Here is a 115,663-nt window from a genome sequence, read left to right as displayed (position 1 = left end):
TTGACACCACTTCTGTGGAATTTCCCAAATCAAGGAATTCCCTTCTAATGTAGTAAGGGGGAACCGATGTCCAATATCACATGAATATAACAGAAACTTCGTTGACCCAAACGAAATGTCTATAACCTCTAACCCAAATTCCCAGATACAAGGAAGTAGGTAGAAATCTAGGGGTTTACGAGACCCCCCCCCCAAGTAGAATGAGCCAGACAGGTTTCCACTATCTGCACTCTGTGGTGGGAGGAAGCCTTGAATTCCCCTCTGGCCACTTTAGCCTGTTTTATGGTTGGCAGAGATGGCCAGAAATGGTTATCATTTTTGTTTGTTTTTTACAAGGCAATGGGGTTAAGCTACTTGCCCAAGGCCACACTAGGTAATTATTAAGTGTCCCAAATGGGATTTGAAGTCAGGTCCTCCTGACTCCAGGGTCGGTGTTGTTCTATTCACTGTGTCACTCAGCTGCCCCGTATGATTGCCATTATTTTTTAGGTTTTGTTTTGTTTTTTGTTTTTGCAAGGCAATGGGGTTAAGTGGCTTGCCCAAGGCCACACGGCAAGGTAATTATTAAGTGTCTAAGGTCGGATTTGAACCCAGGTACTCCTGACTCCAGGGCCGGTGCTTTATCCACTGTGCCACCTAGCCGCCCCCTGATTGTCATTTTTTAAGAAAAAAATGTTCAAGAAAGAAAGGGCTTGCCAGGCACTCCAGGCTCCAGCTGGATGGTGTTGTTCTGAACGTCATTTTGTGGAGGAGGAAACTGAGGCTGCCTGCCTCCGGGTCAGCCCAGCTGAGTGTAGAAGGTGGGATTCGAACTCCAGGCTCCCGGAGTGCCTGCAGGGTCAGTCCTCTGTGCAAAGTACAGAGAGGAGAGAGTAAAATATTTAGGAGGACAGAGCCATTCTCCAAGAAGGGGACTTCCGTCAGGGGGCGGGGTCTCGCCGATCACGTGCCCGGGCACAGCTTTCCTAGACAAAGCTGCCTCCCATCCCTATCCCGCCCCGCACGGGCTGGCCGAAGGCACCCGGACCACGTGACGGGGCACTGGGCCCGCCCCTCTCCGCCCGCAGCACGTGACAGGGCACTGGGCCCTCCCCTTCCCAGCCTCTGACTTTGCTTCGCGCAGGCCCCGCTCCACCTCGTCGCGTCACCTGACCGAACTGTCCGGCGCGAGTGCGCCTGCCTGGAGCCGTTGCTAAGGAAGCTACGTGTGGGAAGGTGAGGGGAGGGAAATCCCGGGCTGCTGGGCTGGGAGAAGGTCGGAGGTGGCTCTGGCCGGGCCGGGCCTGACCGGACCCGGACCGGGGACGAAGCGGAGAGCTGCGGGGCACGAGGTGGGTAGGTCTTCTTCACTTTTGTCCCGAAGCGTCGTGGGGCGTGCAGGTGACAAGACAGCAGCCTTCTGCCTGCTCCGCCCGCGCCCTCTGGAGGCAGCGACCGGAAGCGGAGCCCCCTCCCCCCCCACCCCCGCCCGGAGGATCCCGATTCCAAGAGCACTGCAGGCCAGGCTTCTTGGAGGCACTGAGCTCGAGGGGTCTCTTCGGCCTGGGGGCTCCGATACTCCCCCCCAAGCCGAGGGACCCCGGAGTGGTACTTACCAAGGCTGATCGAGCTTCCCGGAGGAGGTGGCAGAAGCGCTTCTCTTGGAGGGAGGGGGATGTGTGCCCAGCTGGCGGGCTAATGGAGGAGGGGGCTTGGAACCCTGGCAAAGGCTGCCGAAGCTCCAAGCGAGAAGGTGACTGGCCAGGGCCACGGGGAAGGCCGGGGAGCTAAGGGCTTCCCAAACCGAAGCCACACGTTTACAATTTGAGTTGGCCAGGAGCACTGGTGCCAAGGGGATTGGGCAAGAAAAGAGGAATGGGTAGCTATGTGACTGGCTAGAAGAGGCTTCAAGCTTCCTGCTGGGAAGAGGGACTGGAAGGAAGTGCCAGACAGAGGAGGGGCTCCTGGAAGGGGGGAGGCAGATTGAAAGGCCCCTCCACTCAGACTGCAGGAAGTGAAAGAAAGCTGACTTGGGAAGTCACTGAGCTCCCTCCCTTCTTCCACAAGCTGGACCATGGATCAGTACAGCATCCTGGGTCGAATAGGTGAAGGGGCCCATGGCATCGTCTTCAAAGCCAAGCATGTGGAGGTAAGTGGGAAACAGCCTGATGCAGGAAACAATTCCCTAGAGGCTCCTCAAGCCCTGACCTTCCTCTCTTTCCCCACACCTTTTTTCCCCTTCCAACTCCCTTCTCTCTGTCTTTTGACACTCTCCACATTTTCCCTCTCACATCTGCTCCCTCCTTTCCCCTCATCTTTCTCTTCTCATATTCCTTTTTCTTCCCTCTTTCCTTTCTGGTCCCTTCTTCTTTTTCTCTTTCTCTGTTTCTCCCTTCAGCTTCTCACTGTTCTTATTTCCATCCCTTCCCATTGTTCCATTGCCTGTCTCCTTCATCCCTCTTCCCTTTCTTCCCCTGCCTCTCTGCTACTTTGTCTTCTTTCCCTGTGTTTACCTTGATTTCTCGATTTTCCCTTTTACCCTGTGTCTCCCTTTTGATCATGGGTTTTCCTCTCCTTTTCTCTCTGTTCGTGATTTCCTGGTACAGCCCCAAGGAGCTGATTCACTGCCATCTCCAGCTGCCATTGGTGGCCCAGTCTGTACCCTATAACTGCTGCAGGTCCCCTGGATGCCCTCTGGGCCTCTTTAGGTTCTGTCTTTCAAAACCTTTCACACAAGCTGGCTGTTCTTTCTCCCAGGCTGTGTAAAAACTAGTCTTTCTGTTTTGTCTCTGAACTCCAGTTCAACCTCCTCCATGGACATAACATTCTTCAACCTTTGGAAAAGCTCTGACTCTCCCTTCTTCCTCCTGGGGCCTTTCCTGAGCCCCCAGAGGAACAATACCTCTTTTCTCCACCCTTGAAGTAACTTCATACTTTCTTTATTTCTCTCTGTAGTATATAAGGACAAACAGGCCATCAATAAATTTGGTTTTGTCCAAATTTTACTAGGGTTCAGCTTGGCAGCTTGGCACCGGGTATATGTGTAGATTTACTAAAATACTTATTGATTGACCCAAGGTCTGGATTCTTGGTTTAGTGGCTTCAGTCCTGGAGTCAGCATGACGCATCTTCTCAGTACAAATCCAGCCTCAGCCACTTCCTAGCTGTGTGACCCTAGGCAAGTCACTTCACTCTGTTTGCCTCATTTTCCTCATCTACAGAATGAACTGCAGAAGGCGATGGCAAAGTACTCCAGGATCTTTGCCAAGAAAACCCCAAACAAGGTCATGAAGAGTTAAACCTAACTGAACTACAACAAACTGGTTTCTCAGCCTTTTCATCTCTCTCTATTGATCTTTATACTTCCCTCTGGTTCTGCCTGTCTGCTGCTTACAAGATCTTCTCTTTGACTGCCTAGCTCAGTCTCCCTCTGTGTCTGGGTGTGTCTTTCTTTCCTAGACTGGGGAGATAGTGGCTCTAAAGAAGGTTGCCTTGCGTCGGCTGGAGGATGGAATCCCCAACCAGGCCCTGCGGGAGATCAAGGCTCTCCAGGAGATTGAGGACAACCAGTATGTAAGTCATTCCCTCCACTTCCCTGTCTGGCCCTCATTGACTCCTCTGTAAAATGAGGGTAAGGCTTAGAGTTCTTCCAATGCTAAGTTGGAGCCCTTATGTTCAGTGAGCTCAAAAGAGAAGGTTCTTAGAGAATCTCAAAGTGCCCTCAAACCTCAGATTCCCCAGTTCCAAGGATGATCTCAAAGTGATATTAACTCTTGGGGTTCCCTATTCTATAACATAAAGAGCAGGTTTGGAGAGGGCAAGAGAAGTTGGATTGGATAGCTTCTTAAGTATCTTTAAGTCTGGGTCCTCACTTGGAACTGTGAACAGGAGAAGAGGGAGCTAGTTGGAAAGTGATACTCTCAAAGCATATTTTTGCTTGTTTTCTCCATTCCTAAAATGAGCTGAAGAAGTAGGTAATGAGGACTTGGTTTGCCTGCACCCTGGACATCTGAAGAAGGCTTCTCCATTTGCCTCCTCTCATTTGCTGCTTGGTTTCTGACCTCTTCTCTCCACAATTGTCCAATTCAATGGCCTTTCCCCAATGGCCTCCTTTCCCCATATCTCTCTGGAGCCTCACTTCTCTTCTCTCCTCTTCCTCCTGATTTTCCTCCTCGGCTACTTTGCTGCATTGTCATCACTGTCATCAGAGCTAGTATTTCTAGAGTACCTACTAGGTGCCAGACACCGGACTAATAAGCACTTCTCATTGTATGGTTGAGGAGGCTGAGGCAGGCGGCAGTGAAGGGACTACACGTGTCTGAAGTAGGATTTGAACTGGAGCCTTTTGACTCCAGGCCCAGGACTCTATCCGCTGAGTCAGCTGCCTAGTGCCCCACTAACCCTGGATGATCCCCAGAGTTCTGTTCTGGGCCTTCTCTTCTCTTTCTTTACTCTCTCACTTGATGAGTTCAGCAGCTCACCTGGACTCAATGACCATCTCTTGGCAAATGATTCTCAGGGGTCCACAGCTCTCGTTCCCCCATTGCCCACTGCCTTTTGGATATCTCAGACTCCAGACTGAGCTCATCATCGCTCTGAGCCTCCTCCATCATTCTGAGCTCTGCTCCATTATGAGGCCTTGTCTTGCCCACCTTGGGACTCCTTGAGAACAGGTGCTTAGTAAATGCTTACTATCTGACCTTTGCTTTGCTTCAGTTCCTTCCATTCTATAATTGAGTCACTGCACACATACTGGTGCGGAGGAAGTGGAAAAAGTTGCTAGGCTAAGTAAGCATTTCACAATTATTTTTTCAGTTGATCCTCATAACCACCCTCAGAGATCGATGCCATGATGATCCCCATTTTACAGCTGAGGAAACTGAGGCAGACAGCAGTGAAGTGATTTATCCTGGGTCACACAGCCAGTAAATGCTTAAGGCTGTTTGAGACCTAACCCTACATCCTCAACACCATTTAGCTACAAAGTGGCTTGATGTGACAATCTGTAAGCAAGCTTGCCTTAGTGTCCCTTATCCTTTGAAAGGGCATAGGTCAGCGGCAGCTAGGTGGCACAGAAGACAGAGCACTGGCCCTGGAGTCAGAAGTACCTGAGTTCAAATCTGGCCTCAGACACTTAATAATTACCTAGCTGTGTGACCTTGGGTAAGCCACTTAACCCCATTGCCTTAAAAAAATAAATCAATCAAAGAAAGAAAGGGTATATGTTGGGTAGGTCCATCTTGGTGCATCCCAAGAAGTATCTGGCACTTCATACCTCATTTTGTCTCATCCTGTGCAATGAGTTTGTGAACACAGTGACCTTCAAGCACCCTTGAATGGAGACCCAGGCTGGATATTTTTTTTTTTAGGTTTTTACAAGGCAAATGGGGTTAAGTGGCTGAGGCCAAATTTGAACTCAGGTACTTCTGACTCCAGGGCCAGCGCTCTAACCACTGCACCTCCTAGCCGCCCCCAGGCTGTATATTTTCAAAGCACCCTCAAAAGTCTCACATTTTGCCCCATCCTAAGAAAATGAGTTTGAGTTAAGGTTTGAATTGGATGCTCTAGGTCTCAGTTTCCCCTACATCATGAAAGAACTCCGGTGGTTTAGGATGCAGTGCCCTTATCAGGTGTCCCTGGCACCCACAGGTGGTGAAATTGAAGGCTGTGTTCCCGCATGGAGCAGGCTTCGTCCTGGCTTTTGAGTTCATGCTCTCTGACCTGTCTGAGGTCATCCGTCATGGGAAGCAGCTTCTGGTCCCAGCTCAGGTTAAAGCATACATGCAAATGCTGCTCAAGGGTGTAGCCTTCTGCCACGCCAACAACATTGTACATCGGGTATGGAGACCCATAGGGCCAGTGCCCGAGCCTTTTGGGGGTGGAGCTGGGATGGGAGTGGGCAACGCAGGTGGGCAAGGTGGGGGGCTCAGGCCTTCACAAGGGGACTAGACATTGGGCCTTAGCCTTCTTCCTTCCTTCTCTCCCTCCCTCTCTCCTTCTTTCTTCTCTCTTTCCTTCCCCCAGGATCTGAAGCCAGCCAACCTGCTTATCAGCTCCTCAGGCCAGCTGAAGATTGCAGATTTTGGTCTAGCCCGAGTCTTCTCCCATGAGGGTGACCGACTCTATAGCCACCAAGTGGCCACTAGGTACTCCTATGCCTGGCAGGAGAGGTGTGGATATGTGCGTATTTAGGGCAGGTGGGAGAAATGGCATCAGGCTTTGTGATAGGAGGTATTTGTTGACCTTTTCGCCTGCTAATAGTCTTTCCTTACTTCTCTGCAGATGGTATCGAGCTCCAGAGCTTCTGTATGGTGCCAGGCAGTATGATGAGGGTGTGGACCTATGGTAAGGCCCTGCAGGATAGGAGAAGAGTTGAGAGGACCTTGCCTGGAAAGCTCTTTGAGTGGGGGCATAGGAGTGGCTGCTTGTGGTCAGGAGGTTTTTCCTGGAGGAGTGAAATGCCCACATCTGCCCAAACTGTGGCCACTTGTTTTCACAGGGCTGTGGGCTGCATCCTTGGGGAGCTCCTGAATGGTTCTCCTCTCTTCCCTGGTGAGAATGACATCGAACAGCTCTGCTGTGTTCTCCAGGTCCTTGGGACACCCAGCCCCCAGGTGTGGCCGGTGCGTAGCAGGAAAGAGGGAGATTTCTCACTTTGTTGTTTAGACATGGGCAGCCATCTGGAGCCCAATAATTCCTTTCTCCCTATCATCCTCCCGTAGGAGATAACTGAACTCCCAGATTACAACAAGATCTCATTTAAAGAGCAGCTGCCCCTGCCCCTGGATGAGGTACTGCCCGATGCCTCTCCCCAAGCCCTGAAGCTCCTTAGCAGCTTTCTTACCTATCCCCCTCGCCATCGGATTCAGGCTGATCAGGTATCCCCCACCCCTTTGGGGCACACTGGGCTGGGGCTAAGAGGAAATGGACCCAACTTCCCCCTTCTCAGGGAGCTTACAATGCAATGTCAGACATTTATGACATGCCAGCCCCCCCTCCCCACTCCATCTACATTCAGAGATTTACTCTACACGCATAGATGGACCCACAGGCTAGTCCTAGGGATACAGATAAAAAAATTCATCAAGGAGCTGACCTCAAGGAGATAACAGCACATACATAGGTCAGTTGTTGTTCAGTTGTTGGGGCTTTTCCTGGCAAAGATCCAGGAGTAGTTTGTCATTTCCTTCTCCTGCTTATTTGACAGATGAGGAAACTGAGGCAGGTGGGGGTAAAGTGACTTGCCCAGGGTCACACAGCTAATAAGGATCTGAGACTGGCTTTGAACTCCCCAAAATGAGTCTTCCTGACCCCCAGACTGGTGTTCTATCCACTGCAGCACCACCTAGCTGTTCACGTAGGTCATTAAGTCCAAAGTCAGGAGGAGGAGACTAGTAGCAGCTCTGAGGAAGCTGGATGGAAGAAATTGAAGAGGCCTGGGCTGGAGGGGTCGAGCTCTCCTGATGAAGGAGGTTGAGTTCAGGAAGCAGCTGGAATGTCAGCAGCATTGGTCTATGTGTCATGTGAATTAGGTATGCAACAGGAGCTGAGTGCCCTGTTGCTGAGGGCTTTGGAAGCCAAACTGAGAAGTGGGTTTGCAGCACCCTCAAGGCTCTGTTTGAGTGATGGGGGGTGGGGGGGCAAGCCTTGTGCCTTTGGCAGCTGTATAGAGAGCCTTGAAGAAGGTTCAGCTAATTAGTGGATCTTTGACCAGAGCTTGAGAGAAAAGAATCATGGAGGAGTGGAAAGTGTAGCTCCTGAGTGAATCTCCTTCTCTAAGGACACTTGGGAGAAGATAACCAGCCAGCAGAGGCAGGAAAGTTGTGGAATTTGGGTGTCACGTGCATACAAATGGTCACTGAGCTCCTACTACGGGTAAGGCCCTAACCTATAGGAAGAACCTATGAGAGAGCTTTGGAGGAACAGCCATGGTGGAATAACTTTTCACCAGTACAGGAAGTAGAAGATGATGGAGAGGTGGAGAGGTCAGTGAAGACTGAGCCATTGGCCCCCTGGGACTGAGGAATGAATGTGGAGAGATACAAAAGGAGAGATTCCTGAGGGGCTCAGGAAGGAGAAATTCCTTGTGAGTGTGGAATGTCTAAGAAGGGAGGAGACAGAACTGCAAGTTCTCTGTCCCCTGAGAGGCAGGCTGGAGGCTGTGCTGGAGGTGAGGTAGGGGGTTAATTTCAAGGTCAAACAATGAGCCCAAAGGGTTTTGAGGTTAGAGGTCAGTCCTTGAGACTGGCAAGAGGCTTCTGAGGGGGGTCTTTGTGAACAGGACAGGGGCAAAGGCCTGGAGAAAATAAGAACCTGAGAAATGCAGAAGCCAAACTGATTGGGGGTAGGGGGAGATAATGAATGGGACTGTTAACAAATGACCTCCCCCTCCAGCCCAGCCCAAAAGAGCCTCAATTGAGGCCCTGGAGTACTATCCAGGCCTCCTCCTTCCAGTGTGGCAGAGAACTGACTATTGTGGGGAATAACTTCTTCCCCCTGCCCCCACCAGCCCTTGATGTCCTCTTAGAAAGATGCTTTGGCTGGTGGATGAATTGGTGGCCACCTGAATGCAAGGCAAGGCAAAGACCTGGCTCAACCCAACCCCCTGGGAATTAAGGCTTCCCCTTCCCCAGTCCTAGGGAACAGGAGCTGAGGCCCCAGGAAGACTGTAAGGCAAAGATGGAAAAAGGAGGTGGAAAGGTGATTTGAGATCCAAAGACGAAGAGGGTACTGGCTTTAGGCTGAGGGACTAGCATTCTAGCACAGAGGCTCTGAATTGACAAGTTATCCCCAGGAGAGAAAGGAATTGATTGGATGCAGTGTGAAGGTCTCTTGACTGCAGTCAGAAGTCCTGGGTTCAAATTTGGCCTTTTATTAGGCCTCCCTGGGTGCCCTTGGGCAAGTCTCTCAGCCTCTCCGAGCTTCAGTTTCCTCTGAGACCACTGGCAGCTCTAGAGCGCCAATCCTTGGCTTGCCTTTGGGTGCTAAAAGAAGGGAACTGGGCCTAGACTAACAAAGGCTTGGGGGCTCAGGGGCCTTTGGCAGAAGGGCTAAGAATGGTTCTTGAGCTCTCAGCCCAGTTTTTGTCAGACTCCATCCTGATGAATGTTCTGGGCGGGGGGGGGGGGGGTGTTTCCTGAGCAGATAGAAATTGCTTACTGTCCCTTCACTCCAGCTAGTGAAGGGGCCCCTGCTTGAATGAAGAGGACTGGTCTGTGGACATATTTGAGGAACCCAGTCCCCTTGTCACTTGTTAGCTGAGCCCAGTGCTTGATAACAATCTGCCTACTTGCCACAGTGCTCAAAGGGGAACCACTTCTCCCCCCAACCCTGGGGCTTTGTGTGAAAGGAGTTGGCCAAGCCTCTCTGTGAAGGTGGAGAACAGTGGTGCCCACTGGGGCTTCAGAAGGGATATAGGGGTGAGGGAGGATAGGGCTGAGTCACTCCTTCTTACTCCCCTGACATCCCCACAGGCCCTGCTCCATGAGTTCTTCTTCAGAGTCCCGCTGCCTGCCCACCCCTCAGAACTGCCCATTCCACAGCGTGGGGGGGGGCCTGGCCCCAAGGCCCGACCAGGCCCTCCTCGTGTCCACCACTTCAGGGTAGAGCAGCCCCTGGCTGAGTCATTGCCAGATCCGGAGCTGATTCGGCCCTACCTCCTGGAGGGATGAGCTTCCCACTGCCCTGGCCTCCACCCAGCTCTGCCTGGCCCCAAGAGATTACCTTATCTGGGCACTCCCAGCTGCTCCCCCTGGCCTTCCTGCGGCCAGGGTGGGAGGGAACTCAAGCGTATGGCTTTCCTCCCTCTGAAGCTTCAGAACAGACTTGTAACCTTGACTGTGCCTCAGTTTCCCTAATAACAATAAACACTACATTGCTCTCCAAAGACAGAGTCAGTGGGAATATTCAAAGTGACTGGAAAATGGGAAAGGGGCCTCAGTTTCCCCAGCTGTGAGTTGGGCTTGATGATTCCCACCTGTCCTGCTCTCTTCCCTCAGAACAGAGGGTCCAAAGTATTACTTTTTTGGAAGGGAAGATGAATGAATTTCCCTGTCACACAAAGGATAAAAGCAGGGGGTGAGGGGTGTAGACAGGGCCAGGGAGGCCCCAGTATCCGCTCTCTTTCCCCCAACCTCCTGTGGGGCTGCTAGTTGCCTCAACCCCAACAGCCGAGGTCCGGCCCTCCATCTGATAAGACTTATCAGCAGGCCCCAGCCTTGGCCCAGCAGGGAGCTGGTGTAAGTGGGGGGTAGGGATGGGGGAGGAGGAGTTGGGAGGGTGTCCCTCATCCTCCCTGTCAAATTAATTTGAGCATCTACCCTAGGTCCTCTTCCCAGGACCTACCCAAGATAATTGCCTCCTGCTCCTAGAAAACAAGATACCAAGGGAGAGTGGGGGTGGCAGGGAGAAATGGAGAACTAGTGGGAGGGTTACATATGAGATCCAACATTAGAGAGAAACAGAGCAGGCAACCCTGAGGGGTCAGACCCAGGGTCTGGAAGGACAGCATTCTAAAGGAACTGAGAAAGCCCCACACAAGGGAGGGAAAGTGCAAGGTGGCCCAGAGGTGAGGGACCAGGAGAGAAAATGATGGAAAAACCAGAGTGGGGTGGCTGGTGCCATGTATGGCTGTTGGCCAGTGTGGAAAGTTTATGCTGGGTGGGTGAGGAAGGTGCCCCCAGTCATCTCAGCCATGCATGGGCACGGGTGCCAGCAGGGGGCGGTCCCAAGGCTGGGCCCCATCTCCCCCCCCACCCCTTGGCCCCGCCCGTAGCCACAGCAAGAGGGGGTGTGAGGGAGGGAGACAGTGTTGTCTTGGTCGCAGCCTGGACCCCGAGGATATCCAAGAGAGACTGCCCCCCTCCCTCGGCCTAAACACCTGCTCAGGTCAGTGCTCCCAAGCTCTCTAAACCCCCATATTGGAAGGGCTTGAGTCTTGTTTCTAATACTCCCAAACCAACACCACTATAACCTGAGTTAGCGTCCCCCCCAAGCTATCTTTGAGGGGCTTGAACCCTGACCTGGGGTACATCTCCAATTCTGTTCTCAATTCTATCTCAGTCCTTCCAACCTTTCTCATCTTTCATCATCTCTTCCAGCTCCATGCTTCATCCCCATTATATTACATCTTTCACGGGCCCAATCCGCTGACCCTTAAAGGTTCCCAATCCCATCTCCAAGGGTCCTGAGTTTCATCTCTGATCTAGCCCTGGCTGAGGGTCCTTGGCTCTAATTTCCTCTCAAAAACCAACCTCACATCTAATACCCCCAAACCGAACTCGACTCCTAAAAAAAAACATTCTCTAAGAGTAGACCGTACCTGGCTGGCCTTGGCCAGCCCTGGCTGGGCTGGGCTGGGCCAAGCTGGACTAGACGCTGGCTGCCTGGTTGGGCTAGGAGCTGATGGCTTGGAGTCCCCAGGCCTGTTGGGAACATACTAGTCCAGGCTGCTGATAAGAGGCTTTCATATCCCCCAGCTCTGAGATAAGGGTTATCTCGGCCTTGGGGTGATAACTGGGGGAGGGCAGGCTAGAGGGGATAGCAGGAGTTCCCACTGGACCTGGAGGCAAATGGGGGGGGGGGGGAATAAGAGCCAAAAGAGGGGAGGGGGGAGAGCCAGCCTGATTAGAGCCAGGGTGCTAGGAATTGAATAGCTGTCTCTACGTCCCAGGGCCAAAATAATCCCCTTGCTCTTCAGCCTGCAATTTCCCAAGTATATGTAGGTATCTATATAATCTGGGCCTATTATATCGATAAAGATAATCTCCATATGTGTGTATATGTATTGGCTAAAACTCTGAGTCCAGGAGTGCCCATGTAGTTGGGGGAGGGGGCCCAACCCATGATCCAGGAGAAGAGTTGAGGACCAAGTGGAGGAAGCTCTCTGGGGCCTGACAGTCCTGCCCCTCTCCAGGGAGGCACTGCTGTCACTGCTTCTGCTGCCATCACCTGGGAGCCCTTATGGATTTCCCGCCTGGTCTGGGGGAGCCAGAGGCCCTGACCCCTTTCGCTGAGCCTACCTTGCTGCCCTCGTCAGCCTCTGTCAGTGCTACTGAAGAGCCTGGGCTGTACTTTCCAGGACCTGAGGGGTCCGATACCACCAATGCTGCTGCCACACTATCCTACTACCATCGGGGAACAGCTGCTGATGCTTATAGACATTCACCAGGTATCCTGGGAGCAGGGTGGGCTAGGGAGGAGGGCTGAGGTGGTCCCATGGTACCAGCTGATGAATTACATTATGTACATAGCAGAAATTCTCTTTCCTGTTAGTGGTTGGTCTCCATCTTGTAGTGATGAAATTGCCCACCATTCCTCTTCTCCTCTCCTCAAGTAGATAGACTGGAGTTGGGCAAGCCTTCATTTAGTGAGACAGCTTGGAGGCAGGGAGGTAAGGGAGCAGCTAGCAACCCGGTTGGCTTGCTTCTTAGTTCTATAAAATCAATATAGACAAGTAGAGGCATGGAGGGTTTTGAATGCCAGCTTCAGGATGCCTACTTAGCCTGTGGAGCAGTGAATGATATAGTTGGCCCAGGAAGATTTATTAAGCAGCTAACAGCAAGGATTGGAGAGAGGAAAGATTTGAGGCTATGGTGGTAGTGGTCTCAAGTGCAAAGTGTTATTAGGGCCCAGATAAAGGTAGTGACTGTGCTGTGGATATAGAGCAGGAGAATCCGCAAGCCCCTGCAACTGCTTGGCTGTTGAGGGGTGAGGATAGGCCTGAAGCTGTGACCTTTTCCTGGATTGGAAGAAATGATGGTGCCTTGAAAGGAATAAGGAAGCTTAGAGGGGAGGGAGAAAACCATGACTTCTATTTTGGACATGTTACTAGAGTTCAGGAGAGATAGTCTGGTGGGGTGGCCAGATCTGCCTTGAGGGTAACTGTACCCAGGTAGCCAATGAGATCCCCCAGGGGAAAGTCAGGAGAGAAAAGGGTTTTGTGGGGAGAGGACTGGGAGAAGAAACAGCCCGCGGGGAGGGGAGGAGAACTAGGAGGCAGCCAAAAGAAGGGCTGAAAGATCTAAGACGTCTTTTGGCCTGAACAAGTATGAAAGATTCTTGTTGGTATTAGAGTAGCCATTCTCACACTTTAGGATTCCTTTTCAGAAGAATTGAGCTTTGATAGAGATTGTAGTTATTAGTATTTACTTTAGACAAAGTGACAACATCATAGTATTTTTTTTTAGTTTTTTGCAAGGCAAATAGGGTAAGTGGCTTGCCCAAGGCCACACAGCTAGGTAATTATTATGTGTCTGAGTTCGGGTTTGAAGTCAGGTACTCCTGACTCCAAGGCCAGTGCTCTATCCACTGCACCACCTAGCCACCCAACATCATAGTATTCTTAGGAATCGTTTGGCCTTCATGAACTCCCTCAAATGGGTCTTCAGGACCGAAAGTTGAGAGTGGCTGGATGAACAGTGGGGAAGTAGGAAAGAAATGGAGGCATTGGGCAGAGACACCTCTTTTGTGGAGATTTTTTTAATTACTCCCCCCCATTAATAAGCCTTTATTTTCTCTGTCCCATTCCCCCCACCCCCATGGAAAGAGAAAAAGAAAAACCAAATGCCTGGAACAATTCTGACATCAGCCATATCAACAAGTGTGTGTCCATATGCATCCTGTAGCTTGAGGTCTAACCTGTTTGCATACCGAGAGGCTATTGAGGCAGATTGGAGGCTTGAATTTGGTAGAGGAAAAGGGCAGCTTCTGTCTTGAGATTGGAGCAAAGGGCATTGGGGGGAGGGTGTTAGAGAGTTCAGTAAAGTAGGAGCCAAAAGTAAGACTACTGGGGTGAGGATGGAATCTGAGGGGATTGTGATTAAGTTCAGAATGCTGGCCAAAGTTGGAGTGTCAGTCAACAAGCATTTGTCAAGGTTCCAATGAAATTATCTTTTATTCCTTTCCCCCAAGGGCTTTCTAGATGCCCAGCAGTGGGTCCCTGCTCTGGCTGGCAGCCATGTAATTACAGATTTAGGGAAGTGAGACAGAGTGACTGGGGAGGCAGGCTGACTGTGTGACCCCAGAAGAGTCACCTGACCTTTCAGGAACCTAGGGTAACTAGACCACATTGGGGGCCTAGGCACTGACCATCATGCCCTTCCCGCATCCTGCTCCTTACAGTGTGCCAAGTTTATCCTATTCTCAACTGGATGGATGGAGGGCTTGGTGGAGCCTCCTATGCAGCTGCCAGTTGGGCCTATGGGAAGGCAGGGCTGTACCCAGCTTCAGCCCTGGCCCCTACTGTTCGAGAGGCTTCCCCTCAGCCAGCTCCTGAGGACCCTGATGTGAAAGGGAGCCCCAGGGGCTTCCTTGAGACTTTGAAGACAGAGCGCCTGAGTCCAGACCTGCTCACCCTGGGTGTCCCAGCAGCTGTGGGGCCTTCCCACTATGTGGCAGCGAGTCCCCCTGACTTCACTACTGCTACCTTCTTCTCACCTGCTGGAAGCCCCCTCTCAATGGCAGGTGGAAGCAGTGCCTACTCTCCAAAGCTACGTGGGCCACTCCCCCTATCTCCTTGTGGTGAGGATTTGAGTTCAGGATGGAGGGGGAGGGAAGACAAGGAGGGCGGGGTCGGGGTCGAGCTGGGCTTCAACTCACTTTCTGACCAATTTCTCGCCTTTCCTCCTACCCAGAGGCCAGAGAGTGTGTAAACTGTGGAGCCACTGCTACCCCGTTGTGGCGTCGAGATGGCACGGGGCATTACCTATGTAATGCCTGTGGTCTGTACCACAAGATGAATGGGCAGAACCGGCCCCTCATCCGTCCCAAGAAACGCCTGGTGAGGAGGGGGTCTCCTCGGGGCCAGGGAGGGGAGCAGCGGGCAGCTGGGGCCCCGGCGCCATCCAGACCCTCATCCGGCTCCTTGGGCTCTTTCTAGATCGTCAGCAAGCGGGCGGGCACTCAGTGCACCAACTGCCAGACAACTACAACCACCCTGTGGAGGCGCAATGCCAGCGGGGAGCCTGTGTGTAATGCTTGTGGTCTCTACTACAAGCTGCACAATGTAAGTCTCCCCTTCCCCCACTCTAGAGCTAAGCCCCTCCTGGTTTGGGTCTCCCATCCCCATCTGTAACCCAGGCCAAGGCGCCCTGGGGGCCCCTTGGGGGTTGGAGCCAGGATGATCCCCAAGCCCTCTTTTGCAGCTGCTTGCATTGGATGCCTGATGGGTGAGAGTGATAGTGGAGCCGTAGCCTGCGGGTCTTTGGGGGGAGGGGCCCGGACAATCAGATCTCTAGCTTCTTTTCGGGGTGCCGGAGCCTTTGGGTTTCTCACCCCACCCCAGGTGAACCGGCCGCTGACCATGCGCAAGGATGGCATCCAGACCCGGAACCGCAAAGTGTCGGGCAAAGCCAAGAAGAAAGCCCGGGTGGGCCAGGCCCTGCTGGCCGCGGGTCAGGGGCCGGCCGCTTCGGGGGCGTCTGGCGGCCCAGGGGACCTGGCTGCTGAACAGCTCTACCCGAGCCTCGGGCCCGTGGTGCTCTCGGGTCACATGGCTTCAGTGGGTCACCTAGTCCCCTTTCCGGGACCTGCGCCCCCCCTACTCGGGGGCCCCGGAGCCCCTTTCACAGGAGCCGGGGGGGTGGTCTCAGCCCTGGGCTCGTGAAGAGAGCTGTGCGCTCACCTAGGCCCCGGCCCTCCCTGATTAGCCCCGCTTGCTCCCCTCTCCCTCGGCTTGAGGACAATAAACCCGGAACTGCTCCACCACTACCGGGAGGCTGGCTTTTTCTGCGTGCGTGCCTGTATGCGTGCGTCGAAGGGGGGGCACTCCGGGAGGGGGACGCGCCGCGGGCGTGTCACGTGCTGCCACCGCCGCGCGTGAGTGGGCGAAAGGCACGTGAATCCACCTTTCCGCGCGGCAGCTACCCCGGTGGAGGCGACCGCTGCAGGGACTGAGCTGCCTAGGTGGCCGCGCGCGGGGGTCCTTCGGCCCGAGCCCCCTCCTCCGCTCCGAGCACGGGCAGGCGGGGAGGGGCCCAGAAGAAGGAAGAAGGCCTGAGGAGTCGGGCCGGGCGGCTGCGGAGAGCCCGGGGAGGGGGGCGGGGCTGAGGCGGAGGTCCGAGAGCCCCGTGGGGCGGGGGGGGGGGGGAGGGGAATGGCTGGCCCGAGCCGGCCGGGGACGGGGGTCCTGCTGAGGGGTATGAAGGAGTGGGAGGGGAGAGAGGAGGGGCCGGGGCCCCTGGGTGACCAGGTGGTGCTGGGGGAGGGGAGGAGGAGGGGGAGGGGGCGCGGGCGAGCTTCCGGAAACTCCAACCGCCTCCTCCTCCGCCTCCCTTCGGGCCAGATCGCCGGGTGGTCACATCATCTAGTCACCATGGCATCCAAAGCAGAGCAGCCGGGCCCGAGTCATGGAAAAGAGAGCCCCAGCCGGCCAGCCTCAGACACCGGGATGATGGTCAGTTTTGTGACGGGGAGTCTCTTCCAGAAGGAAGCCGTTTCCAGGGAGCAGGGTCCTGGAGGAGACGGAAGAGCTGTCTCCCCACAGATAACAAGAGCTCGAGGAACCCTTTTGTCTCCTACTCTCCCGCGAGCTTACTCTTTGTGGTGTCTAGGGGCAAAAGCGGGGAGGCCGAAAGGGATCACCAGCTCTTGGGGCCAACCCAGGTCTAGCTGAAGCCCGCCGAAGAGGCCGGGCAAAGAAACTGAACCAAAAGTCTGATCGAGATCTGATGACCAACTTGCAGGACCTAGTAAGTATGTGCCCCTTCCCGCCATTATCTTGACCCACAGCCCTTGAGCCTCAGTTTGTTCTCCTTTCTTATTCCCCACAAAAGAATAGTAGTCTAGATGGGGATCTCTTTTGGATTCCTTCAAAGGGAGGTTTTCAAATACTGGTTGGAGAAACAGTATCTCCTTGGGGGCCAACTTCCTCTTTCATCTTTTCTGTTCCTTTGCCATTCTCTTCTAGGATCTTGAGGCTGAATCAGCAGTATCCTTAGGGACTGGCCTGGTGCTCGATGAAAGAATGGGTGGTTTCTACTGTCCCTGGGATGAAAGGTGAACCAGTGAAAGGGGAAAGAGAAAAGGATGCTTAACTAGAAGAAAGGCAAACTCAATTTTTTTCACCTTCCTTTTTTCCTTAGTTTCCCTGAAAGACCAGAACGCCTTCAGGCTGTGCAAGAACAACTGACCAGGGACTGCCTGCTGGAGCGCTGTGTCCATATTAAGGTGAGGACAGTCCCACTTCTTGTACTGCTTCTATCTCCATCCTATCCAGGTGTTTCTCCCTTTCCAAATTATCAGCAAACATTAAGCGCTTAGGATGTGGCCTGGATCCAGTTTCTCTCCAGACTGAGTTCCCCCAAACCAGAGTAGGCTTTCCCAAAAGGATTCCTCCCCTGTAATTGCTTCTTGCTTCTGGATCCTCCCACAGGCCCAGCCAGCAACTCCCCAGGAGCTACAGCTTGTCCATAGGTAAGCAGAAAGGACTGGATACTGAGCCCAGTCCTTCCTTTCCTTTGGGATTTTTCCATCAAACTTCCCAAGACGCTAGAGAAACCTTATCTGTCTTTCTGTGGAATAACAGCCAAGAATATGTGGAACTGATGGCATCCACACCACAAATGACTGAAATGGAGTGCCGGGCCCTCTCAGACACCTATGATTCTGTCTACCTGCATCCGGTGAGCCAACAACCTTGCTCCAGTCTGCCTCTGGGACATTAGCAGGGATAGGAGAAACTGACTGGCAGCCTGCATGCTTGCTTGCTTGCTTGCTTGCTTGCTTGCTTGCTTGCTTTCTCTCCTTTTCCTCTGCCTCTGTATTTTTTTTTCTTGTCTTCTTTTTGTTTGCTACTATTGTCTAATTTTGTTTGTCTTTCCTTTTCTTTCTCTGCCTTTCTTTTTTGTTATTTCTTTCTTTTCTCTGTTTCTCTCTACCCCTTCTTCCCATCTGTCACCCCTACCATCCCAGCCCATTTAGCTACCCCTCCCCAGTCTTCATTCTCTTTCTGATTCTTTCTCTTTTTTTCTGTGTTCACATTGGTCTTCCCCAATACTGGAACAGAACTCATTCCCTTGTGCCCTCCTGGCTACTGGGGCGCTGCTTCGGCTGGTGGATACCTTGATGGGAGGCAAGATCCGAAATGGGCTAGCTCTTGTCAGGTGGGTGCTAGGGAGGGAAGGTGGAAGGTGATACAAACTTGATCTCCCCATGGTCCTCTGTTCCTCCTCTGAGGAAATCTGTCTCTGAATTCTCTCAGAATCTCATGTTCTACTTTTAGAAAGTGGATATTGGTCCAGGAAATTTCTTTTTTTGTTGTTTTTTTCTTTTGTTTTTGCAAAGGAATGGGGTTAAGTGACTTTCCCAAGGTCACCCAGCTCGGTAATTATGAAGTGTCTGTGTCTGGATTTAAACTCAGGTCCTCTTAACTCCAGGGCCACTGCTCTATCCACTGCACTGCTTAGCTACCCCTTTGTCCAGAGAATTTCTAAGACCTGTTCCTGCACTGGTATCAATGACCTTCCCTGTGCCATTACATTTGAACTGTGATGTTGATATAAGATGTAGAAGTTCATCATAGCCTTTTCTTTTTTTAAACCAATTTGTTCTGCCCTCTGCCTTAAAAGAGTGCCTAGATCCTCTCTGAGTCTGTGCTTGGTCCTCTGATCCTAGACCTCCTGGCCATCATGCCCAACGGGAGAAAATGAATGGCTACTGCATGTTCAACAACATTGCTATTGCTGCTCGCTATGCCCAAGAAAAGTACCATGTCCCAAGGTGAGGCTAGGGCTGAGATGGGCTTTCTAGGGAAGCTGCTCCCCAAGACTACCCACTGCTTCTCTGGGCAGAAAGTGAACTCTCAGTGGGACCCTTCACCTTTTCCAGGATACTCATTGTGGATTGGGATGTCCACCATGGTCAAGGCACACAGTTCATCTTCGAGCAGGACCCCAGGTATTTCCTGAGTGGACCCTCCCCTTAGTATTGTTAGGGGGCGTGGGATTCCTTCCCCAAGCTCTCCATTCTTCAGTTTGCTTTTTTCTTCTCCAGTGTTCTCTACTTCTCGGTTCACCGCTATGAGCAGGGCCGATTCTGGCCCCACCTAAAAGCTTCTGACTGGAGCTCCACGGGCAGTGGCAAGGGTCAGGGATACACTGTCAATGTGCCTTGGAACCAGGTCAGGCCCCAAGCCCTTAGGGAAGGTTCTGGTCTAATAGACCTCATATGGGTCCTCTCATTGTCTGTTTTTCTGTTTTGCTGTGTCTCCCTCCTCAGGTGGGGATGAGGGATGGGGATTACATCAGTTCCTTCTTACATGTGCTGCTGCCCATTGCTTTAGAGGTAATGAAAGCTGGGTGGGGCTTCTTAAACAAAAGTGTATTGGGAAAAGGACTAGTGAGGGTTGAGAAGGAGATGGAATCTGGGATCAGGACTGAGTGGATGAGAGCTAGAGGGACATGGAAGACTTGTTTGCAAGGAAGAGAAAAGATCAGAGTGACGGTAGAATAGTAGCAGCTGCTCAGTACACTGGGTAGTAGAAATGCAAGGAAAAGACTTTAAGGCTTCCCTTTGGGGATGCTTTAGAGGAAGGTCCAGAATGGAATGCATGTTTGCTGGGACCTTGAAATCCAATATGAAGAAAGCCTACAGGCTAACATTCTCTTCTCCCATCATCTAGTTTCAGCCTCAACTGGTGCTGGTGTCCGCTGGCTTTGATGCCATGCTGGGGGACCCCAAGGTAGGTCCCTTGGCAAGGAAGAAATGGCAAGAGGGACAGATTGGATGCTTTGTGGAGGAGGAAAAGGCAAAATGGGGGGGTGGGATACCTAGGTCCCTGCCTCGAGCTCTTCCCTCTCTTTCCCCAGGGAGAGATGGCTGCCACTCCAGGTGGTTTTGCCCACCTCACTCACTTGCTCATGAGTCTGGCCAAGGGGAAGCTGATTCTCTCTCTGGAGGTGAGGGATCATCTCAGTGACTTTCTGTCTCTGGGTTTGTGTGTCTCTTCCTCCTCTCTATCTCTCTGTGTTTACACTATAACTGCCTTCATACCTTGTTCATTGGATCTGTGAAGAGAACCAGGTTTTAATGAGGTTGAAGAGCCCCTGTGCTTTTCCTATTCCTTCCCCCGCTGATTACCTTACTTCTTCCTTGTTCTCAAACATGAGTTTCTCTCTGAGAGTGTTAGATTCCTTCCATACTTCTCTTTCTTTTCCTCTCTGAGTTGGGTCTCTGTATTCCTCCAGGGTGGCTACAACTTGCACTCACTTGCTCTGGGAGTCAGTGCTACTCTCCAGACTCTGCTGGGAGACCCATGTCCCATGTTGGCAACACCTTGCGCCCCCTGCCCCAGGTAAGAGGCCCTCAAGAAAGTGGGGCATTGTGGGAGGAAGCTGTTACTCAGAATCTCTGCAGCCCTGGACAAATTACTCCCCCTCTTTGGAGATTATAATAAGTGGCCTAGAGGGTCTGCCTTTTTTTTTGCAAGGCAATAGGGCTGTGACTGAATTTGCCCTCAGGTCCTCCTGACTCCAGGGTCTGTTCTCTCCACTGTACCACCAAGCTGCTCCTGGAGGATCCCTTTTGTCTCACTCTCTGTCCTGCTTCCATATCATGGGAGCAATAGCTTAGGTGTCATTTTCTGATTTCTTATTGCTCTTGTTGTTCTCATTCTCCCAACTGGCAGTGCCCTGACTTCCTTGTCCCATACTCTGGCTGCTCAGAGACCTTCCTGGAAGGTCATACAGGGGTTTCGTAAGTGAGACAACTGAAAATGTCAAGGGGTCTTGGGAGGGTTGGATATTGGAAAGGAGTAGACCCCACTTCCTTTGCCCATGCTTCTCCAAAAGTGTCCATGATCTCAGTTCTCAGAGGTGGAGGAATGAGAGTGGGAGGAAAGGACAAGGAATTCCACTGGTGTCTAAGGCAGTGGGACAGGCAGAGGCAGTGACTCTTCCTCATGGGCCATTTAGTGTAATGGAAAGCCTCAGGATCGAGTTTAAATGGCCCTTCCCAGGGCCTATTAAAATGAACAAGTAGGATCACATGATCTTGAGCTTTAAATCTGTGATCCTTTGATTCTCTATCCCCTTGCCCCCCCCCCATAACAGAATCTGTCCCTGAGGACAAGGAGGAAAAGCATAGGGAGATGAATCTAGGTCCCCTACCCACTCTTGAGGCCCTGAGGAAACCCTTGGAGCCGACCCTGTCCCTGCCTCCAAATCGAACGGGCTTGGTATATGATGAAAGGATGATGAAGCATTTCAATATGTGGGACAGGTAATGGGGTTGGGTCAGTGGCTGAGGGGGAACCATTTGCTAGGGGTCACATGACCTTCCTTCTCTTTGGTGACCCTTCTTGGTTCTTTCCCAGTTACCACCCAGAGCGGCCTGAACGTATTGCTCAAATAACTCAGCGCCTTGCAGACCTTGGGTTGACCCCTCGATGCCTCTCCTTGCCTGCCCGTTCTGCTACAGACCAAGAATTGCTGAGTTGCCACAGGTAGAGTCTGTCCCTTGTTCCCTCTGTTCTCTCCTCTTCTCCCTCTTTTTTTCCCCTTGTTCCTCTTTTTGTATTCTCTCTTCTCTGTTCTTTCCTCTCCTTCCAAATCTCCTCTTCCCCCTCCCTTTTTTCTCTCTCCCCCGTCCAGTAAGAAGTACGTTGACCGTGTTCGAGCCACAAGTGGACTAAAGCCTCGGGAGCTGCACCGGGAGGGTGAAAGCTACAACTCCATCTACATTTCACCCTTCTCCTTCAGCTGTGCCCAGCTAGCTGCTGGAGCTGCTTGCCGTTTGGTGGAAGCCATCTTGGCCAGAGAGGCATGTAGTGAAAGGCCTCCAGGCAGGGGGGGACAGGAGATGGACTTGATGTGGCCTGGTGGGGTGCATGACTTAGAAAATAGAGGGTGAGCAATGAGGCAATCCTTGATCTTTTGGTCTCAGCACAGGTGCAGAATGGGCTGGCCATTGTCCGTCCACCAGGCCACCATGCAGAAAGAGACACTGCCTGTGGTTTCTGCTTCTTCAATTCTGTGGCTGTAGCTGCTCGACATGCTCAGGAGGTGGCAGGCCGAGCCCTTCGGTAAGTATAACTGAGGCAGGAAGATGAGTAGGGGGATCTAGGAGGAAGCTGTTCACCTTCACCCTCAAAGTCAGAGTTGCTTTTGCTGTCTGTGACCTTGACTTCCTTGGGATTTCTGTCTGGAGAGATATGGTTCCCTTGAATTGCTTGGTAACCCTCCCAAGTATTACCAGCCTGACTGCCCATGGGATCAGACCACACAAAAGCTTGCTGAGCTCTTAGTCTAAGGGGAGTTCCTCTTACAGAATCCTGATCGTGGACTGGGACATTCATCATGGCAATGGAACACAACAAATGTTTGAGGAGGACCCAAGGTAAGACCCTAGGGGATTGGGCCCAGGGTCAAGGTTTGCCTCTGCCTCCACCTCCTAACAAGTTTTTCCCTGGGTAGTGTGCTGTATATATCTTTGCACCGCCATGATCAAGGCGCCTTCTTTCCCATGACTGAGGATGGTGCTAGCAGCTGTGTGGGCCGGGGCCGTGGAGAGGGCTTCAATGTCAATGTGGCATGGAATGGGCCCCGCCTTGGAGATCCTGACTACCTCACTGCCATGCTTCGTATTGTGATGCCCATTGCCTACGAGGTGAGATTGGCAGCAGCAGGTGATAGAGGTGGTGTTCCTTCTCTTGGTAGTTTTGTTTCCCTGAGAGACTGGGCAAAGTTTCTCTTGCTGCAATTGTGTTCTAGTTCAACCCTGAGCTGGTACTGGTGTCTGCTGGCTTTGATGCTGCTCGAGGAGACCCACTAGGAGGCTGCCTAATCTCCCCAGAAGGCTATGCACACATGACTCATCTGCTAATGGGGCTGGCTGGTGGCCGCATTGCCCTAGTCCTTGAGGTATGATTCCTGTAGGACTCTTCCATTTCCCTTTCCTGTGGTCTTTTCCTTCATCTATTTTACCCTCCATGCCCATCTATCTCTCTTCCCCTAACTAGGGTGGCTACAACTTAACATCCATCTCAGAATCCATGGCTGCTTGTACCCGGACCCTTCTAGGGGACCCAGTTCCAGTGCTCCCCTGGCTTCGCCCTCCATTGCCTGGGGCCTTCCTCTCAATGGCTGAGGTTGCCCAAATCCACCGGAAATATTGGCAAAGCCTCCGGCTTAATGGTGAGGAGAACTTTGGAGGGAGTCATGGAGGATCTGACAGGATGGGGGGGTGATTGGGTTCTTCCCATTCCATTCACTCCAGCAGTAGAGATGGAGGTGGAAGAAAGGAACACTCCACTGGAGCTGGTTGAGAATAGTCCCCTGGAACAGAAGATTCCTAAAGAAAAATGCTCAGAGGCATTGGCCACAAGCTTAAAGCTAGAAGAACGGCCTCCATTCCCCGTGCTTGAGGAGACCCTGGGCCTGGAGTCTCTGCAGCTTAGTTCCCAAGAAGAGTCCCCTGAAGATCCTGGTCTCATCGGAGAGGCAGCTGGGGGTGGGGGCTCGGCCCCACTGCTGGTGGTAGCTGATCAATTTGATGCTGAAGGGGTGAGCCTCTGTTTTCACCCCCAGGCCCCCTCCCTTCTTAGCCTTGGGCTCATCACTATCCAATCACCTTTCAGGCCACATTCTATGCTGTAACCCCCCTGTCTTGGTGTCCCCACCTGGTGACCGTGTGCTCGGTGCCCAAGGAAGGCCTGGATGTGACTCAGCCATGCCAGGACTGTGGCACCCATGTGGAGAATTGGCTCTGCCTGTCTTGTTATCAGGTGAGACAGAGAAGATGGGTTGGAGTGCAGAGCTGAGGTAATAATACGTGGGAGGGCACACATTTAAAGAAATGAAGGACAACTCAAATGGACTGGACATTGAAGTCATTCTCACTTCTCCCTGGGCTTGCCCTCATTGCTGTGGGCAACAAGGGAGCACTACAGAAGGTTGTGCCTGGGCTTAGAAAGTCCTGAGTTCAAATCCTGTCTGAGACACTAGCTCTCTAACTCTAGGCAAGTCACTTAACCTCTGTCTACTTTTAACTTCCTTACCTGTAAATTGGGGATTGTGCTAGTGCCTCCTTCCCTAGTTGATCATGAAGACCAAATGAAATATTTAGTAAAGTCCTTGGCATGAAGTAAGTCTCCCTTCTGTCCTTTCCTCCCTCCCTTTTAGGTTCATTGTGGCCGTTACATTCAGGCTCACATGCTCCAGCACCATGAGTCCTCAGACCACTCACTGGTTCTAAGCTATACTGATTTCTCGGCCTGGTGTTATATATGCCAGGCCTATGTGAACCATGAGGTGAGTCCCCTTGAAGCAGCTGGTGGGTGTCATGGGCTGGGCTGGGCATCGAGAGCAGGGCTCCCTAAAACTCTTCTGTCTATCTTTAGATTCTGTTGGATGCCAAGAAGACTGCATACCAGTCCAAATTTGGGGAAGAGATGCCAATGGTGCCATGATGGCCTATTGCCCCAGGGCCCTTCCTTGATGCTGCCATTCTTTTATGGATTATTGTTTTAATTTCTTCATCTCTTTTGCCAAGTCACTGGCTTCCTCAGGAAGCCAATCAGGAGTGCCACCACGTGTTTAGCAATAAACAGTGTGAATGCAAGACAAGCTGTCATTGGTGCTCTGGGGAGCTGGTGTGGAAGAGACTTTACAGTAATCAGTTGGAGTGAATTGGGGAGGTGAACACCAAGAGGGCCTGGGACCCAGAATGCCTCAGAGCTTGGCAAGGGCTAGGGGGACCAGGGATGAGACAGACTGCTTTGCTTGCAGGGGCAGGGAGGAGTCATTTTATTAAGCTTGGGTGCTGACATGGGGATAAACATGCATGACGGAGAGGGAGGAAACAAGGGGCCTCACATGGTTGGAAACCCTGTCACTCTGGCCAGTAGTGTGTGGTAGCAAGTGGTACTCCCTGCCGGACCTGGGCTTTGCCTCTTTGCCCCTTGGCTCCTGAGGCTTCCGGACGGTTCAAGCGGAGTAGTGCAGTCCCCTGTGACATGGAAGCAGGAGCTGGTCCCAGGTCCCGGCGCAGACGACGTTGCGGGGGCCACGGTTCCCCCCAGACCAGGGTGGGAGTGATGCGGGTCTCTGGCATCTTGGCTAACAGACGAATCAGGGCTCTGTGGATGGAAAGATCCAGAAGTCTCCAGGGTCATCAGTTCTGCCTCTCCCCATGCCCACCCTCCTGCCCTCCAGTGGTACCTGTGTAATGCTGCCTCATCCTTGGTCTGGGCCTTGGGACCAAATACCACTGCCTCCTCCATATTGACCTCAGGTTCAAGTTGGGAACTGCCCCATAGGCTCAAGAGGAGCTGGGCCACAACAGCAGCTTCCACCTTGGTTTCCCGTTGCCACTCTTGCCACCCAGCCTCTGCCTCTAAAAGTCGTTCTAGGGCCTGGGCCAGCAGGGCTGCTTTAGGAGAACCTGGTGGCCAGTCCAACTGCAGGGCCCTTGCCATTTGTCCAATATTCCAAGAGAAAGGCAAGGTCCAGGGCTGTGAGACCAGAAAGAAAGATGTTTAGGGTCCCCATACATGAATCCAGAACTGACATCAAAAAGAGTTGGAAGCTACTTGAAAGACCCAACTCCAACCTTTCCCATGATCTACCATCTGCCTGAACATTGGTTACTGCCACTCTGTTGGAAGACAACCATGGTGAATATAACTACCACCTACCCACATAGACACTTGGGGATAGCTTTGGTAGGAAGTTTTTCCTGACAGCAAGCAAAGAAATACCTCTGTACCTTCCATCCATGGCCCCGGCCCTTGTTCCTGCTTTCAGGCCATGCTGAACAAATCCAATCCCTCTTCTCCATGACTGCCCTTTTGATAAATGAAGCCAACTAAGCACATTACCTTCCCTCCTTCAGTTTTCCCTTTTCCAGGCTTCACATAGTCCAACTGATCCATAATCCTTTGGTTTGAAATCAGGACCCCCAAATAGCCTGTCAGTGGCCTGCTGGATTCTGTCTACTTGGTGAATGCCTTTCTCAAAATGTAGCACCAACTCCCCATCTCTAAATCTAAAAATGAATGAATTTTCTTATCATTGGAAACATGGAAGTGTCTAGCAGTCATTTGTGGAATGTCTGATTTGAACATGACTGTGATGTGGTCCTTTTTGCTCCTTCCCCTCCCCCCCAAGACAAAGACCACAGTGCCTGACTTGAGACTTCACCAAAGGGTGGGAACGGTAATAGCTCCAAAGCTCTTTGCCAGATCTCTGGTATTTGAAAATTTCTGTATGTATGGTCTATATCCTCTTTCAATCCGGAAAAGACCTTCAAGGCTATATAGTCCAACTCTCTTAATTCCTCTCATTTTGCATGTGAATAAATGGGCCCATGGAGAGGAAGTGACTTGTCTAAAGTCATATAGAAATAGATCGAAATCCAAATCCTTTTGAGTCCAAAGCTGGATCTCTTTCCCATGGTTCACCTACTTCAGCATAATACAATCTTGAATCATTTCTGTGAGAACTAGTGAAAGCTTTTTATATAGAAATCTGCCTAATCAAGATGTATAAAAACTCACAAAGTTGTCTTAGTGACTCAGTGGGGGTTTTTTTCTAAGAGTCATTTGTCTGTATGGCCCTGAACTCCAGAGCTTTCCTCAAAACGTCACTTGTGTTTTGACAGAAAGTGCCTTTTGTCTATCAGAGACAAGACAAAAATGATACTCGGGATTGTAGAGGGAAGATTTGGAAACATGGGGTGTTAAACTATAGCACAAAAATATTAACAAAATAGATTAAAAACAAAAATGCTGGGCGGCGAGGTGGCAGTGGAAAGAGCACCGGCTCTGGAGTCAGGAGGGACTGAGTTCAAATGCAGCCTCAGACACAATTACCTAGCTGTGTGGCCTTTGGGCAAGCCACTTAAACCCCATTGCCTTGCAAAAACCTAAAAAATAAAAATAAAAATAAAAATAAACTGCTGCTTAGTCCCTGAAATCTCAAAGCTCATCACAGAAGCACACAGGCTCTAACACAGCCACAAGGACAAGGAAGCTTACTTTCTCCCATAACCCTTTCTCCCCTCTCCCAATGCACACCAACTTGATGAAGCTCAAAGATACAGCAGGAAGGGGAGAGGATGGAAACTGCTGTGACAGGGACTAGGGGATTTAGAGACAAGCTTTGCTCTACCCCCACCCCCCAAATGCAGGCTCAGTGTCACTCACAGGTACATCATATGACTAACTCACAGACATATTCTGACCATAACCCTGCACATGAGCCACGACTATAATCAAGTTGGTCAACAAAACACGATGACATCAGGTGCAGTCACACAACTACAATATGACAAAGGTCAAACGTCTAAAGAATCATTGCCCCAAAACAACACAATCTCATCCCCACACACCATACACAAATCCAGTGTCACACAAAATCCCAACATATTCAGCTTATTCTTTCCTCCAGAACCTCGGACAGCTCCACACTCTGGTACGGTTCCTCCCTCTGCTGGATCCAGTAGACTAGAGATGATGGCAGTTGCAGTAACCCTAATCAGAGGATCTCCCTGGATCCTTCCCACCGCAATCCCTTGCCACCATACCCCACCAGTTTCCTTTCCTCACTTGAGCAGACCCGGTCTGGAGAGGACCTGGTAAAATTTGGAGGGCACGAATACCTGAGCAATGACTGCGCCATAGGTCGCTGTTGGGAGGAGCAGGACTCCAGCCCAAACCAAGGTGAGCAGCAGTGGCGACAGAGTTGCCATCCTCCTCCTCCTCCTCCTCCTCCTCCTCCTCCTCCTCCTCCTCCTCCTCCTCCTCCTCCTCCTCCTCCTCCTCCTCCTCCTCCTCCTCCTCCTCCTCCTCCTCCTCCTCCTCCTCCTCCTCCTCCAGCCTGCCGTTAACTCCTCCCTCCTTCCCTCCTTCCTCTCTGATCAGCGCAAGCGTGTTTCTTCCTTCCCGCAGTCCTGCACCAGCTGCTAATGCACACTCCTCTCCCTCTTTCCTCTCTCAAGGAAAGATCGATCCTAGGATAATGGAAGGGCAGACCTGGAAGAGACTTTAGCAACCATCCAGTCCAATTCCCTGGAGAAAACTGACCCACAAAGACTCCCTGAGTTTTTGAACTGAGCTCTGGCTTTCAGTGGTACCCACCTATTTCTCCTATCCTCCAACACCCAATACTTCCTATTCTTCCTTCAGGCTATGGAACTGAATCTCTCTACCCCACCCATCTTCAGCCTCCTCCAGTTGATCCCAGAAATATTGGGGTGAAAACAGAATTTTGACGTCAAACAACTTACCAAGGAACTCCCCAGGGAGGGAGGAACATCCCAACTCTCCAGGGAGGAGGAACCATATTTCTTGGCCATGAGAAATCAAAGGAAAGAATGGAAAAATGATCTCTAAAGCAGGATTTCTTACCTGGGGGTCTTTAAATTGATTTTTAAAATTTTTTTTGGCAATTTTGATCTTTTAAGAAAGATATTTTATTTTTTCAAACAACAAATATCCCACTTCTCTCCCTCCCATCACAACCTCACCTTCAATTTAGAACAAAAGAAAAACCCCCTCTTCAAACACATATAGTAAAACAAAACAAATTTCCATGTTGTGGGGGAAAAAAACATCTCATTCTGTGTGCCTGAAACTTTCAGCTCTCTTTCAGGACATGAGGGACATATTTCATCATTAGTCCTTTAGAACTGTGGTTGTTCATTGCAGTGACCAGAATTCCCAATTGTTTCAAAGTTATCTTTACTATATTGTCATAGTAATAAATTTTTCTCCTGGCTCTAATCAATTCACTTTCTCAGTTCATACTAAGTTTCCCGAGATTTCTCTGTTAGTTTTTACATTGTTTCCATGCTATACATTGATCTCAGTTGAATGTGATGAGAGAGAAATCAGATCCTTAAGGAAGAAAGTGTAACAGAAAGCAAAATTACATAATAATGGTTTTTTTTTTCTAAATTGAAGGTAATAGTCTTTGGTCTTTGTTCAAACTCCACAGTTCTTTCTCTGGATACAGATGGCATTCTCCATTGCAGACAGCCCAAAATTGTCTCTGATTGTTGCATTGATGGAATGAGCGAGTCCATCCAGGTTGATCATCGCCTCCATGTTGCTGTTAGGGTGTACAGTGTTCTTCTGGTTCTGCTCATCGCTCAGCATCAGTTCATGCAAATCCCTCCAGGCTTCCCTGAATTACCATCCCTCCTGGTTTCTAATAGAACAATAGTGTTCCATGGCATACATAGACTACAGTTTGCTAAGCCATTCCCCAATTGAAGGACATTCACTTAATTTCCAATTCTTTGCCACCACAAACAGGGCTGCTATGAATATTTTTGTACAAGTGATGTTTTTACCCTTTTTCATCATCTCTTCAGGGTATAGACCCAGTAGTGGTATTGCTGGATCAAAGGGTATACAGCCCCAGATTTCTCTGAAACCACATCCTTCATCATTTCTTAGAACACAATAGGTTTCCAGAAGCATATACCATTTTGGGCAGCTAGGTAAGTGCTACAGTGCCAGACCTGGAGTCATCTTCCTGAGTTCAAATATGGTTTCAGATATTTACTAGCTGGGCAAGTCGTTTAACCCTGTTTGCCTCAGTTTTTCCAACTGTAAAATGGCAAACCAGTCATGAATCTTTGCCAAGAAAACTCCAAATGGGATTACAAAGAGTTGGACATGACAGAACAACTATATACTATAACTTGCTCAGTCATAGCCCAATTAAATATCTCCTCAGATACCAATTCTTTGGCACAAATAATTTTTTACTCATGGGCTAATTTTCTCTCTCTCTCTCTCTCTCTTTTTATCTTTTTGGAGTACAGGTCTATTAGCAGTATCACCAAATCAAAAGAATCTCTGGGTTCTCTCCCAAAGTAACCAGAACACAACACTAACATCAAATTCAAAATCAAAAAGTAAACTCGAAAAATGAGCAAGCAAAAAAAGAATGACTATAAAGAAATACTATGGTGACAGGAAAGCTAAAGACACACACACACACACACACACACACACACACACACTAATTAAAAACATCTAAAATCAAAATCTCAAAGAGGGGGTATCTAGGTGGTGCAGTAGTTAGAGCACCACCCCAGGGGTCAGGAGGACCTGAGTTCAAATCCTAACTCAGACACTTGATACTTACTAGCTCTGTGACCTTGGACAAGTCAATTAGCCACATTGCCTCACCCCCCAAAAAAAGCAAAAAAAAAGGCCCAAACTTAACAAGAACTCCTGAAAGTGTTAAAGAACAAATTAATTTTTAAAAAAGCAAAAAAATTATTTTAAAAACCAAATGAGAGTCGTAGAAGAAAAAATAAGAAATGAGAGCAATGCAATAAAGTCACAATAAGAGAATTGTTGTTGTTCATCCTTTATTCTTGAGGAGGACCAATGACATTAGGAGGGTGACGTCTTGACTTGCAAGCCAATTGGATTTAAGTGAGGCAGAGTTGTACAAAATCATCAATTCATTCCTCTAAATATCTAAGAAATGCAGCTTTTATTAGACACTGTCTATAAAAAACGTTTCCCACTTTTCTGCTTTCCTTCCAATCTTGGTTGCATTTGTTTTGTTTGTGCAAAAGATTTTTAATGTAATCAAAATTATCCATTTTGCATTTTATAATGTTCTTGATCTCTTCTTTGGTCATAAATGCTTCCCTTTCCATAGAACTGACAGATAAACTATCCCTTGCTCTTCTAATTTGCTTATGGTATTACTCTTTATGTCTAAATAATGTACTCATTTTGATTTTATCTTGGTATAAGGGTGTGAGACATTAGTCTATGGCTAGTTTCTGACATACTGTTTACCTGTTTTTCCAGCAGTTTTTCTCAAATAGTAAGTTCTTATTCCAGAAGCTGAAGCCTTTGGGTTTATCAAAAAGTAGTCATTTCTTGATGTTTCATTTGTTCCTAATCTATTTCACTTACCCACCACAATACCAAATAATTTTGATGATTGCTGCTATTATAATATGGTTCAAGAGCTGGTCACCTTCTTTTGAATTTTTTTGTCAATAATTCCTTTGACATTCATGACTATTTATTCTTCCAGTTGAATTTGGTATAATTTTTTCTTTTTTTGGATTCTTTTTTTCAAGGCAATGGGTTTAAGTGACTTGCCCAAGGCCACATGGCTAGGTAATTATTAAGTGTCTGAGGTTGTGTTACAACTTTTTCTAACTATATAATAATTTTTTGGTAGTTTGATTGGTATGACACTGAATAAGTAGATTAATTTGGGTAAAATTGTCATCTCTATAATAGTAGCTTGGCCTACCTGTGAGCAATTGATATTTTTCCATTTGTTTAGATCTAGCTCTACTTGTGTGAAAAGTATTTTGTAATTGTGTTTATATTATACAGTTCCTGGCTTTGTCATGGCAGTTAGATTACCAAGTATTTTATATTGTTTATAACTATTTTAAATGGAATTTCTCTTTCTATCTCTTTTTTTTCTGGGCTTTGTTGGTTATATAAAGAAACACTGTTGATTTATATGGGCTTATCTTAAATCCTGCAAACTAAAGGAGAGATTATCAAAATCAAAAATTAAAAAAAATTCAACTGTGAAATAAAAGTTGAAGCTGGTTTAAAAAAATTCAACAAAATAAGTAAGTCAATAAAAAGCAAACTAAATTACCAGTATCAAAAATGGAAAAGTTGAATTCACAACTAATGAAATAAAAGCAATTAAGAGGAGCTGTTGCACCCAACTATATGTTGAAAATATTAATGAAATGGATGAATATTTACAAAAGTATAAATTTACTAGATATCTGGAATGGAATTAGAATAAATAATAATACCTTATAAAAAGAAATTGAATATTACATAAATGAACCCATGAAGAAAAAAAAAAACAGGACTAGATGGATTTACAAATTCTACCAAACATTTAAAGAACAATTCATTCTAACACTACATAAGTTGAAAAAAATAAAAATAATTCAAGTAGTCTTACCAAATTCCTATGACACAAATAAGCCAGGAGAGTCAAAGCACAGAGAAAGAAAACTATAGATCTATATAGGATTTCCCTAATGAATGCTAATGCATAAATTTTAAATAAGATACAAGCAAGGCTATCACAAAGATTATCACCAAAATATATAAGATATACATACATATGATATATGTGTGTCTGTGTATATGTACAAAGATCACATACTATGACCAGGTTAGAGATACAAAGAGTGCAGAGATGGTTCAAAATTAGGAAATTAGTATAATCGAGCATATTAAATGACAAAAAACGACATGATTGTGTGTGTGTGTGTGTAGGTGCAGTGGTTAGAACTCTGGGTTTGAAATCAGGAAGACTCATATTCCTGAGTTCAAATCTGACCTCAAACACTTACTATGTGACCCATGGCAGGTCATTTAATCCTGTTTGTCTCAACTGTAAAATGAGTTGGAGAAGGAAACCACTCCAGTATCTTTGCCAAAAAAAAAACTCAAATGGGCTCATAGAGTTCACATGACTGAAAACAAGTGAATAACAATATATAAATAGATGTAGCGGAAGCTTTTGATAGACTTCACTACTATTTCTGTTTAAAATTGTAGAAAGGAATAGGAATAAATGGAACTTTCATTAAAATAAGTGGTATTTAAAAACCAAGAGCAAGTACTATCTATAATGGAGACAAGCTAGAAGCCTTTCCAATAAAAGGCCTGAAGCAAGGATGTCCATTATCACTGTTTTTGATATTGTACATTATCTATGTCAATATATAGAGATGAAAATAAGGAAATTAAAGCACAAAGAAAAAATAAAAGTGTCACTTTTTGCAAATGCAATGATGGTTTACTAGAGAACCTTACAGAGTCAAATAAAAATCTAATCAAAACAGCTATTAACTTCAGCAAAGTTGGAACAGATAAATCCACACAAGATATATGTACTTGTATATGTTATCAACAAAACTCAGCAGGCAGAAAAAGATAGAGAAATTCTATTAAAAATAACCACAGACAGCATAAAATATATGGGAGTCTACCGACCAAGAAACAGACACAGGAACTACAGGAACACAATTATTCAAAGCAGTCCTCACAAATACAGATTTAATAAATGAAGAAATATTCATTGCTCATGAGTAAACCAGGTCAATATAATAAAAATGACAATTCTATGTAAGTTAATTTAGTTATTCAGTGCTATACCAATTAAACGAAGAGGAATTACTTTACAGAGCTAGAAAAAAAAATCTAAAAATTCATTTTTAAAGCTCAGTGGCATGAAGGCAACCAATGAAAAAAAAGGGTAAGAAAGGTGGATTAGTGGTACCAGATCTCAACATTTAGTACAAATTTGTTATCATCAAAACCACTTGGTATTGGGTAAGAGAGATTGATTAGTGGAATAGATTACTTACACAATGTTTAGAACACAATAATTTTGTTTTTTTTTTATAAATTCAAACTCCAACTGTTGGAGCAAGAACTCATTATTCAACCAGAACTGTTAAGTAGTCTGTCAGAAACTAAGTAGGTTCTTATACCATATATCAAGGAAAGGTCATAATGGCTATATGATTTTGATATAAAGGGTGACATCATAATCAAATTAGTGTAATAAGGAAGAAATTAACAGTAAATTCTATGAAGATCTTTCTAGGTAGCTATGAAAAACAGAGTTCACATCCAAGCAAGAGACAAAGAGGTTCAAAGGAGATAAAATGGATAATTTTGATTATATAAAATTAAAGTCTTTCTACAAATAATTCCAAAAGCAGCTAAAATGAGGGGGGAGGAGGAAATTGAGGAGAAATTGTTGGTACAAAGATTGTTCTTTGATAAAGATTTCATTTATTTACTATATGGGAAACTGAGTCAAATTTACAGGAATATGAGTCATTTCCTAATTACTAACATCTCATACGGAATAAGGTTGAAATGGTACATCATTTAGCCATGGGTGATACCAAAGCAAATTAGGAGAGCAAGGAATAGTTAATCTGTCAGATGTTTGGAGAAAGAATTACTGAGTAAACAAGAGACAAAGAATTACAAGATATAAAACGGATAATTTTGATTATACTAAATAAAAAAGGTTTTACATGAACAAAATGATAGCATCCAACATTAGATGGAAAACAGAAAGCTGAGAAACAATTTTTACTGTGTTTCAGATAAAGACCTCATTTCTCAGATAGAAAATAGTCAAATTTATAAGGTTAAAAGTCATTTCCCAATTGATAAAATGGTAAAAGTATATGAACAGGCAGTTTTCAGATCAAGAAATTAAAACCATCTATGGTCATGTGAAAATATGCTCTAAGTCACTTGATTAGAGAAATACAAATTAAAATGGCCCTGTGGTATCTCCTTACCTTACATATTAGCCAATATGACAAAAAAATGGAAAACGATCAATGTTGGAGAGGATGTGGGAAAACTGGAACATTAATACATTGCTGGTGGAGCTGTGAACCCATCCAACTTTCCTGGAGAGCAGTTTGGCATTTCTCCCAAAGGGCAACAAAAATGTGCATAGCCTTTGATCCAGCAATGCCACTACTGGGTCTGTATCCTAAAGAGATGATGGAAAAGGGGAAAAAACTGATATGTACATATTTGTAGCAGCATTTTGCATGGCAGAAGTTGGGATCTGAGAGTGCCCAACAATGGTTGAATAGACTATGGCACATGACTGTGACTGTAATAACTGAAGGGGGCGCTGTCAGATTTGTATGAGGGAAGTGAGCACAACAGTAACAGCAATATTGTAAAGCTACTGTGATAGACTTAAGAACTTTGGAATCAGTGACCAATGACAATCACAACGGATCGGTGATGACAAATGCGATCGACCTCTAGATCGAAAGCTGAAGGACTGTGAAGGGTGACTGAGGTAAATTTTTTTCCGACGTGACCAATTGTTTTGGTTTCACTATATATGTTTGCACCGGAGGGTGTTTTATTATTATTATTTTTTGCAAGGCAATGGGCTTAAGTGGCTTGCCCAAGGCCACACAGCTAGGCCATTATTAAGTGTCTGAGGCCGGCTTTGAACTCCGGTCCTCCTCACTCCAGGGCCAGTGTGCCACCTAGCTGCCCCTAATTTTTTCGATGGGTGTAGGAGGGGGAGGGGGAGAAAAACTAAACTGAAAATAAAATAGAAGTTAAAAAAAAGGTCAGGCAAAGCAAGTCGGGAGGATCGAAAGGGGGCTGGCTGCGTCAATGTGGAACAGTTTCTGAAGTCAGAACAAAAGCAGGGACGAAGAGAAAGTCATTCTTTGTGGGGAGGAGCGTCGCCCAGTTTCCTGTGACGTGACGCAAGGCCTGCCCGTGGGGCATGGGGCCTGCGCCCGGCCGCGGAGTCTTGGGCTTCCGGCCGCTGGGGCGGAGCAGGTCTCTCTAGCTTTCCGGTTCTGCAGCTTTCTAGGCCCTGAAACCCGGCGGACTCGCAGAGGGGGCGAGGCTGGACGTCGGACCCGGGCAGGAAGGATGTGTGCGCGCAGGCCCAGGCCTTTCAGACACAGCTTCGAGGGGCACAGGACAGGAATAGGTCCCAGGCCGAGGCTCGCGCGCACTGTCTCGGAACGGGTTCCTCCACTCACCCGGGGGCGAGGGCACTCCGTGCCGCTCCGCCCAACCCATTCGGGGCTCCCTCCCAGACTCCTCCTCCCCCAGCCCTGGACTCCGTGACGTCACTGCTCCGCCTCCGCGAGGAGAGTCTTGCCCAGAAGAGGAAGAGGCGGAATGGGCCTTTCCCACTTCCGCTGTCCCGTTCGCGTCTCGGGAGAGAAGACGCCAGTAGTTTCCTGGCCCCGGGGTGCGGAGCTCGCGGGGGGGGGGGGGGGGTAGGAGGGACTACAAGTCCCAGAGGGCGGTGCGTGTGTACGTGCGTAGATGGCTCGGTGGCGAGTTGAGGCCTGCGCTTAGTGGCTTCCCAGCTGGGCTTGGCAGGGTGGGTGGGGGCGGAAGGCAGGGCCCAGGGGGTGATCCTGGGCCACCAGATTCCCTGGCCCCAGAGCTGCAGGTTGACTGGCACCGGCTCCAGGAGAGCAAGAAGCTCCCATTTCTCCCCGGGCTGCATCGTGCCGTCTCTCTAGGTATCCAGCCCTAGGGCTGGAGGATCCCTGGGAGGAGCGAGGACTTTGCCGACAGCATGTGGGGTGTGGGGCGCCCCCACAGCTACCTGCTAGGGATGAACTACCCCCAGGAACTTGAGTCAGAAACTAGGGTAAGGCTGCATTGAGCTGCCTTTGTGCCTGCCTCCCTGTACCCCGGTTGCGCCCTAGTTACTATATGGAAAGCCCTTTCACCACTAATTTGCCTGAATATAATCGTCATGGCCTCCTTCTGTGGCAATTTGTTTCTAGGCCCCGCCAGGGTCCCTGGGTCAGGCTAACTGTATTGTGGCCTAGTGACCTGGTATCATTCCTACTAACAGAGACCTCTCAAGTCTTGTTTTCCCCCATCCATCCCGAACAAACAGGTGACCTATGCCCAGGAAGTCATTTCTACTTTAACTGGCCACCAGCACACCTAGTTCTGTGGGATGAGGCCTCTGAGGATGAACAGGGGAATAGGAGCTTGGTGTCAGTCAAGGCATTTCAACCCATCTCCAGGCAATGCCACTTCTCTCTTAGTTGATACCCTTGTCTACCAGTTGCTTTTGTCTTCCCTTGTAATTCTTGGTCCCATATTAGAGCTTTTGATGCTTCTGCCTTGACCTTTCTGGTGAGTTTTGCAGTCCTTGCCTATTCTCCAACTGACTCTTTCCTCACTCACTCGCTTACATGCCATAGAGTACACCCACACTGAGCTCTTTTTGACTGTATCTCATCACCCCCCCCCAGTCTCATACTTGAAAAACCTTCTGAAGGTCTCCCACGTCTTGCCCGAAGTCCAGGCCTTCAAGTATTGAAGATGATCCAAGCTCATTGCTGTCTCCTCATTCTGAAGCCTTGTTGAAATGAGATGGCATGGGATGACAGGGTATGATGACTTTGGCCCTTTCTAATCATCTCTTCCCCCCCATCCTCTCAGGTCCTACAGGGTCAATCCTTGACTATGCCTTTGCTTCCAGCTTTGACTCCCCTTCCCCAAAGTCCTATGGGTCAAACCCAGTCCAGCAAGAAAGACGAGTAGGAGAAAGGGAAACAGCCACAGGCTCCCTGAAGAGGCTCTGGACCTCTTGACTATCTTCCCTCCATTCCAAACATACCCCATTGCCAGTTGATCTCTTCCTTCTAGAAGCTGATTTTCCCATGTCCCCCTTTTGTCCTTCTGGCTAAATTCTCTCTATTTTCTATTGTGCAACCTTTCCCTCCAGGCTCCATCCAGTTTTGCTCTCTCCAGGCAATATTCTAAGCCTGCCCTTTCCTTAGTAGCCTCAGAACCCATAATCTCTGGTGGGCAGGTCCCGGGCATTAAAAGAAGACTGAAATGCATCAAATTCAGCCTCTCACCCTCTGTCACTTAAGAGTCTTGTCAAAAGCTGAGGAGGGCAGGGACACCTGAGCACATCTTCTAGCAGATTGTAGTCTAAACTATCACAATACAGCTCAAGGGACAGCCCAGAGAGCTGCTAGCTGAGGAGGAACAACAGGAAACTGGCTTGAGTCAGTGGGGCTGGACTTGATCCTCTGAACCATAGGGAGCTGAGAAGAATTGGGTGAGAACTGGGCAAGGTTGATTGCAATGGGGGCAAGGTCATGGAGTAACAAGTGGCAGTGGTCCATGCAACTCTAAGCATGGCCAGAAAAGGGGGATCTGAAAAGAGGGCAACAGCAGGATGGGATTGAGGGGTCCTAGGACCTGGGGGAGAATCTCCAGTCTGCTCCTGATTTCCACATCTGTGGTCTGCCAGCACCATTCACCCCTGCTGTTTGAGTCCCCAACATGCACAGCCCCACCTCTCCCCCTCCCTCCATCCCCTAGATAACAGAAGGAGCTCTCTCTGTGGGTTCCTGCTCTAATTTTGCAGCCTTTGTGATCTTCCTCCACCATTCTTGCTGGTTTGCCCCTTTGCCACCTAAGACCTGGACATTATCCAGCTCCCTCCAATGGCCATCATTCCCAATTCCCTTTATTCTTTCTTGGACAGCCTGAAGTTGCCCTTCAGTATTGCCACCTGCCACTCATCTGCTTTTCTGGGCCAGAGACCTGTGTCCTCAGAGAAGCCTGGGGACCTGCCTTGTGCATCTAGAGCATGAGCAAGTGGGCTAGGACCAAAACCTGGGTAAGGGGGAAGGCCCTCAGAATTCCATAGCCCCAGTGCCTCCTGCCTCTTGATTGCTGGGAGGGCTCAGAGTTAGGGAAATAGCTCACACACACAGCTCGGGCACATGTGCCTTACCTAGTTTTATCTGACAATAACAAACCATTTATAAAAGGGGGAACTTTCTAGTAGGATGTGGAGGTGGAAGACATGGTCTCAGGGTCCTGCCCTCCAAGGACCCCTCCCCCCAAATCCCCAGAGCCCTTTGGGGGAGGGGGGTCACAATGGCTAGGACTCCACTTTGTGCCCAGGGCAGGTACTGAGGACCCAACAAAGGGGGAAGAAAGAGAAGGGGTGGTGGGAGAGAAGGGCCCTCAGCTGATGAGGCGATAGAAGATCCAGCAGCTGAAAGTGAGCCAGTGACTGGCCCAGCCGAGCTCAGACCACTTGCGGACGGTGTGGGACATGCCGTAGCCCTGGGAAGGGGATGAGCATGGCAGTGGTAAAGAGGCTGGGGCCACCCCTGCCCCAAGGGGCCTGAGGACAGGACAGGGGTGACTATGATGGACAGTAGCAATGGCCACCCAGAAGGACTGCCAAATGGCCAAGCAACTCCCCATCCCTCATGCCTTTTCCAGTCCCTCCACTGGTGTGTGGGTGACTTATCCAACCCTACCTGCTCCTCAGTGGCATCATCAGTGTCTACATCAAAGAGAGAACCCAGATAGGCCAAGTGAAAGACAGCTAAGGCCCTGAAGAACAGATTGAGGGCCTGCACGCCCAGACCCTAGAAAAGACATGAGGAATGCAGTGGTGATGTTTGGAGCATCCCCCCCGCAAAGGGAAGGGAGGAGAGGGCAGAAGGCAAGAGGTCAAGGAGGGAAAGAAGGGAGGGCACTTTGGTCTAGATTACAGTTTGGGAGAAGGGGAAGGGAAAGTCATCTCACCGTGCGGTGTTGGTGTGGACAATTTGGAGGACAGCGCTTAGAGAGGACACAAGCATTGAAGATGGTAGCCAGCCGCTTCCGGAGCACTGAGGACCAGGAAAGGAGAATTGGCAGTTCTTTGGAAGTAGGGGCTCTCAAGGGAGTTAGGGAATGAAGATGGGAGGATTTCATGATCTGGGAAAGGGGATAAGGGAAGTAGGAAAGGGGCAGGAAGAAGCAAGGTATAAAAGGTGAGGTGAGCAGAAGAGAGGAGGGAGGCATCTCACCATGTTCCACGTAGGTGATGAAAGCGAGGGTGAGCAGCACGGCTCCCAAGTGGAAACTGAAGCCCTGGGGGGTGGAGAGAAGGCGAGTCCATGGGGCAGAGGTGGGGCAAGAAGGGACAGCCCCAAACCTCCACCTCGCCCATTCCTTACATGCAGGAGGGCACTGGCAGCGTAGGTCACAAGGAGGGCTGAGAGCTTGCCAAGGCGAAGGGAATTCTTGAAAACATCTGGAGAAGGCCAGGGAATGAGCTTCACCTTTTGTTTTGTTGGGAGAAGGGGGAATGGCAGGTACCAGGCCTCCTTACCCTCCCCTTCCCCACCCCCACCCCCCAAGCCTGGGATATTTCATGGTCTCTCATGTCATCTAGGAAGGAAGGGGATAGAGAAATCCCCAGCTTCCTCCCTCCCCAGGGCCAGTGGGACAGGGATGGGTCTCACAGGAATTGAGCCAGTGGGACATGGGTAGGTTCCAGCTGGTGACGACTTCAACCATGGACCTGGGAAGCTCCACATTCAGGGGCCTTGACACAGTAAGGTCCCTGTGGGAAGGTGAGTGGTTGGGAGGAGGAAGGGCTAGTCCAGCTGCTACCCTCAGCACATGGATCAGAGCCATAAAAGACTTCCCCCTACCAGCGCAAGTGGTCCTTCTCTTCTGTGAAACCTGCACCAGCCAGTGTAGTTGTGCCTTCTGACAGGAAACCCACAAAGTAATTACTGAAGTGGAAGGAGATGGCGCTCTCATAGGCACGCAGCCACCTGGGGTTGGGAGAGAAGAGCTTGGTGTCCCACACTGGGCCATCTCTACACTCTAAGTCCCCTGCCTCCCCAATACCAACAGAGACTCACCTGGCCACAGCACCCCTGAGGAATGAAGTACAAATAAGGGAAAAGAGAGAAGAGACAAGTGTCAGCAGGAAGACAGAGGACAGAGGAGGGGGGTGGAGAGCCAGAGTGGGTAAGCTAGACACCACTTACCTCACTTGCCGTTTCTTGCTGCAGGTTGGAAAGATATGACAGATGTGGAGGCATGAGGAGGGGAGAGGAGAAAAAGTCAGGGGTGCTTGGAGTGGGAAGCAGCCTAGAATGGAGGTTAGGAGCCAGAAGAGAGGGCTGATGCTGGGAGCTCAACACAGGCTCCATCACCTGACCCAGCTCACCTGCGCAGCAGCCGGTCCCCGTAGAGTGGAATGAAGTAAGGAAAGAGATAGGGGCCTACGCAGGTTGAAACCACCAGGCAGAGTAGGGCCCGGGCCAAGCTTCCTGCTACCTTCCCCAGCCATGTAAAGCTCTGTAGGACATGGGGAAGATAGACATCAGGGGGCTGTCCTGGCCTGCCTGCCCTGTCACCAAACTTGCTCCCATTTCCTTCCTGCCCAGTACCAGTGGTCGGCCCTCGACAGCATGGAGATAACTGCGGAAGTGAAGCCAGGGCCCAAAGACGATGGTGCCCACGAAGTAGAGATAGCCCATGAATTCCACAGGTGAGGGCACCGCACCCAGCTCACCACGATCCAGGTCAAAGCCCAGGGACACGGCTTTCATGGCGACAATCATCTGGGCCCCTGCAGGTGAGCGAGCAGGCGGACGACGGCAGGTGCATGCACCTGAGGGGCCCCAGGGGGATGACCAGCCAACCAACCAGGGGTCAAGGAAGGTACTGAGAGGTAGGAGGAGTAAGTTGGGAGAGGAAAGGGGTCAGGATTTGGGGAAGTCATTCTAGAAAAGTCTGCCCTGGGGGGGTACTTACCCCTCATTTTGTGCCAGGTCACAGTATCCACCATGTGCATTTCCCTGAGGGGGGCACATGGATTGGTTTGCCTCCCCAAGCCTTAAGACCCATCTCCCTTTGCCCATTCCAGCAGTGTTACAGCTTCTCTGGTTTCCCCTTTCCCCAGCTCAGGGCCCCTACCCCATGAGCAGGTAGATGAGGATGGTGACAGACAGGAAGACCCCACGGTGAGATGAGTGCCGACACAGGAAGAGGACCAGGTAGCAGAGGAGGCTGAGCAGCACCACCCACACCATGTGCCGTTGGAAGAAGTGGTACAGGCTGAAGAAGCCACCGGCCACAGTGCTGGCATGTTTCACAGCTGGGGGTAACCCTGTAGAGTGACAGGGAGAAACCCTCTTGGCTGAGGGAGGAGCCAGCCTTCAGGAAGGCACCTCCCCCAAGTGTGCACTGTAAGGAGTCCAATTCCGTCCAAAAAGCTTCCTTGCAGTAGCCAGCCTCCAGGGGGTTCCCACTCCCTTTTCGAAAACCAGCTAGTACAACACCTCCCCCCCTCAACCCTGATGAGCCAGCCTCCAGGAAGTCTTTCCACAACCTTGAGAGCCAGCCTTTCTTCTAGAAAGCCTGGTGTCATTCTCCCCCCCCCCCCACTCAAGTTCCAGGAAGCCCCCTACCCCTCTGCTCTCCTCTCCTCCCAGAGGGGTCAAGGCCCAAGGCCAGGCCACTCACCAAGTCTCCAAAGGAGGCGGCAGGTGAGGCAGACAGCCAGCAGAAGCCACAGTTGGTCCAGGCCCTGCTGGGCAGTGGGGACCACGCAGCCCTGCACCAACTGCTGGAAGAAGTCCTGCCGGCTGAAGGTAGCCATGACAACGGAGACAAAGACGAAGGCGAAGATGGACGGTGACCAAGACCAAGATGATGAACTCAGGGACAGGGCTAAGGAGCTGGTTAAGGATGGGAGATTGGGGTGAATGGGGTCATGGGGCTAGGGCCACCCCTCCTCCTTGCACCTTTGGTTGGTCATATGACTGGCTCCTATGGGAACTTAGGGTGCCAGCCTGATTGCTGGTCCCTGCGAATGCAGTTCTGCGGGTGTATAATGAGCTGGCATGCTGCTGGAATGTTTGAGGAGCTGCTCTATGCTGTAGGAGGGGCATTGTGTGGCTGCCATGCTAGAGTGTGTGTGTGTGGGGGGGGGTTCATGAGATGCCATAACCGGTGTTTCACCTTGTGTATGTGATGGGCTGGCCTAGTGGCTGGTGAATGTGAGTGAGTGAATGAGGGTGTGGGGGGGTTGTGTGTGTGTGTGTGTGCGCACGCCCGCGCCGAAGGGGGGGCGAGGAAGCAACGTTAAAGGGCTGCGTGTGTCCCTCTCTCTGCCAGCGTTCCCCCTCCCCCATTTGGTCTGAGTGGAGGGGGGTGAAGCGAGATGATGGAAGAGATGGGAAAAGACGGAGGATGCTGCCCAGGGCGCTCCTCTCCTTTCCCCTTTTCGCCTTCCTTCTCCCATCCGTGGCTTAGAGGATGGCGGAGCGATCTTCCTTCACCTGCCCCTTACCTGGCCGTCTCGTCTTCCGCTGGCCACCGGGGCGGCTTCCCTTCCAGCCACCTTCTCCACCGGCCTCAATCACGCAGGCTTGACGGCGGCTCCTTTAACACAGCGGGGAGGCCGGCTCTGAGCCAGATAGTTCGGAGCCAATGAAAACGGAGAGATCGTTTGCACAACCAATGGGAGGGCGACGAAGTCGGGGGAGCAGAAGGAGCCGAGGCAGTCGAGGGAGCGGAGGAGGTGGGTGGGACTATGAAAGAGACGACCAATGAGCTGAAGCCGAACGTTCGGTAGACCAATGGAAGCCCGTCGAGGTCGGGAAAAAGTATATTACCGGACCTGGTGGGGCTGGAGGTGAGTGGAGGGGAAGGCTGTTGCCAATAGAGAAGCGCAGAATATTCCCGTGACCAATAGCAGTGTGGCGCGGGCGGAGAGGAGGAGAAGGAGGAAAAGGAGGAAGAGGAAGAGAGAAAAGGAGGAGGGAGCAAAAAAGGGAGCAGAGAATGAAAGAGAAGGGAAAAAGAGCGGGGGGGGGGGGAGAGAAGGGGAACCAATCTGCCATTAGATTGTAAACCTCCATGAGGGCAGGGACTGACTGGTGTCTGGTGTCTGGTGCATGGGAATTGCTTAATAAGTGATTAACTGATGAAGAGGAGTAGAAGGAGATCTAAAGGAGAAAGAGAAAAAGGGACCCAAGAGGAGGAGGAAGAAGGATGGGAGAAGGGCAGAGGACCAGGGAGAGAGGAGGAGAAAAGGACTAAAAAGGAGGAGGAAGAAGGGAACGGAGGAGGTTCCCGAGCTGCTTTATTGATCTGGAGGAAGCTTCCCCTCCCCCCGCCCCCGACTCATTTTGGATAGGCTAGGCAGCCGGTTAAGGTGGCTTTCTTGGTGGTGAGGGATGGAAGAAGATGCAGCGTCTCTGCCTCAGCCCTGGGCTATTGTGTGGGGCCTCAGAAGAAACAGTTAAACAGGTGGCAGTAAATCTACCTTGCTGTTGGAGGCTTTTTGGGATTCTAGATTGTCAGCCACAAGCATTTTGCCAAGTCTCCTCTGCAAGCGTAGCTGTGGAGATCAAAGAACCAAGACATCCAGCCCCTAGCCTGTCCTCCGAGAGCTTGTCGGCTAGAGGGCAGACATGTTTCCAGGACATTTGAAATCAGAATTTGAGGAAGGAGGGAGACAGCAGCTAACAATTAAGGAGAATCAGGAAAGTTGGCCCTTGCGTCCTGGGTGGCCCCCGAGCAGAACTCAAAAGAAAACGTAGGAGAAATTCTAGGAGGCGGAGGGAGGCCGTGTCTTCTAGGGCTGAGGAACCCTGCCCGTGCACAGTGTCAGAGGAGGGAAATAAAGGGTCTTCCGTCAAGAGGTCCTTGAGAATCCTGGAAGGGGCTGCCCTCTAAGTGGGCCAGCCCCCCCCCCCCCCAGGCCCCCTAAGCGATTCTGAGCAGTGCCCTCTTCTAAAACCCTTCCCGGCCAGCTCAGATGTCCCTGCCTTTCCTGGGTCTCAGCTTCCTCCTCTAAATGGGGGATAGCACCTTTCTGTTTGCCCTTTGGCGCTCTAAAACTAGGCCGCACTAAGCAGGCGGGAGGAAGGGGTCCCCAGCTGCCTGCAACCCGAGAGAAGAGAGTAGGCAAGGGCTTGGGGCGGAGCCCCTGAAGCCCGGGGTGGGAACCGACGTTCCCGAAGGCCAGAAGGTGGCGCCGGTGAGCTTGGGGGGGATGGAGGAGGACCGCATGTGTGTGCGTGCGTGGGTTTAGCGTGTTGCTGAGTGTGCGTGTCTCTGCGCGTCTCTCCGTGTCTCTGTGTCTAGGAGCCGCGCGGTGGCCGCTCATTGGGCCGCTTCGGGGAGGGGGAGGAGCCGAAGACGTTCCGCGGCTTTCTAATTGGCTACGGTAACACCGCCTTATCGGCTCAGGGCGGTCCTTCGGTCAGGAGCCCTGGGTGGCTGGGAGTTCGCTGTCTCGCGCTCAATACCCAGGGATCGCCTTAGCCTGGGAGGGCGGGACTTTGGAGCTCCTGTAGTGGTGATTGGTCGACTGCTCGTCGGGGGGAGGCCCTAACCTGCGCGGAGAGGGTAGAGGGATGGAGGGGCGGAGGGGAGGAGGGGAGGGAGTGGGGTAGGCCTGCTCCACCTTTGGCGCTTCCCCGACCAGGGTCCTCCTCAACTGGTCGGAGTAGGATCCCTGCGAATTCTGGTGAGTCCTGGGCCTCAGGCGGACGCACGGGAAGGGGAGGTGAGCCCCGCACTCTCGGTTCTGTATCCCCGTTTCCTGAGAGCATACTCTGTGCTACCCTTGACTTCATTCCCCCCCCCCCCCATGTCTCCAACCACTTCCTCCAGGAAGCCAGCCTCTTGGGGTGATCTGACTGAGACTTGTGCTCTCAGACAAGCAGAGCCCCTATTCGTGTGAGCCTCCATCTCAGGTACCTGGCCCCTTCGTTTTCCTGCCATGCTTTTCTGACTTCTCCGGGGCCCCTAGGCTGACTCCCTCAGCCCCCTCCCCGCTTTTCCTCCCTGTCCCCCAAATCCTCGAAGGCCAGCTTGAGGGCAGGGGTGCTCCCCCGAGGTGTTTGTGTGCTCAGAGCCCGGCTCGTTCGCTCCGTGATTCCTTAACTCCATCTCGCCACATTTCCCACCAGCACCACCCGCAGCCTTCGCCCCGCCGATTCCCTTTGTCTATTTCTCATCCTAGGATCCTAGCCAAAGAGATTTCCTTACATCTCCCTCAAGATGAACTCTCCTCATGGGGCACATCCTTATTGGCCTCGAAACCTCCAGCTCAGTGATTATGTGCCTAACAATCGTCCGGTGTGGCAGATTCTCACCGTCTTCTTTTCTGTCTCGGGTTTGCCACTGGTGGCTACCTGGCTGCTGTCCGGCCAGGGAAGGAGAGGCAGTGGAACCCCACCCTCGCCTTTGGGTCTCTGGCGTCGCCTGGCAATCTGCTGGTTTGCTCTGTGTGCTTTTATACACATGGTGATTGAAGGCTGGTTCAGCCTCTACAATCAGGACATTGCTAAGGATCAGGCCTTCTTGTCACAGCTGTGTGAGTCTTTGGGTTCTTATCTGGCTTGACTTGAGTGTTACTGTGTTTTCTGGGATTCTTGGGACCTGCCGGTCTTCTCTGCAATGAATGCGAATCCTCTCTGTGCATGTTCATACCCAGTAAATGGTCACTGAATTCAGTTTCTTCCCCAGGCCTTTGATCAGGCCCTTAGTAGTAAACTAGTTCTGTCTGGGAAACCCTCCCAAGACTGGACTGCACCTTGATGGATTGGGCTGTCTTTTGCAGGGAAGGAATATTCCAAGGGTGACAGCCGCTACATTCTGTAAGTAACCCTGGCTCCTGATTTTGGTCCTCCCCTTTCTGGGCTCCCCTAGAACTTCTTGGAACAAATGGATGGTAATCTTGGGAAGAGTGGGAATTCCCCTAATGCCTTGTACCTCACCTCTGGGACAGAGCAAACAACTTCGTTGTGTGCATGGAGACAGTGACAGCCTGGGCATGGGGTCCACTCAGCTTGTGGGCTGTGGGTGCCTTTCTGAGACAGAGGCCTGAACGATTCCTTCTCCAGCTTGTTATTTCCCTGGGTGAGTGGGTCTTTATTTTCTTCTTAAAATAATAGTATTTTATAATTTCCAATTGTCTATAAACATAGTTTTTAATATTCATCTTTGTAAGATTTTGACTTCCAAATTTTTCTTTCTTGCTTCCTTCCCCAAAAAAGCAAGCAATGTGATATAGGTCATACATGTAGAATCATGTTAAATATATTTCCATATCAGTCATGTTGTAAAAGAAGAATAAGAATAAAAAGATGAGGGGGTGGGAAGCCTTTCTGGAGGAGGTGGGGGTAAGGGGGCCTTTGAAGGTTGGATTGCAATGGTAGACCCCAGGAAGATCCTAGCTCTGCTTCCTGTATGCTGACTAGCGTTTGGGGCTTTGCTCTCAGGCCAGCTGTATGGCGATGTCCTTTATTTCCTCACTGAATATCGAGATGGCTTTCAGCATGGGGAGCTTGGGCACCCACTCTACTTTTGGTTCTACTTCATCTTCCTAAATGCCCTGTGGATTGTCGTGCCTTCCGTTCTCCTCCTGGATGCCTGGCATAAACTGGTGTGTGCCCAGTCACTTGCAGATGGTACTGCTGGCCCCTCGACCCCCAAAAAGGCAGCATGAGTGGCTCCAGTGAAGATTTCGGCTGGAGGGGGGGATGGTGTGGAAGAGGGAAAGTTGTCCTGAAAGCAGTTTCTTATCTTAAACCATCCTTTCCTCCTGGTACTGTTTTGCAGCAGTATATTATCCAAGTAGTTCCTTCCTCTCCTGCCCCAAATTGGTGTGGGGTGGTTCAGGACCCAGGGATCTACCCTTGAAATTTTTAATAAAGACTACTGAAGGAGGCCCCAAATGGCCAGTGAGTGAGAGGGGTGATGTTGGGGGGGAAGGGGTGCTGGAGGGGGTGAGGCAATTTGCTGGCTGGTAGAAGAGACAATGCTCGGTAGAGCTGGCACCTGGCAAAGAAGGCTGCCTGGCAGGGGCCCCGGGACTCGTTCCATGTGATTTCACAGGGAGTTGGACGGAATGAGACGGCGGGCTGGTGGGCACCATCTCTCCTCCCCCCCCACCTGTGGGAGAGGGAGGGAACTGATCATCGCACCAGTAAGGCTGTCATGTGACCTGACGTGCGCATGCGCTTAAGCGTTGCGCCGCTGAACACCCCCATAAACAAACACGCGCGCGCGCGCACACAAACTACACACACATAAGACTTTGTTGCCTCAAGGAGGGGACGCATTGGCACACCGGAGCAGCAGGAGGAGGCGGAGGTGTGTTTGCCCGTCTTCCGGGGTGCGGGAGCTGGGGGCAATACTACCTGGAATCTCGCTGGGGAAAAAGGACCAGGGAGTGCGCAAGCGCGCGACAATCAGCTTGGCGAGCAAACCTCCGCGCGAGCCCCTGGTGGGCGTGTGCGCCTGCGCACTCAGATGGTAACTGTCACCCTGGGAGGCGGTGGCGCTTCGAGGCTGCCGGGCCCCAGCTCAGAGTAAACTAGACGGGATGGCGGCCTCCCCAGGGAACGGAGCAGCGCCGGGGGCGGCCGAAGATGAGGAGCAGCGGGAGGTGGTCCGGGTCCGAGTCAAGGTGAGGCCACGAGCCCTCTGGCCGCGGGGGGGGGGGGGGGGGGGGGGAGGGGAAAGGCTGGCGTTGGAACCTTAGGAACTAGGGCTCCTCCCACTGACTCCTCTGGAAACAGCCAGGCCAAGGGTCCTACAAGCAGCCACCAACTGGAGCGGATGACCTTGGATCGTGCTCCCTTTGGGCCTCAGTTTCTTCTTTACAAACCGATCGGGCTCCTGCTAGCCCTCACGGCCCAGTGCGTCTGTGGGGCCAGGCCGGGAATGCTATGGAAGCAATGGGGGGCGGGGGATGGGGCGGGGCGCGGCCTGTGCCAGACACCCGGAGATGGAGGCCATAGGAAAGCCCAACAGTGGCTCCATTTGGAAAGCCTGGCTATGGCAACTTTGTAGTCTCAGTAAACAGGTGCTTGATGGGTGGGAGCCAGAGAATCGGAGCTGGGGGGGGGGCGGCTCAAGAGTAGCCATTGAATCCATCCAGGGAGCCGCAGTGTGATGGCAGAAAAGCCCTCTCAGGGCCCTGAGCAGTGCACCCTACACAACTCATTTCTTTAACCAACTCCCCGACCATCTCTGCCCCCAGGTCCAAACTGGGGTTGGACAGAAAGCAAGTTCTGAACCGTTTACCTTCTGCCGGGGGGGGGGGGGGGGGGGCTGCTGGAGTCGGCTTACTCTGACCAGATCTAGTTGGATTCAGTTCAGTCTCTTGATACTGGCTGTCAATTGGGACCTTGAGCCAGTTCTTAGATTTAGAAGGTCAAGGAACCCCAGTCTTCCTGCTTGGCAGCAGCAGCTAAGTGTGTCCCATGGGTCCAGGGAGCTTCCCAGGCAGGAGGCCTGTTGGTGGCTGGTGACCCAACCAGAGGAAGTCCAGGATCTTGAAAGAACGGTGAAGTCCTGGGATTTATCATCCTCAGCTTGCCCACTAGGATATCCTGTCTCCCTCAGAAGTTTGAAGGCTTCCTGCAGCCCGACTTCCGGACATTTGCTGTGGATCCTCAGATCACCTCCCTAGACGTGCTACAGCACATCCTGATGCGAGCCTTTGACCTGAGTGGGTGAGTGGGCAAGCGTGGGATCAGTTCACGGTAGGGCAGCCTGGGACAAACTTTCCTGAGCTTACTGCGTTTGCCTGAGACTCTTCTCTGCTGTGAGAAATGTCATTCAGCACTCACTACTAGTCCGTTCGAGTAGCTTTCATTCTACTGAGATGAAGGAGGTTGACCATATAAAATGCAAGTAAATTTGAAGTCAGAGACATTGTGGGAAGACAGGCCCCTGAGAACCTGGGATGGAGTGAGGAACAGGACCAATCCTTCTGTTGCTGTATATCCTCTTTGCCTTGGTGATACATACCCCCACCAATCCTATATTCCCAAGACATTTCATTTCCACAAAGTAGGAGAAAAAATAATCACTGTCAGTGAGTTAGGGCTGAACATACAAAGGAAACTTGCCAGGCAAGCAGTCAAACCACATGCTTTAAGCCTGATAATTTTTCTTCAATTGATTTGACTTTTTCCTAGCATTCTACTTCCATTGCTTGCCTCCATTGCTAGTCTCTCTTCCTCCATGACACCCCCTTTCTCCAGCTCTGGACTCAAATTTCCTTCCCACATATCTGTTCCATTTTCTTCTGCTGGTCCTCAACCACATTTTAGGAGGCTTGCCAAACATAATTCACTGAGCTCCTTCCAGCCTGGATTAAAGTGAGCTCAATTGGGTACTTCTGAAGGCAAGGGATTGGACCTGTTCTGCCCAGGGCACCTCATGGCTTTACCCACCACCTCTATTCAGTGTCTGTAGCATGAACTAACCAAAGCTAAGACCGAACCTGGCCCGAGGTTGTTCCAGACCTTTCTGTCTTCCCAGGAAGAAGCACTTTGGCATCAGTTACCTGGGCCGGGAGAAGTTGGGTCCTGAGGTCTATATACCACTGACCTCAGAAGGAGATCTGAGCACAGCTTTCACCAGTGCCTCCCAGCCCTACCTACAGCTCCGAGTGGACGTCACATCTTTGGAAGATAGTGCGTACTGAGCCCCCACTAAGCCCCCACCCCACCCTCCCTCTAGAGAGTTCATGTCTTACTACAGATTGTGTGAACTGGCCCGAGAATAACGGAAACTACATCAGGAAGTGGTGAGGGTTGGAATGGGACCACTTTGGGGCAGGGCTGTGATTTCCTCCCCTCCAGCTTGGCTCCATTGTCAGGGCCTGACATGGTGCCATTTGGCTTTTCTGGAGGCTTCTGAGTTCAGTGCTATGTCTCCTTTAGGTCCCCTCTTGGAAGATTGGGACATCATTAGTCCCAAGGACGTCCTTGGTACTGACCTGCTGCCTGTAGAGAAGCGTTCCCTGACAGCCGTGGCTTTGCCTTTCACGCAGTCCATCATATCTCAGGTGTGTAAACACCATCTTAGGCTCTCCCCTTTATGTGTCTCACTGCACACTATGGAGCCACTGGAAGAAAATAGAACTTGGAGTCAGGAGACCCATTCACTTCGAACAACTCATTTTGCTTCTGTGCCTCAGTTTCATATGTAAAGGGGGGATAATGTATTTTTTTCCTGCCTACCTTGTAAAGAGAGCCTTTGTTAACTTCAAAATTCGAGAGAAATGGCAGTACTTGTCATTTTTGTTGTCTTTCTACCTGGAACTCAAATTTCCCCTCATTTCTATGCAGTTTTGCCAGGTTCTCCACTTTATCTCCCTCTGTGGTGAGGTGAGGGTGGGCATAGCCTGCAGAGCAGGTTGGTCATGGTAAGCTCTGTTCCCCAACACCCCCACTCTGCTTCTGTGTATCTTTTAGGTGGGCCGGACACTCTCCAAGGTCCAGCAGGTACTGAGCTGGTCCTATGGGGAAGACCTCAAGCCCTTTAAACCCCCACTCAGTGATGCTGAATTTCACACCTACCTGAATCGGGAGGGCCAGCTGTGCCGACCTGAAGAGCTGCGCCTGCGCATTTACCATGGAGGAGTGGAGCCTTCCCTCCGCAAGGCAAGGCTGACCTTGTTTGCCCAGCTCCCTTATCTTAGGGCTGGAGTCAGTGATTTCCTAGTGTAACACAAGATGATCTTCCTACTTGAGGGCACGGGCTGCTTCTACTTTTGGTCCTCCTTAGTTAGGCCTTTACATCTTGACCCCATGCTCCCAATTTTGAGCCTGAAGCCTTTTTATCAAGGCTGCTTGATGTTGCTGCTGGAGCCTTGGTCACTGTGAGAGAGGGAATGGGGGTGGGGGGGAAGGGTTTCTGCTAAGCCCTAGCACTTGTTCTGCCTCTGACTTCAGGCACATGGGCATGGGACTGCATGTGCTTTCATGGGTACACAGGTACGTGGGGTTCCAGTCTAATCGGTTTGGTAACCCATCTCCTCACTGAGCCTGTCGTTAAGCCCTGCTGCCATTTGTTCTTGACTCTAGGTGGTGTGGCGATACCTGCTGAACGTGTACCCTGATGGTCTGACAGGCCAGGAGCGGATGGACTACATGAAATGGAAGACACTGGAATACAACCAGCTGAAGAGTGAGTGGCACCAGCGTGCCAGTGCTGAGGACTTGGAGTTCATCCGGAGCAACGTCCTCAAGGATGTGCTGCGTACAGACCGTGCTCACCCCTACTACGCAGGTCCTGAGGACAACCCCCACCTCATTGCTCTACATGATCTGCTCACCACGTATGCAGTCACTCACCCCCAGATCTCTTACTGCCAGGGCATGAGTGACATTGCCTCTCCTATCCTGGCCGTCATGGATAATGAGGGCCATGCTTTTATCTGCTTCTGTGGCATCATGAAGCGCCTGGAGGCCAATTTCCGTGTTGATGGGGAGGCCATGTCCATCAAGTTCTCTCACCTGAAGCTCCTCCTCCAATATTCAGACCCAGAATTCTATAGCTACCTCCTCTCTACTGGGGCCGATGACCTCTTCTTTTGCTACCGTTGGCTGTTGCTTGAACTCAAGCGGGAGTTTGCCTTTGAAGATGCTCTGAGGATGCTGGAGGTGACATGGAGCTCCTTGCCCCCAGACCCACCAGAAAAAGAGGTGGAGCTTGTGGGTGTTCCTGCCCCAGCCAGAGATGGTGAGCAACCTGTCCGCCAGAGGCACATGCTGAGACCCACATACTATGGCTTGGATGAGGCTAGAGACAAGGTGCTGCCCCCAAGGGGAGAGAAGAAGGAAGAAAGCCTGGGAACAGAGGAGAGTCAGGAGTTAGGCTTTAGGAAAAGGCCCTTAGCCAGACAAGCCAGTGTCGGGAACCATCAGCCTGGGGAGGAAGTGCAGTGGGGTATCCCTCCCCAGCTCCTAAAACAGTTGGCAGTGGAGGAGGGGGACGTGACAGCTGGTGTGCTCGTTCCACTGGCTCTGCCTCTTCATATGACCAAGTCCTTCTCAGCTCCTTCCTTGAGGCCCTTGATTGCACCTTCCTCCCCGCTAGCGACCCAGTCTCCTTTGTCTACAGAGCCCAAGCAGACAGGGGAGGAGAGCAGCAGCACTAGGACCCCTTCTGACCAGGGCGGCTCCCTGGGGAAAAGCCTGTCCTCACCGTACTCATCTTCACTTTTGCCCCCTGCTGGGGCAACTGTGAGCCTTCCTCCACCCCAAGAGTTTGGCCGGGGGAACCCCTTCATGCTCTTCTTGTGCTTAGCTATCCTGCTTGAGCACCGGGACCACATCATGAAGCGAAGTATGGACTACAATGAACTGGCCATGCACTTTGACCGCCTGGTGCGGAGGCATCACCTTGGAAAGGTTCTGCACCGGGCTAAGACACTGTTCGCTGACTATTTGCAATCTGAGGTGTGGGACTCCGAGGAAGGTGATGAGGCTGCAGCAGACTCTCCGCCTCCTGCTACTGCCACCACTTCCTGACCCCAGGAACCCTCCCCTCTACCTTTCCTCTACACCTCCCCCTCCCTCCCCATTCTACCCATGCCAGCTGTTGCCAAGAAAGGGGAGCCACCAGCTACCTCCCAAGGAAGATGATCTATTTAGCTCTTGGTCTGCATCCCAGCAGTTCTTGAGGCTTCCATATGTATAGTCCAGTTTCCTTCTGTTGGCCCCCAGGAATTGCCCTGATTTAAGAGGCTTCTTCAGGGGATGGATATATCTGAATGCAGCCTCTAGCCTCCTCTTTGCCTCGAGGGGCATTTAGTCATGGGATTTCAATGCCTTCTTTTGACCCAGTAAACACTCTTGGGTAATGGATATCCTGAGCTCTGCATCTGTTTACATTCTCACCTGAGGCTAGCTTGCCTGCATCATAGTGATGAAAGATTTGGACAGGATAGCTCCTGGCATCCAAGGGAGATAGGACTGAGGAGTGCTATCCTTCAACTGCCAGGCTCAGAGGCCCTATATGTGATGGGGAAGCCTTTGGGTGGGTTCTCAGGGTGCCGCCTTCCACCCTCCTCCAGAGATGCTATTACTATGGCTGCTTGTCCCATCCAGTGGGGAGGTGAGGGAGGCACCACCAGGCATTCCCTGGAACAGCTGCTTTATTGTGTGAACAATAAACACCTGCCAACTTCCAAGCCCTGACTTCCTGTTCCTTTTTTAAACAAAGGTTCAAAGTGACTCCTTGGGAGGGTGAGGACCCTCATTCTCCAGGCGCCTGCCTGCATGGGAACAAGTCCTCCGCCTTGTTTACTTTGAGTCAGGGGCCAGTGTCTGGTTTTCTTCCATCAGCACTTTTCAGCTTTGTTTTTACATGTATGAGGTGGGAGAACTTGGGGACAGGGGGATGGGGAAGAGGAGGGAAATAGGTTTGTTCCTCATAGCCACTTAAATTTTATCTTCCAAACTTTCTTCATCTCAGGAGGCAGACATTACACTTCATTTGGCAGGTGGGATTCTGAGAGAGAGAGACAAAGACAGAGACAGAGATACTGAATGATAAGAGTTTAAAGGAATTTCTAGGAGAAGCTCTTCCTCTTTTGGAGCTCACAGCCTAGGAGGAGAAAGGACTTAATCCCCCACAATTTATTAAGCCTGCTTGTGTACTGGGGCATGGGGGGAGGTGAGGCAGTGGACCAAGACACCAAGCACTTGGGTTATGCAGCTTTAGAGCTGAGTTTGAGCCAAGAACTCAACAGTAGGGCTGGCTACGTGGCACAATGGGCAAAGCACCGGACCTGGAGTACCTGGGTTCAAATCGGGTCTCAGACACTTAATAATTACCTAGCTGTGTGGCCTTGGGCAAGTCATTTAACCTTATTGCCTTGCAAAAACTAAAAAAAAAAAAAGAACTCAACGGTAGCAACCATAAAGTGGCTTAGACTACTTTTGGGATATGGCCACACAGGGACAGCTACATTAAGGGAGACGTATCCCTGTGTGGCTTTCTCTTTACCCAGACCAGATCAACATATTTGAGGAAGGGGAGAGGTTGTTGCAGACAAGCTCAGAACTGCTAGGCGCCCTGGTTTTCAGGCAAAGAATCTGCATGGCGACTCTGATGATCTTAGTGGAGTGATGGGTTCTGTCACAATGAACCAAGAAGACCTTGGCATGATGACCATGGGATTATGATGCTACGTGAATTAGCTTGAAGGACTGTCTGGGCCGTAGTGGGTGATGAATAAATGTTGATTGACTAGAGCACAGTTGAAACCTTAAGCATGTTAGTTTTGTATAACAGGAGAGAAGCCTAGGAAAGTGGCATCATAGACACACCATCAAGGAGGAAAAACTGCATCTCCACAGATAAGAAAAGATCAAGTAATTTGAGGAAGGAGAAAGCAGTAAGAGAGACCCAGCTGCTAATGGGACAGATTCAAGGGGGAGAAAGATTTGAGAGCTGCAGATAGAGAGATGATAATCAAACCCTTACTACTAGGTCCAGGAAGGTCCCTTCACCTCACTTGAGAAAGAACATTTTTTTAGCCCTTCTCCCTGTGTGTGTTATAGGACTAGGTAAGGTCTGAGGTAGAAGGCCAACAGGGGATGGAGGGAGGGGTTCCTGGAGAAGGTAGCATTTGGGTTGATCTCTAAAAGAATCTGCAGAGGGAAGTGGAGGAGCAAAGGCAAAGGTTGGGAGGTAGGAGAGAGGAAGGGTGATTTAGAGGCCAGAGAATGGTCCTGTTTGGCCTAATGGTCTGGAGAGAAGGGAGACAAGGATAGAAAGGGATTGTGGAATGCTAAGCCAAGGGGAAACAGGGAGACACAGAGTTCTGATATTCATCAGGATGATTGATTAGAAGAGGGAAGTGACTGCAGTATAGATTGCTTAGTGGCAAGCAGGAGAGATTGAGGGAATGGAATGAAGAGAATTAGTTCAGTGTTGAATGTGGTGAGTTGAAAAAAATGGAAAGGTCTGAAGAAAATGGACAGGTCTGTTTTCCTGGAGATCATGGTTTTGTCATTTTCATAGAGGGAACAGTTGATAATGGGGTCATGGATGGAAAGAGCAAGGAAGACAGATCCAGAGACTGAGGCACAGAAAGAGAGACCAAGGAAAGATCCCATTATGAGGCTGGAAAGACAGAGAAGTAGGAGAAATAAAGAAAGAAAACATCATCCAACCAGAGAGAAAGGTCAAGAGGATGACTCAGAAAATGAGTCACTGAATTTGATTTGATTTGTTATTTGTCAAAAGCTGTTTGGGAGTGTGGTGGAAGTCTGGGGAAATCCCATATGAGATAAAGATAACTATTCCCCAAGCAAAGCTGGATGATAAAAGTGGGGTGAGAGATGGTAGAGCACTTGGATGGGCTACAAGAACAAAGAAAATTTTAGAGACAATAAAAATGATTTTTACAAAATTTGAGACACTTAATAAGTGCTTGGAATAGGAGAAAAATCTGAAGGAGAGACTGGAAATGAGAAGGGATTATTTCCACAACAAGGTACTGGATTTCTTATTTTTTTTAATTTTTTTAATTTTTAGTATTTTGCAAGGCAATGGGGTTAAGTGGCTTGCCCAAGGCCATACAGCTAGGTCTTTATTAAGTGTTTGAGGCTGGAATTGAACTGAGGTCCTCCTGACTCCAGGGCCCGTGCTCTATCCACTTGACAGCCCAGGGAATTCTGGGTAGATGTCTTCAGTCTTCTACATCTGCTGTAAATGCCTAGAGGCTGGAGGAAATAGTGACAAGTCAATCTTTTGACTTGCACTGACAAGGCCTAGCAAAATCAGATAAACTCTATCGTTTTGATGAGATTATGCGGCAGGGACTTTGGTCTGAAGGGCAGTACTGATCCCCAGGCCCTGATTGGTGCCTTTTCCTATTAGAATGACTATAATGTCTTGGCTTCCTAGCCTAGTGAGTTGCAAAGTCTCCCTCCTGCCCCCCTAACTGCAGGTTGAAAAATGACTCCTTGCAGGAGAAGCATCTACTGGGTACTTGAAAGAAGAGTTCCTAGGACGTCTCCAGTTCTATCTTCTGCCATTCTGTTCCCTTTTCTGAGGTGAACAAGTCAATGAGTAGAGCTCCTGAAAATAGGCATTTTTGACCTTGGAGATGGTGTGTGGAGGCTGTGTAGGGGTGTCTGTGTGTCTGTGTGTGTCTTTGTGTGTAACCCTAGTGTAACAGAGATAAGAGTGAAGGTCCTTGACTTGTTCTCCCCATGCCTTCCTCTTTGTTTATATAGACTTCTTCTCATGACCCAGTTAGAAGAAATAGTAAAATCCATCTTCCTTTCTCCTCCTATTCTCCTCTTTCTTTTCTTCAAATCCTCAAAACAGAATCAAACTCCAACCCTCCCCACCTCATTCCCATCCCCCTTTTTCTTTTTTAACTCCTTTGGTGCCTAGTAAACATATTAAAGGCCTGAGGGACGTTTCTTCTCCCTTTAGTAGGTAAACTCGACCTCAGTGATATGGGAAAGACTTGACTCTGAAAGGTCACCAACTGTCCTGGTCTAACTACGGCAGGCCACTGGGCTCACATAGCCTCTTCGCAAAACTCCAATGTGCAAGTCCTGACACCACCACCACTACAATTATTCCTATACAACTCACTCCTTCCAATTGTTCAGATAAATATTTCTTTCTAGATTTCTTTTCTTTTTTTACTTCTTTCAAATTTTCTACCCAGTTCTGGTTTTTTTTTTTTTTTTTTTTTTTTTTTTTTTTTTTACCAGACAACTTAAGTTCATCCGGTGCTTTAAATGTTAATTTTTTAGCCCCATAAGGTGACATTCAGCTTTGCAAGGATAAGTTATTCTTGGATTTAAGGCTTGATTAATTGATTGATTTTGCCTTTTGAAATGTTATATTCCACCATATCCTCTCTTTTACCATTGAAGTTGCCAGGCCTTGTATGATGCTGACTTTTAATACTTTTAGATGGGGTATAGGGGGTGTTTAAGGAGGACTAGCACCTCTGGTGGGAAGGCTTGCTGAGCCCTTTTCAGGGCTGCTCATCTACCTTTGGTGTCCATCTTTCACCAAAATCTCATCTGTGGCTCCAAAAACCAGTGTTATACACAGTGACCACACTCTAGTAAAACCAACTCAGCAGATGGGCTAAATCAGATTGAGGGTAACTGAAAAGCTTCAAGCCTGCCACTGGGGGTTCTACTCCAATCTTTTTTTTTTTTGTTAAAGATTTTATTTGAGTTTACAATTTTTCCTCCCAATCTTACCTCCCTCCCCCCACCCCCCCACGGAAAGCAATCTGTCAGTCTTTATTTTGTTCCCATGTTGTGAAGACTTCTGTCAGCTAAATGGGTGGAGGATTGAAGCAGGAAGAGGAGAGCTTGGTCAGACATTGAAGATGCCAAGGTCATCTAGTGCATCCTGACTTTTGTTTTTTTCTATTTTTGCAAGGCAATGGGGTTAAGTGACTTACCCAAGGCCACACAGCTAGGAAATGATGAAGTGTCTGAGGCTGGAATTGAACTCAGGTCCTCCTGACTCCAAAGCCTATCTGACTCCAACACTCTATTCACTGTGCCACCTAGCCGCCCCTCATCCTGACTTTTGTCTTGCCACTGGACTTCAGTAACTGGAAGAGAGAGTCAGGCTGACACTTTTGTGCAACTCAGCCTCATTAAACTAATTCACAAAGTGATCCTTTTCAAAAATGGAGAAAACCTTTTTGTTCAAGTGTGGCAGCACAAGCATTATTTGTTCTATACACAGTAACTGGAAACAATCTGTGCCAATCACCTTGTTATGGTGAAGAGAAGTAATATCCCTGCAGACAACACAAACAGACCTAGATAGCTGGAGCAGAAGGAATGGAAGAAAATAAGGAATACATTGAATTCTATAAACAAAGGAATTGTCAGTTATTACTGTCAGTGATGGAGCAGAAGTAGGAGGCTGAAAAGGAGGATTCCAGTCCCAGTCACTTCAGACTCCAGAAGAGGGGGACTAGGAGCCACTGGTGGTGGTGATCCCATTATGCTTACTTATATCTCATAGAGTTGTCCAGTCTCTGAGACATCCTTTGATGCACTCTTGTGGTCTTCTGGAGATCTCTTCTCTTGGGAATGCTGGAATGAGTGAGAGTTTGAAGCAATTTTGAGTAAATTTGCTTCTCCACTTTAGGTCCCTTGCAGAGATTCCTTTCTCTGTTTAAAACCTCTGACAAAATAGATCTTAACACAATACAAACAATAGCTTGCTATTGTAACAGTCAGGTCAGGTAGTCAAAGGCAGCTCAAACATTAATAGCACCAATATGAACATCACTAGAACATTGACTTTGTCAACCTAAAAATATAAATTCTAATAACAACTGAACAATTTTTTTAAAATTATGAACCCAAATTTTATATTTGTCAGATATTTCTGTTTTAAGCTTAAAATTCTTAATCCAAATTTGAAAATTATGTCACATTTTCTAGTAATCATTCTGTTGTTGGTCCTTCATTCTTAAGGTTTTGGGTTTTTTTTTTGGCTTTTTGCAAGGCAATGGGGTTAAGTGACTTGCCCAAGGTCACACAGCCAGGTCATTATTACTTGTGTAAGGCTGGATTTGAACTCAGGTCCTCCTGAATCCAGGGTTGGTGCTCTATTCACTGTACCACCTAACTACCCCTGTCCTTCATTCTTGAAGAAGACCATGACATACCATGGCAAGCACATGAATTGGATTGGAGTGAGGAGACGCTGTGCTAAGTCCCTGGTCTCACTTTCTCCTCCAGAGCCATCTGGGTCCAGAGGCCAGATAGGAATCAGGTCAACTGGAGATGGCCTTAGATGTTGAGGCAGTCAGAGTTAAGTGACTTGCTCAAGGTCACACAGTTAGTAGGAGTCAAGTGTCTGAAACTGGATTCAAACTCCTGTCCTCTTGACTCTAAGGCCAACACTCTATCTATTGCACCACCTAGCTGCCCCCTAGTAATCATATTATTAAGATGAAAGAATGTTATAGTGTGGTCTCTATTATTTGTGATTCAAATGACAATTCAAAATGATCCCTCACTGAATACCATCTGTATCCAGAGAAAAAATTGTGGAGTTTGAACGAAGACCACAAATTATTACCTTTAATTAAAAAAAAGTTATATTATGCAATTTTAGTATCTCTTAAACTTTCTTTTTTCCCCTTAAGGATCTGGTTTCTCTCTCATCACATCCAACTTAGATCAATGTATAGCATGGAAACAATGGAAAGACTGACAGACTGCCTCCTGGAGGGTGGGGGGGAATCAAGATTAGGGGGAAAATTGTAAAATTCAAAATAAATGAATTAAATAAAAAATGATCCATCACTATACTAGCATCAAAAATCTAGGGTTCATCTTTTTTTGCACTTCTCCCTTATCAGTGGACTTGCTATACAAGGAGAAAGTCAGGGACATAACAGCCTTAGTTCTGTTTGATCTTAGGTATGCATCATATGTGGCCAGTTGTCTGACAGGATGGATGTCATGGCTGGCCTCAGAATTAAAATGGCTTATTTACCAATATGGGGATAGGTCAAGAGAATCCTATTTTCCCTTTCATTAGGTCATTCTTTTGACTTCCCAGGGACACACATCCACTTGTGGCAGTCCTCAAGACAGCAGGGGCACTTGTCATTTCCCTTGAGTAATGAACTAGCAGTTTTACATAGGGTCAAGTCACTTATCTGAATTCAAGAATTAAAATTGGAACCAATTGAAGTCCCAAGAGTCCCTTCCTCAAACAGCAAAAATTCACTAATTAGCTCAGGGCTAGATAATTGTTTTTTTTTCATATATTAACCTCAAAATCTCATCCAGAATTCTTCAACTATTCACAAATTTCATCTATTCACAGCTATCATTCTCCCCCTACATCCATGTTGTTTTGCAAATAAAGCCAAATGGAGAACATCAGAGCAATTCTAGGATACAGTGGGATGAGAATGAAATGAAATTGTTCACACAGAGTCCATGTAGGCAAGTGAGTCATACCTAGGGCACAATTTCCTTGGTGAAAGCTCTAGTATTGGAGAGAATTGTGGCTTTAGAACTAGAGAATAGTTCAACCTTGGGCAAAGACTAATGGGCAAAATAATTGGGCTAGATTCTCAAGGTGCTGGCCTTTGGGGCTATTCCATCTGAGAAGTTCCCCAACTGAAGACTCTAAGATCACATCCCTCCATTTACAACCCTTCTGAGTCCACCTTATGGGAGTCTTCCCTCCAACTCACACTGGAATATTCAGGGATTCCTTTTGGCAAATCTTCCAAGGCTTCCAATTCTTCATTTCTGGGCTTAATTTCTAGGATCCTGAAACCAGTTAATTAGGGCTCAAAGGTTCTTTATAAATGAATATTCTGCAAAATTCATCCAGATTGAAAATTTAGCTTGGATTGTCAGTGACTGACTCAGTCCTAAGCAAATAGAAGGGAAATTTTCTTTTCCTCATCTCAGGTCAGAAGAGGGTGAGATTGCTCCCAGGATGGTAACTCATCTCTATAGTTTACTGTTGAAACTAGGAATCTCTGCCCTATGACTTTCAGATCTAGCCTAAATTATTGCTCTCTTAAGATGGTGGCAGAATATCTGAATGGGGAAACACTCCTCCAAACCCTACCCACCCAGGGATTGGTAATAGGGTCCTCTAGATCTGTTTCTCACCCCTACTGTCAGTCACTCAAGTGAGTTTCCCCTTCAATTAGTTTGAGAGATTTCTCTACTGATGACAAGAATGATTTAAATACTCCTTGTTAAAAGAATTTAAAAACAAAAATATCCATTAAAACATTTAAAAAATTTTTTTTTCCAATTACATTCAGAGGTAGTTTTAAACACTCATCCATTTGCAAGTTTATGAGTTCCACATTTTTCTGCCACCTTTCCTTCCTTCCCTCCTCCCCATGGTATTAAATAATCTGGTAAAAGTTATTCATGTACAATTGTGTTTAACATATTTCCATATTAGTCATGTTGTAAAAGAGGAGTTAGAACTAAACACGAGAAAGAAAGAAAAAGCATAAAAGAAAAATTTTAAAATGAAAAGAGTATGCTTTGCTCTGCATTCATACTTCATAGTTTGGGTTTTTTGGGGTTTTTTTGAATCTATTTTAATCCTGCCAACAGGAAGTTTTAAAATTAGTTAGGTATCCAGCTGGCTGAAAATGAGAACTAGCAATTCCACAGCTGAATCTCCCTGGTTTTTACAAAATGAAACTAAGAAAAACGAAGTAAAAATAAAAACCAGTAGCCTATATTTAAAAAGTTATGATATGAACATATCATTTTTGGAGATCAATATTTATTTATTTTCCAATTACATGCAAAGATAGTTTTCAACATTCATCCTTTTGCAAGCTTTCGAGTTCCACACTCTCCCACTCCTCTCCCTTCCCCCACCCCCACCCCATGGTAGCAAACAATTTGCTGTAGGTTATGCATGTAAAATCATGTTCGACACATTTCTATATTAGTCAAGCTATGAAAGAGGGGAGGGGAAACATGAGAAAGAAAGAAAAAATAAAGTTAAAAAAAATAGTGTGCTTTGCTCTGCATTCAGAATCCATAGATTTTTTTTTCCTCTTGCAGATGTGGATGATATTTTCCATAACCTGTTTCTCAGGATTGTCCTTGATTATTGAACTGCTTCAAGCAGAGTTGATCATCTCACAATGATTCTGTTAATGTATACAATGTTCTGCTCACTGCACTCAGCATCCGTTCATGCAACTCTTCCCAGGTTTTTCTGAAGTCAGATTGGTCATGATTTCTTTTTTTAAAATTTTATTTATTTATTTATTGACACATTGCTAAAATAGTCTTGTGGTAAGTACATCAGTAGGGTCATGGGTTAGCTATGACAGGAAAGGTCTTTGTTGAGTAGGTGGTCATATGATGGATGGGCTCCTTTAGTCAGACAAGAAGAAGAGATGGTACAAGCTATACATACATTCCAAGAACATATGGGGTTTGGGGATTTTCAGATAGCTGAGTCAGCTTTGCCACACCAAAACAAGGAAAAACAAGTATGGAGGGCTTTTAGCTAGCTTCCTATGATTACATAAGTGTTCTTACAACCTTCAGCTCACAACTCTGAAGCCTAAAATCCAGAACTTATGGAATCATATCAAATTGATTGATGCTGATCAGAACAGAGTAGCGGGGAGCAGCTAGATGGCACAATGGATAGAGCACAGGTCCTGGAGTCAGGAGTACCTGAGTTCAAATCCAGCCTCAGACACTTAATAACTTACCTAGCTGTGTGACCTTGGGCAAGTCACTTAATCCCATTGCCTTAAATAAATAAAATTTAAAAAAAGTAGGGGGCCAAATGAATTATTTCTCTCCATACATTTACTGAACACATCAGAATAAAAATTCATTTTACTTGGGTAATTTGGTTTTCCTTTCTCTTAAAAATCAGATGATTTATTTTTATTAGTACTTCCCTTCAATTTTTTAAATATCCCCTAGATTTTCCCCTAGATTATTTATCATCTCCTTCCAGAGAGCCAGCATTTATTTTTTTTAGGGTTTTTTTTTGCAAGGCAATGGGGTTAAGTGGCTTGCCCAAGGCCACACAGCTAGGTAATTATTTTCCAATTACATGCAATTACATTAAGTGTCTGAGACCGGATTTGAACCCAGTTACTCCTGACTCCAGGGCCGGTGCTTTATCCACTGCGCCACCTAGCCGCCCCTACCAGCCTTTATTTTTAAAGGTAAACTTTATTGATATCTTTTGTTTTTACATCGCTAACATTTCTCCCAGGATCCTTCTTCCTCTCCCCCTCCCAGAGAACCCATAGAGCCGAGAGTATTTTTATTTTTATTTCTATTTATTTATTTATTTTCATCCATATGCACATGTATATTTTTAAGTTACAAAATTTCCTTCCACCCTACCTTCTCACCTCCTCCCCTCAGTAGTGAAGGGTCAGGTTAGCATTGCACATACATATTTTTGATGAACATGTTTACAGATCAGTCATTTTCGGTATGAGGAATTAGGATTAGGGGAAAGAGATAATTTTAATACAGTGTTCATCAGATTCCATAGGCTTTTTGTTTTTTTTTTTTGTTGTTGTTGTTTTTCTTTCTCTGGATGGAGATAACATTATCTATAGCTGGTTCGATAAGGTTGTCCTAACTCTCTGAATTGCTGAGAGGAGCTCCAGTCATCAATGCTGATCATCTCACAGTGTTGTAGTTGATGTGCACATTGTTCTTGTGGCTCTACTCCCCTTCACTCAGCATCAGATCCTGTGTCATTCCATGCTTCTTTGGAGTCTGACCATTTATGGTTTCTTTTTTCTTTTTTTTTTTAGGTTTTTGCAAGGCAGATGGGGTTAAGTGGCTTGCCCAAGGCCACACAGCTAGGTAATTATTAAGTGTCTGAGACCGGATTTGAACTCAGGTACTCCTGACTCCAGGGCTGGTGCTTTATTCACTACGCCACCTAGCCGCCCCCCCATTTATGGTTTCTTATAGAACAATAATACTCCATAGTATTCATGTACCATAACTTGTTTAGCCAATCCCCAATTGATGGGCAACCCCTCAATTTCCAATTGCAAAGAGTATTTTTAAAGGAAAAAATATGCTTCATTCTGCACATTTAGTCCACCAAGAATTGAAAAGCATTCTTCAATGATCCTCTGGAATCATGCTTGATCAGAATTCATAAATCTTTAGAAATGGTTCATTTTTACAGTATTGTTATTATAGTTTAAATTGTTCTCTTGGTTCTCACTTCACTCTGTATTAGTTCATGAAAGACTTCTCAGGTTTCTCTGAAACCATTCCTTTCATAATTTCTTATAATGTAATAGTTTTTGAACACTGTGTGCCAGGCACTGTGCATTTTCATAAAATGATCTCGTAAGTTGATCCTCACAACAACTCTGAGAGGTAGGTGCTATTATTATTCCCATTTTCCAGTTGAAGAAACCAGAAGTGGTGACTTAGTCTAGCTAGCAATAAGTATCTGGTGCCAGCTGCCTGATATTCGATATGGTCCTGGAACAAAATTTGTTCAGCTTCCTGGACAGACTCCTCAAATTTTAGTTTCCAGTTCTTTGTTATTGCAAAAAGAGATGATAGAAAGTTTTTTGGTATATATGACTCCTCTTCCTCTTTCTTTGTTCTCTTTGAGGTATAGACCTAGTAGTGGTTGGGGCAGCTAGGTGGCATAGTGCACTGGCCTCAGAGTCAGAAAGACCTGAGTTTAAATCTGGCCTCTGACACTTGACACTAGCTGTGTGACCTTGGGCAAGTCACTTACCCCTGATTGCCTCCCCTCCAGGGTCATCTCCAGGCATCCTGATCCATATCTGGTCACTGGACCCAGATGGCTCTGAAGGAGAAAGTGAAGCTGGTGACTTAGCACAGCCCCCCCCCCCCAACACATTCGTGTGAATGTCATGTTATCAACTCCCTGGTGTCATGGTCTTCTTTGAGGATAAAGGACAAATATTCTATTCTATTCTAGTAGGGGGTCGGACTTTTTATTGCTTTCCAGAATGCTCTACTAACAATACTTCAGAGTGTGGTGTTGTCTTTCTGCAATCCTTCCAACAGCCTTCCAATACTGACAGTTCTCACTTTTGTCATCTTTACCAATTTGCCTGGTTTGATGTTTGGACTTGTGTTTCTCTAATTAGTGACTTGTAACATTTTTTCATATGGTTGTAAATGTGTAATTCTTCATTTGTGAAATGTTTGTTGATATACTTTGGCTACTCATCTATTAGGGCAATGACTTTTGATCATTTTTTTTACTTCTTTTTAAAGTTATATTTATTTCTAATCTTTTTTAAAATTCTGAATTATAAATTCTCTCCTTCCTGCCTACTCTTCATCACCCACCAAGGAGGCAAGCAATGTGATATGAATCATACATGTGAAATCACATAAAACATTTTCATATTAGCCATATAGTGAAAAAAACAAGTAAAATAAAATGAGAAAACTATACTTCAATTTGCACTCAGTATTCATCAGTTTGCAGGAGGATAGCATTTTTCATCACGGGTTGTCTTGAACTGTATTGATCTGAGTCTTTCACAGTGAATTATCATTACATTATTGTCACTGGGTACAATGATCTCCTGGTTCTGATTCACTTCACTTTGCATCAGTCTTTCTGAAACGATCCCCCTTTGTTATTTCTTATAGCACCACTGTACTCCATCACAATCATACGCTTCTGCAACTTGTTCAGCCATTTCCAAATCTTTGCCTCCACAAAAAGAGTTTCCATAAATATTCTTTAATATTTAGACCCTTTCCCTTTCCCTTTGATCTCTTTGGTGTACAGAGCTACTACTTGTTATTGCTGGGTCAAAGGGGATACACAGTTTGATTGCCCTTTGGGTAGAGTTCCAAATTGCTCTCCAGAATGGTTGGATCAGTTCACAATTCCACCAGCAGTGCATTAGTGTCCCAGTTTTATGTCATCCCTTCCAGCATTTGTCATTTCTGATAGATGTGAGGTGGTACCTCAGAGTTGTTGTAATTTACATTTCTCTAATCAATAGTCATTTAGAACATTTTTTTTTTCATATGATTATAGGGCAGCTAGTACAGTGAATAGAGCACCAGGCTTGGAATCAGGAAGACTCATCTTCGTGAATTCAAATCTGACCTCAGGTACTTTCTAGCTGTGTGATGACACTAGACAACCCTATTTTCCTCAGCTTCCTCACATGTCAAAGAACTGAAGGAGGAAACGGCAAACCATTCCAATATCTTTGCCAGGAAAACTCCAAATGGGATCACAAAGAGGCATACATGACAGAAAAATGGTTAAACAACAACAAAACTTTGATTTCTTATTCTGAAAACTGCCTGTTCCAATCCTTTGACAATTCATAATTGAAGAATGGCTCTTAATTTTTTAAAATATTTTATTTTTTCCACTTACTTGTAGTTTTCAACATTCATTTTTTGGTAAAATTTTGAGTTCTATACTTTTCTTCCTCCTTCCCTTTCCTTCTCCCTCTCCTTGACAGTGAGCAATCTGACATAGGTTATATATGCACAACTGTGTTAAACCTATTTCCATATTAGTCATATTATGAAAGAAGAATCAGAACAAAAGGGGAAAAATCCATGAGAAGGAAAAAAAAATAAAAGTGAAAGTAGTCTTGCCATGGTCTGCATTCAGACTCCATAGTTCTTTCTCTGGATGTGGATGGTATTTTCCATAACAAATCCTTTAGAATTGTCCTTGATTGTTGTACTGCTGAGGAGAGCTGTCTATCACAGTAGAGTATCACATAATGGTGCTTTTAATGTGTACAGTGTTCTCCTGGTTCTGTTCAATTCATGAGTTAATTCATTTAAATCTTCCAGGTTTTCCTGAAATCCAGCTATTTATGATCTCTTAAAGAAAAATAGCACTCCATCACATTCATGTTCTGTAATTTGTTCAGCCATTCCTCAGTTGTTAGGCATCCCCTCAATTTCCAATTCTTTACCACCACAAAAAGTTACTATAAATATTTTTGTACATGTGACTATTTCCCCCCCTTTTTAATGATCTCTTTGGAATACAGACCTGATAGGAGTATTACCAGATCAAAGGGTATGCATAATTTTATTGCTCCTTAGGTAGAGTTCCAATTTGCTCTCCAGAATGGTTGGATTAGGTCACAACTCCACCAACAGTGTATGAGTGTGCCAGCTTTTCCACATCTTCTCTAGCATTGATCATTTTGCCTTTTTTTTTTTGTCATATTGGCCAATTTGATAAGTGTGAGGTTGTTTTAATCTGCATTTAATCAGAGTTGTTTTAATCTGCATTTCTCTAATCAGTAGCATTTTTATATGACTTTATATAGATACCTTTAACTTCTTCATTTGAAAACTAAAATGGCTTGGGAAGTTAAGTGGAACAGTGGATAGAGCACTGGTCTTGGAGTCAGGAGGAGCTGAGTTCAAATCCAGACTCAGGCATTTAATAGCTATGTGACCTTGGGCAAATCACTTAACCCCACTGCCTTAAATAAAAATTAAAAAAAAATTTTAAAAACTACCATGGCTCTTATTCGTACAAATTTGATGATGTTCCATATATATTTGAAAAAATGAAAAAGAAATGCTGTAAAACATTTTGATATTTAGGGTTAATTATTGTCTATGGTTCAGTCAGTCATTTTTCAATTGTGTCTGACTTTTCATGACCCCATTTAGGGTTTTCTTGATAAAGACACTGCAGTGGCTTGCCATTTCCTTCTACAGCTCATTTGACAAATGAGAAAACTGAGGCACACAGGGTTAAATGACTCTCCCAGAGCACACAGTAAGTGTCTGAGAGATGAATCTAAGTTTTCATGACTTCAAGTCTGGCAATTTATTCACTGCCATCTTAACTGCCCCTTGTCAATGGTACCTTTCTACAAAATTCAGTTTCCCTGATTATCTCTTCTAATTAGTAATTAAATTACTTAACTTAAAAATTAAAATTTTGCTTTTGCTTTGAGATCATACTACCCCTGTCTATTTAATCATAGATTCTGCTCCAGCTCCTTATTTTAACTCTGTGTCTGTTTCAAGGATGTCTCTTGTAAACAACATGTTGTTGAATTCTGGTTTCTAATCCACTCTGCTCTCTCCTTCTGATTTTGGGTGAGCTCATACCCTTCATATTCACAATTAGGGTTACTAATTGTATTTTCCTCCATCCCATTTTCTTCTATTTATCTTTCCCTCTCTCGTTTTTTTTTTTTTTATCTTATTCCCTCCTTAAAATCTGATCACTGCCTCCCTTAATCTGTCCTTTCTTTTATCATCCCATCCTTTCTTTCTCTTATTCTCATGCCCTACTTTTTCCTTTGGAGTAAGACAGATATTTTTTAGGTTTTTTCAAGGCAATGGGGTTAAGTGATTTGCCCAAGGTCACACAGGTAGGTAATTAGTAAGTGTCTGAGGGTGGATTTGAACTCAGGACCTCCTGACTCCAGGGCCTGGGCTCTATTCACTGTGCCACTTAGCTGCCTCAAGACAGATTTTTATACTCAATTGAGTGAGTATATATTTTCTGCTCCTTTAATCAGTTCCAATAAGAGGTTCAAGCATTGTCTACCTCCCCCTCCGTTTTTCCCTCTACTGTAAAAGCTCTTCTTTGCATGCCACTTTTCTGTGAGATCATTTCCCCCACTTTCCCTCTCCCTTCCTTCTTCTTCCAGGGTAGCTTTCTTTCTCATCATTCATTTTTTTTAAAAAGATCATTCCAACATAAGCAATTTATACTCATGCCCTCTGTCTACATGTAAATTGCTTCTAACTGCCCTAATAAGGTTAAAATTATTAGGAGTTATATAGATCATCTTCCCAGATAGGAATGTAAACTTTATTGAATCTCTTTTTTATTGTTCTTACATGTTTACCTTTTTATGTTTCCCATGACCTGTGTTTGAATGTCATCTTTTCTATTTAACTCTGGTCTTTTTTTCTTTTTTAAAGAATATATCGGGCAGCTAGGTGGCGCAGTGGATAAAGCACCGGCCCTGGAGTCAGGAGTACCTGGGTTCAAATCCGATCTCAGACACTTAATAATAATTACCTAGCCCTGTGGCCTTGGGCAAGCCACTTAACCCCATTTGCCTTTCCAAAATCTAAAAAAATAAAAGAATATATTAATTTTTCTCCAATTACATGTAAAAACAATTTTTAGCATTCTTCTTTTGTTTATTTTACATTATTACAATAATCTTGTTGTGAGAGTAAAGATAACGCCCCCCCCAAAAGGTGAGAAGCCTCAAGAATAGTGAGAAAAAGAAATGTGCTTCAGCTTGTGTTCAGATTCCAATGGCTCTGTCTTTCTTTATCATAAGTCCCCCAGAGAAGTTGCTTCAATATTTCTCCCACATCAGGGTGGCTAGGTGGTACAGTGGATAGAGCACCGGCCCTGGAGTCAGGAGTACCTGAGTTCAAATCCGGTCTCAGACACTTAATAATTACCTAGCTGTGCGGCCTTGGGCAAGCCACTTAACCCCATTTGCCTTGCAAATACTAAAAACAACAACAACAAAAAAAACATTTCTCCCACAGTTGCTAATACTAGCTGTATTTCCTTCCACTTTATTCCTCCCCACTCTCATTTATTCTATTCTCTCTCTCCTTTCATCCTGGCCCTGTCCAAACGTATGTTTAATCTGAGTACCTTCTCTTCTATCACCTATTCCCCCCTTCCCTCCCCCCATTTCCCCTTATCCTATCTCTTTCTTCTCATTTTTCTCTCTAGGGTAAGATAGATTTCCTCACCCTATTAAATGTGTATGTTATTTCCCTCTGAACCATTTCTGATGAGAATGAAGGCTCACTCTTTCCCCCTTGCCTTCCCCCTTTCCATTCCATTGAAAAAAGCTTTTTCTTGAAGCCTATGTGAAATATCTTAGCCCCTTCTTCCTCTCCTTTCTCTTCCTCCCAGTACTTTCCTTTATCAACCACTGACTCCATATTTTTACTATATTATATCATTATATTCGGCTCCTTCCCATGCCTTGTCTATATATGTTCCTTCTAACTGCTGTTATAAATGAGAAAGTTCATATGTAGCTCTGGCCTTCCTTTTCATCAGAAATTCTTGAAAGTCCTTTATTTCATGAAATATCCATTCCCCCCCCCCCCCAAAGAAATATGCTCAGGTTTGTTGGGTAGATTCTTCTTGGTTGTTATCCTTTGTCTCCTGGAATACCTTTTTTTGGTTTTGTTTTTGTAAGGCAATGGGGTTAAGTGGCTTGCCCAAGGTCGCACAGCTAGGTAATTATTAAGTTTCTGAGGTCGAATTTGAACTCAGGTCCTCTTGACTACAGGGCTGGTGCTCTATCCACTGTGCCACCTAGTTGCCCCCTCAGTTATTTTTCCAATGTAATATTTCATATTTTCTTCTATTTTTTATTATTTTGATTTTGTTTTGTTTTGTTTTTTTCTTTACTTCCCTGAATTTTGCTTTGCCTTTTAGCACAACATTTATTATACAAAACCAACAAACTGCAAAACTTTTTTTGGTTCCTTAGTTGTTACAAACACACAATTCAAAGTTATTTCTTTAAGGGCCCTTGAGCAATTAGAATTGGATACAATCACATAGATTTTGTAGGTGATGGGAGTGTCCCAGATTTCAGTAAACAGGATGGCTTTGGAGTAGAAATCAGATCTCCTTCTGAACTTTCTTTATGCTGGACAAGCATTTATCCAGCTCTTTTGGCAATGTCCAACTATGGCACAGGAATGACCCAAATAATGATATCCATTCTCTGTTATTATTTTCTCAAGAGTAAGTTACTATTTTTACTATTATTATTCCATTCTTTATTATTCACTCTCTTTTTTGTTTTGCAAGGCAGTGGGGTTATGTGACTTGCCCAAGGTCACACAGCTATATAAATAAGTGTCTGAGTTCACATTTGAACTCAGGTCCTCCTGACTTAAGGGTTGGTGCTCCACCTAGCTGCCCATTTATTATTCACTCTTAATGAGATACTGAACAATTTTCTCAAAGGCAACTTCCATTTTGCTGCTTGTTGACTGTGAAGGAGCCTGATTCCTGATTGCCTCTTTTACTGAGTTTTGATACTTTTCAAAACTGTAGTTTTCCTTATGTTTGCTTCTCATCAAAACAGGAGTTAATTTCCTAATAGTTATAAATGAACAGAAATCCTCATTATACCAATTATCTTTGAATTCACCTAAATGCAATATAGTTTAATAATTTAAAAAATCTCAACTTCCACAAAGGCCATTAACTGCCAAGATTTCAAATTTTATGGCCCAATATCAACATTATGCTCACATTTTAATATATATTTGAAAAATTAAGTCCATTATTTTTTTTCTTGACCTAACCTACTATAATAAATCATTTAATAGAAATTCCAAAACACTGTGGTTTATGACCTTACAAGCTTCTAATGAGTAAGAAAATTTTTTAATATTTTAAATTTCCTTATATCATCCTATAAAATATTTATTTGCTCTGAAATGATTTGCAAGTTGTTTTTCCCTCTCAAAATTTCAGTATTTTATATTTATAAACCATATGCTCATTTTCATTTGATTTTTTCTAATCTGAGCACCCTCTATGAGGTGTGCATGAATTTAATTCATTCCTATTTTTATCTTTTTTTATTCTTGTTTTATTCTATCTTCAATAATTCTTTCCCTAACTTATTATAGCCTTGTTTATACAATTTAAACGTTCTCTAATTGATTTCAACACAGAGTTTACTGTGTTTTAATTTGCCTAAACAACTGATTTAAATGCAGCAGTACCATTAAACTTTACCTACCTTCAGTTGCTTTCTGATTTCAAAACAAGTTTTCTTTTTCCCAGAGCACTTTGGGATTCCCCTTCAATCTGACAGCCCTAATCAGGACTTGCTTGGTGCCTTCAGGTTGGTTGTTTAAAAGCAGTTAACAACCCAAATTTTATTTACTTATATTATTTTCTGGAGATAGTCTAAAATTTCCTGGTTCTTCCTTCTAATAATAAAATTCTTTTCTGCAGTATATTCATCCCAACATTGATTACAGTTTTTAAGTATACTTTTATTTCACACTAAAATTAAAACCAATTTCATAGATGATACCCCAAAATTTCAGACTGAAACTCTTCAGGCTTAGTAAATGCATTTCCTTTTTAAATTCTGAGTTGTGAAATTATTTAAGTTCACAAGTATTTTATTCTAATTTTTCCTAAACTATTTTCTAAATTTTCCTTATTTTAGGAATTTGAAATTCCTATATCACTAAATCTCTTCTAAATGTATCTCATAACTAATAAAGACAGTTCATAAAACTCAAACTACAGTTTTAAATCAACTTTTAGTCATTTTAAAAGGTCTCTTTCAAGGTATAACTGATCAGTGAATTTTTTCTTTTCATTAAATTCATCAAAATACTTTATAAAGGCATCCAAATTATAATTTTTAAATGAAAGAAATTAATTATTCAGTTTTCACAAATGTGAAAATCAATTTTTGTATCTTAGTTTTCAATTAATTTCTGTAGCTGCCTTTCATCTCAGCTATCTCCAACATGACCAGTGTTAGAAACAGAAACTAGAGATTTGTCTTAAGACTTTTTCGGAAATTTTTTGGAAATTTTTTTTGGTTGATTACACCAAAAGAAAAGGTACAGATAAAATAAGTGTTGGCTATGTGAAGATGTTTGTCCTTCGTTCTCGAAGAAGACTGTGATGATGTCAAGAAGGTGATGCCATGACATGCATGTGAAGTGGATCGGAGTGTGTTTTTGTGTTTGTGTGTGTGTGGGTGGGGGGGTGCTGTTCTAGGTTTCCAGTTTCACTTTCTCTTCTGGAGCCATCTGGGTCCAGCAGCCAGATATGAATCAGAATGACTGGAGAGGGCCTTGGATAAGAGGCAATTGAGTTAAGTGGTTTGTCCAAGGTCCCATAGTTGGTAAATGTCTAAGGCTGGATTTGAAGTCAGGTCCTTCTGACTTCAGGGTCATCTTGCTGTTCCTATGGTAACTATGTTAACCCATAGTTGGCTGTGGGTTAACACAAAGCATAAATAGCACAGCACAAAGACAGACATGCATTTCCCATTCTCTTAAAGACTTTCCTGATTATATAAAGTTCCTTCTGATCTGATGTAAGGTACCCACTAATCCTAAAGTTGTCATGAGCCTGTCATTCACTCCTTTTGGTCAGCATTCAAGAATGTTAACTAGATTAGTTTTGAAGGCAAAACATACCCAGCTTCACAGCATTCCCTTTCACTGCAACCACTCCAGAAAAATGTGTATCCCACTCCAACTCCAGTGAGCTGGCCTTCATTTGCCAGGGCTGCTATTTGGGTGTGATACCTGCTGAGTTCTCTTGCAACAAGAGCTGTTCATCTTTCAGGTCTATGGAATCTTCTGTCTACGAATGTGTGCACATTCCATACACCGATGATGAGTGGAATCTTCTTTGCAGAAGTTTTTGTAGATTTTTTTGGTGTCTCAACCACACTGTGATATCTCTACCTTCTTCAGGAATCAGGCCAGGGTTGGGGAAGCAGACAATTTTTAGGGCACCTTTTTGAGCCCCTCATCAGGAGGTGAGCAGTGTGATCCTTAAAAGGGCTGCTCAGTCACTCAGGGGGCTGCTGAATCCCTCTGCTGCTTTCAGTGGGGAAATGACCCCATGGCCTGAGCCATCTGTGTGGAGGGTTGTGACTACAGCTACCAGTGAATCTGCACCTGCTGCTTCCTCACTTGCCTGTCACCACAGGACTTTGAGGAATGGTTATAAGTGATATCTTTTGATGAGAGCATAAATTGGATTTAAGTGAAGTGGAGCTGCACAAAGTCAACCACCTCACTCTCTCTTCCAAAGTCATGATCCAGCATGGCAAGACAAAGTCAAGACAACTGGAGATGGCTCTGGATGCAGTGGATGACTTTGCCATCTTCAATGTCTAACCAAGTTCTAAGCACTCCATAGCTCCTGCTTCAGCTGCCTACATGGCTATTGAAATGAGTTGTTCTCCTCCATCCATTCCACCAGTGGAAGACTTCACATGCTTGGCGTAGACACCCCCACTACTCACTGATGAATCTGAGACTCCCTCAGTTGCCCTCAATTTGGTTTAGCCCAGCTGCCAAATTGGCACAGGTGTGAGTTAGGTGGCTCAGGTGGACATCAAAGGTGATAAGGGCTCAGCAGCCATCACACCAAGGTACTAGTCTTCCTTGAACACATCCTACATTGCCACTTCCAGGAAAATGCCATGCCACCATCATCAGTGCCTATGTTCCCACCATGATGAACACTGATGAAATTAAAGAAAATAATGTTATAAAGACCTGGAGACCCTTCTCATCAATGTGCCAAAAGAGGATAAACTTATAATTCTGGGTGACTTTAATGCTAGAGTGGGCTCAGATTACCAGACTTGGCAGGGAGTCCTTGGGAGGAATGAAGTTGGAAACAGCAGCAGCAATGGTCACCTATTACTGATGACTTGTGTATCTCATGACTTTCTCATCACAAACACTATTCCATTTACTTAAATGAAATAAAACTTCCTGGATGCAACCTTGTAGCAAACATTGGCATCTATTAGACTATGTGATTGTAAGGAGAAGGGACAGACAGGATTATGAAAGTGACCAAGACAATGTGTGGTAAAGAGTGCTGGACTGATCACAGACTTATCCTCTTCAAGCTAACTATTCACATTCAACCAAAGTGGTGGCTCCAAGGCAAGATGAATACTAGAAGGATTAATGTCAAGATTAGTGTCTCTCTGAGTGGGAACAGTTTGTTGCTAACTTGGAGGGAAAACTGAGCCAGTACACAATTGGCAACAGTGGAGCAGAAAAAGAGTGGGCAATTTTCAGAGATCTGGTGTATAGCACTGCATTTGCTCATCTGGGCCAGAACACTTGCAAACACCAAGACTGGTGTGATGAGAATGATGGGGAAATACAGAAGCTGCTAAATGAAAAACAAGAACTCCACAGGATTTACCAGCAGGATAGTTCATCCATTTCTAAGAAGGCAGCATTAATTCCATCAAAAGTGAAGTCCACACGAAGCTTAGGGAGATGCAGGACTCTTGGCTCAGTAAGAAGGCATATGAAATTCAATTTTATGCATATAGTAACAAACCAAAATGCTTTTATGATGCCCTGAAGGCTATTTGGTGGTGCATCTTAACTAATCAGCGCTGATGGATCCACATTGATTGACGATAGGGACATGATCCTAGAGAGATGGGCTGAACACTTCCATAGTGTTAACAGACCATCATCAATCAATGCAGAAGCCATTGACTGTTTATCTCAAGTTGAAGTCAATCAGTCCCTAGCTGAAGTTCCAACTGAAGGAGAGGTTCTGAATGCCATTACGCTCCTTTCAAGTGGCAAAGCACTTGATGCTGATTCTATTCTAGCTGCCATGGGGGCGTCCATTGCTCAACCAAAAACTGACTGAAATTTTCCAGGTTATATGGCATGAGGAGGTTATCCCCCAGGAGTTCAAGCCTGCCTCTATCGTCCATCTTTATAAAGGTTAAGAGAATAGATTGTGCTGTGACAATCACAGGAGTATTTCTCTTTTAGTCATTGCAGGTAAGATTCTTGCCAGAGTCCTTCTCTCTCTCTCTCTCTCTCTCTCTCTCTCTCTCTCTCTCTCTCTCTCTCTCTCTCTCTCTTTAAATTTCACCTTTTTCAACTCCTTTAATCCACCAAAAAGCTACAGGATCATTTTCAAATTTCAAAAGACAACTTTTATCCAGACAGGAATCTCTCAAATAGAACATACAGAACTTAGATAGTGATTATTAAATGTACCCTTTGCCAAATGATAAATGTTTAGCAAAAGTATTAAGTTAAAGAAACAAGAAGCTACAATGATGCACAGAAAAGATCAAGTAATACAAGACCATTGCTGAAGTCTTCTCCCACCCTACTTTCCAAAAGGCATCCTGCCAAGATCATGCCTCTTGCTTGTCAAAGTCATGTTATCTGTAGATGCTGAGGCCAAGTTATGGGTGAAAGATTTTGTTTTCTCTTAGCTTCTAAAGTCAATGAGTTCTCTCTATTCATATTGTAGCACAAACTTTAGACTGAGTTTCTTAAAGATCTTGTAATAGTCTTGTACTGGCTAAGAAATAGAGTAGGACCAGTAGAATAGACTAGGTGCAATAGAAGGAAATGATTCTAGTAATCTGCTGCTTGATAAACCCAAAGAGTCCAGCTATTGGGATAAAAACTCTCTCTTCGATAAAAACTGTTGTGAAAACTGGAAGTTAGTATGGAAGAAACTCGAAGTAGACCAACACCTCACACCTTATACCAAGATAAGATCCAAATGGATACAGGATTTAGACCTAAAAAAACAATATTATAAGCAAACTAGGAGATCAAAGAGATTTACCTGTCAGATTTATAGAAAGGAAGCTGCTTATGACCAAGGAAAGGATGGAGAACATTATTAAAAACAAACTAGATAATATTGATTATTTTAAATTGGAAAGCTTTTGCACAGACAAAACCACTGTAACTAAGATCAAAAGAAATGTAGTAAACTTGGAAACAATTTTCACAACTAGCATTTCTGACAAAGGACTCCTTTTTAAAATATATAGAGAGCTGAGTCAAACTGATAAAAAAAAAGTTCCCCATTCCACAATTGACAAATAGTCAAAGGATATGTGGAGACAATTTATAGCTGAGGAAATCAAAGCAATCCATAATCATATGAAAAATTGCTCTAAATCACTACTTATTAGAGAAATGCAAATTAAAGCATCTCTGAGGTCACACTGCACACCTCTCAGACTGGCCAATATGACCAGAAAGGACATCGATCAATGTTGAAAGGAATGTGGGAAATCTGGGACACTAATACATTGTTGGTGGAGCTGTGAACTCATCCAACCTTTCTGGAGAGCAATTTGGAATTACACCCAAAGGGCAATAAAAATGTGTATCCCCTTTGATCCAACAATACCACTACTGGGTCTATACCCTGAAGAGATCATGAAAAAGGGTAAAAATATCACTTGTACAAAAATATTCATAGCAACCCTGTTTGTGGTGGCAAAGAATTGGAAATCAAGTAAATATCCTTCAATTGGAGAATGGCTTAGCAAACTGTAGTCTATGTATGTCATGGAACACTCTTGTTCTATTAGAAACCAGGAGGGATGGGAATTCAGGGAAGCCTGGAGGGATTTGCATGAACTGATGCTGAATAAGATGAGCAGAACCAGAAAAACACTGTATATCCTAACAGTAACATGGGGGTGATGATTAACCTTGATGGACTTGCTCATTCCATCAGTACAACAATCAGGAACAATTTTGGGGTATCTGTGATAGAGAATGCCATCTGTATCCAGGGAAGGAACTGTGGAGTTTGAACAAAGACCAAAGACTATTAACTTAAAAAAAAATCTTGTAATATCTCCTGTCATATTCCAGGGTAGTTTTCAACTCCTGCAACTGTAACCAGAAGGGAAAAAGACAAAACCAGAGAATGGCATTTATCCCTCATATTTAAGAATAATTTGAGTTAGATCTGAAAAACTTTTTTAAAAAAGAGTCAAATGATGAAGAGGAGTACAAAATCCATTTTTTGGTCACAAGTCTATGAATTTAGCAGGGTTGGGATGGGCAGCCACCAAAGGAACTCTTTGAAAAGGTCTGATACACTTAAAGTTGTAGGTGGCTCCATTCATCACTGGAATAGTCATATCTTGTGGTAGGGAAGAATAATGTTTCTAGGTCAGTTTTATAAAGGGTACTGTCACCTATCAGCTAGCATAATTCCAGAGAATAGGAGCCCAGAATTCATTGCAACTGCAAGAAAGTGGTGTTCACTAAAACCTAGTTGAATTTGCCTCCCCAATATCCTAAATTCTCCAGTGAATTTTATGCCAGTTGAGATTTAAAATGGCATTAAGTTTTGAAAAAAGTTCATAGGGCCGGTGAATACTTGACTGAGTGTACTATATGGGCTCAAATATCTTACAATTTGTATTGGTCCCCTACATAGGCCTTTAATTTCACTAAGCTTAGCCAAGAGAAGCAATTTCTTGGGAAGAATTCCCAGATAATCTGCAAATAAAAGATGTTCATCAGATGATATATAATCATGCTGATGCAGGGCTTCTATGATGGCTAGATTTCATGAAGTTTAGATTCTTCCTTTTGCAGTCCAGCTTGGGCACACGAATTGCTTCACTTGGAGAAAATACTGTACAACAACAAAAAAGCAGCTCATTTACATCCTATTTAGATGCAACAAATATCTGTCCAGAAGTCAAGGACCTAAGAACACCCTAATCTCATCACCTGAGCACTCCTGTCTGGTTGTTTTCCTTTAATACCTTAAAGAGATGAGGGTAAGTCTAAGCACTCAAGGAGCAATAACCAGAAGCAAGTGTAGTTCAATAGGTCAACAGGTCAATAGAAATTGGGTGCCAAGATCCTGTTAATGCTAGCTGGATGATATTTGGTTGGCTAGGCCCTGAAGGGGTCACAGATCTTAGCCTATATTCATACAAAGGAGGCCAGATAATAACCTAAGGATTTACAGAGGATTGCTTATACTGCCTCTGCCAAGCTGGGAGCTTCTTAAATATGTCTGCCAGTCTCAGGACAGGGATCATGAGACAGATATGCCATGGCATAGTTGGCATACTTTTCCTGTTATAAATCAACAGATGGCAGCATAGGAGTCTCAAAGACAGTCTTCTGTTCATTAAGACTCACCAAAATGAGTAAATCCTAGGTAGTCACATGGCCAGAAGGACAAGAAAACTTCAGTCAACTTTCAGAGCAAAAAATAAAAAAAAATCATTTGTAAGAGTGGCATACTAATTTTTTGGGTTTTTTTTGCAAGGCAGTGGGGTCAAGGTCATTATGAAGTGTCTGAGGTCAGACTTGAACTCAGGTCCTCCTGACTCCAGGGCTGGTGCTCTACCCACTGTGCCACCTAGCTGCCCTCAGGACTTCCTCTTTTGGACCGGAATTATAATATTTACAATATGTTGTCACTGCAAGGCTGTGGGAGGATGCTCAAGATGCAATGCTGGTTGACGTTCTACTCCCAAAGTATACTCACAACTGATTATCTTCAAATCAATTGGTTTGGATAAAGTACCCTACTTTATATACTTCATTTCTAGATTTGTTTGCTAAGATAATCTCTGCCTCCTTACTCCATTAAATATAACTGAGTTACTCTTATACACCTCCCTGCCTCAAATAGTCCTATAGAACCTTATGGATAAGCTTGTCAGCACAATTCATAAGCCCCATGACAAGGCAGCACTTGTATGCCTTAGGAAACAAAACTTGCAGGGTTGTCTGAGGTACGTTCCTTTTTCTCACTATAAAACTTTTCTGCTGACTTGTCAAGGTCTCAAGGCTTCATCTTTTCTCTTTTGAGAGGGCTTCCACTTTTCCTGAGGATAGGCTGATTCAAAAATAAAAGAAAGTACATGATTGATCTAAGGAAGGGCAAGAAAGGGGACACCTATCCATGTAGGGCTGGGTCACCAGAGCTCACTTTCATCAGCTGCTAAGTAGGTCCTCTCCCAAGCCCTGCAGAGTGGCAAAATTCCCATTTATCTTTAACTGAAACCCACCTGTACTCTAGAGTTACCTCCTTCTAGTGTTATAATGAACATTAAAAAATAAAATGAAAAAACAAACAAACCAAAAAACAGAATCAAGAAGAGATTTGAGGGTGACTAGGTGGTGCAGTGGATAGAGCACCCCATTGCCTTGCAAAAATCTAAAAAAAAAAAAAAAAAAGAAGAGATTTAGTCCTGACTTCCCTGTAGGGTTTTTTTTTTTTGCAAGGCAAATGGGGTTAAGTGGCTTGCCCAAGGCCACACTAGGTAATTATTACGCCTCTGAGACAAGATTTGAACCCAGGCACGCTTGACTCCAGGGCCAGTGCTCTATCCGCTGAGCCACCTAGCCGCCCCCCAGCCGCCCCCCTGTAGGGTTTTGCAGAAGTCTGGGGGCCTATCAAATCCCTCCCAGGAAATTTATCAGAGAAATGAGCCCTTCCACACCTACAGGAGTCATGATCATTTTGAGGTTTGTATTCTCTTTCCTTTTAAAGAAAAATTACATTTCTGTATACAGGATCACTCCTCTGTTGCTTGTGCTCATTTTGGTCTAACAATGAACACCAAGAAAACCCAGGTGCTCCATCAGCCAGCACCACACCATCCATATGTGAAACCATCAATTATAGCGAATGGAAAAATTTTGAGTACTCTGACAAGTTCACTTACCTTGGTGGTATCCTTTCCAAGGAGGTACACGTGGACAATGAGGTTGACACTTGCATTGCTGGAGCTAGCTCAGTATTTGGGAGGCTCTGAAAGAAAGTGTGGAAGAGGAGGTATTAGACCGACTACCTGACTGAAGGTCTACAGAGCCATTGTGCTGACTTCATTGTTCTATGCCTGTGAAACCTGGCCAGTCTACCAGTGTCATGTCAGGAAACTGAATGGCTTCCATTTAAATTATCTTAGGAAGATTCTGAAGATCACCCGGCAGGAGAAGATATCAGACACTGAGGGCCTTTCTTGAGCTAAACTGCCAAGCTTTCCAACATTACTAGAGAGTGTGACTATGAAGCCCATTAGAATGCGAGATGTACACTTGCCAAAGCTTATTTTATGGAGAACTCCCACAGGGCAAGTGCTCACAAGGGTATCAGAAGAAATGATACCACGACACCTTGAAGGTCTCATTGAAGAACTTTAGTGTGGATTGTTACAGCATGGGAGACACTGGCACAGGACCGCCCAACATGGCTTGCGCTCATCAGAGGGTACTCCACTCTATGAAGTCAGAATGGTAGCAGCTCAAAGGAAACGTGACATCTGTTAGTTTAGAAGACCCATCCCAGTTGTTCCCATGGACTATTTGTGCCTAACCTGTGGTAGAGCATTGCCAGCTCAGATCTGTCTGATCTGCTACAGTCGGACACACTGTCATTTGTCTCTAGCGTAGTGATGTCATTTTGGTCTTCTTCGATAACGAAGAACAAGAACCAACCAACCAACCATCCAAGCATTCCTAAACTTAGCTTCATCATTACTAAAACAGACACACACACAGAACCTATGAAAAGACACAGCATTAACCCAGACCTGAATTTCTCCGGTTTTTCTCTAGCAGATTTTGAAGTCAGGTCCTCTATTAAGTATAGATCTTCTGGCTGAGGTCCTGCTGTCAGTCTAAAATAATCCTTCAGTTTCTTAATGCTTCTACAGTCTTATCAACCAAAAAAAAGTAATTTAGTAACAATGTAAAATTCAACTTCTTTGTCAGGTGGGTCCACCCTTTGTATTTAGAACAATTGCTAATAGATACAAGAGCTGGTTACAGTTCTATTTGGCTCGACTCTTTGCCAAAGTAGAATTACAGGAAGAAAAACTGAGAGTGAGCAAAATGAAAACATTTCAAATATCGTGAAGATAAAGAATTTAGCTCCAGTTGAATTTCCCTAGTTTTAGGAGATTAGTTTTCAAACTGTCTGAGGGTAAAGTAATCAAATCACTTTGGTCAAAATTATCCCCTAAACCTTTTGTATTCTGAAACTAAACTTTATGCAGCTTAATAGCTCTTTCTTTAGTCATCTCCAATAGGGAGTCCACCTTTGGCCCAATAGGGATCCTGTAGGATGAATTTCTCTTCATGCCTCACTCATCTCTCCAGGGCGTTCCTAGACAGGAGGGGCAATCCTGGGAGAAACTTCTGAGAGAATTGGACTAGATTCCCAGCCTTTTGGCTTATTTCATCTGAAAAGTTCAGCACTGCAGATTCTGGAGACAATCCCCTTGACGTTTTTTTCCCTTTTTTAAAAATAGCGTTTTATGTTTTTTTCAATTGCCTATGGAGATAGCTTTCAACATTCATTTTTTGTAAGATTTTGAATTCCAAATTTTTCTCCCTCCCTCCCCCCTTTCGTCTGTCTTCCCCAAGATGGCAAATGATCTGATCTAGGTTATTCATGAACAATCATGTTACAAATATTTCCACATTACTCAGGTTGTGAAAGAAGTAGAAAAAAAAAGGGAAAAGCCACAGGGGAAAAAAATTCAACAACAAAAAAAGTGAAAACGTTGTGCTCCCCTTGAGTTTTTAAGCGCACAATCCCCCTGCCTGCCTGAGGACATCTGTATGGGTCTCCTTTCCTCCAGTTAATAGTCTAATATCCAGGGATTTGTTTTGGCAAATTATTCAGTGCTTCCAGTTCTTGATTTGGGGGCTTAACCACTAGGATCCAAAGATCCTTTAAAGTGAATCCTAAGCATCAGGTCGTTTGTCTCTGGATACTACATATTGAATTGACCCAGGGATCAATTTTCTAAAGCAATTTCAATTGAGACCAAGTTTTCAACAGAATTTATGCTAGCTTTTCTTTAAAACTTCCTAAAATAGCTCTAATTGTTAATAATTGACTCAATCCTAAGAAACATAAATGAAAATAATCTTACTAACTGAAAGGAGACCATTTTCTTTTCTCAACTCTAAAACTAAAATGAGCTTTCTTGTCAGGTCGGAAGAGGATGGGATTACTCTCAGAATGATCTCATCCTGACAGCTTTACTGTTGAGGAAGGGAATCTCTCCTCTCCCGATGTTGGTTCTAGCCCAAATTATTGCTCTCTCAAGGTGGTGTCAGAACATTTGAGTGGGGAATCACTCCTCCAAACCCTATCCAACCAGTGACTAGTCATAGGGCCCTTTAGATGGGTTGCTTACCCCAGTGTGAGCCACTGAAAGTTCCCCCTCAACCAATTTAAGACATTGTCTACTAATGACAAGAATGATTTAATGATTCCTTGTTGGAAAGAATTTAAAATTTATTTTAACCTGCCTGATAAGAAGTGTTCAAATTAGCTAGGTGGCTAGTTGGCTGAAAAGGAGGAATTAGCAATTGCACTGCTGAAGCTCCAACAAAATGAAAGAAAAGAAAACAGAGGGAAAAGTAGGGGAAAAGTCACCTGTGTATAAAATGTTAAAATTATAGCTAAATAACTTTTAGAAAAATAGAATTTAAATACTCGGGAATTACAAATTTAGAGATTAGTCAGAAACTCAAACAGTCCCTCTCAGCCCCATCAGGAACCCCTTTAAAAGAAAACGAATTTAGGGTAATTCAAGACAAACTTACCAATCTTGAGCTTGCAGAGAATTTTTTAAAAGAATTTGGGTACAAACAGCAAGTGGAATCCAACCTCTCAGGACCTGTATCCATGGGGGGACCATTGGCAAGACTTCCTCCCAGTGGGCACTTCCTTTTTGGGTCCCTTTTAGGGGTTGGTCTAAAGAGGTTGAGGTCTCCTTCAGCATTGTCCCATGTGGGTTGCCAGTAATGTGGAATTTAAAATTGTTCATCTTACAATAAAAGAAACTGAAGTAGAGCTCTGAGTCAATGACACTTTATTAAAGGGTCAATGGTCCTCTCTAATGTAGCCTTATTTTTATATGGTTTGATATCTGAATACTCTAGAGAGGCTACACAAAATACAGAATCCCATTTGTTGATAGACTGCTTCAAGGGACAAAAATGATGGATGAGCCAAAAGATGGTATATCAGTATGGGGGAGGGGGGAAGGGTCTCAGATTGGGTGAAGCATGGGATATCTCCACTAAGTAGTCATAAGATGGTTACTTGCTCATATTGGACAAGAGAGAGTAGTCTGGAGATATAAGGAACTTTCCAAGTAATTGAGTCACCTCTGTCATGCTGGGGTTGGTCACCCAAAAAACCACCAAAACAAAGAAAAACAAGGGTCGAGAGTGTCTAGTTAGCTTCCTAGGATTAAGCAAGTGAATTTATAATCTCCAATTCATAGTTCTAGAACCTAATATACAAAACTTAAAATCACTGCCCCTATGGAAGTAGAGGTCCAAATGAATCATTTCTCACACATCTCAGTCTCCTGTTTATCCTCTGTGGGATCTTACCTCAGCCCAACACTGTCTTCTTCTCCTTGCATGATTCCCAATTTAGATTTGATTTTATCCCCTGTTGTGGCTCTGAGAGGCCCTTAGTGGGACGCTGGAGATCATGTTGGTCTCAGGCCTCCTTCAAAGAATCTCTGACTCTGGCACCTGGGTATTAAGTTGGCCCCCATTTTCTAAGTTGACCCAAGTGCTTTGAAGTACAGTAACATATGAGTTAGGGTTAAAGTTCTAGTACCTGATGGTTGGCTTGTGTTCAGAGTTCTGGGTAGTTAGCTTCAGGTTTGTGGCAAGGCTCCTCTTCTTGCTTCCACTTACTTGTGACTTGTTTGTCTGGCATAATCTTTCTCCCCTTTTCTGAAAACTGGCTGCCTTCTGTCTATTTTGGATGGGATAAAGGATCTTAGTTTCATTTCTTTGGGGTTTTATTTGTTGTTTATCTTTCTAGGTCCTTTACAGCTATTTGGGGAGGGGGGGATGTTGAAAAACTGGGCATCTCTTTGACCTCACCATTGTCCTCTTAACTAGAAGAAGCTATTGAAATTTTAGGCTAAGCTGAAGAGTGTCCAGAGGAGGGCACCCAGAACAGGGAAGGGGCTGGTATCCATGACATAATGAGAATTTGTTGAAGGAACTGGGGATGATTATCCTGAAGAAGAGAAGAGTTAAAGGAATTGACTGTTTTCCTGTACTTGAAGGCCATGTGAAAGGGGACTTCATAGCTTTGTTTTGCTTGGCCCCAGAGAGTCCTTTTTAGGGGTCATGTCAAGGGAAACATGCCGATGAAAAGTGGAAGGAACTGGATTCAGAGGAGGGAATATCCAAGGAGAATCTGGATGACATACGCTACAGGAAGAATGCCTTAGATCTCTGCTAGCTCTCCAATTTGGTGACTCTTCTGTGCACAGAAAAGTCAATTCATGGTCATTTGAGGAGAATGAGGACACTCACAATCAAATGGATTTGGGGAGAGGAATCAAGGAAGGCTAGAAGGCCAAGAGAAAGGCAGGGAGCACATTCCTCTGGGGGTGGGAGGGACCTAGAGCTGAGCTTACCTCCTGAGGAGGGGATGGTTTCCTGCCAAGGAGCATTGGGGGACTCTTGGAGGGGCTTCACTCTCTGATCTTGGTTCTAGACAGACTTGGCCCAACTTTCCTCATCCTTTGGCAGGATGCTTCCCTTTTCAGAAGGGCTTACGCCTGATCCACGGATACTTCTGAAGACAACACATGTGAGATTGTGTCAATGGGAAGGGATGACCCCTGAGGGGCTGAGAACAATCTGGCTTCCTTTGAAGGGAAGGACCTCAGCCCACCCATTGGGATCAAACTCCTTGGGAGGAAGCAAGCCCTCGAGGTGGGGGGAGCTGGGTCTCTATGCCAGTTCCTCTCCTCCCTTTCCCTGACCATAGTCAGGCTCAGAGCATTTCCCACTCCACCCCTTTTCCTGGATTGCACATTTTAAACAGGTGAACAAAGAGAAAGTTTCAATGTGGCTGGTGATGGTAAGGAGCCTAAAGTGGGGGGGGGGGGAAGGAGGGGCAGTTCTTTCCATTGCTATTTCTTGTTAGAGACAAAACACAGAGGGAAGGCTAAGGAGAGCAGTATTGAGTAATAGAATGAAATATAAAAAGAAAGGAGAGAGTTGGAGAGACACAGAGAGACAGTGAGATAGAACTGGGGGAGAGAGGTAGAAAAAGGCAGAAAGAATACCGAGAGGAGAAAAAGGTAAGGGCAAAAAGAAGATGCACAGACACACACAGACACACAGACACCCCCAGAAGAACAGGCTGAGAGGGCAGAGACTGAGCCCAAGGGCCATTCAGACTTGCTTCCCAGCAGTGCTTATGGGGAAAGTGAGACTCGGAAGTTTGGGGCATTGTCCACACCATTATTCTTGTTGAGTGACCCAGGCCAGTGTGTCAGTTCTCTATGTACTGAATATACTGATGCTTTATCCTCTACAGTTTTTTTTGCTAACAGAAATGTTGCAAAAGATCATTGCTGCTAACATTTTTACTGCCTTCGTTGAATCGCTTTGATAGAGTGACTTCAAGTCCCAAGATTAGGACTCATCATTTGCCAAAAACCACTCAGAGAACTGGAAAGCAGTCTGAGAGAACTGAAATTTTAGAGAAACATTTCTCATTCAACAAGCTCCAAATACTTATATGACTTAGATATACAAAGTCACCTCAGAGAGAAAATGTAAGTGTGAGAATGAAGCACCTTTTGCAACCATGGCCCACCAGGGAATAGAGAGGATTCCCAGAAAGCAAAACAATTTGGATAGCAGAAAGTTAAATGCATTTTTGCACAAACCCAATGTGGTTTAAATGAGAAGGAAAGCCAGTAATTGGCAGTGGGAAGAATCACTGTAACAAATTTCTTTAATCAAGGCCTCATTTGCAAAATATTCAAAGACCAGATTCAAATATATAAGAATAAGGGCCATCTCCTAAGAGGAAAAAAAAGGTCAAAGGCTGTGAACAGACACTTCTCTGAGGAAGAAATCCAAACCTTTAAACAGCCATAAGAGAATGCTTCAAATCACTAATAGAGAAATGCCCTTTGGATGATTGAGAAAGATGACCAAAAAAAGGAAAATGACAAATTTTGGAGGGATTGAGGGAAAAGAAGCCTAGTTATATATTGTTTGTGGAGCTGCACATTGTTGTCACTGTTCTTAAAAGTCATTACATCATGTGATCTTTATCCTAGCAAGGCCCTTTACTAGATAGTTCTCAGTTCCAAAGGGTTCAAACAAACAGGAAAATGAGTCTTAGGGGCAAAAACATTGTATAGCAGCACTTTGTATAGCAAAAATCTGTCCAATTGAGGGCTTCCCATCCATATTGTACCATGAGAAAGGACAAAACGGACAGTTACGAGTCCCAGAGAAAGCCGAGGAGACTCAGTGACTTCCTCAGAGACCGAAGTTAGCAGAACCTGGAAAGTAGTTGACATCAGAACAGTAATAACCCAGTGACTCAAATGTTCCTCAGCTCCCTCTTTTCTGGCTTCTTTTCTCAGAATCCTAAGCATCAACCCGAGGCCTTCGGTTCCAGTAGGTTGGTTTACTGGCATGCTTCCCCTCAATTTGTAGAGTCAAACTTTGGGTTTGGGGAAAGGTTGTTTCCTAAGATGCTACAAATCATTTACGCTCACCCCCACCCCTCTGGACTTGGATGCAGTTTCCCCAGAATATGAGAGAGGAGGAAAATGAGAATTTCTGGGTGCCAGGAGGACTTTCTGGCCTCTCCCCAGCTGGCCTTTGCCTTTTTGCAGCCCTGTACTCCTCTGGGTCTGGATCTCTATGACATGGGGGGGATTTCTATCCAAAGTTCAAAAGTCTCATCAACCTTTTCCACCGATTAAAGGCTAAAGCCATTTGGGCTCCAGCCCTCCCTAGCCCAGGAGCTGAAGGGGAGGGGGCTTAACCCCCAGAACTGGCCGCCTTTATTTCCCCAGCAGAATGGAGGGCGGGGCGGGGCGGGAAGGGCCCAGGGGGAAGGAGGGAAACTGAACTTGCCGCGGCAGAGCCAGCAGGGGCTCCTGGGGCCGGGGGCGGGGTGCCCAGGGGCGGGGCCTAGGCTCCTGGCGGGAGGAGGAGACGGGCCAGGTCAGAAGTCGGCCACTGAGCCCCCGCCAGCCACCAGCCAGACGCCTCCGCAGCGGATCCCGAGGGAACCCAGGGTTAGCGAGCCGGCGGCCCGAGCTGGGGAGCAGGGGAGCCTGGAACCCCGCGGGATGCTCCCGGGCTCGGCCCCCCATCCGGGGCCCTGCCGCCTCCACTCCCCCATGGGGAAGCCCCAGCCGTGGCCTCCATGCTCCCCTAGCCGTGGCCGGCCACGATGCTCCCCCTTTGGGGGCCCCCCATCTGTGGCCCTGCTCTCTCCCCCTCCCCCAGGCTCCCTCCGGGCCCCGGGGCCCCCTCAGGTTACTGGCACTGCCCCTGTCCCCTCCCAGGCAGGTCAGGCCGCCGGAGAGGTCTTGCTCAGGCTCTGGGGCCCCTCAATCTCTCCCTTTACACACAGACAGGAGCATGTGCCTAGAGTTGGGGGTGAGACAGGGAGGAGAGCCTGATGGGCTGCGGGGGGGGGGGGGAGGGCGGAGAACAGAGGTGCAGGAAGCTCCTCTCTGTTCTCTTGGGTCCTGTCCCCAAGCCCTACAGAGGCCTCCCCTCACTCTCTTCCAGGATGGAATTCATGATGGGGGAGCCTAGGATGAATGGCTTGGTCCCCAGGGGGCCTCCAGAGCCCGAACAGTAAGTAATGGGCAGATGGGGAGGCCAACTTGGGGCAAAGTGGGCCAAGGCAGTGAGGCCCAGAAACCCAAGCCATTGTCCTCTCTGCAGATCCCAGGCTGAACTTACTGGTTTCCTGGCCCGGCCACCCCCAGGGAAGAAGGCAGTACAGTTCTCTGATGTGAGTGACCCCTTCTTCCCATCCTTGGCTTTCCCCCCAGCCCTCTTGGCCTCTGGACCTCAGATTCTCTTCCTGTCATACATTGCAGTTTGAAGGAAAGACATCTCTGGGCATGTCCATGTTTAATCTCAGCAATGCCATCATGGGCAGCGGAATCCTAGGGCTGGCCTATGCCATGGCCAACACTGGTGTCCTGCTTTTTCTGTGAGTCTGGTCTTTAGGCCTAGGGTGGGCTCTGGGCAGTGTGGAGAGGGCTTCCCCACTGAGCCCAGCCCCATTTGCTGCTTCCCCCAGAGCCCTCCTGTTGTGCATGGCCCTCCTCTCAGCCTACTCCATTCACCTCCTGCTCACGTGTGCAGGCTTCGTGGGTGAGTCTCTCCCTCCCTCCATCAAACTAATCTGTGCCTGCTGTTCCCCTGCCCTTCCCTTGGCTTGTCCTGCACCATTCAGCCCTTGATTCTTGCCGATCCAATCCCCTCAACAGGAATCCCAGCATATGAGGAGCTGGGTCGCCGGGCCTTTGGGACATCTGGAAAAGTAGCTGCAGCCGGAGTCATCTGCCTACACAACATTGGGGGTGAGGCTGCTCAAAAGTTTGGCATCAAGTGTTGGCAGGGACTTGGCAGGGACTTGGCAGGGAGCGAAGCCTGGGGGAGAGGAGCTGATGTGGTCCAAACCCAAGACTTAATTCTTCCTCTTCCCACCCTCCTTTTAGCCATGTCCAGTTACCTCTACATCATTAAGTCAGAGCTGCCCTTGGTCATTGGGACTTTGCTAGCTTCAAAGGTCACTGGCTCCAGGTGAGAGCTCCACACATGTGTACACACACACTCACGCACACACGCACACACACACACACACACACACACACACACTCGCCTTTCTAACCCTCTCAGTTTTCATGCAGAGATGTCTCAGTCTCACCCTCCATCTGGCTTAACTCAGTTCTCAGTTGAGAATAGCCAGAGTCCCCTGGGTTACTACTGGCCAGCAGTGAGTGACCAGCTCCCCAGGGGCTGACTCTCAGACTGGGAGTGATGTTCCAGCTGGCTCCATCTTAATTACTGTTCAGTAGTGACTGTCTGGCTGGAAGCAGTCAGCTGTTTTGACCCAACAGGCGGGCCAGCTGTCCCAATTAGGACACTGGCCCTGGCCTGCTTGGACTCTTATTGGGAGCACCTGTCTGACTGTCCAGGAGTGGTCACTCACTCTGATCCCAACCCAGCTATTGGGGAGGGGGGTTGGGGGGACCTAAGGAGAGAGTTCCAGGATTCCTTTCCGCACTATCTCCTGGCCTCTTCTTGGAAAGCTCCCAAGGGGGAAGGGGTCTCTACATCCTCACTCTGGGCCTCTCCTCCATGGACCTAGCCAACCAGCTGCGGACACCTGGCCATCCTGCAGCAGAACAGAGTGCCTGCTGTATCACTCATTTGATTCACTGTTGTGAGCTGCCAACTCAGCTGTCAGGGTCTTGTCCATGAGGGTCAGTCTGTCTGACTCTGACTGATTAGATGTAGCTTTAGGTTTGGGGTTTTTCTTGGTGAGGCTGGGGTGCTTCTGGAATCGTACCATGTGCCTGGGGGCCTCACAGCCTGCTGTCCTTGGCAGCCCCTGGTTCCTGGATGGTAATGTTCTCATCATCCTTGTCAGCATCAGCATCATTCTGCCCCTGACCCTCATGAGGCATCTTGGTGAGTCAGGGTAGAAACCATCAACTCTCTGGGTTCAGGAGGAAAGGGATGGGAAAGGAAGAGGGAGTGGGTCTGAGGACCCCCACATCTAACCCTCCCCACTTCCCCACACAGGGTACCTAGGCTACACCAGTGGCCTCTCCCTCACCTGCATGGTCTTCTTCCTTGCCTCTGTGAGTCTGAGGGCCTTTGAGATGACTGGGGCCAGGGGATCTTTGGGAGAGTAACCCCACTCCATCTGTCTCTGTTCCTACTCCCTTGCAGGTGATCTATAAGAAATTCTCAAGCGAGTGCCCCCTATCTGTGGGGAACCGGACTGTGGAGCCTGCCAAAGGCCTCAATGGTACCTGTGAAGTACAGTTCTTCACAATCCATTCCCAGGTCAGGCCGACTTCCCTGCTAGGCATCTGGAAGGCATCTGGGCAGCCCCATTTTATAGGGAGTACTTAACTGGGTTCTAAAAGGAGGCCCCCTGGGGAAGGACAGAATCACCTGTACTCAGACCAGTTACTCCCAACAAGGGAGAGAGTGGGGGTGAGGAAGCCCATTTGGGGGACATCGAGACACTATCCCTACCGGCTCCAGCCCAGATTTCTCCCCAGACAGCTTACACCATCCCCATCCTGGCCTTTGCCTTCGTCTGTCACCCAGAAGTCCTCCCTATTTATACAGAACTGCACAGGTACAGAGGGGCCCCCAAGCTGGGGTCAGGTTGGGGATGACAGTGGTACCTGGAGCTTGGGGATGAGGGAGTCTCTGAATCAGGAATTCAGACCTGTGACCTTTCTCTGTCACTGTCCAGACCATCCCAGCGACGGATGCAGGCTGTGGCTAACATGTCCATTGGGGCGATGTTTCTTATGTATGGATTGACAGCAACGTTTGGTTACCTCACCTTCTTTGGTGCGAGAGAGGGAGGCTGAGGCGTTGGGCCCAGGGCCAGGGGGTTGGGGAAGCTTGTGGGTGGTGACTGGCCACCTGCACTGGGCTGACATCTGTGTGTGTGTGTGTGTGTGTGTGTGTGTGTGTGTGGACATATGTGCCCACCTTCCCAGACCATGTGGAGGCGGAGATGCTTCATATGTACAGTCAGGATGACTTGCTGATCCTTTGTGTGAGACTAGCGGTTCTTCTGGCTGTCACCCTCACCGTCCCTGTGGTCCTCTTCCCGGTAGGTGCACATATGGACATGGGCATGAATGGAGCTGAGGGTGGGCTGGGGGCAGCTAAGGGCCCTCTGTAAGCCCTGCATCAATCCTTCTGCTTCCAGATCCGCCGAGCTATCCAGCAGCTCCTGTTCCCAACCAAGGCCTTCAGCTGGACCCGACATGGCACCATTGCCCTTGGGCTTCTCACTTTAGTCAACATTCTTGTCATATTTGTGCCTAACATCCGTGACATCTTTGGAGTCATTGGTCAGTGTCCCCTTTTTCCCCTGTCCCCCCCAATTGCTGCCCCAAGAGGGCCACTGTGACCATCCATTCCTTCCTCTCAGGAGCCACCTCAGCTCCCAGCCTCATCTTCATCCTTCCCAGCATTTTCTACATTCGAATCATCCCAAGGGACAATGAGGCCTTGGTTTCTCGCCCTAAGATTCAGGTGTGGGGACATAAATGCCCATCAAAGAAAAAAGATCAGGAAGGAGAAGCAGGAGGGTGGGAATGAGGACAGGGAGAGCTGAAGCCTGGGGAAAGGAGGGCAAAGTCCTGGTCTGGGAGGACCCCCCCACTTTACTCCCCCCTCCCCAGAGTCTCAACTTGTGGAGGGCTGAGCCAGGAAGGCTTGGGACCTGGCCTCCTGCCCTGGTGTTTTAGCTCTCCTTCCTGGTCCCACAGGCAGCCGCCTTTGCAGCTCTGGGCATTGTGATCATGGCTATGAGTCTGGGCTTCATCTTCACTGACTGGGCAGTGACTGGCCAGAGTAAGGGGGCAGGCCACTGACCCAGAAGTCCAGCTTAAGCCTCCCCCACCCTGGGACCACCATGCATTTCATCTGCTGTCAGGCATGCATGGAAAGATGTGGGAAATCCTGAGTGTTTGTGGGCTTGGGTGGGGGGTGGTGTGGGGGGAAGGGGGAGAGAAAGGAGAGTGGGGAGGAGGACTCCTGGGGCTGTGAACAATCAGCCTGCCTTCCAGAGGAAGGGCCAGGCTGGGCCGGGTTCCCTCTCCCTACAGAGATTAAAGTCTGCAGGAGGAAGCAACCCTGGCAGGAGGGGAACCCCAGGCCTGGTGTCTGTGAACCCTTACCCCTAATGGGGAGGAGATTGACTTGGCTTCATGTTTGAGAAAATGCAAAGAATAAAGAGAATTTTGGGATCTTGGGCCTTGTGTGGTTGTGTCTGAGTCCTCAGCCCCAGAGGTATATGGAAAAGGAATGAAGAGGGTCAGGAATCACAGTCCAGAATCCTAGAGTTGACCTCTAACCTACCCAGGACCTCCACAAGGATTCTCACCTCTGCCTGTAGGCCTGCCAGGTCACTTGGGATATCTCTGCCCTCTGGCTTCTGGACCCTCCTGTGCTACCCCTGAACCCTCACTTCTCCAGGATGCCTTGGACTCCATCTAGGTTCTCAGTTCTTTCTCAAATATGAGCCTTGCAAGAAGGGCTGAGCCTGGCCTTTCCTCTCCCCAGGTCCCAAGTTGACAGCTGCAGTACCATACACATACATCACATGTACTGGATGTTAGACTGGAGCACAACATCCCATGTACACACAGCCCCACACGAGCACACCCTTGTGCAAGCATTACATACTACATACCAAATAGCTCCTCTAGATCTTCCTCTGCTGGTTTTCTGTCCAATTGGAGCTCAGGGTGGGACTTAAAATTGACCTCCAAAGAATTTGGGGGTAGTCATTCTAGCCCAAGCTCTTTCTAGAGCCTGGATCGATATACCAGTATGTTAGGAACTTTCCCTCTGCTTTGTGTCTTTTGCAAATTTGCTAAATGCTCTTGTGTGCATTTGTCCACCTTTTAGATATGAATATTCAACAAGACAGGACTAGGCATAGATCACTGAGGCACTCCACTGTAGACTCTCCAAATAGTCACTACTTTTGGGGTTCTGCTAGTTTCAAATCTAACTCAAGACCCCTTTAACTAAGCCCTCCAAGTTCCTGCACCAGGCACCTCCATCTCTGAGGCCTTCCAGTCTGTTCATTATGGGAAAAGGGTTCAGTCTAACATGACCTATGCTTGATGTTGAGGAAATCACAGTAGGTCTTCATAGTAATCACTACTGCTTTTTTTTATTAGTTTTTTTTTTGCAAGGCAATGGGGTTAAATGGCTTTCCCAAGGCCACACAGCTAGGTAATTATTAAGTGTCTGAGGCCAGATTTGAACTCAGGTACTCCTGACTCCAGGGCTGGTGCTCTATCCACTGTGCCACCTAGCTGCCTGGATCACTACTGCTTTTTCTTTCTCCCATTACATTTCCCTTTTTCTATTGACTCCATTTTTACACCTTATTTAATCTTCAAATTCAGCTTTCTCCTGTGCTTCAACTATAAAAGCTCCTTCTACCTGCTCTATCAACTGAGAAGGTTCATATGAGAATTATCAATGTCATTTTTCTATACAGGAATACATGCACTTCATCATCATTAAGTCCCTCATATTTTCCCCTTCTCCTCCAATCTCCATGCTTCACCTGAGTCCTGTATCTGAAGATCAAACCTGTTCAGCTCTGGCCATTCCAACAGGAACATTTGAAATTCCCCTGGTTCATTGAAAGTCCATCTTTTTCCTGGGAAGAGGACATTCAGCCTTGCTGGGTAGTTCATTCTCAGTTGCATTCTAAGCTCTTTTGCCTTTCGGTATATTATATTCCAAGCCCTACGAGCTTCCAATGTAGTTGTTGCTAAGTCCTGTGAGATCCTGATTGCAGCTCCACGATATTTGAACTGTGTCCTTCTGGCTGCTTGTAATATTTTCTCTTTGACTTGGGAGTTCTGGAACTTGGCTATAATATTCCTAGGGGTTGATTTTTTGGGATCTCTTTCTCAGGGGGATCAGTGGATTGTCTCCATTTCTATTTTGCCCTCTGCTTCTAGAATATCAGGGCAATTTTCCTGTAGTAATTCTTTGAAAATGATGTCAAGGCTCTCTTCCTGATCATGACTTTCAGGTATTCCAATAATTTTTAAATTATCTTTCCTAAATCTGTTTTCCATATCAGTTGTTTTTTCAATGAGATGTTTCACATTTTCTTATAATTTTTCATTCTTTTGGTTTTGAAGTAATGAGTCCTGATTTCTCGTAAATTCATCAATCTCCCTGAGTTCTATTCTTTGTCTGAAGGATTTGTTTTCCTCAGAGAGCTTTCTTATCTTTTTCCATCTGGCCAATTTTGCTTTTTAAAGCATTCTTCTCCTCAATAACTTTTTTTTTTGCAAGGTAAATGGGGTTAAGTGGCTTGCCCAAGGCCACACAGCTAGGTAATTATTAAGTGTCTGAGACCAGATTTGAACCCAGGTACTCCTGACTCCAAGGCCGGTGCTTTATCCACTACGCCACCTAGCCGCCCCTCTTCAATAACTTTTTGAACTGTTTTATCCATTTGACCTTAGCTGGTTTTTAGCATTCTATTTTCTTCAGCATTTTTTTGGATTTCCTTGATTAGACTGCTGACTTCATTTTCATGTTTTTCCTGCATCTCTCTCATTTCTTTTCCAAATTTTTCTTCTATCTCCCTCATTTGATTTTCAAAGTCTTTTTTGAGCTCTGTCATAGCGTGAGCCCAATTTCTCTTTTTCTTGGAGTCTTTAGATGCAGGAGCTTGTGCTTCCTCATCTTCAGACTGAGTGTTTTGATCCTTCTTGGGCTCATATGCAAAATATTTCTCAATGGTGTTCCTCTTGTTTCTCTGCTTGCTCATTTTCCCAGCCTAAGCCTGGTTTTGGGGTGCTTCCTGAGCTTTTGGGACACTCCCACAAGGGTCTCAGTGTGTGAGGCTCTGTCCTCCCTCTTGGTCTGTGAATGATCATATGCGCCCCCCTCTGCCATGGGGCTGAGGTGGAGGGGGCCCTGCTGTTCTGGGGCGGGGGGCTAGACTGTGATCAGGATCTGAACGTGGTCAGAGCCCCAGAGTCCTGTTCCAGGGGCAGAGCTCGGCAGTCTCTCTTTCTTCACTCCCCTCCCTAGGTTCACTGGGCTCATGCCCTGGGGGCTTCTGTTTCCTGGCACTCCGGCCACTCTGCTCTCTGTGTGTCCTGAGGGCTAGGCTTCATGTGCTCGCTCTGGCAGAAGTCCCCTGCTGTTCCCCCAATTTGTACCTGGTCCTCCCCGGGGTGTAGGTCAGGAAACTCCCCCGCTGCTGTGAGCCATGGCTCCCAGCGCCCTGGGGCTGCCTCCGGGAGGCTGAAGTTCTTTTGCTCTGGTGGGCCACCCCTCTGGCAGGCTACCCCTCTGGCAGGCTGACCCCCAACCCCCAGGGAGCAGAGCCTTTCTGCTCTTTTCCAGGTTACCTTGAGTAGGAGAACTGCCTCACTGGGTCCCTCTGTGGGTTCTGTCTCTCAAAAATTTAGTTAGAGTCCTTAGTTTATAAGTTTTATGAGAGAGTGCCTAAGACACAATCCGTTCTTGTCGCCATCTTGGCTCTGCCCCCCACTACTGCTTTTTCTTGATGTTAACAACCCTTCCCTTTGATTGGAGCAGCTATGTTGCCCTGGATAGAGCACTGGGCCTGGTAGACTCTTCTTGAGTTCAGATCCAGCCCCAGATTCGTACTAGCTATGTGACCCTGGGCTAGCCCCTTAAGCTTGCTTGCCTCAGTTTCCTTGTTTATAAAATGATCTGGAGAAGAAAATGGTAAACCACTCAAATATTTTTTCCCAAAAAACCCCAAATGGGGTCATGAAAACTCAGACATGACTGAAACAACTCAACAACAAATCTGATCAGTAATCCAAGTCAAGTTCACTGGTCTACCTTGACCTAGCAAGAAGATAGAGAAGTAGGGGCAGTTAGGTGGCACAGTGGATAGAGCCTTGGCCCTAAAGTCAGGAAGAACTGAATTCACATCCAACTTCACTTAGTAGCTGTGGGACCTTGGACAACTCACTTCACCCTGATTGCCTCACCTTCAGGGCCATCTCCAATCTTCCTGATCCATATTTGGCCCCATAACCCAGATGGCTCTGGAGGAGAAAGTAAGGCTGATGACTTAGCACAACCCCCCTCACTATCAGCTCCCTTATGTCTTAACCTTTGAGAACCAAGGACAGACATCACAGATGGTGGAGACAAACAAGAAAGGTCTTTCTCCTATGCGACCTCTTCTAAGAACATCTCATTTTCTTTATTGAAGCAGACAGGGAGAGAAGAGAAGCATAGAAGGATAGAAAATAGGCAGACTAAAGACCAGAAAAGGAATGGAAGATAGAAGCAGAGAGAGTGAAAAGCAAAGCATGGGAAATGAAGAGGACACAGACTTAATTCTCACCCTCTAGGGCCTGTTCTTAGGGTTTCTTTCTCTTCCAAGGGCCAGAGGAGAGAAGAGAGACAAGGCTGAGAGGGACATGAAGATGAGCATCCAGACCAAGGAAGAGATAGCAAGAGATAAGAGGGATGAAGAGAGACAAAGGTAAGAGGGACCCAAAGCCAGAGAGGAGAGAAAGAGAAAGTAAGATTGAGAGACCCAGAGTCAGACACTGGATCAACCCCTGGGAGGAAGGATTAGACTAGGGTGGGGGCCCCAGGAGGCCATTGGTTGGGGTTGGGGCAATGTGGTTTTCTTGGCTTCCTGTTCACCGGGTGCAGAAGTTCCCCTTCTTAGCCCGTCACTACTGTTGCTTGGGAAGACAAGGCAAGGAGGAAGGCAAGAAGGGGAGGCTACCATGAGTCGTGGACAACACCAGCAGAATGCCCCCTCTGGCCTTCTTCAGGATCATGAGAACCAACGACTGTTTGGCCTCCTGGGACGAAAGTGCTGGGTCTGTGTTTCTCAGATTCTCCCCACCCCCCACTCCTTTCTATTTGCTTTACTGGTGACCCTCCCTCAGGAAAAGGGAGGGTGGCTAAAGCCAGATTGGGGAGGGGTGCTGCATTTAGAGTTTCTTTTCAAGACTTCACTGACCTTGTCTTTCTCTTTGGAGACAGACCCTGGCCACCTCAGTGGCCCAACTCTACCTGGCACTCCCCAGCACTGGGGGGCGCTGGCAAAAGGAACTGAGTGGAGCCATTTGCTTTGTGAAAGACAACCCTCGCCGGTCCTATTTCATTCGCCTCTATGGTCTCCAGGTATAGGCCTGGACCCCCTCCTCATTCAAGCCAAGAGCTCTCTATGGCTATGGGACTCCCTCTCTTAGTTCCTTTTTTACCCCCCCCCCCCCCCAGGAAGGACGCCTCCTCTGGGAACAGGAGATCTACACTCAGCTTATCTACTCTGCCCCCACCCCATTCTTCCACACCTTCCCTGGTGATGTGAGTAACTGGCCAAAGGGGGTAGGTGGGAGAGGGGATTGGGATATCTCTGGGATCTGGGAGGCCAGGGGTGGACTGAAAAATTGGAGCAAACCCCTTTGGAGTGGGATGGGGTCACGGGGACTGGAACCATTTCCAGGACTGTCAAGCTGGCCTGAACTTTGCGGATGAGGCTGAGGCCCAAGTCTTCCGAGCTTTGGTGGAGGAGAAAATCCAGAAACGAAGCCAGAAACAGATTGCTGGTGAGAGCCAGGGCCAAGGTCAAGGCCAAGAGGAAGGGAAGGGGTGTCAGTGAATGAGAGGAATTCTCCTGGACTCTCTTACCATTATTTGACAGCTAATCCAATCTCTCCATTTCCTTTCCATGGCCTTTTAGTCCATCTCTCTCTCCATCTCTCTCTCTCTCTCTCTCTCTCTCTCTCTCTCTCTCTCTCTCTCTCTCTCTCTCTGTCTCTTTCATATATGCACATCACCTCCCCCACCCCCTGCCCCGTGCCCTAGATAATGATATTCTCTTGGGGTAGGTGCTGAGCTGGGGGAGAAAGGTTGGACAAGGGAAAGGTAATGATCTCTGCCCTTCACCCTCCAGGATCTCTCAGCACAGAAAGAAGAGGGGCCACCATACCTCTTCCTCCCCAACCCAGTGGAGACCTCAATGGTAAGCAGAAGAAAAGGGCCAAAGGAATAGACAGGTATGAGTTGGGTCCTCTCCACTTCAATCAATCTACCCCTAATTTTCCTCTATCTTTAGTCCCAGCCAGTACCCTAGGTTCCCCATCCCTTGGCCTGGTTGCTGTAGACATACAGAATCCAGATATTACATCCTCGAGGTACCGGGGTCTCCCTGCACCAACTCCTCCTCCCCCAGACAAGAAGCGCTCTGGGAAAAAGAAGATCAGCAAGGCTGACATTGGGGCCCCCAGCGGGTTCAAGTGAGACCCTTTCCTCCCCTTCCCCGGACCTGCTTGTCTGTCTCCTCCTCCCCTGCCCCAAACTCCCCAGGGAGGACTTGGAGGGTAAATGTGAAGTGTAGTCTCAGGCTTAGAACTGGGAAGCCAAAGCCTGGCAGTGGCACTCCTCCTTCCTGCACTCTTATCAGCATGGGGACCCACTGGAGGTTGAGAGCCCACTGAACTTTTTTCCAGGGGACTCTGTGGGACTAGGGGATGGAGCAGCAGAGATAGTGACTGGCAGACTGGAGGGAGCCACTCCCACAGATTCTTGGACAGGCTGGGAATGTGGCTAATTAGGAAATGGAAGGTTTGGAAGGAAGTTTGGATTGGGGTTTGAGCTCAGCCTTGGATGGTAAAGGCAGTTGGAGATGGAGTCCTGCATTGAAGTGGTCTTGGAAATCTGGGCAGCTGAGGCCTGGCTAGTACTTCTGGGGGCCCCTAACTTTGGGGGTTCAGGTATCAGATGGGTAGGAGGAAATGGCAGGAGAATAACTTCCTTGAGGATAGCAGAAAGGGCTCTTCTCTTTATATTTGGTGGGGATTAACCTGAGCACTAGGAGAGAGCACAGAGGGAGGAAGGTAAGGGTAAACTGCCTTCATCATGGTTCTGTCCTGTCCCTAACCCAAACCTTCTGCCCTCTCCAGGCATGTCAGCCACGTTGGATGGGACCCTCACAGCGGATTTGATGTATGTTCCCATATTCCCATCAAACAGAGCCCCTCCTCTTATCTCCTCCTAAACCCTCCCCCCTAGGAGTTAGGATTGGGCCTTAGGGTGAGTGGGATCTGTGACCCTACCTCCAACAGGTGAATAACTTGGACCCTGACCTGCGGAGTCTCTTCTCCAGAGCTGGGATTAGTGAAGCCCAATTGACCGATGCTGAGACCTCAAAGCTCATCTATGACTTCATTGAGGACCAGGGTGGGCTAGAGGCTGTCAGAGAGGAGATGAGGCGGCAAGGTAAGCACCCTTCATGACCCCTGTAGTGAGAAAAACCTCAAAATCTTGAGGTCAGGCCCCAGAGGCCTGAAGGCTCCCCTTGCCAAAAATGGACTCCTAGGGAGATCTGGAAGCTGGAGAGGGGCAGAGAGAAAAGGGATAGAGGAAAGGATGTATGCCATCTAACCATTTGCTCCCATCTTGCCTTTCTTCTGTCTCTAGGTCCTGCTCCACCTCCTCCACCTCCATCTCGTGCTGGGCCCCCTCAGCGGTCCCCTGGATCCTCTATGGTTGGGAGTCGGGGGGGCCGGTCAGGACCCCTCCCCCCAGTGCCCGTTGGGTCTGGTGGGATCCCAAGTGGACCTCCACCAGTTCCACTGGGACCCCCACTTCCTCCTGGCCGTGGGGGTCCCCCACCTCCACCACCACCTGCCTCCCACTCGGGGCTTCCAACACCTCCCCAGCTGCCATCACCAGCCCCTGGGTCAGGGCCACCACCACCTCCACCACCTCCACCACCACCTCCACCATCTGTACCTTCATCTGGGGGGACTGTGGCCCCTAGAGGCCGGGGGGCCCTACTTGAAGAGATCCGACAGGGCATCCAGCTCAACAAGGTGGGGCTGGCTGGTACTCAGCAGGGGAGAGGATTGGTGGAATAGGGATTGGGGTGGAAGGGAAGGAATATGAAAGATGAACGTAAGGGGATATTGTGAATCAAAAAGGCTGGGAGGAAGGTGCACAGGCCCAGTCTGAGACTTTTCCTGGATCCTGCCCTCTTTGCAGACACCTGGGACACAGGAGCTCCCAGCTCCCCGGCCCCCAAGCTCCAAGGGACTGGTGGGGGCCCTCATGCATGTCATGCAAAAGCGGAGCAAAGTTATCCACTCTTCAGGTGAGAAGTAAAATAGCCTTCAGCTTTCCCTTCTTTCTTGATGACAGATGGGAGCATCTGGGGGGAGGGGGTCTGGCCTTCTTCACTCACTCACTCTGCCCCCTCAATCATGCCAGATGATGAGGATGATCAAGATGACGAGGAAGAAGAGGATGAATGGGAAGATTAAGGAATCCTTATAGACCTGCTCCTATGGCAGAATGTGGACCTTGCACTCTGATAATGATGGAAGACTTTAGAGAAATAAATTTTCACCTGAGTACTACTTAGTGAGTACTAAGTACTCACTATTATTATTCTCTTTGACCAGATTATTGATGGTTCCTATGCTTTGTTCTTTGACCACTCATTTTTTAGGATTAAGATTATTTCAAATTGCATAATGATTGGAAAAATGATAGAGTTCTTAGTAATTACAAGAATCATCTCCCTGTGTAGGGATGAAAACAGTTTGATTTTAGTGAATCTCTTATGTTTTCTTTTTGCTTTTTACCTTTTTATGCTACTCCTATAGCATTACTATTGTAACATCTTGTATTTGAAAATCAGTTTTGTTATTTCAGCTCTGATCTTTTCATCACGAAAGCTTGTAAACCCTCTGACATAATCAATTATGCTCAATTTCACTGGATTGTAATCCCAGCTTCTCTGTCTTCTGGAATATCATATTCCATGCCCTCAGATCCCTTAATGTAGAAGTTGCTAAATACTGTCTAATCCTGACTATGGCTCATCAATATTTGAATTGTGTTTTTTTTCCTAGTTGCTTGCAATATTTTCTTCTTGATTTTGGAATTCTGGAATTTGGTTTATAATGTTTCTAGGAATTTTCATTTTGGGAATGCTTTCAGGAAGTGATTGGAGGATTCTTTCAATATCTATTTTGCCCTCTGAATCTAGGATATCAGGGCAATTTTCTTTGATAATTTCTTAAAGTATAGCTTTCAGGTAATCCAGTAATTCTTTTTTTTTTTTAGTTTTTTTTTGGCAAGGCAAATGGGGTTAAGTGACTTGCCCAAGGCCACACAGCTAGGTAATTAAGAAGTGTCTGTGGTCAGATTTGAACTCAGGTACTCCTGACTCCAGGGCTGGTGCTCTATCCACTGTTAAACCTAGCTGCCCCTAATACAGTAATTCTTAAATCATCCTTCCTGGATTTTTTTCCAAGTCAGTTGTTTTCCAACAGGATATTTCATATTATCTTCTATTTTTTTCATTGTTTTGATTTTGTTTGGTTGAATTTTGATGTTTCATAGAATCCTTAACTTCCAGTTGCCCAATTTTAATTTTTAAGGAGTTTTCTTCTTTAGTCAGCTTTTTTTAAACCCCCTTTTCTCTTTGATCAGTTCTACTTTTTAAGGAGATCTTTTCTTCAGCAAATTTTTGTATACCTTTTTCCATTTTTTGTGTTTTATCAAGCTATTGACTCTTTTCATGATTCCCTTGCATCACTCTCATTTCTTTTCAATTTTTCCTCTACCTCAATTAACTGATTTTTAAAATCCTTTTTGAGTTCTTCCAAGAGTTCTTTTTCTGTCTGAGACCAATTCACATTTTTCTTTGAGGCTTTGTATGTAGGCATTTTGATATTGCTGTCCTCTTCTGGGTTTGTGTTTTGATCTTCCCTGTCTCATAATATCTTTATATGGTCAGGATTTTTGGTTTCTTTGTTTCTTTGTTGGGTTTTTCTCATCCTTTCTAGTCCATTTAGTTACTTTCAAAGTTGAGTTCTCCTGTGGTGGAAGGAACACTGTCCCAAGCTTCTTCCTCTGGCACCTGGCTGATTACCTAGTGCTGTCCCTGGGCCATGGGGGGTCTGGTGCTACACTGGCTGCTTGTTTGCTGTTGCACTTAGGGAGCAGGATCTTGCCCATTGACTTGAGGCTCAAGGTCTTCCACTGGCTGGGAGAGGCAAGGCCTGCCCTGGACTCTGCTCCCCTTTTACCTGAGTGAGACAGACCTTTCCTACCAACCTTCTAATTTATCTTGAGCTAGAAAATTGTTTCACTCAGTCTTTGCTGTTTCACAATTCATTTTGAGAAGCTATTTTATAGTTGTTTAGAAGTGATTTCCTATTTACTCTTATCTTGGTTCCTGGAAGGCCCTGCACTCTAATAGTGAATAAAGTATAGCTTTTATCTTTGGTCCTCAGTTTCCTTATCTGCAAAATGGGTAGGAGGATGGATTCTTCAGATCCCTTTGCCAATCTGCAATTTGACTGAATTAGCAAGATTGGTATCTCCAAAGATCAACTGGATTCTATTCTCTCTTGGCCCATTCACTGCTTGGATTCATGGTTACCTTCCAGTTCCAGAGCTGGCAGACCTTGATAGACAAAAGAAACTTCTTTCCTTTGATGGTCTCAGTGCTATGAATAGCAAAGTCTGGCCAGCCAGTCATGCTTCTGAAAAAGAGCTGGGGCTCCCCCAAGCCTGGCCTTCTGATCACATGTGCCTTCCAATGTTTGCTTTTGGGAAGGTGATCAGGAGAAGGAAGGGCCTGAAGACCAGGTCATATGACCATCAAAGAGGGAACAAGGGATATTTACCTTGAAGAAACACATGGATGTGGGAGTTGGGAGTGTGGGCCTCCATTTTGGACTAGGAGAATGGCTGTCCATGCTGTCATAGGCTCCTTGGAGACGTTCAGGGAAAGGGAAAGGTCTTCATTCTGGGGTTTCCAGGGCCCCTGTTGAACAGAAAAAGAAACTGAGGAGTTTTATTGAAGAGTAACTTGCCTCTGGGCACACAGTGCCCAAGATGGATACTGTGAGGTTAGCTCTGGACTTTGTGTGGATTTCGTGGGACTCTCAGATCCCTCTTGAGGTACTCACAGGCAAGCATAGGAACACTTTACAATTCATCAACAACCACAAGACAATATTGGAATATTAGCACTGACCAGTACTATTGTATATCTTCAGACAGGAAGGAGCTTCGAGGACAGTCAAAGCCACAGCATTGTGTCCGCAGCCATGACTGAGCTGCTTCCCTGGCTGCCTCCTTGATTAATCTGAGAGGAGAGAAAGTGCTCCCTTGCTTGCCAGCTTCTTAGGAAGCTCCCGTAGAACTCCTAGCCTGGACTCAGGTTGACTTCTCTAAATTTCTAATATTTCTAATAGATTAGCTTTCTGTAGTCACATAGTGTTGAACATACAACATGGCAAAGAAAAAAAGTCTTGGCTGATCCTGGTATAGTGGGGCAAAGGATTGTTAGCAGCTCTTTGTTACGTGATGAAGCACCAGAAACCAAGGGAAGGCTTTCTAGCCTCTCTGCTCTGGGAGGACCCTCAATTCCCCAGCTCTCAAAAGTGGTGGTGGTGGGGGCTCCACCTTGGAAGGGTCCTTTTCTTTCTCTCAGCTTTTGTCTCAGTGATGGCAGCAGGTTTTAGCTGCCCAGTCTGCACATTAATGCCCCCTACCAACCTCTGACTTGGGCAGTACAGGAGTAACAGACCCTCCCTGGGGGCCTCCAAGGGAGCCATTCACAGGGTGATTTCAGTGCTTCCAGGAAGCAGCCCTTGATGCCCCAGAGCCTCTACCACTGATTAGTGACACTGAAAATGGAAGGTTATATGCATAACCCAAAAGCAGTTACCTCCAGCCAAAGAATCACATGGATTTTGAGTGCAATTGTATCCCTGGGCAAATGTTTGTGTTTCCTGCCTTGGAGATGGAAGTGAGACAAATCCTTGGGAGGCACTTAACAAATGCTCACTGATAGGCTAACTGGCTTAGAGACACAGAAATCACTGAGTGAGTTGGAAAAAAATCTTGTATAGTCTAAAAAAGGCTTTTTGAACCAATATTATGTCATATATGTGTAAATGCTAATAGAAAAGTATAGTAGAGATTATATAAGGCAAAAGCAATGATAAACAACGGTAAGATTTTTGAGTTAAGAGCCAAAAAAAATAAAAAAAGAATCAAGAGCCATACCAATATGACAAGAAAGGAAATCATCAATGTTGGAGGGGAAGTGGGAAAACTGGGACACCAATGCATTATTGGTGGAGCTGTGAACTCATCCAACCTTTCTGGAGAATTTGGAATTATGCCCAAAGGGCAACAAAAATGTGCATGCCTTTGATCCAGCAAAACCACTACTGGGTCTGTATCCTGAAAAGATCATGAAAAAAAGGGTAAAAACCCCACATGTATAAAAATATTTATAGCAGCTCTTTTTGTAGTGGCAAAAAAGTGGAAATTGAGGGGATGCCCATCCACTGGGGAATGGCTACACAAATTGTGGTTTATGTATGTGATGGAACATTATTGTTCTACAAGAAATCAGGAGGAATGAGATTTCAGAAAACCTGGAAAGACTTGAATGAACTGATGCTGAGTGAAGTGAACAGCACATTATACACACTAACAACAAGTGAAGCACATTATACACACTAACAACAACACAGTGTGCTAATCAACCATGATGGATTTGTTCTTCTCAGCAGTACATTAATCAAAGACAACTCTAAAAGACTTGTGATAGAAAATGTCATCCATATTCAGAGAAGGGATTGTGGAGTTTAATGAAGACCAAAATGTATTATATTCAAATTTAAAAAGATGTCTTATGTATTATGTCACTTTTTTTCTTTCTACTATTTCTTAGGTTTGGATCTGTTTCTTCTCTCACAACATATTCAATATCTATCTATGTTTAGCATGGGTTATAAATATAGAGCTTCTGTCAGGAGGAAGGGGGAGGGAGAAAAATTGTAAAATTCAAAACCTTGGGAAAAAATGATTGGTAGAGATAACCATAGCATGTAATTGGAAAAAGAAATAAATTATTCAATATTTTTTAAAAAAAGAGTTAAGATCCATAGTGAACCTCAGGCAGAATTTGAGTCAGTGATAAAATATTAGTTTTAAAAAAAGCAAGTATCCCTCCCAAATGGGATACTTGGTGTCTATAGCCAGAAATATAGCTTGTAAAAAGCATAGGTCTGATTTCTTCAGTCACCCAAAAGTGAAGTATCAAGCTGCTGCCTGTAATTGTGCTCCAGATGAACACTGAAGGTGGAAAAGGACTTATTCTTGGTCCAGTCCTGCTCAGTCAAGAAAGTCCAATATTTCTCTTGGAATGCAAAATTCAAACTGGGTTTTTGGGCAGACCAAGTAGAGAACCACTTGCTGAACTTGAATCAGAAGAGGAAGTCAAGCTCACATTGAAAAAAAAAAACTGACATAGAATACTATTTTTCTATTAGAAACCAGGAGGGGGATGGGAATTCAGGGAAGCCTGGAAGGATTTGCATGAACTGATGCTGAGTGAAATGAGCAGAACCAGAAAAACACTGTACACCCTAACAGCAACATGGGGGTGATGATCAACTTTGATGGACTTGCCCATTCCATCAGTGCAACAATCAGGGACAATTTTGGGCTGTCTGCAATGGAGAATACCATCTGTATCCAGAGAAAGAATTGTGGTTTGAACAAAGACCAACGACTATTCCCTTTAATTTAGAAAAAACCTGATATCATATTATCTAATCTTGCTATCTCTTATACTTTATGTTTCTTCCTTAAAGATATGATTTCTCTCTCATCACATTCAATTTGGATCAATGTATTCCATGGAAACAATGCAAAGACTGACAAATTGTCTTCTGGGGGGGGCGAGGGGAGGAAATTAAGATTAGGGGAAAAATTGTAAAACTCAAAATAAATAAAATATTTTTTTAAAAAAAGAAAAAAGACTGAGAAACTCTGGGAGACTGAGCTTCCAAGTATTGTGGTCAAACATGGCAATGGATTGGGTGGGGAGCACCCTGACCCTGCTAGCCAGGATTCCCAGTGGGCTGGAGCAAGGAAGAAATTGGTTCCTTTGCTTCAGCCTTGGAAACTGGGCTCCATGGGATCACATTGGCAGTGTACTTGGAGGTGAGAGGAGCTTCCCATTCAGGACTATCTCCACTCACTCTGATTCCTGTCTGCTCACTAGACCCAGATGGCTCTGGAGGAGAAAGTGAGGCTGGTAACTTAGCACAACACCCTCTCACTTCATCCAGTTCACATGCTTGTCATGGCATCACCTCTCTGATGTCATGGTCTTCCTCAAGAATGAAGGACAAACAAGAAGGTGAGAGGAGCAGGGAGCTCTTGGTCTAGTTCTCTAACCAGGAAATAGCTGAAAAGGCTCTAAATGCAAAGAAAGAAAAGTATCCAAGAAGTTTGTCCTAATGACACCTTAGGACAGGCCTGGGAGAGGAGCCCCCTTTGAAAGAATGAGGAACCCATGGTGGTCTTATACCTATGGCTGCAATTGTTGAACTCAGTCCTCCTGAATCCCGGGCCAGTGCTCTACCCACTGTGCCACCTACCTTCCCCTGGCTCCAATGATTGAAGTGATCTGTCACAAAGACAGTCATCCAGGAATGTCTGATCCCAGAAAAGGAGATGGTTGATTCACTTGCCAGAGTACAGTCTGCCATTGTGTGTGTCTGAGAGAGTTACCTTACAGAAGAATATTGCTATTTTTCTCACCCTGCCACCTTGTCCTCAAGTTTGCATTAAAATGACACCAGATGGGCAAAAGTCACATTTGTTCCTTGTGAAGATGTGGTAGCCAATGAGTAACCCAATTATACCCCCCCCACCTTCTTGGATTAGGTAGCCGGAAGGTGCCAAACAAAACCAGTCTTGGCAGTCTGGCCCCCTGGACCCTGAGTAGCCCTGGCTCTAGCAGATCACTGAGCTTTTCTGAACCATTTCAGTGTGAAGGGGTGTGAAGGGCTAGAGAGGAAAGGAGCCTGGCCTGTCTCTTGTAAGCGGTACCAGAGATCTTTGACTCTGGCTCAACTTGTTTTTTTTAAAGAGACAAACACAAAGTGAAGTTGGACAGTTTTGCAACAGCCAGCCACTTGTGGCTTCTGCTTACTGTCAGTGTAAAATCAGGATCATTTCCAAAACTTTAGATTCGCTCCTTCTGAACACAAACATTCACCTAGAATGTAATAGCCAAGAAAGAAAAAAAAAGAATGTAATAACTAAGACAGGAAGGTCTTGGGCAGCTTCTCTCCAGGTGGTTCTGTTGTAAGTTAAGGTTAAAGTTGAAGCTCTGATGCCACATTACAAGGAACGCTGTTGGAGATGCAAATCCAGGAGCTGAATCTGGTTTTACAAAATGAAATCTTGTTTTAGATTCTTTTGTTTACTCTTCTCAAAGGTTCTTCTCCTTAAAGTTTTTTTTAAGTTAATGGGAGGGGCAGTTAGTTGGTAGATAAAGCAGCAACCCTAAGAGTCAATAGAAAAGTTCAAATCTAACCTCACATCCTTACTAGCTGTGTGACCCTGGGCAAGTTCCTTAACTTCAAATGCCTCCAAAATAAAATAATAATAATAATAAAGTTAATGAGGAGAATTTTTTTTTTTAGTTTTTGCAAGGCAAATGTGGTTAAGTGGCTTGCCCAAGGCTAATGAAGACGATTTTGAGATGTAATGTGGATATTTTCAGATTTGGGTTTTGGTGTCTGTATTAAATTCTGAGGCTTTACTTTAAATCGTTCATTGGACTGTGGTATCCTTTCAGTTGTATTGCTCTAAGTGAACTTGTTCAAGAAATAAAAAGAAAAAGAAATAAAAGACAACTCTGGAAATATAGTATCTTCCAGGAATCATAACCTTCATCTCCATAGTAGCTGGGCAGGATTTTTGGCTGGTGAGAGAGGTAGGCAGGATGTGAAGCTGCCCTGGAGACAACTTTCCCTGAATAATAGTGGTGCCCAGGTAAGACTCACAAAACCCTTTTCAAATATGACCTCATTTGATCCTCCTATCAACCCTGAGAGAGAGAGAGGCTCTTATTATCCCCATTTTACAGGTGAGGAAACCAAGGCAGGCAAAAGTGAAGTGACTTGAGGGTGGAGCCAAGATGGTGGCACAAGGACAGGATTTCCCAGGAGCTCTCTTCAAAATATCCCTAAAACCTTAAAATTGTGGCCCTAACTAAATTTTCAAGAGACAGAACCCACAGAACCATCCAATGAGGCAATTCTCCAGATCAAGGAAACCTGGAACATCATGAGAAGGCTCTGCTCCACAGTGCTGGAGGGGGTGGCAGCACAGCCAGGACTACTGCAGGAACAAAGGAACTCTGGCTTTCTAGGAACAGCCTGCTGGGCTCCTGGGTCTCTGGGAGCACCAGATCATGGCAGCAAAAGCAGTTTCCTGACCTGCCAACCCAGGGAACACCAAGCACAACTTGGAATATCATCAGGGAAGCCTTTGCCAGAGTGATCATGGCACCCAGGTCAATGTGGCCCTCTGAGCAGCCCAGGTCTCAGGAAACAGAAGCAGACCCACAGAACCACCCAACAGGAGCAGGCCTGCAGCTGCTTCCAGAGCACTCAGTCCATGAAAGGTAAGGTTTTGGGGGGAGACTGTCAAGGTCTCTCCTCTGTCCCTGAAACAGAACTCTGGTACTTTGCCCATATTCAGACCCTGGTCACAGTCTGGGCCCCCATACTGCCATAGCAGAGCAGGGACCCTCCTCACAGCCCTGGGGCAGAGGGGTGTGCTTGTGGCCATCCACAGACCAGAGCACAGGCAGGAGAGCAGTCAGAGCCTCGCATAAGACCTTGAAGGAATTGAGGTCCTTGCGGGGGGGGGGGTGTCCCAATAAAAATTAAAAAGCTCAGGAAGGCCCCCCAAATCAGGCACAGGCTGGGGAAATGAGTAAACAGAAATAATAGAACTTGAAAATAGACAATTACCTTGGTTCCATGGAGGATCAAAATACATACTCAGAAGATGACAAAGTCCAAGCTTCTGTATCCAAAGCCTCCAAGAAAAACAGGAGTTGGGCTCAGGCTGTTGCAGAGCTCAAAAAAGATTTTGAAAATCAAATAAGGGTGGTAGAGGAAAAATTGGGAAGAGAAATGAGAGTAATGCAGGAAAAACATGACAACCAAGTCAGCAGCTTAGTGAAGGAGATACAAAAAATGCTGAAGAAAATAGTATACTCAAAACTAGTTTAGGACAAATGGAAAAATCAGTCCAAAAAGTTAATGAAGAGAAGAATACCTTGAAAAGCAGAATTAGCCCAATGGAAAAGGAGATAAGAAAGCTCTCTGAAGAAAATAACTCTTTCAAATGTAGAAAGGAGCTAAAGGAAGCTGATGACTTTGTGAGGAATCAAAAGAATGAAATAATGAAGAAAACATGAAATATCTCATTGGAAAAACAATTGACCTATTTAAAAAATATTAGGCTATCTGAAAGTCATGATCAGGAAAAGAGCTTTGACTTCATTTTTAAAGAATTTCTACAGGAAAATTGCCCTGATATCCTAGAAGCAGAGGATAAAATAGAAATTGAGAGAATCCAGCAATCTCCTCTTGAAAGAGATTTTAAGAAAATAACCCCCAAGAATATTATAGCTAAATTCCAGAACTCCCAAGTCAAAGAGAAAATATTACAAGCAGCCAGAATGAAACAATTCAAATATAATGGAGCTTCAGTCAGGATTACACAAGACTTAGAAGCATCCACATTAAGGGATCCTAGACCTCAGAATATAATATTCCAGAAGGCAAAAGAGCTTGGAATGCAACTAAGAACCAACTACCGAGCAAAACTGAATATCCTCTTCCAGGGAAAAAGATGGACTTTTAATGAAATAAGAGAATTTCAAATGTTCCTGTTGAAATGGCCAGATCTGAACAGAAAGTTTGATTTTTCAAGTACAGAACTCAGATGAAGCATAGAGAGAGTAAATTATGAGGAATTTAATGATGTTGAAATGTGTGTATTCCTGCATGAGAAGATGATACTGATAATACTCATATGAACCTTCTCGTTTAATAGAGCAATTAGAAGGAGCATATTTAGAAAAAGGTATAGGAAGTTGAATTTGAAGGTATAATATATTGGTGTATATATATATATATATATATATATATATATATATATATAATAAGATGGAGTCAGTGGGTGAAAAGGGAATGTACTGGGCAAAAAGGAAAGGAGACATAGAATGGACTAAGATATTTCATATAAAAGAGTCAAGAAAAAGCTTTTGCAATGGAGTAGAAGATGAGGGGAAATGAGTGAGCCTTCATTCTCATTGAAAATAGCTCAGAGGGTGGCTAGGTGGCACAGTGGATAGAGCATTGGCCCTGGAGTCAGGAGTACCTGAGTTCAAGTCTGGCCTCAGACATGTAATAATTACCTAGCTGTGTGGCCTTGGGCAAACCATTTAACCCCATTGCCTTGCAAAAACCAAAAAAAAAGGCTCTGAGAGGAAACAATGTACATACTTAATAGAGTATAGAAGTCTATCTTATCCTAGAGGAAAAAAGAGAGGAAGAGGGTGGGAGAAAGGGGACAGGGGAGGGAAGAGGGGGTGTAGGTGATAGAGGAGAGGGTAGATCCTGGGAAAGGGTAGACAGATGCCACACTTTTTTTAACTTTTTGCAATGTGGTAGGATTGGGCAACCTGTCTGGGACCACAGAGTTGGATGGTTGCTGGGTCTCTAGGGTGGGATGTGGGCTTGGGGCCTAGTGGCCCCAGGACTGGTGCTCTCTGTCCACTGCACCACTCAGCTGCTCCATAGCACACTTTTGAAGAGGGACAAAGTGAAAGGAGAGAGAAAATAGAATAATTGGTAGTGGGGAGAAATGGATGGAAGGAGTAACTGTGGAAAAATATGGAAGTAACTTCTATGATGGACTTATAATAATGTGATCCACCCCAGAGACAGAGCTGATGGTATCTGAACACTAAGTGAAGCACATTTTTTTCTCTTTCTTTCACTTTATTTCTTGTGAGGTTTTTTATTTTTGTAGGCAGAAGGGGGATTATGTTTGTTCTTACAAAAAAACTATTTTAATAATGTGTAAATTAAAAAAATGTAAATTAAAAAAAAAGAAATGAAGAGACTTTCCCAGGGCCATTCATCTACAAAGTGTTTGAAGTCCATTCCCTGTGCTACAACTTCCCAACCCCTGAGCATGGCAGCAGAAAATGTTGGAAGCTGCTAATTAGTGCTAAAGTCACATAGGATCCTAGATCTAGAACTGGAAAGACCTGAAGAGATCTTGTCCAATCCCTTCATTTTATAGATCAAGAAACTGAAATCCAGGGGCAGCTAGGTGGTGCAATGGATCGAGCACTGGCCCTGGAGTCAGGAGGACCTGAGTTCAAATCAGATCTCAGACACTTAATAATTACCTAGCTGTGTGACTTTGGGCAAGTCACTTAATCCCATTGTCTTAAATAGAATAAAATAAAAAAAGGAAAGAAGGAAACTGAGATCAGAGAAGAAAAAGGACTTGGCTAGGGTCATTTAGTTCATATGAAGCAAAGTCTGCATTTGAATTCAGTGCTCTTCCCACCAGACTATGCTATTTGAGGAATGAATCAATGAATATATTGTTCACTTCTACTGAGGAAATTAAGGCCAAACCTTCTTGAAAAACTCCCTTGTGCAAAGCCCCCTTCATCTTAGGTTTCCTTTCAAATCACCTCTGGCATTTCCCAGGGGACAGAACCTGTTTCCAAAGGACACAATAAAAGAAGTAAATAAAAGTGAGGTGTGTGGGTGGGACTCATTTCACCAGCCTAGGAAATAAGTAACTGGAGACAAAGAAAGATCAAAGGGGAGAGAGCAACATCTCCCTTAGGGCTTCACTCACAGTCGTAGGGGGTCAGCAAATGGTTAAACATCGCACTGAGTGGAAATGGATCCAGAACACCCCCTGCTGGATGAGAGCAAGAGCTGGGGCACTTGACCCAGAAACTAGAGCTAGTAGGGGCCCCATGCACAGCCAATGTGGCATTAGGGTTGGCATCATTTCATGTAGATCATCAGTGTCACATTGTCTACATTGTTTGCTTTCTGAATGGGTGGGGAGGGGGGAATGGAGGGGAGGGAATTTGGAACTCAAAAATTTTCAAAAATCAATGTTAATATTTTTTTACATGTAATTGGGAAATTGAGAGAGTAGGGGAAGGGTGAGCCATGAAGGTTTAAGGTAGAAGGAAAATGTTTGGAAAAGTTGCTGTGGACACTGGGAGAGAGAGTTGATGAGGGAGGATTGCCTAGCAGTGGTGAGGGTCCAGGTGAGGCTGTGAAACATAAATTTTTAGTGGACCCAAGCCAACATGATTTTATACTTTTCTCAATCTTTGTTCAGTAGTACATGTGTAGGAGCAAAGGCTTCCAATGATGGCTGTGATCCAAGGCTTAGGCTGGCTGTGATCCTAACTATGCTAAGGGGCTGAGGGATTCAAGGGAGGAAGAAAATGTAGAATTGAATAGGTGAGTTCATTGCTGGTCAGAATGGGAAGAAGAGGAGGGAGTAACCATTGTAGGGGAGATGGTCTGGGAGAGAATTGAGGGAGCAAGGAATTGGAGGCCATGGTGGCAACTGAGGCAGAGCAGCCTGGTGGCAACAACAGCCTGAGGTGAGATGAGGGAGGGAATCCCAGCCTTGGGGAGCATGGAAATGGCATTGCCTAGAATTGGAAGTTCTTTCCAAACTGGTTTTTCTCTAACTGGTATTGCAGAGCCTGCTATCTTCCTTCTGCTCCCTTTCTTCTGCAGCTGTTCTTTGGAATCTCAGGACAGTCTACTAGGCATAGATACTATATACTCCCCAACAGATGAGCACCCCTTTAATTTTCCATGTCTGATTATCACAAAAAGAGCCAGAATGTTTTTGTACTTTCTAAAAACAAACTTTGAAAGACAGACATAAGAATGACACTAATGCAATGATCAAGCCTGATCCTGAGAGCAGTTGATGAGGGATGACACTCACCTATGAACCAGGAGAGAAATATTTTGGGAATCTGTTGGCCTGATGATACATGGGTTTCAAGGTAGGAAGGAGAGGGAAAAGATTGCTAAATGGAAAAAATAGATTTTAAAAATAAAATAGTAAGCCTGATTGCTTTTAAAAAGCTAGTGACAGCTAGGTGGTACAGTGGATAGAGCACTGGCCCTGGAGTCAGGACAACCTGAGTTCAAATTTGACCTCCAACACTTAATAATTGCCTAGCTGTGTGACCTTGGGCAAGTCATTTAACCCCATTGCCTTAAATAAATAGAAATTTTAAAAAATATTAGAATAGTAAAAAGCTAGTGGCAACCCTTCAGGAGCTCACCAGTTCCTGTTAATATGTACCTAGAAGATGGGTACAGAGTAGGTGGAAGCTTGGCTTAGCAGTGATGCAGATCAATCTCTAACTTCTGATGCCCAGATCTGGAATTTAAATGAGGAGATTTTAAGGAATGATGCATGAGAATTCAAATGTTTTCTCTCTCACTCACCTTACCCCCTTCTCCCCTAAAAGAAAAGCAAGACTCTCTTATGCCTCCTTCTTATGTCCATGTCTGCAGACATCTGTCTCATGCTGTGCCTTTGGCCATTCCATCTCAGCAGTTGGTGCAACATCAGCCTCCATCAGTCCTTTGGAATGGGATCAAGAAAACTCTGAAGAAGGAGAGTAGAAGATTTCATAATGTAGGCTGGGGCAGCTAGATGGCAAAGTAGATAGAGCACTGGCTCAGGAGTTAGGAGGACCTGAGTTCAAATCCAACCTCAGACACTTCATAATTACATGGCTGTGTGACCTTGGACAAGTCACTTAACCCTACTGCCTTGCAGCAAAAAAAATTTTAAAAAATCATAATGTAGACCCACCAGACACATGGGAGGTGAACCTGTAGTGAGAGGCATTTGGATGAGTCCTAAAAAGGTCACTAAGCTGAGTGTGCCCTTTGAACCCTCAAGGTCACTGCTAGGTTTATATCCCAAACAAGATCAAAAAAAGAGAAAAATATTCAAGAATAATTTCAAATGTGTTAAGTCTTTAAATACAAACATGAATAATTATAGTAGCTCTTTTTGTGGTCCCCCAAGATTGAAAACTAATGGCAATGTTAAAAGAATGAATCCATCAATGCTACTACTGGGGTCCATTTCTTGAAGAGAACATGAAAAAATGGTAAAAAACCTCACATGAACAAAAATCTTCAGAGCAGCTCTGTTTATAGTGACAAAGAATTGGAAATCAAGGGGATGTCCATCAATTGGGGAATGGGTAAACAAATTGTGGTATATAGATATGTGATGGAACACTACTGTTCTATTAAAAACCAGGAGGTACTGGAATTCAGGGAAGCCTGGAAAAATTTGCATGAACTGATGCTGAATGAAAAGAGCAGAACCAGAACAATGTATAACTTAACAACAACATGAGGTGATGATCAACTTTGATCATAAGACTAATTCAGGGGATCTGTGATGGAGAATATTACTATCTGTATCTAGAGAAAGAACTGTGGAGTTTAAATGAAGACCAAAGATTATTATCTTCACATTTTAAAAAGTTGTCTTGAGTATTACATAATTTTGCTATCTCTAATATTTTCTTTTTTCCTTAAGGATATGTTTTATCTCTCAACACATTCAATTTTGATCTATGCCTTATCATGGAAACAAATGTAAAGCCTATATCAGATTGCCTTCTGTTGGGGGGAAGGGGGAGGGAAGACAGGGAGGGAGAAAAACTGTAAAATTCAAAACCTTGGCAAAAAAATGATTGGTAGAAACTACTATTGTATATAATTGGAAAACAAAAACTATTTATATAATTTTTCTTAACAAAAGAAAAGAATGGCAAATTATTGTGCCATTAGAAATCTCTAGACCAGTAGTTTCTGAGGAAACTGGGAAGTATGCTATGAAGCAATATAGAGTGAAGTGAATGAACCAGGACAACTCTGAAAGACTTTAGGACTTCGGGCAATGCCATGAGGAACCACCAGTCTAAAAGAATAAATGGAGTCTGAGAGGTGATGAATTGAAAATGCAAAAGGAGAAGAGTTCTGGCTCCTGTAGATAGTGGATAGTTGGCCAAACTAGGTAGCAATGTGTATGAGGGGAGGGAGGAGTGGATGATGTAAGGGGCTGGGGGTAAGATTGGTTTGTTTTTTATTTTTTCAAATTTCATCAGTGGGTAAGGGGTAGTGGGAGGAACAAATAAATAAAAATACTTGTCCACTGAAAAAAAAAAAAGATTGAAAAAACCCAAGCTTTTTGTTGTTATATAATTGTTCTACTGGTTCATTCAAAACTTACCAAGTTTCTCTGAAACCATCACTTTCCACAATTTTTTAAAAAATACAGTTTTACTTTTAGTTCCAAATTCTTTCTCTTCCCCTTCCTCCCACCTATTGAGAAGGCAAGAACAACAAATTCCAATACAAATATGTAAGGGAAGAAAAGGAAAGAAGGAAAAAAGGAAAGGAGAGGGGGAAGAAGAAATGGAAGAATATGAGGAATATGGTGGCATTTAGCTTCCACAAGAATGTGAAGGGAGAATTGTTAGTTTACATTTTTTTTTAGGTTTTTGCAAGGCAAATGGGGTTAAGTGGCTTGCCCAAGGCCACACAGCTAGGTAATTATTAAGTAATTATTAAGTGTCTGAGACTGATTTGAACACAGGTACTCCTGACTCCGGGGCCAGTGTTTTATCCACCTAGCCGCCCCCACATTATAAAGATTGGGGTCTGCCTGTATTGTTGTCTCTGGGCAGGTACTGGGTTAAGACAAAAGATTTAGCCTCACCTGATCAAAACGTGAGATTAGGTCAGGTCTACCTCTCCTAGTTCTGAGTTAACCTAGGGTCTGAGTCCTTCTCTTTTGCCCATGTTCAAGGAAGTAGCTGTTCTTGCTCATTAGTATAATGAGTAGGGAGGGAAAAACTTATGGGGATGATTGTAGCAATTAAATTGTGACCCCAGCCAATGATTGGAATGAAGGGGGAACTGGG

The 115,663-nt window shown here is 46.4% G+C and overlaps 8 protein-coding genes and 1 long non-coding RNA gene across 31 annotated transcripts; 8 read left to right on the top strand and 1 right to left on the bottom strand.

Annotated features, from left to right (window-relative positions):
* The first annotated feature begins 1,108 nt into the window (after window positions 1-1,108).
* On the top strand, window positions 1,109-9,865 carry CDK20 (cyclin dependent kinase 20). Of its 9 annotated transcripts, none has more exons than XM_074206933.1 (9): window positions 1,225-1,331; window positions 2,047-2,128; window positions 3,439-3,552; window positions 5,629-5,817; window positions 6,004-6,125; window positions 6,262-6,324; window positions 6,479-6,602; window positions 6,702-6,857; window positions 9,453-9,865. In XM_074206933.1, exons 2-9 carry the CDS (start codon window positions 2,054-2,056, stop codon window positions 9,648-9,650), a joined length of 1,041 nt encoding a protein of 346 aa, XP_074063034.1. In that variant the 5' UTR covers window positions 1,225-1,331; window positions 2,047-2,053; the 3' UTR covers window positions 9,651-9,865. The 9 variants fall into 9 exon arrangements, with proteins under 9 accessions (XP_074063030.1, XP_074063034.1, XP_074063035.1 ...); XM_074206936.1 differs by lacking the exon at window positions 1,225-1,331 and adding an exon at window positions 1,612-1,732; XM_074206929.1 differs by lacking the exons at window positions 1,225-1,331; window positions 9,453-9,865 and adding an exon at window positions 1,109-1,215 and having other exon boundaries at window positions 6,702-9,084.
* Window positions 9,866-10,661: 796 nt separating this feature from the next.
* Window positions 10,662-15,704, top strand: GATA1 (GATA binding protein 1). 2 transcript variants are annotated; one of them, XM_074206925.1, is made up of 6 exons: window positions 10,662-10,866; window positions 11,894-12,148; window positions 14,101-14,499; window positions 14,613-14,758; window positions 14,858-14,983; window positions 15,263-15,704. In XM_074206925.1, the coding sequence occupies exons 1-6, from the start codon at window positions 10,677-10,679 to the stop codon at window positions 15,581-15,583; spliced, it is 1,437 nt and encodes a 478-aa protein (XP_074063026.1). In that variant the 5' UTR covers window positions 10,662-10,676; the 3' UTR covers window positions 15,584-15,704. The 2 variants fall into 2 exon arrangements, with proteins under 2 accessions (XP_074063026.1, XP_074063027.1); XM_074206926.1 differs by lacking the exon at window positions 10,662-10,866 and adding an exon at window positions 11,590-11,698.
* An 84-nt stretch (window positions 15,705-15,788) lies between these two features.
* On the top strand, window positions 15,789-24,939 carry HDAC6 (histone deacetylase 6). 4 transcript variants are annotated; one of them, XM_074206915.1, is made up of 28 exons: window positions 15,789-15,882; window positions 16,262-16,372; window positions 16,530-16,667; window positions 16,886-16,974; window positions 17,061-17,145; window positions 17,351-17,391; window positions 17,504-17,600; window positions 17,983-18,080; window positions 18,592-18,696; window positions 18,805-18,873; window positions 18,970-19,096; window positions 19,195-19,260; window positions 19,598-19,657; window positions 19,785-19,874; window positions 20,163-20,269; window positions 20,603-20,670; window positions 21,027-21,195; window positions 21,290-21,418; window positions 21,567-21,735; window positions 21,864-21,997; window positions 22,243-22,311; window positions 22,389-22,581; window positions 22,686-22,835; window positions 22,934-23,108; window positions 23,191-23,477; window positions 23,552-23,698; window positions 24,096-24,224; window positions 24,314-24,937. In XM_074206915.1, the coding sequence occupies exons 2-28, from the start codon at window positions 16,292-16,294 to the stop codon at window positions 24,380-24,382; spliced, it is 3,141 nt and encodes a 1,046-aa protein (XP_074063016.1). In that variant the 5' UTR covers window positions 15,789-15,882; window positions 16,262-16,291; the 3' UTR covers window positions 24,383-24,937. The 4 variants fall into 4 exon arrangements, with proteins under 4 accessions (XP_074063016.1, XP_074063017.1, XP_074063018.1 ...); XM_074206916.1 differs by lacking the exon at window positions 15,789-15,882 and having other exon boundaries at window positions 16,166-16,372; window positions 23,194-23,477; window positions 24,314-24,939; XM_074206917.1 differs by lacking the exons at window positions 15,789-15,882; window positions 23,191-23,477; window positions 24,314-24,937 and having other exon boundaries at window positions 16,166-16,372; window positions 24,096-24,218.
* A 7,934-nt stretch (window positions 24,940-32,873) lies between these two features.
* Window positions 32,874-42,708, bottom strand: PORCN (porcupine O-acyltransferase). 6 transcript variants are annotated; one of them, XM_074206919.1, is made up of 13 exons: window positions 42,609-42,708; window positions 41,780-41,994; window positions 41,231-41,423; window positions 41,069-41,112; window positions 40,702-40,925; window positions 40,479-40,609; window positions 39,952-40,077; window positions 39,760-39,860; window positions 39,472-39,548; window positions 39,322-39,385; window positions 39,056-39,141; window positions 38,785-38,895; window positions 32,874-34,469 (listed from the first exon to the last, which is right to left on the bottom strand). In XM_074206919.1, exons 2-13 carry the CDS (start codon window positions 41,913-41,915, stop codon window positions 34,278-34,280), a joined length of 1,485 nt encoding a protein of 494 aa, XP_074063020.1. In that variant the 5' UTR covers window positions 41,916-41,994; window positions 42,609-42,708; the 3' UTR covers window positions 32,874-34,277. The 6 variants fall into 6 exon arrangements, with proteins under 6 accessions (XP_074063020.1, XP_074063021.1, XP_074063025.1 ...); XM_074206920.1 differs by having other exon boundaries at window positions 40,702-40,883; XM_074206921.1 differs by lacking the exon at window positions 32,874-34,469 and adding an exon at window positions 38,233-38,584.
* LOC141502266 (uncharacterized) lies at window positions 34,650-44,670 on the top strand. 3 transcript variants are annotated; one of them, XR_012472478.1, is made up of 4 exons: window positions 35,819-40,513; window positions 40,699-40,889; window positions 41,217-42,953; window positions 44,411-44,670. It is a non-coding gene; the product is annotated as an uncharacterized LOC141502266 (long non-coding RNA). The 3 variants fall into 3 exon arrangements; XR_012472479.1 differs by lacking the exons at window positions 35,819-40,513; window positions 44,411-44,670 and adding an exon at window positions 34,650-34,790 and having other exon boundaries at window positions 41,217-43,107; XR_012472477.1 differs by lacking the exon at window positions 44,411-44,670 and having other exon boundaries at window positions 41,217-43,107.
* Window positions 44,671-44,701: 31 nt separating this feature from the next.
* EBP (EBP cholestenol delta-isomerase) lies at window positions 44,702-47,022 on the top strand. The gene is given in 6 exon segments (XM_074206914.1): window positions 44,702-44,795; window positions 45,294-45,647; window positions 45,894-45,930; window positions 46,062-46,192; window positions 46,555-46,754; window positions 46,756-47,022. Coding segments are annotated over 5 exon segments (723 nt in total). The 5' UTR covers window positions 44,702-44,795; window positions 45,294-45,331; the 3' UTR covers window positions 46,795-47,022.
* A 49-nt stretch (window positions 47,023-47,071) lies between these two features.
* Window positions 47,072-53,290, top strand: TBC1D25 (TBC1 domain family member 25). 4 transcript variants are annotated; one of them, XM_074200920.1, is made up of 7 exons: window positions 47,072-47,744; window positions 48,686-48,795; window positions 49,610-49,764; window positions 50,014-50,138; window positions 50,548-50,736; window positions 51,160-51,817; window positions 52,199-53,290. In XM_074200920.1, exons 1-7 carry the CDS (start codon window positions 47,661-47,663, stop codon window positions 52,606-52,608), a joined length of 1,731 nt encoding a protein of 576 aa, XP_074057021.1. In that variant the 5' UTR covers window positions 47,072-47,660; the 3' UTR covers window positions 52,609-53,290. The 4 variants fall into 4 exon arrangements, with proteins under 4 accessions (XP_074057021.1, XP_074057018.1, XP_074057020.1 ...); XM_074200917.1 differs by having other exon boundaries at window positions 51,160-53,290; XM_074200919.1 differs by having other exon boundaries at window positions 48,667-48,795; window positions 51,160-53,290.
* Window positions 53,291-87,153: 33,863 nt separating this feature from the next.
* On the top strand, window positions 87,154-91,718 carry SLC38A5 (solute carrier family 38 member 5). The gene is made up of 16 exons (XM_074199404.1): window positions 87,154-87,236; window positions 87,739-87,807; window positions 87,898-87,967; window positions 88,056-88,171; window positions 88,262-88,335; window positions 88,452-88,544; window positions 88,683-88,767; window positions 89,576-89,658; window positions 89,773-89,831; window positions 89,923-90,039; window positions 90,261-90,340; window positions 90,461-90,561; window positions 90,714-90,829; window positions 90,929-91,073; window positions 91,154-91,257; window positions 91,494-91,718. The coding sequence occupies exons 2-16, from the start codon at window positions 87,740-87,742 to the stop codon at window positions 91,596-91,598; spliced, it is 1,416 nt and encodes a 471-aa protein (XP_074055505.1). The 5' UTR covers window positions 87,154-87,236; window position 87,739; the 3' UTR covers window positions 91,599-91,718.
* Window positions 91,719-96,415: 4,697 nt separating this feature from the next.
* WAS (WASP actin nucleation promoting factor) lies at window positions 96,416-105,488 on the top strand. Its single transcript, XM_074201167.1, has 11 exons — window positions 96,416-96,593; window positions 96,760-96,900; window positions 96,997-97,083; window positions 97,223-97,325; window positions 97,673-97,741; window positions 97,835-98,015; window positions 98,682-98,724; window positions 98,844-98,997; window positions 99,199-99,593; window positions 99,763-99,871; window positions 99,988-105,488. Exons 1-11 carry the CDS (start codon window positions 96,498-96,500, stop codon window positions 100,038-100,040), a joined length of 1,431 nt encoding a protein of 476 aa, XP_074057268.1. The 5' UTR covers window positions 96,416-96,497; the 3' UTR covers window positions 100,041-105,488.
* The last annotated feature ends 10,175 nt before the right edge of the window (window positions 105,489-115,663 follow it).

Source organism: Macrotis lagotis, chromosome X (genome assembly GCF_037893015.1).
Source record: "Macrotis lagotis isolate mMagLag1 chromosome X, bilby.v1.9.chrom.fasta, whole genome shotgun sequence".
In the NCBI taxonomy this organism is placed as follows: Eukaryota; Metazoa; Chordata; class Mammalia; order Peramelemorphia; family Peramelidae; genus Macrotis; species Macrotis lagotis.
The sequence above is the reverse complement of the archived record's forward strand: the minus strand, read 5'-3'. Positions and strand labels throughout refer to the sequence as shown.

Excerpts from the sequence above, each read along its gene's own strand:
- CDK20 (XM_074206929.1), top strand. The coding sequence starts at position 2,054 with ATGGATCAGTACAGCATCCTGGGTCGAATAGGTGAAGGGGCCCATGGC. Across the intron at positions 3,553-5,628 it reads AGATTGAGGACAACCAGTAT|GTGGTGAAATTGAAGGCTGT; the intron begins GTAAGTCATTCC and ends TGGCACCCACAG. Across the intron at positions 5,818-6,003 it reads CCAACAACATTGTACATCGG|GATCTGAAGCCAGCCAACCT; the intron begins GTATGGAGACCC and ends TCCTTCCCCCAG.
- GATA1 (XM_074206925.1), top strand. The coding sequence starts at position 10,677 with ATGGGCACGGGTGCCAGCAGGGGGCGGTCCCAAGGCTGGGCCCCATCT. Across the intron at positions 14,500-14,612 it reads ACTCCCCCTATCTCCTTGTG|AGGCCAGAGAGTGTGTAAAC; the intron begins GTGAGGATTTGA and ends CCTCCTACCCAG. Across the intron at positions 14,984-15,262 it reads TCTACTACAAGCTGCACAAT|GTGAACCGGCCGCTGACCAT; the intron begins GTAAGTCTCCCC and ends ACCCCACCCCAG.
- HDAC6 (XM_074206915.1), top strand. The coding sequence starts at position 16,292 with ATGGCATCCAAAGCAGAGCAGCCGGGCCCGAGTCATGGAAAAGAGAGC. Across the intron at positions 20,270-20,602 it reads CCTTGCGCCCCCTGCCCCAG|TGCCCTGACTTCCTTGTCCC; the intron begins GTAAGAGGCCCT and ends CCCAACTGGCAG. Across the intron at positions 20,671-21,026 it reads GAAGGTCATACAGGGGTTTC|AATCTGTCCCTGAGGACAAG; the intron begins GTAAGTGAGACA and ends CCCCCATAACAG.
- PORCN (XM_074206919.1), bottom strand. The coding sequence starts at position 41,915 with ATGGCTACCTTCAGCCGGCAGGACTTCTTCCAGCAGTTGGTGCAGGGC. Across the intron at positions 41,424-41,779 it reads CCGCCTCCTTTGGAGACTTG|GGTTACCCCCAGCTGTGAAA; the intron begins GTGAGTGGCCTG and ends GTCACTCTACAG. Across the intron at positions 40,926-41,068 it reads GACCTGGCACAAAATGAGGG|GTGCATGCACCTGCCGTCGT; the intron begins GTAAGTACCCCC and ends GGGGCCCCTCAG.
- TBC1D25 (XM_074200917.1), top strand. The coding sequence starts at position 47,661 with ATGGCGGCCTCCCCAGGGAACGGAGCAGCGCCGGGGGCGGCCGAAGAT. Across the intron at positions 48,796-49,609 it reads CGAGCCTTTGACCTGAGTGG|GAAGAAGCACTTTGGCATCA; the intron begins GTGAGTGGGCAA and ends CTGTCTTCCCAG. Across the intron at positions 50,139-50,547 it reads CGCAGTCCATCATATCTCAG|GTGGGCCGGACACTCTCCAA; the intron begins GTGTGTAAACAC and ends TGTATCTTTTAG.
- SLC38A5 (XM_074199404.1), top strand. The coding sequence starts at position 87,740 with ATGGAATTCATGATGGGGGAGCCTAGGATGAATGGCTTGGTCCCCAGG. Across the intron at positions 88,336-88,451 it reads CACGTGTGCAGGCTTCGTGG|GAATCCCAGCATATGAGGAG; the intron begins GTGAGTCTCTCC and ends TCCCCTCAACAG. Across the intron at positions 88,545-88,682 it reads CTGCCTACACAACATTGGGG|CCATGTCCAGTTACCTCTAC; the intron begins GTGAGGCTGCTC and ends CCCTCCTTTTAG.
- WAS (XM_074201167.1), top strand. The coding sequence starts at position 96,498 with ATGAGTCGTGGACAACACCAGCAGAATGCCCCCTCTGGCCTTCTTCAG. Across the intron at positions 98,725-98,843 it reads ACCCTCACAGCGGATTTGAT|GTGAATAACTTGGACCCTGA; the intron begins GTATGTTCCCAT and ends TACCTCCAACAG. Across the intron at positions 99,872-99,987 it reads CAAAGTTATCCACTCTTCAG|ATGATGAGGATGATCAAGAT; the intron begins GTGAGAAGTAAA and ends CAATCATGCCAG.